Source organism: Mya arenaria, chromosome 16 (genome assembly GCF_026914265.1).
Source record: "Mya arenaria isolate MELC-2E11 chromosome 16, ASM2691426v1".
Classification (NCBI taxonomy): domain Eukaryota; kingdom Metazoa; phylum Mollusca; class Bivalvia; order Myida; family Myidae; genus Mya; species Mya arenaria.
The window spans coordinates 5,028,289-5,171,728 of NC_069137.1; the positions used below are offsets into that span (position 1 = coordinate 5,028,289).

General features: G+C 33.8%; 1 protein-coding gene and 1 long non-coding RNA gene across 5 annotated transcripts; both read right to left on the minus strand.

Moving 5' to 3' along the window:
- Nucleotides 1-29,229: 29,229 nt before the first annotated feature.
- Nucleotides 29,230-107,198, minus strand: LOC128222380 (unconventional myosin-Va-like). Its single transcript, XM_052931354.1, has 25 exons — nt 107,176-107,198; nt 105,170-105,358; nt 73,362-73,451; nt 73,075-73,137; nt 72,341-72,436; nt 69,079-69,120; nt 67,426-67,510; nt 66,384-66,483; nt 65,341-65,474; nt 64,723-64,836; nt 63,839-63,976; nt 63,556-63,647; nt 62,833-62,905; nt 57,026-57,152; nt 54,763-54,949; nt 41,453-41,573; nt 38,312-38,389; nt 36,761-36,854; nt 33,488-33,634; nt 33,036-33,187; nt 32,355-32,595; nt 31,574-31,701; nt 30,488-30,645; nt 29,923-30,094; nt 29,230-29,469 (listed from the first exon to the last, which is right to left on the minus strand). The coding sequence occupies exons 1-25, from the start codon at nt 107,196-107,198 to the stop codon at nt 29,230-29,232; spliced, it is 3,084 nt and encodes a 1,027-aa protein (XP_052787314.1).
- A 13,898-nt stretch (nt 107,199-121,096) lies between these two features.
- Nucleotides 121,097-124,072, minus strand: LOC128222509 (uncharacterized). 4 transcript variants are annotated; one of them, XR_008259160.1, is made up of 4 exons: nt 124,050-124,072; nt 122,704-122,782; nt 122,351-122,391; nt 121,097-121,961 (listed from the first exon to the last, which is right to left on the minus strand). It is a non-coding gene; the product is annotated as an uncharacterized LOC128222509 (long non-coding RNA). The 4 variants fall into 4 exon arrangements; XR_008259161.1 differs by lacking the exon at nt 124,050-124,072 and adding an exon at nt 123,739-123,768; XR_008259159.1 differs by lacking the exon at nt 124,050-124,072 and adding an exon at nt 123,672-123,763.
- Nucleotides 124,073-143,440: the final 19,368 nt, after the last annotated feature.

Sequence of the window (143,440 nt, forward strand, 5' to 3'; positions counted from 1 at the left end):
CTACACTACGATATGGCATTTACAAGCAAAGGTCAGGAACTAACTTTCACATGCTGATCTACACTAGGATATGGCATTTACAAGCGAATTTCAGGAACATACTTTCACATGCTGAGCTACACTACGATATGGCATTTACAAGCGAATGTCAGGAACATACTTTCACATGCTGTGCTACACTACGATATGGCATTTACAAGCAAAAGTCAGGAACACAAATTCACATGCTGATCTACACTACGATATGACATTTACAAGCGATTGTCAGGAACACACTTTAACATGATGAGCTACACTACAATATGGCATTTACAAGCGAATGTTAGGAACACACTTTCAAATGCTATGCTACACTACGATATTGCATTTACAAGCGAATGTCAGGAACACACTTTCACATGCTGAGCTACAGTACGATATGACATTCGTTTATGTTTTAGGAGGCGCTAGCTCCATTTTTTTTTGAGATATGTAGAACACATGCATTTAGGTATTATATTATTGATCGTTATAGACCAATTAGCTAATGCTTTAATTGTGAAATATAAACAATTCCTGAAAAAGGATGAAAAAAACATATCCCGCAGTAAAAAGACAATGAATGGAATTGAGTATGTAAAGATAGATTTGAAAAGACAATTAGTAAAGATGAATACTTTATGTCTCTAGCATGATTTGAACCAAAATTCCGTTCCTAGTTATAATAAGGTACTGTTGTTATTGCTAATAAAGTCGTATACTGTTTGTTTTATAGAGTACAGAGTCGTACCAATGACGTGTTAATATCATATCGAATATGATTTCCTGCGCCCCGTATAACCCATATCGGGTCACCTACTAACCCCGTAACGTATATACCACGTCGACAACCTGTGTACATGTTTAAATAGTTCATTTATTCATCGGAATCGAAAAATTAGCGCCATTTTGCCACGATCAGAATTTGGTGACCCAATATGGAAAAAAATATGGGATCACCGCGTGACCAGCCCTGGACCAATGGCGTTGCGTCATTCATGCTGATCATTCTCGATCAGGCTGAATAGAGTACGCCAAATGGCCGAAGGTTTTAAAATTTGACTAGCCCAATAGATGAATGTTTTATTCTAGATAGTGATTATTCATAGCCCAACGTGATTATACATAGCTCATCTGTAATCGGTGAGTAAGTGCCAGCCGGGAATGACCAGATATTTATATCAATTTTAAAATCCTTAATGCAATAACTTGTCTTTTTACCAATACAATTTGTTTGAAACTTTCAGGACTGGCTTACACATGATTGCTTTCAAACTATGACATTAAAACTGCGCTTTCACTTTTTAGAACAAGTTTCAAATGGGCGATAGTTTTGTCGCAGTTGGTGAGAGTGTTATCATCTGCACAATTGAAACAATTGGCATTTTTCACAAAGAAGAAACTATTATTAAGAAATAACTTCAAAGATCAGAGGACCCATAATTGATCCCTGAGGCAGTTGTTTAGTAATGGGCATCTACGCACTAAGAAAATTGCCTTTTTTACGCATTGACGATTTGAAAGATGTGAATCATTAAGAAGTAAGACAGAAGAAGACAAAAACCCATAGGTTGGAAGTAACTGAACAATCAGCTGATGAAGGAGATAGTCGAATGCCTTGGACAGGTCCATAAGAACGGCTGCAACATATTCATGTCTGTCAAGGCAGACTTACAGTCTTCCATTAGTCTTAGAAGGGTTCCTTTATGTGTATTATTTTGTTTGTTTGCCTATGAGAGGTACACTTAAAATATTAGCATATTATCTGGGGTCACTTCTATACAAAAATGATAAGTATACACAGGTTATCATATGGTTAGTTTGCATATAAAAACAATATATGGTTAAATATTGACCAATCAAACACATATAATAAAAACCCTAATTGGCCGATATCAGGTAAATAGCGAAAAAACTGATATGAACATGCTTTATATAATATTGTGTTGCTACCTTAAACTGATTTTTTTGCGAATATTAGTAGTTTATAAAAGTGATAATGATGAAGATCACAATTATTAACTTTCATACCAACACAAGTTCATCATTACACGATACAGCCAAGAGAAACACAAGCGATTAATTTTAGGTCATGCTTTGTGTCGAAGTGGAGCTACCCGGCTGACAGTATGAATTAATTATGTTTGCTTGTGTTAGTGATAGGCTTTCATGTTTATATATCACAAGGTATGTACATTCATATTTGAAATATTTATGAGTTTTGCAGTTGCAAGCCCTACCATTGGGATAACAACCTTTGCCTTACAGGTTGTCAGTGTTCGAAACGTTATCACGTGGTACAGTCTCCATTATAAACTATTAACTGAACGCCTCTTGTTTTACAGGTCGTCAATGTTTGAATAACCATTAAAATACCATTGAGTAACCCCCTTTTGAGACTCCATGACGAGGGACAAATTCCATTAGTATACAATTGAGTTTACTCCTTTGCATTATCAGTCGTTAGTGTTCTAATCTCCAAAACGGGGGGGAGAGGGAACTCCCTTAAAATACCATTGAGTAAGCCACTTTGAATTATCAGTCGTTAGTGCTCGAATCTCCATAACGATGGAAAAACTCCCTTAAAATACCATTGAGTTAACCCCTCTGCATTATATTTCGTTAGTGTTCAAACCGCCGTGACGAGGGACAAACTCCTTTAACTCTGCATTACCGGTTGTCATTGTTCGATACGCCATGACAAGAGACAATCTCCGTTGAAATACCACGGAGTTAAATATCTTTATATTACAGGTCTGATGTGTTTGAAATGCCATTGGGTTGTACAGCCACGACACTGCATGACCCCTGTCAGCTGTGCAGATTCTGAGGTTGGTATGAATTTGTCAACCTAAAAAAAAATACCATTATAAAAGCCATTGCGGTTGATCACTATACTATATATTTGTAAGAAGCGTACCATTTTGTCCGTGATCATCTCAATTTTCAAACACACGCTTTGATTGGTTTCATCACAACAGACGTACACATGAAAAAAATGTGTTTCGGGTGATATAATTATGTTTTCAAATACTACTTCAATAAGTTCGTGTATATTTCACATTTACAATAAAATGGGCATAACTTATTCAACCTAAGTATATCTACTTTAGGTGTGTTACGCCGAAAGAACGGTAAATGACCTGTACGAGGTCGCTTAAACATTGGAATGTACGCCAAAACAGGCAAGTATTTTTAAAAGTTATTTTTATAAAACTTAAAAAATTAGATTGATTTAATGTTTATTATCATATCTTACAATATTGTAGTATTTCAATTAAACTATGTACACTTCATGGACAACCTAGTATACTAATAATTGCTTTAGTAGGGAAGATGTAACCGTAAGTGGCCATACGTGTGATTACATGTCGGGCTGTTATGAGACACACGGGGTATTTGTACACATTTGGCTGACTCAACTCTGTATTTTAACTAATTTACGTGATTTTAATGTTTAAGACAGATTGAGGGATTGAAATGGTTAAAAGTCACTTGCAAACTGTGTTTTTCTCAATGTAAGGGTTAAAGCCAGTAACTGTTTCATCAAATTTAATTAATAACGATTTTTCAAAATTCTAAAATCTGTGTTAGTTGTCCTCCGACGTCATGTTTGTTTCGTTTGTTTCGTTATACACACGTTTGACTTTATTAACATTACCTTTAAACAAGGTTTCAACTGATTGGACTGTCCCTGTATTTGTTTCTTATTTCCATATGTCCTATTTCTCCTCGCCCTTAAGTCTCCCTCCGCCGTAAGGCAATACCGACATGTTTAATAGACATGTTAAATGCATTTTTACTGAAAAAATTAATATAAAATCGGTCTCCCATTAGCAAAGAATTTTCATAAATGTATGCTAAAAACATGTTATCACCAGAAAATGTCAACACATTTTGTTTTGTTATGCAGTCTTTTGAACTATTCCGCGTGTTGATTTGGTTCGATTTGATTAATTGACTTTCTTCATGTGAAAATAAACAGCAACCCCTTAGCAATAAAAAAAAAAAAAAAAAGAAGAGAGTAAAGTTATTCATATTATTTATTTTAAATTTCAGACATGTTCAAACTCTTCATCAACCTCTCAGTTCAGCAGATGTAAACACTGCTGTGACAGCCCGCTCTGTAACAACAAGGGCTGTGGTGAACCGGGCAAGCAACTTCTTTGCCATCATTTTATGCCAACAATTTTAGTATTGTCTAAGTCTATTTGTCATTTGCGAAGTAATCGGAGTGCACACACATTTTTCAAAAACCGCTTAATACAACTACATGAAAAATGGTGCAAATGTTGCAAGCCGCAAATCTAAAGATATGCAACGATTGTGGTTCTGTTTTTTAACTGAAACTGAAGAGATGCATGATACCCCTTCCATCCTTCACCTTTGAAGATTCAATGTTTTAAAGTCACGCTCATACATTACTATTATTACAGTTAAAATATTTAAGATGAAATTCAACTATTTATATACGTTATTACGTAGATTATTACTGTGAAGATATGATTTTGCATGTGTTTTGCACTGCTTGTTAATTGTCCCTTTTTATTATGGCCTTTATTTGATGAGATCAATAGCCCCAGTGTACATACTCATTGAACACGTCCCTTACTAAACTAATAATCCTCGAGCGGAAATGTGTTATCCTGCTATTTAACACTAGAGCAATAAACAGGGAATAAACTCATAGCTGGTGGTTACCGTGACAACCATCCCAATACTTTAGGCATTTAAGCCGGTGTTAGAGGTGTCATTTGTTCTACATTTACCATCACATTCAACATACAACCTAATATATATATATATATATATATATATATACATTTAGGAAAAGGTGAATAGTTAATGTATTATACTTTGAATTCGTTTATATAGGTTATCCGGCAGATCGAGGACTTCTTTGTTTCAACTGTCATGACCCCGTACCAGCCTGCAGGTGCCATAACATTGACTTTTGTCGATCAGGAGAGGTAGGCATTGTTGATGTCAGTTAAAATACCTCCGCAAAGCTTATGTAGATATACTACTGAAATACCATCACACCGTCTCATCCACAGCTTCACTTTCAGTAATATCATAAAGCATATAATAAATTATTGAACATATATCATGTATTTTTATAGGTTTTAATGTGTTTGTCCCTGTAGTTTTGGGATGTTTGCATTCGGCTTAATACTCTTCAAATATTTTAGCATTTTGAAAGACACACTTACTAATTATAAATGACTAGATTGACCTAAGCTTTACAGCAGACACAACCGTTTGCTAATTTGAATTTGGAGACATACTTGCAAGGGCGTTTGGAACAAAAATGCTTAATGCACCTTTTTATCTCTGCCCCAGACGGTTTGGTCTAGTTTGAAAGGACCTTAAGGGACAGTACATGCTAATACTCCGATCTTTATCTTAATCAAAATTATACAATAAATGGTTTCATCATATATAGGCCCTGGTTGTGTGCAATAAATAATAACATTATAATGAGGTCGTGGTCGTCTTCGAAGTCAATATATAGAATCATTATAATGAAGCCGTGGTCAACTACGACTCCAATTAAAAGTTATTTTGAATAGAGGCTGCAGTCGTCTGCGAAGTTTATAAATAATTACAGCATACTGGGAGGCCGCTTTCAACTGCAACAAACTCATAGTTTTATCATAAATAGGCTGCGAAAAACTGCGATGCCAATCAATATATACATCAAATATAGGCCGCGGTCGACTACGAAGCAAATAAGAATATCTGGAAAAATCCTAGAATCGATATGTAAAAAGCTAGAGCAAGACTTCGTTTGATTATGAATAACGCTTAAGCAAGATATTATAAAGAGCTGTTTAACAATAGTATATAAAAGTGGCTATATAGGATATTTTCCGTCACATGTTGTCGCGTCGCATCACGTCGCGTTCCAAAAACGTTGAGTCATATGACTTCATCTTGTTTATATTTTGATGTGATAGTGTGAGTCATATTGAACGCGCTTGCAAATAACATTAGCTGTAAATAAAGAAATAATTTTAATCGAAAATATAGAAAATTGAATATTGTGTTTTTTCACAATTTATGTTCACCGTTGTAGGTATGCATTGTGGCTGGAAGAGAAGTATTTGGGACAATGGTTTTCTCGTCGAAATGCCAATTTGTACGTATTCCATCGCAATATTTCCTCTTGAATATAAGACCTTCTGACTCCGAAGCATCCTGATGAAATTGTCAAATATAATAACTACAGTAATGAAGATATTGGATAGTTGTGCTAAACATGTGTTAACCGCTGAACGTTAAAGTACATTTACTTTAAATAAAAAAAATCAGTCATACTAATCACATTTTGTTAATTAAGGCTTTATTAGTCATTTGAAATACAATTTGATTGACGTTTATGAAAGCAACATTTGTAAAACACACACGCATAAATGACAATAGCTGACTGTTTGCACCTTTAAGGCATGCGAAACACACCATTCGGGCGAAATACTCATTGGTCGACGGCAAATTTCGGACTTGGAAAGAAGGTCTGGCGACAGCCGTGGTTGTACCTCATGTTGCTCAAGTGACCTTTGTAATGACAAATGCGTCCCGTTATGTAAGTGTTATCATTCAAATATATATCATCAATTGTATGCCTCTGTTATTGAATGCCTCTACAAAATCATCTGATATTCGCTGAACGCGTATTTATTCGTTTCAAGTCCCTAGGAGCTATGGGCACTGTCTAAATGATGCTATGAATATAGATTAACGCCTAATCAGGTGCTAAGCGCTAGCCGCGACCGAGTGTTCATACTGCACGAACGCATGAAGAATAAGAATCAATTCTTCTATTTACATTACCCTTTTTCATTTCTTTTCTGTTTAAAAATAATGCTTTTGGTTTAATTATTTTCGTTGATGGTCGGGAAGAAGATATTGACCTCTTAATATGCAGGCGATCAAAACCGCGGTCAATAATATTTCAATAGTTTTATAGCGAGACAGATTTAGTGCTGATATTTAAGCATCAACTATTCGTATTCTTATACATTTTAAATAAAGCTGTTTGTAACACTTTCAGTTAATGGCGAATGGTCGGTTTGGTCTGAGTGGACAACGTGCAGTGCAACGTGTGGTCAAGGAACAGAGACAAGGACTAGGGCTTGCAATAACCCCTCTCCGAGCGGCGGTTGAAAACAATGTATTGGTGAAAATGCCCTGACCAAGGCGTGTGTTCAACCAGGTCCTGGTAATTTTTACCTGGCACATGGTTTTTTTTTGTCGAAAACTCTACAGAAATCTATGTCTACAACACCAGTACCATATAAAGAATAATCGCTAAAGTAAAAGGCAAATTGTCAGTGTAATTAAAAAGAGACTTAATGTCAAACTATTACTTACTCTAATATGTAACAAATTTAATCTTGAGATAACTGTTGTTAAGGGTTTGTGCAATTAGGGGCACAGTGGGACTTCGGGTAGCGGCAATTAGGGGCACAGTGGGACTTCGGGTAGCGGCAATTAGGGGCACAGTGGGACTTCGGGTAGCGGCAATTAGGGGCACAGTGGGACTTCGGGTAGCGGCCATTTTTACATGCTCAACCTTCCGAAACCTTCATCAATAGGTCTTTTTGATAAGTGCATAATGTATGGTGTCTTGTGTCAGTGCACTGCTCTCGATTAGTATAAAGTACAGTGTTTCTTTAAGCAGGATTGTGTTAATACGTTTTAGCTTTTCGTGCTTATATGGATTGAATAACGGTTTTATGAATATTGTTGGTAATAGTGTGCATATACTTAAACCTAGTGAACTATTCAACTTTTCAAAAGTTTAATAGTTTTCCATAGATGTGTGTGTTTGAGTAATGTATCAAAACAAAACAGTTTTTTTTACTGATATTAGTATATAGTTCGATGCTCTGTCCGTGTTGTTTTGTACGCAAGTAATGTCTGTAAGTGTCTGTTAGTACGTTTCTATTAAGCCTTAACTTTATGTCTTTAAAATAAATCTTCCTTAAATATTTCTCTTTTACAGTTTGCTTTGTATTAAATATATAAGTTCAGATTTTGTCAATGTTTGTTTGACAAGAAACGCAAAATATTCAAGATGTGTTTTTCATTTACGCAAAATCTATATGGCAGTGGATGGAGACTGGGGATCCTGGGTCGGATGGACTAATTGTGATACAAAATGTGAGAGAGGCAAGCAGTTCAGGACACGAATGTGTTACAATCCTGCCCCGCTTCACGGCGGCGCAAATTGTACTGGAGAGGAAATAGAAACCATAGGTATGGTGTGGTACTGTCGTTACATAACCCAAATCGTCGAAATTTCCTTTTGCTGTTCGGGTATTTATTTACAGAACAATAGTGAGCGAATAATGTTTGTATCATTTAAATGCTGAAACGCTTGTTAATGAATCATACGTTGTGTAAGAAGGACAAGACACAATAATTTAACATGTTAACAGGCAGGATGGTTGATATATGGCTTGTCTTAGCGCAATGTGAACTCTTATGTTTGGGGTTTTCCATCGTCCGTCATTTGTCATCTCTCATCAAGTTTTGTTTTCTGTACACTTTGGATGCCACAATTTTATAGTAATGTTTTTGAGAATTTGACATCGGAAAAATTAGAATATTGGTCATCTCGGGTAAAAATTATATAAAAATGTCAATGTAAGAAAGACCAATTAGACCTTTGTAAGACTTAATTAGAAAACTTGCGGTCAAAACATCATGTATGGATATTGGTTAACTGGGGATGAACAAAATAGTTACAAAGTGAAATTTGCAACAAAGACAATAGAGGCTGCTTGTTAATTTCCATTTCCGATACTTGATCAGAAAGATTTTCTCTATGTCAGTAGCACAAGTCCTAGAATTAACTGGTTATAGATTATGCTTATTTCACCTGATCAGCGAATATTCCCGATAACAATTTGCTTATGTGTAACCATGCTAAATTTCGAATAAAGGCCATTTCGGATCAAAAGAAAAGACACAATGCGTCTCGTTCCATTTAAAAATACGTTAAAACTCCATCGATTGTGAACATGTAACGACATTTTTCGTTGCATTTGTATTATACCACAAAACATTTTATTACAGCTTTCGCTGACTGTTGGGACATAAAGCAGCATCTTGGCAAAGTGCCCTCGGGCGTCTTTCACATAACTACATGGAAAACACACCAAAATGAGATTGTTTACTGTGATATGGACACTGATCATGGAGGGTGGACTGTGCTTTAAGTAGTGCTTACAGTGTATACATAATTTTAAACCGATTGGAACAAGTAGCAAATGGTCTTTAAGTTTTAAATTATCCATTTTAGGGGGGCATCTTATAGGTTAACGCTTGATATATGTTTAACTCAATTGGCTTTAATTACCAACCATAAAAAAGCATACGAAAAGTGTATATTCAAAATAAAGGCCATATGTTGGCGCTTTTTAAATGGATAATTGATGGCCAAGTTGCTATTAATAGAATATTTTTCATATGTTCTAAAATCTTAAATAATTGAAACACAATAATGCATTTTTTTTTATTTTACATCAACCTAGACTGTGTACCTTAATAAGCATCATATTAAATATGTTGAACACTGAATTGCGCATTACCTCGAAAAATACCTTATTAATACTCAAGTGATTTTTTATCATTGGCCAATTTACATCTGGTGATGAATCAATCAGTCCAAAGAAATCATATTCGACAAATGTTTTTTACTTTTACTTTGTTAGGTATTTCAACACCGCGTTAACGGAAGTGTTGATTTCTACCAAAACATTTCCTTATACGATAATGGCTTTGGATCTCTGCAGGGTGAATTCTGGTTGGGTATGTCAGCGTAGTGATCACATGGTGCATACATGTGATCACTTGTTTAAAGATGCACTCCCAAATAAGAATACAACAATATATACAATTGTTTTAATATACCATAAAGGAGGAACACATCTCGAAAACAATGGTTCTTATGACGGATACCGAGTTTAATTGGAAAGAAAGGTGCGGAAAACACTGTCTTTCTACATTATGAGTCGATAGAAGATTGCGCAAAATCTTTTATTTAGCACTCACGAATCATTTAATATTCTTGCGTTTTTAGATATTAGATACACAGTTTAAATCTTGTTCTCAGTAATTGATATTTTCCATAAATGCATTGTTTAGTAAGTAGTTAATGGTTTATGACTCATAGCTTATGTTTGTTATACAAGTAGATGTATTGATTTTGAATAAGATCGTCACCTTAACAATATTGCTGCGAGTCGTTGATTAAATGTGTTCGCATGAAGGGCAATTGTTCCTCTGTGCTACTTGTTTGCGCACCACCAAGTCCGAGAATTTGAACATTGTTCCGGTTCAGATTCCCTGTTATGGTAGCACGAGAACAGAGATTAATGAAACAAATAAACCTACAAATAAACAAGTTTAAAAAGAAAATCTGCAAAATGAAATTTACATGCAACATCTGGACACATATTTAGATCTTTTTAACTGCAATAAAGAACTATATAGAAATATTGAAGGCGCCGTTGTTGGTTCAATATGTGGGGGTAGATTATAAATTTTATCAAGATGAATGTCATACCTCATTTTCAAAAAATGTGAAAGGTGAATTTCACGTCGATAGTTTAAAACATTTTAATGGCAAACACTTTTCTTTGTCTTAAGTTGTTTTGCTTCAAATATTCTATTTTATATAGCTTGTTAATCTATATAAAACAAAAGGCAATGCATAGATACATTATCTGTGAAATTGTATTGTCAGATGCATTTGACAAAATTATAAAATGCTAACTATATAAACTACTTGCCATTACTGTTTTTCAGGTCTCAAACTGGTGAACGAAATGACATCACGGACAACGAATGATCTAAGAATTGATATCGCACGAGCAGACGACAGTACCGCTTTTGTAGCATACACTGGCTTCAGTCTTGGAGCCGGCACAGATTATACGTTACACGTAGGGAATTCACGGTCAGGAAGCGGACGTAAGTACATATGCGAGTATGTTTCTGAAACTGGAAATCGTCACATATAAAATTTAGCAGTTTTTAAAAAAGCCCCATTAGTCGTAAATTAGCCGCTTTACCAGTGGAACTTTTAAAGGTTTTGTGCACCCGTCCTGCGCCCCTTCCCTCTTTTATTTTTCAAAAGAATATTTTTATGCCAATATAATGGGAAGTGTATGAAAACAATACACCAAAAACACTATTTTAGACTTTTCGTAGCTAACATTTTTAGGAGAGGATCCTTTAACTACAGATATAACATATATGTGTTTCGGCTTTAGTGAAGAAGCGGACTACCAAAGATGTGCACTTGAGGTTTACAACCACTAATGCCAAATCCAGGATCCGCCCTTTCATTAAATAGTAAATCCAATCTCGTTAAAGATGAAGTTGATCATATTCATAAAATATTCCTAGATAAAATAATGTATATTTCATTCTTGTTCCTAAATTCTGGAAGGCGATTCCAAGTTATTTAACTGTATCTGAAAAGTATTGCTCATTCGTATAGAATAATTTAAAAATGAAGAAAACGAACATGAAACATTCTTCCATAAGTTTTACAGTATTCTGAAGACAAATATGGGTTTTACGTCAATATTTAACCGTAATGTCAAAATGTGGGCGATTATAAGCACTCCGAGATAACGTACGCATACATTAAGCATACATTGATCAAATAATTGCTGTTCAGTTGCAGTGCTTCCAGGTGGATTCGAACCGTTTAATACCAACGCTAACCGTAGAGCCTTTTCTACATTCAATTATGGCATTTTAGGTTGTGCCATTACCCATTACGGAGCATGGTGGTACAATGGCTGCATTTACTTAGCAAACCTGAATGGCCGATACTACACACCCTGAACACACGTCGATGACAGAAATGCTATGATATTTGATACCTACGAATCGTTAAAATCTAGCAAAATGATGTTCAGGCCGTCAGTGTAGATACCATATGACTAGCATGCATTTTTGTATTATGCTTATTATTTACATTGAATTACAAAAACAGTTAAACACAGAGAGAACAACTCATCAAGGATCGTATTGAATGACCGCTTTTTCAGCTTACAATACATTTCAATAGCGTGACGTACGTTTCTTATGCTCTCCCTTACTTGAACAGGAATACACAGCTTTTTCTCTGTTTTGTAATAAGTGTTTTATATATGGGACTTACATGTTTAGTTCAATATTTGAACTACTGGAAATATTCTTCTATATATTTACATATTTTGTTCGTTCCCGACTATAACTTTCGAGTATTTTATATTAATAACCAATATCTGTGAATTGCCCTTTGGATTTCAGTTAATTGTACTTTTTAAATATTAAACATTACAAATGAAATGTATCTAATTTTTACTTCTTCAATGGATGACCCCTTTATAATTCGTGTTTATGGTCATTGTATTCCGTAACTTTTATCGATATATAAATACTCATCAATTTCTGTTTCTTTCCGATAAATTGTTAGCTTTCTAAATGTTTTCTGCTTGAACTTTGGACTGGTTTTATGTTTTAAATATTAAATGCTGCATGCGTTTTCAATAACCCCACGCCCTAGGTTTTATATAGTACTAAAAATTTAGCTGGTTATGTGTTTTATTTTTATTTTTTTAATCAAGTTTAGAGTAAACCACCTTTTTTTTCGGAAACTAGCAACCAATTATGTTATCGTCACAAATGCATTAAATATCCAAAAAAAAAGTGAATCTTTGGCGACATAATTCACGAGATACATCTTTAACGATTTGAAATATTACAAAACAGCATCCGGATTAAGTTTGCAAATCCGGAATTTTTGCAAACTTATTTTTTTATTTTTTTTTCACACAATGTTTTTTTATTTTTATATTTTCAAAATGTGTAAGGTAATACAAATAAGAGATATTTTTTGTTTCCTGAAATTTGATTTTGAAATATGTTTTTTCTCATTGGAAAATGGCCTTCCCATTGGAAAATGGCTTTTTCAAGCTTTTTCAATTGGAAAACTGGCTCTATTAAAGTTGTGGGAAAATTTGGAACACAATTTTTAAAATTGAATTTGACTGTTTAATTAAGAATATTTTACACTTACTACATGACTAATAATATATTCATTAAAAATGAAGAACTGATAGATTCATTTAAGGCATTTGTTTGCGAATCCTTCCCATGAGAGAATCTTTCCAATTGGAGGATTCCCACATTCAAAGTGGGAAAGTATGAACATTGGAAAATTCCAATTGGAATATTTGGTTAATGGGGAAATTCCAATTGGAGAATAAAGTTCAGTTTCAAAATGGGAAATTTCCAATTGGAAGGACAGGTAAGATTTTGTAATGGGAACATGTAGGAAATGGGAATAAAGAAAAATATTGTCATATTTAAAACATTAATTAGCAAAATGACACTTCTTACAATGTGCTTACCTGTCAACTGTCGACTTATCCATATTCCTCATCGCTGTTATACTATACAATGGTTAGTATGACGTCTAACCATCGCATTGCTTCATTAACCCTGTATCAGATACTAGTACATTTTTTTATCCGATTGAAAAAAAAGACAAACAAAAAATCCATCTTTCATCAATGTCACAAAAACGCTGTCGTTAAGCTTGATTACAAACATCTTGCCATTTAACCGATTATTTTCAAAGTTAAAGGCAACTAAAATTTGGTCAAGAATTAGCATTAATGAAGTTCTTTGAAGTCGAAGATATAAACTTTTTTCACTTCTATCTTTGTTAAAGACCACATGATTATGTTCATATATTTACACAAATTATAAAGGAGTCGGAGAGGTGATGGAGATCTATTGTATCAAAAGGCTTAATTTATGGGTAAAAATAGTGAAGGAACGACTCGCCATACTGTCATTATTTCATGTACATCGTGCTATATGAAATTATTCTCCTTCACCAGAGTGATGGTGCCTTGCGTTCCACATTTGATTTATCACTATCAAACCTCTTGTAAATGAGAATGTGTGTTGATAAATCAATTAATGGTTTAGAAAATAAACATTTTTAATTTTGAAAAAAAGAAGCCTGAACTTGAAGAATACTGCCATGACTGATGAGATGCAATATGCCAGGCCGCAAAAGTTTTATCAGTGAACATATTAACAGACAATTAAGATATTGCATTCAAACAGGGAAAAGTAATATGAAAACCTATCGCTGTCGCTAAAGTAATGCACCAGTAAATGGTAAGCATGCCCCTGCCCCCAGGTACGGGGGGACAGTCGGTGGTTTTGTGTTCGCGCCAAAGTAACGGGGAATTGGCCTTGGACCGACAGTGTAGCTCAAGGAATTTGGTCGAAGCACTAGCGGTAAAAGCGCCCGGCGTGCGCCACCTCTAAAATAAGTTTACTGTTTTCATCAATATCGGAGAAACAAAGGTAATAAAATACGCTCATAATGCACCATTTCCGACTACATACATGAGGGAGTAACCCCAAATTCCCGTAAAACAGTTTATGCCATATACTTTCGGTTCTGATGGAGGAACACATGTCAAAAGTTGCGCCCCTAAGTTACGACCCCTCTAACATCAATTCCTGGATCCGCACCTGCGATGTGCCATGTTTCCGCAACCTGGGAGATTTAATAAAAACGCTTCTGTTTCTGGGGCTGTGATTACGAAGTTCGTAATCACTGCTTCTGCTGTAATAAACCAAGATTATACTTGACTTCTACTACTACATGTTACCTACATTCACGTGCATTATTTAGCATGTTATTGCTATGTGTTTGACAAAATTTATACCCTGTGTACTGCTAAGATTTAGCATTCTCAAACATTTATTGATGAATAAGATTTTAGCTGTTAGCTATTTTCTATTTGTCTGAAGATGATGAAAAACATAATCTTACATATTCAACCTCAAGTCAGTTTCCTAGTCTGAATTTTGAGAGGATACAAAAAGTATTCCTGGTGGGTACAACCTTTAAAAGACAGACACAAATACATGCATGCCATATTTTTGAGAGGCTTTGCAGTGGATTTTTAAATTAATTCCAGGGAATATTGGTCGCGGATTTTGATCTTAATTCCAAGAGATTGTGGTCTTAAATTCAGGGGATTTTGATATTAGACCAAGGGATTTAATGAAACCAAGCGCAATATCAACATTTATTATTTAAGACTTAATACAGAAATCTGAATGCATATTTACTTATATTTATTTAATGATCTAAAATACATACAATAAAATAATAAATAATATATTATGAAATTATAATCAATTGTCAATGCATATGATAAATAAATAATACATAAAAAACAAGACAGAATTTTACAAATTTTACTCAGCACATTTACTTATTTTAATAAGTGAATTATTATAACTCTGCGCATAGTAATATACTTTTCATTATTAATTTATTAGGTTGGGGATCCCCCCCCCCCCCTGGGGAATATATGGCATACACAAACCAAACTTACACTCTCAATTGTTTCAAATGAACATTATTATTTATTAACTATTTTGATTCAATTAGCATTCACATTTAGTCAAGTCACCATGATTTGCATTTGAATTTTTGCTATTTGTAACATTAGAAATACCTTATATACTTCATTTGTACCAAAATTAAACAAATAACAATCTGTATTATAAGATAGCACAATTTGAAAAAAAGAGATATAACTACTTTTATTACTTAATTAATTGCTTAAACAATAAATATACATTTTTTCCATCCTGTTCTTTTATGAAATTCAAAAGCCATTGCATTACTCTTCATATTGACAAACAACAAATAAAAATAGTTCATGTATGTAATCATCTATTTTATTTAATTTAAACAATCATTTGATATCAATATAATTTAGTTCTTACAAATCATGTAAGTAATTAATTTCACTTTCAATAAATTGAGAGTTAATAAACGGTCACATGCCAAATTCCTTTTATTGGACCTTGTCAGATGGAAAGCTATTATTAAGGACCTAAGTGATGTTTTTTCCTGCATCTGAACTGCCTAATTGCAGCCAATTAGAAATTTTGCATTGAATGTTACATATTTGGGTTAATAAAGGGCTATAATCAAGATTTTGAAGATAGAACTTAAGAAAAGTTATTAACTGGCTAAAAGAAAAATATAAAGTGAGGAATATAGGCAATGTAATCTTTACAGATATACAAAAATGATTTACAGATACATATTTAGACTTATCAACATTTTACTTAATATCAAAAGGTTCTTACAAATTATCTATAATATTATTCTTCATATATGTATACACATTATTTAGTAAACAGTACTGTTTCAATAATTTAAACAAATACATAGTTACAAATCAAATGTTGCTGTATTATGGCAAACACTTGGTGTTCCATCAATACTTTAACTGAACTGGAACCTCAGATCAACCCATAAAGAAATGGTGTCTAGTAACTTCCCACTCGCCTGCCTCTTGGAACAATTGGGCCATGATTTTACCAAGTACCAGTAAGTGTTCTTTTAGACCATCATGTTGGTCAGAAATGTAATCAAACAAATCAAGACTGTCCGTAACTGGAATGTTGGACCAGTTTCAATTCATAGGCCACACTTTTTTTTATCCAACTCCTTCCAAATGATGGGTAGTGACATGGACATTCCTCAATCCAACTTCTGCAGTGACTTCATTCATTCCTTTAGTCAAAAACGGAAAGTGTGAGCTGTTGAGATAGACAGCTCCTGTAACATCACATTTTATTGTGAAGAATGTCCAGCATAGATAGCTTGTCATTTAATGTAGCTGGCAGCCTGCTCTGAAGCTTGTCCATAGCCCCATATGTGTGGCCAGTCATCCATTATCCCCATTTAAATGATAATCTGAAAATGATCCCAAGCACATTTATATGCATATTTATTATATCATATCCGCTTCTATACACTATTCTTCCCTAGGATGTTCAAACAGGCTTGATGTGACAATACAAAATGTGAAGACAAATAAACAGTGAGATACTACAAGTATATTGAATTTTCTGTCTGATTTGTAATATAAACAGGACAGGTGAAACTTCCTGTTCGACAAATATCTTTCTTTTTTGTCATTTCCAAGCATTTTTTTATGATTAGATTATATAATATTTCACAACTTAAATACTATCAGAGAGTCATAAGATTAACCATCTATATATATAATCATATATATATATATTTAATATATAAAAACAAGTCATTATACAATTGATATACACAAATTAAAAAGGTACTTATACTTCTGAAACACTGTTGAACAAGCCACTGGGCACAAAGAGGTTGATGAAGGTTTTCCTGATGCCCTTTGAGGTTTCCCCACAATAATTAGAAAGACGACCACTGAGAGAGATGGTGGTTATTTCCTGAAAGATGAATATTTATACATGTTGTATATAATTTTCAAAAAAGGACACTTGACAATAACAGAATGCTGTACATAAAATTTATAAGTCCTATAAATAAATGCTTTGGAAAAATCCCAGAACGTATAAACACCAAAACCCAAAATCTCTTGATTTTGTTCTCAATTGGCCAACAGAGGAAGTATTTTTTTTTTTTTTTCAAGAATCCATGAAAACCAGTGATATAAAACTGCTGACAATAAATTAGAACATGCATTTTTCTTTAACCGTTAGTAATAGTGTAACCCACAAAACATTGGCTTTCAAACGAAAATATGCAAATCTGCGATATGATCTATGTCAGCAGTCTTTTATCATTGGTTTGCAGATACTTACCCCAAAATTTGCTCTTTCCAAGACAAAAAAATAAAAAAGTTGTAAAAACGGTAAATTTGTGAGAGTGCAGCTTTAATAATAATTAATATATTCTTGTAATGAAGCTGCTATGTGCTAAGAATAAAACCCAATGAAAAATTAGCATATCCTAATAAGCCTAGCTTTATATGAAGTATTTACTGAATCAAATAGACATATAGGCAAATGACTGAAAAACTTCCATAGTTAAAGCTGCACTCTCACAGATTAAACATTTTGACAACTTTTTAATTTTTGTCTTGGAACAAGCCAATTTTTGCTACAATCCACGGAAACCAGTTATATAAGACTGCAGACAAAAACTTAGATCCCTGATTTTTATATTTAAGTTCATAAATTGATGTTTTATGCATTTTTCTTAAACCGTTAGTAAGGGTCTAAGCTCTAAAACATTAATTTTCGAAAATATGAAAATCTAAGATCTGATTATTTTTATCAACAATATAACATCAATGGGTTGCAGATATTTACGCAAAAATGTGCTCTTTCCAAGACAAAAAAAAGTTGTAAAAATGGTAAATCTGTGAGAATGCAGCTTTAAGAGTATTTTTTAAACTTATAATAAAAGTCATTTGCATTTATTTAATATAAGCATGGAAACTAATGTGTTATTTATTCTGAACTCCTTTATACAAATGAAGGACAAAACATCCCATGTCATTTTTGACTAAGGGGACAAAACATGTCCAGCCCATTCAGACAGGGTTGACAAAACAACCCAGATCATTTTGACATGGTGGACAAAATAACCAGGTAAATATTGGCAGTTCAAAAAGTTAAGACCCCCCTCCCATCCTACCAACACTTGAAAGATTAAAACTAATTGGTCATTATCAAGATGTGTTTTATTACCCCCAATAAACACCCTTTTTCACGTAATTTATTAGGTTTAGAAATGTTACTATGGAGATCTTTATCACAGCATAAGGAACACACAGTGACTTTAATCATAAGGATTTGCTACAAAGCTACAATATAATATTAAGTTCAGCATTATGATAATCCTTACTTCAAAACACTCTTCTTAAAAAGGTGTTCAAGGCCAAAATCTAATATTCGTATTCATTACAGGCTGCTTTGCATGACAATTATTAATTTCAGATATTTGCTTTAAGCAATTTATTTTTAATTATAAAAACACCTTCTCATAGTTTTCAGTTTTCATTTTCACATATTGACATGTTAATATTAAAGGGGCCTCATGTGTTTTTAATATTTAAGTTTGTCTTATATTAAAGCTACAACCTCAAAGATTGAACGTTTTGACAACTCTTTTTTTAATTTTTGTCTTCGAACAAGCAAATTTTTGCGTAAATATCTGCAAACCAGTGATAAAAGACTGCTGACGAAATATCAGATTGCAGCTTTCCATACTTCCGTCCAAAATTGATGTTTTATGCATTTTTCTTAAACTGTTAGTAGCAGTTTAAGCTGTAAAACATTAAATTTGGAATGGAAATATCAAAATCTCAAATCTAATCTTTTGTCAGCAGTCTTTTATCACATAAGCAGGTATCTACGCAAAGAAATTATTATACACGATAATAGGTCAGGCGATATGACCATATTGATTATCTCCCAAAAAAATCGCACAATACGTATTGTTCGCTATCAGTAACCAAAATTGTTTGGACAATACACATTTATATACAAATTTGTTCCATTTTATTAGATAACTGCAATTTGTTAAATAAATTATTTAAATATTACTATTGTCGAAAATGGTGTATGCAGTATGTAAAAATGTATGTAAAATTCACACTTGCGTTATCAATATGATTTAAATTCAATATTCAAATGAGAAAGGTTTTAATTTGTCAAATTATCTACAGCACTAGTGATAGGTCTAATCTAATATGTAAAGTCAGTACAACTGGATTTTTGTCACACTTTTTTATTCTTTTAAGTCTTATGTTGCTAATATACTTTTGACACATACGACGAAAATGTGAATTATTATAAACATGTACATCATGTAATAGGTGAATATAAGTCTTCATAACCTATGTAAAATGTGCTACTGTAATGCATGTATGAGATCATGTCAACTTAATATTGATGCACGTTTGCCATATTATATATTTTTCAAATTGTACCACATGGGTCTATGACCTTCTGGGAAAAGATAAATAAACTTGTAAACTTATATAAAGCTTTTTTTCCATTTGCAAAATAATGGAAAATTATTTGAACTTGATTTTGAAAAATAATTATTTTTTTTATTCTGACTATATAATTATTTAGTCTTTAAAACAGACTCTCTTCCTTTTAAACTCTAAAATATCTTTAAAAATAAAATAGAATACATTTAAACCCATTAAGATTTAATTAATTATATAAACAGGCCAGTCTGCACTACTTTTTCAGTAAGGATTTTAGTCAAAATCATATATTCGTAAGAACAAGACAGTACACCATAGGTAATTATGACCCCTCCCCCTCCCATAATTATGCATATTTGTATACATGTATTAGCTAGACAATATACAACGATAAGTGTATTGTATATATTAGTGAGGAAATAAATGCATTAATAAATAAATAAATACAGATTTATTACGGTAAATAGATGTATAAATATAAATATTTTAGGAAAGATAAACATTAGATAAAAAATAGTATCAAAGCCTTTCTAAATAGCCATATTGTATTGGCTGGTGGGGTTACTCAAAATTACCGTGCATGGTCCGCTTACAACCAATTAAATATTTTCAATAGCTCTGAGAATGATTCATACAATCTTTGACACGATGTCAGTTTTTTTTACATGGCATGGCTTGACTTGATCAATATAAATTTTATATTATATGACTTGCACCATTCACATGACTTTTCATATATATTCTTTACGTTTTGTGTGATAATAGATCTTTGATCTAAATTTGTGATTCAAAACTTAAAAATACATACATACATATATATATATATTTACTGCTTTGGAATCACACTTTACACACAAGACATGTTAAAATGGATTATTGTACTCACTGTTTTTTAATTTAAGTTTATTCATCAAACTCTGTCACTCTAGCTGTCTCTGTATTATCAGCATCACACATCAACTAAAAAAATAAATAATAAGAATTATAACAAAAAAGGTTCAAGTAGTTAAAAATATATATGGGCTGACATTGGACATAATATAACAATTTACCATGATTCCATGAAATATTTTTACAAACTAGCAAACCCGAACTCTTTAGTATTTTTTTATCTTGGTGAGATTTTGCAAAAAGCATCTATCTTTGTTAATTTACCACATTCAAATTGAAATATATTGTTTAACTGTACTTTTATTTATTTTATAAATATCTTATATGTTGTGCACCAGTCAATTGTAACCACGGCGCCCCCAGGTTCGGGGAATTGCGGGGACTTTGACTTTTTGGTCCAGCCAACCCTGGGTATAATCCCTACCCCCTGCGGGGACGAACTGATGGTAAAACCCTGGCCAAATGCCACCGCACTCCAGAGTCTGAGACTCTATATAAGGCCCATCTCGGCTAAATTTGGCTCAAAGACAAAACCAACGCGGTCACCCGGCCCTGCGGGGCCACATAGAAAGTAAAAACACGGCCCATTTCCCTGGCTATACCCGGTATACCCCCGGACTGGGGGGTGGGTGGGTGGGGCTTTGCGTGGTTACAATTGACTGGTGCATTGGTTATAATAACTGAGAGGCCTCAAAGATGCTCACGTGACTGTGACATTTTGACCTTTAAGCAGATTAGAACAAAGAAAGAATTTTTTAAGAAATATACTCAAAGAAACAGGGTGAAACTTTATTCAGAGGTGTTAAAGGGGCTATACACCGTATGATGAAATAGCAAAAAAAGGGAAAATTGTCGAAAACTGACATGAACTTGGTATCACTGTGTACAATGCATTGAAACTAACTACTAGTACCTCATAGTTTACAATTAATTGATTTTTCACAGTTTTTCCATTAAAAAAGATTACTAGGTGTGTATACCTAGTATAATTAATTTGTATGTGTGATTGGCTAGTCGATGTTATCACTTGATGTGACCAAGCTAGGTAAAAATTAATTAAATAGACAAATGTAAACTTTCGTAGCAGTGGATACAACACTGGACTGCAATTTTGGCGACCACAGTTTAGCCGTCTCCGTGGTCTAGTGGTTAAGCATCCGCCTACGGAGCGGGAGGTCGTGGGTTTGATCCCTGGCCGCGTCATACCAAAAGACATTTAAAATTGGTACAAGTAGCTCCCTTGCCTGGCGCTCGGCATTTAAAGAGTAGTGCTTGGAAAAGTGGTGTTATCAGTACTGGTTTAACCCAGGACAGTTGTACCCCGGGTATCGGTGCTTTACACCGAGCACGTAAAAGAACCAAGGGGTCTCTTCGAAAAAGAGCTAGGGTATTGCACCCGGACTTCCTTGTATCCCCCCACTGTCTGTTTAGCGTGCTGTCCCTTCAGCAAAAACAAAGGACCCCGTTGGAAATAAGTGCTTGCACTTTCACCGGTTACCCTTGACCGCAAGTTCTAAAGAAATACATACATACATACATACAGTTCGAACCCGATCTCTGATTTTTTTCTTTAAATTTTTGATATTTTTTTGAAAAATTATGATATCAAAAGGTTAAACATTTTATTGAATAATTTTCCTGTATACTGGGGCTGACCATACTGTTTGTATAGTCCATTGGTTAAAGAAAATAGATTAAAAAAAGTGAAAAAAAAATTGTAAAGTGTGTGGTTAAGGTAGCACTACCCTTAATGAAAACTTCCACTTGAAATGCTTCAATTGTAATGCTTTATCCTTTATTGTTAAGCACAGACCTACACATCTTTTGTGGGTTCATGTGACCAGTTCAACTTCAAAGCAACCCAGAAGCATCTTTTTATTTTCCATTTCATTAGCTTACATTTTTCTACAGGAGTTTTATTAAATAGTATTTTTTTTTCATACCGAAGGTAAAACATACTGGTTTTTTTTTGCATTATGTTCCAAAGAGGTTAAAGATATTTCATATTGATAAGGAACAGGTCATGAGTATTTCTAGAACTTGTTGATGTTTTATGCGTCAAAACATTGTGTTAAAATTTTAATTACTATATGGCTATTTAAGTACAGTTTGATTAAATTTGTTGATTTGACAGTAAAATTCTTTTAAATTTTGAAACCAGGAAATGATATACATACTAGTAAGAAATTATCAAGCTGATCATAGTTTGAAATGATGCCTTTAAACATATGGTACATGTAGTTTAAAAGCTTCTAATGTAAAGATATTACTTCAACGCCGTTCCTCAATGGTGATGTTACATCATGCCTTACAAAAAATAAAACAGCTTAAATTTCCTTGTTTTTGGTGTGGGGCATAGCAGAGACTTTGTCTGAAAAAGTTCATTTTGAACTAGTTTAATACTCTTTGTCAACTATATTAAATTATTAAATAAGTAAATTCTTTCACAATTTTAGTGGGAAATGCGCCATCTCTATCCCCCTTGCTACAATTATGCACCTGTCAATTGTAACCATGCCCCCCACGGTCCGAGGAATAGCCGGGACTTTTACTTCTGTCCAGCCAACCCCGGGTAAAATCTTCGCCCTGTGGGCACGGACTGTTCAATGGTCAAATCCCGCCAAATGATCCCACACCCCAGGGAGCCTAGGTTAGGCAAATTCCCTGCTATATTTTGCACGAAGACAAAACCACATTCACCTGGCACTGCGGGCCACTTGAAAGGTCAAGACACAGCCCATTTCTACAGAGCCTATCCCTGGACCGGAGGGGGGGGGGGGGTGGTTACAATTGAATGGTGCATTATAATGAGCAACCACTGGGACACTTTTTTATTATTTTGATATTTCTTAAAAGACTCGTTGACGGCCATTAAGGCAGAGTACACCCACTCCCCCCGAGCCGAAGTGTGGATAAGGAGAGGCTTGTTTCAAGTGAACGTTCTTTACGAGATGTCCTACTTCTTGAGTGTCTATATATTCAAAAATCAACACAAAAATTAAATGGAAAAATAAATGACTTACCAATGGGTGTTTGAGTTATCAATTTGGCAACACTTTAGTGCCATTCGTCGCCCTTCAAGGCTCCATAAAACAAAATCATTCGTCTAACACATCCCCGACATCTTGGTGGTATTGATTACTGTGACATGTTTGTGTTAAACCGGTTTAAAATTACATTCACTCCAGTATTAAAGATGCACTCCCAGATAAGGTTTACCACCATTAATAATATTGTTTTAATATTCCTAAAAGGATGAATAAATGTCGAAAACAATGGTTCTTATGAAGGATATCGAGCTAAATTTGAAAGAAATGAGCACTACACACGGTATTTCTACATAATGAGACTATAGTATACCACAATAAATATTTTAGCATTCACCAATCACTTAATATTTTTGCTATTAAATACGCTTTCTGCTATTAAATACACGGTTACAATCTTGTTATCAGTATTAAATATTTTTAAGAAATGCATTATTTAGTAATACCCTGTATCCCCTACCTCGAAACGAAAAGTTAACTTGGACGACATTGGTATGTTAATTGTGGTTGGGGGGGGGGGGGGTCCCCTTCTGGCCCACTAGTGCAATTGCAAAATTAATTTTGATGTGTGAGGGATACACTTAAGCGATGATGTAAACCATTGCTTCAATATTTATGCATGCGTATGTACATGTTGGCATTTTGGGTGCATGTTTTACCTCAAAAAAAGCTCTTGAAACCAGGTATGAGTTTATTGTATAAGTTATAGCTCATAGTTTGTAATATGTGGTTCTTTAGCAGATTTATTTTAAATACGAAATAAAGGTGTTGCTTCCAAGGTATGCATGATCAAAATATCCAATAAATTATGTATGAGTCCCTTTTGCTGAGTGGTTATGCTATTTATTTGTCCTTGACGTAACAAGCGTAGGTTCACCCCTGATTAAAACCCGACTTTATTTTCATACTTTCATTGCATTTCGTCCTGCAATTTCGGTACCAAAGAGTTAACTAATTATTTCAGACACATTACCTGGAAAATGATTATATGGTGCCAAGGAGGTACGAGTCCCTTTAAGAATGACAAAGTGTTTTTACAATCAGCTAGATAACAAGTTCATTATTTTCCACATATACAATATCATCAGCAAGTAATCATCATATGTGTTTTTGCTTCACTGCTATCTTGTTGGACGATTGGCTTATATACTACTATGTAGTAAAGTGACACCATGGCATTACCAATATCGTTTATTTTGTAATACAAAATCCACCAGCCTTATATTTTTTGTACAGTTCGAAAAAAATTAATCTAAAACATATATTACTGTTTGGGGAAGGAATTTCATGGGCACATGATGCATGTTGTCATTCTAAAATGCCATCCAGCATTTCTAATGTTGTTTATCTTGGACCAGCTGAAAACCAAATAATAGGGGTTGAAAAGTCTTTGGTTTAGGAGTTAAAAAGTCTTTAATATGGTTATTAAAATAATTCAACAAGAGGTTGAAAGGTCTTTGATATAGGAGTTAAAATGTCCAAACAGGTAGGGGTTGAAACGTCTTTGAAATACCGGGGTAGGGGTTTTAACGTCTAAAGGTTGAAAACTGAAAAGTGTTCTTTTTTAGAAGGGTTGAAAAGCCTCTTGGGGTTGAAAGGTCCTGCTCCCCTGCAGAACAGTGTGTATGAAATAAACTATTATCTTAGGTAAAACATTTCATATGGCTTTCCATCTATTAATTACATTTTCATTAAAAATCAAAACAATGGTACCTTTTTTGTGTAAAGGTACTGACAACCGAAATAACATTTTCAAGCGTAAAACTGAGTATAGCTTTGGTCCCAAAATGAATAAATTCTTAGTCGTTTGTAACCAATCTTAATCGATTAAAAATGGTGTCCGAGGAGAAGAAACTTGTGTAAAGATATTTAAAAAATGGAATTTGTGTCACTGGTTGAGTTAGAATACTTCAGGTAATTTTTGATACAATTTATTGCATTCAAATTCATTAAAATATGCTTAAATGGTATCGCTAAGATATCGGCACAAAAGTGTTAGCTTGGAATTGGATAGATAATATGTCAGGACACAGGTAAACAATAAAAAAACAACTTCAAATGTATTTCTAAATAAATGAATACATAAATAAATAAAGGTATACAGAGATTTAGGAAAGTTAAAATGTTTTCCCATTAAAATTTATTGCCAGAACCTCCAATTGGATTAAGCCCATTGCCAATGTAACCAATTGGAAGATTCCAATGGGACAATGTTCCAATTGGAGTTTTCCAATTTCCTGATTTTTCCCATATTGAATCGTGGGAAATATCCAATTGGAAAAATTGGTCGACGGGATTTTTTTTACAAAAAATGATTAAAAGTACTATAAACGCACTTTTTCTAGATAACATTTTAACCATTAATGATAATGATTGTTATTTATCACTAATTTCTTTTTTGAAAATGTGGGAGAATTTTCCAACAAAAAAATGTTGGGCTGATTTTCCAATTGGAAAAACCATTTTCCAATGGGAAGGCCATTTTCCAATGGGAATCCCATTGGAAAACTTTCCTTTAAATGCAGAAAAAACATATTTCTAAATTAAATTTCAGGAAACAAAAAATATCTCTTATAAGTATTACCTAACATATTTTAAAAATACAAAAATAAAAAACATTGGGTGAAAACCAAAGAAAATAAGTTTGCAAAAAATCCGGATTTGCAAACTTAATACGGATGCTGTTGTATGTATCAAACTTAACAGATGTAAATTTATTTACAAAATCTAACAAGTAAACAAAATATCTGTATAATTATAATTATATATTAACCATAAAATAATGCATACTTGAATGTGCTATTATACTGTAGATTGTTTTAATTTCGCAAATGTATAAGTTTTGCAAAGTTTCCACAATCAGTCAGGTTGCGATTAAAAATTTAACACAATATTTATTTCAACAATACCTTTTGATGCAATAAAGAGCTTCGCATAATTTAGACCTCTATCAAGTATCTATGGAAATTAAAGCATTCTACAGTTCACTGAACATTTCCAAAAAAATGTCATGCAGAGGGAACCAATTTATTAAGTTATGGACATAATTAATAAAAATCTTAAATTTTGATAGTGTTTTCGTTAAACTGGTAAAAAACGGTAAAAAATGTGCGCGTTGTAAAAAAAAATTTTTTTTTTTAATTCGTAGCTCTTGAAAGAATATTCAATACAAAATCTTGTCTACAAAAGTACAAAACAGAAGCACAATTTTCTAAACAAACTACAAAAATGTTTGACATATTATGTTGGCGCTTTGTGTTTTTTATCAGGATTATCACATGAAGGAACATACATATGATATATTAACATTATATGTGCTTATCGACTGACAAAATTGACCTTAGTTTTAAAATTTCAAAATCAGAGAAGAATTGAGTTCCATTCTAAAGTAGGTTATTTTAAGTGACATGCCCCTGGAATATAAAAATTAAGGTCAAAACTAAATTGAAAAACATATGTTAAACGGTTTTACCTTAAGCCAATATATTTATATCCTGAAGTGTATGCTGTATATTTCTATTCCAATCTGCAAACAAAATTAAAAGATTGTCTCTGTAAAAACTGAGACAGACAAATCCTTTGTATGATGTCAGTTTTTGTGTCAGAATATTAATGACACTCTGCTCATATTCATGATTACATGATTACATGGACTTCATAAACAAATGATAATAAGATCAAAATCAGACATTGAATAAATATGTAGAAGCTTCTTTGCACTCACGTATCAAAATGTATGCCATTTACCTCTTAAAACAGTAGACATGTAGTAGTTACTATGTCATTTTATATTTTAACAACAAGGAAATGATATGCTTCAATAATTAACAACCATTTTTTATACACACTTAATGCAAGTTTAACTATAACTTACTGTTTACAAATGAAAATAGCATTTCAAGTCTTTGCTGCAGTTGAATATACATGGCTTTAAGTACACCCCAAGTTATTCATCAATGAATCATACCTTTAAAATAGTGTTGATTTTTTAGCAGTACAAATTATTTTTCGTTCCAAAACTTATTAAATGATTGAAAAGTATGCTATGCTACATTCATTTGCAAACAGAAGTATTTAATAGAAAAATATCCCTATATTGTAAACACTGAAAAACAACGCATTAAAGTGAGTTTATTTTTAACATGATATTTATCACTTTCATGATATTCTTCAAATAAAACAATGCTTAACATAACAACAATCATTTATTTATAACAATATAGCAATACTTGTTTTATCATTATAAATTATACAATTAAAAGACATAAACAAAAATTTTATATTCTACTTTTAAAGAAACCTAAAGTAGTTCATGTACAATTATGGAATGTGCCATATGACTCATTATTAGCCATACTCTCGAAACACACACTACTGGATATGGGAGTGAAATCTGGGGTTGGAATATAACTGCACTATTTGAAATCATGCAAACTCATACTTTTCCTTCACAATAAGCCATTTAAAAAAAGTATTTGTGTACACAACGTGTGATAAAAAGGTTATATCTTCACTTATACATACTGATCAGCATGCATTAAATAGCCACTCATGATAAAAAGTCACACTAGGATGACCATCAACAATGTCATCAACATAACCTTTCACACTGGCATACATCATCACATGGCTGTGATAATAATACACGTACTACACTATCTAATGGGATCACTGGGAAAGAGATTTGGGGTTGGAATGAAGCAGCATCACTTAACAAGATGCACGAGATAAACAATGAACTCATTGCCTCTTTGTTTATTCAAATAAAGCTCTTGACTAAGGTACTGTTTGCTATTAACTGAAAAATTATATAATGTACATCAATAATAGCATCAATTCCTTTATATTAAAACAATCTAGGCAGACTTCATTTAAAGACATAGGTGTTAACTTACACTTATGGCAGTGTGCACAGCTATATGCATTTCTAAGGTGATTTAGGATTTACTGAAAAAGTGAAATAGATTTCATCCGAAAGATAAATTCATCCTTGGATTGGATCTATAGTGCACATGGCAACAAACCATTATCATTGAACCATTGCTAATACCAAAATAATATCAATCCACCAAAAAATGTGATTCGAAAACATGTAATTTATCATCATACAACAACATAACATAACTATGGCTACAGCTTACATATCATACATGTAGCTTGTAGATCATCATTGATACAATCTTATTTAGGAATTGGTTTAACTTAACATGACCATGGTTTAGTGTAGTTTACCATTTCCATGACTTTCCATTGGTACAACATAGCATTACAATGGCTACAATTTGGTATAAAACATGGCAAATGGCAAGCTAGCATCTGAAGTTGTTTCAGCATATTGCTAAACCTTTTTTTTGCTATTGGTCCAATGTAATCATTACCATAGCTACATACTTAATGAATTACGAGAAATTGAAAGCTACAAGCTAACATCTTGAAACAAGCTTGTTTATATGCAGTTGTTCAGGGACTTCTATGGTTTCTAGGATGATTTTGGAAGGGGTGAACGGGAATGTAACAGAATACGAGAACTTCAGGTCCATGAGAAGGGAATTGTCAGTGTTTACACGTTCTTTCAACTTCTGCTGAATTTTGCGTATGAACGATATTGGAACCCGTTCCTCAAACTCGTTTACCGGCGTGTAGAGGTTCAGGATTTTGACAATCTGTAAGTTGAATAAAATAAATATTATATTACTAAAGATATAGATCACAGGCAGACACTATCTGGACAGTGGACCGGTGATATGTCTTGTTTCATGTTAAAAAGTTGTCTAACTGCTGGAATAATACGATAACAACTTATACAATATAGCAATATAACTTATGTCAATATAGCACAACTACGGCAAATATAATAATACTCGAGTCCATACAACTCAGGTCCATAATACTGAGTTTCATACAAGGGGTTTCATACACTTGAAGGTGACTGGGCAATTACTGGTTGGTGGGGATAATAAGGGCAACTGCAACCACAGGTTTTCAAAGGCAGACTAAAAAAGGCCGCTTGGGTTGTCACTTATTGCTCTTTCATAATCCAATTACTTGGTAATTTTGAAACCCTTGCAATAACTGCAGCACTACTCCGGTATATACAGTAAAAACCAGCCCTTTACCTGGGGAACAGTGAGTTTGGAGCACATGTCACACACATGGTCCACGTCAGCGTCGGTCTTTCGTGCCTGAAGAAGCTGGGAGGCTTGGACGATGGGTTCTAGGCTGGATCCCGCACCTGATTCCTGGAGTTTGTTATCACGTAACCATTGTTCCATGTGGGATAGGTTGTACCTGGAAGATAGCAAGGTAATTTGATAGTTTTAAATAAAGCAATGCATGGAAGAATGAGTAAAGGTTTTAAGTATATGACATGAAGAAAATTCTTTATGAATAAGAATGGGCTGAGTGACTGTAGGGAACAATTCCTCCTTAATTATTAAGAAATTACTGAATGACTAAGTCTAGTACTTAATGACTGCCTATCTCCTATTTCATTGGAATTAAATGTAGGTTGTATTCTTAATGACATTATCACACCTATCTCAATACTGTCATTAGTAAAAATTGAGATTACAGCCACGGTAGAGCTAATGAAAACTAAGCAAAAACTTACAAATTTGAATAACCGTGAAAACATCATATAAAAGTTAAACAAATACTAGTGGTATGGAACCGCTAACTCACCGTATCTGCATGCCTTTGGACCAGTTACACATCTCCTTCCTGATTAGGAGATTGTTGAGTGCACTCGCACCGAGGAAGTAGTACACTTGACGGAATGTCTGCTTAACCAGCTCCGGGTCAACTGCATGTTGTTTAAGAACTCGTACAAATCGGTTCATCTGTAATTCAGATTAAAGGCGTATGAATATTTTTATGTTAATGGGATTTCTCATTCAGAAATGTGCAATTTGACAAACTAAAGAGTTATAAAACTACTCACACATGCCACACAAAAATTATACTGAAGAATCCATTGCGTAAACAGATTCTTTGTTATGCAGATGTTTGTCAAATACAATACCACTTGAGGGCTGCTAAGTAAGAGTTGTATAAAGGTGTTTTAAGAACAAATCATGTTTGGCAGATTATTACAATAGATGATTGTCAAATATTACTCAACTTGAGTGCTGCTTGGTCAGAAATGAATAAAGTTGTTTTATGAATAAAAACATGTTTGGCAGATTATAACAATAGAATGATGTTTGTCAAATTTTACTCAACTTGAGTGCTGCTTGGTCAGAAATGAATAAAGTTGGTTTATGAATAAAAACATGTTTGGCAGATTATTACAATAGATGTTTGCCAAATATTACTCAACTTGAAGGCTGCTTGGTCAGAACTGAATACAGTTGTTTTATGAATAAAAACATGTCATACAGATTATAACAATAATTTTTTGTCAAATATCAAACAACTTGAGGGCTGCTTGGTCAAAACTTAATAAAGGTGTTTGAAGAATAAAACATTTATTGTTAATGCTTGTCTAAATGTAAGGAAAGTGAAGGCAAACATTTTAACATTTGAACTGTAAACTCAGTTTTCATACAAATATTGACCTTGACCTTTGACCATCCATCTGATATCCAAAAGGTCTTATATATGTATTTTAAATTAAAACACAAAATATAAATGTAGTTTTAACATGGATGCATTTATTTATTTTATATTTTATCATGTATTTAAATGCCATGTTATGTACATTTTATTTCTAAAATAAATCTATCTATCTATCTATAAAGCATATAAAATAAAAATTCTTTTACATACAGCCTTCATGAGACTATCGAGGGAATGTTCGGGCGTGTCATCTGCACGACTGGAACTGTTACCTCGGAGCCCGCTTGGTTTTCTACCCGTCAGACCCGCAATAGCTACATGGTCTAATACTTCTGCCACTGTAAAGGGAAGAAAATCCTGACCATTTTGTTCTCAGCTACTCATATACATGAACATGTACCTATACAACATGATTATAAAGGAGCGAGCATCAGCATTGGTATGTTGTGTAGCAGCTGATGATTGGGAGTAATTCAATAATTATCTAAGCATAAGTTATTGGCCATGCTCTACATATGTGTACCATAACAAGTTTGTAATCAGTTTCATGTGAATATCTCCAGACTGCGTTGTGGGATTCAGTTTCAACTGTATTTTTTTTTCAATTTTAAGTAACAGTGACCTTGACATTGACCCTATTGGCTCCAAATGCAATCCCATGGAAGTCCTGTATCAGGTCTTCCTACATACCAAGTTTGATCACAATATGTCTACCCTAACAAAAGGTATTCAGTACAATACAGTTTAAAGCCATGGCTTAAATTACAGTCTTTCTACATTGCCCACAACAACATCCAAACTATCATACCTCAACAAAAATAGATAGGCTAAAAATAATCTTTCAATTGAATAGCAAAACAATTATTATGTAAAAGATCCTAAAATATTAATAGTGAAGATGTGTTCAACTTCTAGCTTCACTTTTTACAGAAACAAACCATTCCATGGCTACTATTAAAACGAAGATTTTTTTTTTAAAACCAAAACTTACCAATCGATGGCTGTATTGTGGCTTCCATCAGCTTAATTAACGTCTGGTAAATCCACACGGCAAGGTCACTGAAGACTTGCCGATATGCGGCAAGATCAAAGTTTCGTAAACATTGTTCATTTTGCCGTGGAGTGTTTTCTTGCTGGAATTGTTTTTCTCCGCTGTATTGTTTTAATGTGTGCAGGAAGTGACAGGTATTGGCTAACCACAAAGTGACACGGTCAAGGTCGTCATGATGTTTCTAAAATTAGATATAACATAATTATTCTAAAAATAGATCTGGATTCACAAGATTTGTATAATTTCAATGAGCAAAACATTTGGCAAGAATTGGCAACCTATAAGACTTAATGTTACACTATGAAGGTCATCATGCTGTTTCTAAATATAGATATAACAGTTCTAAAGTTTAATTTCATTGGCACAGTACTCACAGAGTGTGCTGTTTTTCTGTGTGATAAAATGATGAACAACATTTCTACAAAGTTTTTCCAGACTAGGTCAAGGAAGAGAAGCACTTGTTATAAGAATCTCGAACAATACTAATCAATAAATCAACATTAATTGTTTGTATGTAACTTACATTTAGCCCATGTTAGGATGAAGAGACAAATTTGTGTATGTACTTTCTAACCAAAATTATCATTAAATTTGCAAAAAATCGAATAAATAGAACATTACCTTGACAACTTTCTTGATTCCAATTATGGTGCTGGTCAGGAATGATCTAACTTTCTCATCATCGTTGACATAGTCAGTGTGACGAACGCACATGAACAGGACGTAGGCTGGAAGCCCAGGTAACAGGCCAGAAGCCACCTTTGGTTTTAGCTCTGAAAAACAACATTGTATTCTTATATATCTTGAGTTAGTTAACATCATCATCATCATCTTCATCATCGTCATCATCATCGTCATCGTCATCATCAACATCATCACAATACCAATCATTAGCATCATCATCATCATCATTATCATCATGGTTAAAGCTCCAAATTTAATCATCATTTTATTTCATAAAATTTGAAACTAGTTTATAAAATGTCTATGTGAAGAAATCTCTAAAGCAGTTTAACTGTGAAAGACAAAATGGTCAGAAAGAGACTAAACATGCCAAGACAAACATACAGTACCTAGTATTAGAGCTTTTAACAGCGCAGTTTCATCATCTTTCTTAAATTCCAACATGCCCATGTAGTTCCTTTCTCGATGTTTCACCTGGGCCACATTTTCCACGCTCTTCGTCTCTTCTCTCTCTAACTCTGCTTGAATTTCAGCAGCTGAAAAGGGGAGATAATCAATTCAAAGGCAAGAAATGTCTGTTCAAACAGAATAACAACTCCCAAAGCATCTTTTGTTAGCCAGATGCTTCTATTGTGTTACATGTCCGGTTTTTTTTAATTTATTCTCTATAATTCTGCTCGAACTTGTGTCATTGAAACGGTGGAAACAATTCAATCCAAGGGAGGTTATGACTAAGGGGAGTAACTGTTGCTGTTCCTCATAACTGTCCCTATGTTTTAAATATACATTTGTATTTTCATTTCTTTTTTCTAGTTCTGCTTGAACTGTCACTGATAGAAGGGACTGATCATAATCAAAGGGAAATAACTTTGTCTCCTATAACAACGTTTTCTTAGCTCCTTCTTTTTCTAAATCTGCTGGAGGCTCAACAATTAAAAACAGTGAAGAGATATAATGATGACCCAAGGGAAGTAACTCAGGGTTTTAGTCTCCTTATACTCTGCCTGATTTTCTGCCAAACAAAAGGGAGATTATACACTTTCTCTATGATTGTCCTAAGCATTATTTTCAAAGCTTTCTGTATTATTTTGTTCACAAATTGAAAAAATACACGTCCAAAACGACAAAAAAGAACAAAATATTTAAATTAAGAAAAATCACAATTACAGGTAAACATGAAACAAAAATCAACGAAGCTCAACAAGAGCTGAGCAATATTCACTTCCTACTTTAATTTGGTCAATCACAAGTATGATTGGACATTAACAACGTGCTATCATTAAATACTGATAACAAACACTTTCCAAACTTCCTATTTAAATGATGCAGTTTTTTCCACACAAAAACAGGTTGTTACTACCATTTGACATGCAGCCCTCTAGGCTAACCATTGTTATTTATAATCCTATTGGAAAGTATGAGTATTTAGTACAAAACGACAATAACTAATAATCTTCCATTTATTTAAATTGTCTTAAATGACATTGCAACAATCACCATGAAAATAAACATACATGTATGTTTACAATGTTTTCTCTTTCTAGTTGGATACTTCTGTTCTTTGCCTTCCCAATAAGGCATTTTCTGTTCAGCTCAGAAAGGTATTGAATGTACAAAAAAGTGAAATGTCTTTTAGCTAATTTGTACATCAAATCAATGTTTTTTGGTCAACAGTTATTACTGGATAAATATGGACCAATCAATAAACATTTAACTCTGCAAAACATAAATATAACCATTTTTACACAAATGACTGCTGGAAATAAAAAAAATACATGTGAAGCCCTAGGAGCAGTTTAAAACTTGTTGTGTACAATTTGTAAGATGTACTAATGAATCAATCGTTTGTATTGAAAACAAGTTTATTAAAGAATACATTTCATTGGGACACAATGAAAACACCTCCTATTTTCTCTTGAATTGTTTTACAAATTATCAAAAAAAATAAACATTTTTGAAGCCATGCAAAGTGAACCAAATTAATAAATAAGTGAAAATAAAGCATTTAGTATCTTCAACACTATGACCCAATGAACATAACTTTTTTAAGTTAACTTTGTTAGCGGTATCGTTGTTAACTTTTAAAGGTGGACTATTTGACCATGAACTTAAAAGTAACAAGCACCATACATGCCATATTTCTAAGGTGCTTCCCATGGGATTGGGGTCTGAATTCCAGGGGATTTTGATATTACACCAGGATATTTTTACGCGACGAAAATTTGCGCAATATCTGCATTTATATTATAAGAAGAAATACACTCAAACTACAATAATTTTGTCTTGTTGACTTTATCGTCATGGTCCTTAGTGGTATTTCACACTCATAATATCATTGATGCTTTCCACTGTCAACTTTAAGTAAGTTTTGAAAAAAACAGGGGATGGTTAAATATTCCGTGGGATTTTTCCCCCCGCCGGGGGATATGGCATGTATGAAGCACATCAGAAAAAGTTGTCTATACTCTTATCAGAAATACTGCAGATTACAGGTTCATGGAGCTTCCAGTGCAGTAAAGCTTTAAAAGTTAACAACAATGACGTTCACTACGATATCAACTTTCACGAATTTCTGAACCATCAGGCCACTCGTTTACAAAAAAACATTGACATGTTTCTTCTTACCAGTTGTTGGGCTAAGGGACATTGAGGATGTAAATAGGGGGCGGTAGGGTCTTCCTGGGGCTCCTTTAGTATGCATTGTTCAAGAAAAAGAGTTATAATAACACAGTATAAGCTACAGGGCACGCCCACCTGACAATCATTTAACTATGTTTAATGTTCGAGTTACATAGCTGATGGACAATGACAGGGATAATTCTGATAAGCAATTTCGCAATTTCTCGCATAAAAATTGTCTAAATCGCATTGAAAATACATAATTCATAGATATTCTTGCACTTCCGCTCAGTTTGGTTTTTCGTGTTTTGTTGTTTATTGCATAACAGCATCATGGTATTTTAGATTACGCCTATGGATTTCAGTGTGGTTGTCGACTATGGTCTACCTGTACCATATAGAATTATTGATATTATCACGAAATACATTACTGTTCAGCATTGTTTGATCTCTGCATAATCCACTTCTAATTAAAAATATCACTGAAATTAAAATTCCCTCACCAATTTTGAACACATAGGTGCAATTTTCTCATAGAAAATCTGGCATAAAGTTTACCCTGCATTGAGGATGCAAATAGAGAACCACATGGCTTCCTTGGGGATCGGTTGAACTTGAACTACTTTCCCTCTGCAAGGTTAGCTTATAGTAATAAGAATAGAACCTACATTTTCAGCCAATGAGATTGCAGATAGGCAATCAATAAGTAGTAGACTTAATCATTAAGAATTTTAACTTCTGTGTGTGTTTAAAAGTTCCGCCTACTGCCATTCATCCGATACACACTCCCTGCATCAGAGTTGCGTTGACAATGTATCAGCCAGGTTGTATTATAAGTATGTTAGATGACCTGAAGTAATATCTTAATGATTAAGATGGATGCTCACTCCACCCATTCTTAATCATTAAGAATTAAATTCAAGTCATCTAACTATTACAGAGATTCATCTGAAGTTGCTTTATCAGGACATTTGTAGATGCTATAAATGCCTTTGGTCATTATCTCAATTAAAGACAATAACTGAATCTAAAACAAGCCCTACCTTCTCCCTCTTTCAACCTCTTGGCGTAGACCTTCAGCATTTTCTTCAGCTTTCTGATCTGCTCAGCTTGCTGGTCCACCAGCTCGCTCAGGTCCTGAAATGAATGCAGACACTTCTATAAAGATCAAACTAAGACTAAAATTCCGCAAAGCTGTTGGAAGCACCCATATATAACTCTAGTAAACGTCACCATGACCTTGACCTGATGACCTAAAAATCAAAAAAAATTAATCCACTGACCGCACTTTATACATTGACACATACCGAGTTTAAAGACTCTATAACAAGTAATTCAATAGTTATTGACCGCACTTGAAAGTGTGAGGCTGACGTAAACGGTAATTTCAAACAAATTTATCTACACGTGTCTGCCATGCTTTGCCAGGGTCTTCGCAGTAATTTTTGGGTTTTATGTATATTTTAGCAGTCCAATTTAGACATTAACAAGCATTTTCAGTGAAAAGATATCCCCCGCCAACGATGGCTTGTTTGTGCTTGATTGCTTGTTTGTGCTTGAAGGTTAAAAAAAATCTCAGAAAGAATAAGATAAGCACATTGGTTTTACTGAGAAACGGCTGCAAACAATGATTTTTTTTAATAAATCAAGGGCAATTACTCTAAGGAAAATTGACCAATCCAAAAGAAAAATAGACAGGCATCATCACAGTATGTTGGTTCTTATTTATTCCAAGTGTTTTGAAATTCTACCAGCTAGTTGCATAGAAAAGGCTGCAAACATGGATCTTTTAATAAATCAAGGGCAAATAACTCATATAGAAATTACACAATCCAAAATATAAATAAACAGGCATCATCGCAGTATGTTGGTTCATATTTATTTCAAGTTTCACGAATTTCTACCAACTAGTTACTGAGAAATGGCTGTAAATGAGAGTTTTTCAAAAAATCAAGGGCAATAACTCCAAGTACAATTGACCAAGCCAAAAAAAATGAACAGGCATCATCCCACTATAGTAATTCATATTTATTTTAAGTTTCATGAAATTCTGCCAGCTAGTGACTGGGAAATGGCTGTGAATGTGCATTTTTCAAAAAATCAAGGGCAATAACTCCAAGGACCATTGACCAATCGATTTTTTTTTGGACGGGCATCATTCCAGTATAGTGGTTCATATTGATTTTAAGTTTCATGAAATTATACCGGCTAGTTACTGAGAAAACGCAAGTGACGGACGGACGGACGGACGGACGGACGGACGGACGGAAGGACGGACGGAAGGAAAGACGGACGGAAGGACGGACGGACAACGCCATTTCCATATCCCCCTCCCTATTTCATAGGCGGGGGATAAAAAGTTACATATGAAATATGAGCTTTCAGACCTTGTGACAGCTAATTTGTTAATTTTTTTTAAAGCTAGAGTATGTGTATAATGCTGTAATAGTGGCAATAGTTGCTTATACAAGTGTACCAAGTTTCTTTTGAATAACCTAAAAGTTTATTTTACTTATGGCAAAGGTCAAGGTGTTTGCACATACAACTCTTTATCTTCAAACAAAAACAGACGAGATAATTAAGACAAAGTTTACCAGATTTTCTGAGGTGAGTCTGGTGATTTCATGTTGCATAGTAGCTTCGATCTTGGCTTCACTGGTAAGGGACAGCGACTGAAATGTAGAAGATGGGGTGTTAGTTGACCTTTATACCCAACAACAAAAAATCGATATGGAACATCTACAAAACTTGCCCCATGTGCAAACAGATAATGGCGACGCTGCCAGACAAAATATTCCCCAGTCGTTTGTTAAACAAAGATTGAATTAGGAACTTGAATAAGAGAGCTTAAAATGATTTGAATAACAAATATTTCAGGGCGTTTCCAGTAAAACATATAACCAACGGGGGGAAGGCAATTATTTAAAAAAAATATATAGGTGGGTGTCTTTCTTGCTAAGTTGGACACCACAAGAGTAATTTTACTTCTGTAGAGGGGTGGCATAATTTAAAAGTGCCTTCCCCCTTGGGGATATATGTATAAATGGAATAGCCCTCAGTTTAGTTCTTACTTTAAATAGAGTAATTTACTTCAATACTAATTGTTGTACAGTAAAACGTATTGAATCAACATTTGTACACAAGCGAAATAGATGCATAAAACTTCATAACTTACAAATAATGCAACATAAAGGGTAACACTCCATACAAAGCAGAATTGTTTATGACTTCAAAAAACGTTGGATATTTTTTTCATAAAATTAAAAAAAATAAAATTCTTTTTTAAAATCTATTCCAACTTTGTTGCTGGTGTAAGATGCATTTCAATAAAGCTATTCTAAGGACATTTATTAAATAGATTCTACCCGTTATTTTAAAGTTAAATCGGAGCACTCTTTAAAGCAGCGTAAGGTTTTATGACCAAGATATGTTATTGAAACAGGTCCTAGACATTTAAATACAAAACTTTTCTCATGCATGCCATACCAAAGCATTCTTGAGCACACATCGTTACTCATGTTTTGTGGGTGTTTTAAGCCGAACAAGGGACGCAACTCAATTTCTAATTGAGCCAGAGTAATTGGCCTTGCTGAACATGTTCATAATATCTCTCAAAACAGGTGTACTATATTCCATTTGGATATCATGAACATTTTATTATGGCCAAGTTTTTACCACATTACGACGACGACAATGATGCCAACGACACTGAGGCAACAATACTTAGACAAACTTAAATGTAACCCACTCAACTACTCAAAAACTGAACCATGCCTTAAAACACAAACATGTTAAATTTCATGACATTCAACTTATTTTTTTCATATATTAATTCATGGTAATACTAATTTATTCAAGACTCATTGTGAAAGCAGTTGTTAGCTAATATAGATCACATTTAAGTTCCCTCACGGGTATAAATCATGAAACTTTTGCCATTTTGGAGAGGCTATAAGAAATTTTCCAAAGAGGGGATCAGACGCAGAACCTTTTGGGTAAGAGGCGGACACAGTTACCACTAATGTTACTTTTTCTAATTTTGGACCTACTGTCACAAATTGCATTCTGTTAATTGATGAGGAAATTTACTGACATTCCAGGTTGATTCAATGCAATCAATTTGCATTCCAGGCTGATGGTTCATGATGCTTTTGAACTTACCCGTTCTTGCCTTCGTTTTTTGGCATTCTAAGGACAGTTAAGCAGTATTGAAATGCAACAAACCCTGAAACTTTGTATTCTTGCTTTTTTAATGTTGCTATGCCAGACTTTTTTGTGTTTCCTACATTTACATGAAAATCCTAGAATGAATTATAAAGTTTTGACTGCTGGGCATATCTATGAGGACAAATATGGTAATCATGGTTTAACCAAATTATTTCAAATATGCAGTAAGGAAAATTGGTCTTAAACCTAGATATCGTCAAACTTACATAACAACACAAAACAATGTTTTCTTTCATTCAAGCATTTTTTTCTTTCTCGTGATGGGCACATCCATGATGACAAATACGGTAATCATGGTTTTACCAAAGTTATTCAGTTATGCGGTATATTATTTTTGTCTTAAGTATTGTGATCATCTTACATACATAACAACAAAAAAACATTTGTTTTTGTTAGTTTCAGTACTGGTTCTTTTTTTGTGGTGGGCACATCCATGACAACAAAAACGGTAATCGTGGTTTTACCAAAGTGATTCAAGTATGTGGTATAATTATATTTATCTTAAGCCTAGTCATTATCTTATATACATAACATCTCATTCAAAAACAATGTTTCAGTTTTGTTATACAAACACATGAAAGTTTGTATTTTATTTATTGTAATGGGCACCCATATGAGGATAAATACTTTAATCATGATTTTACCCTGTTAATACAACTATTCAGTAAGGAAAACGAATATAACCTTTAGCCTAATAGCTATCTTACATACATAAACAGCACAAAACAAAATTGATAACAATTTGACATAAAATAATTATACAATGTCACAATATTTTTTTACAGTAATATATTACATTATACTAAATCATGCCACAATCAATGCAAATTTAAACATAAACTTATAATACAATACTGTGGTATACATACTGCTCTGATACCACTCAGCTTTGAGGTAATGCGGAGAAATGACTATTCAATTTCTAAAATATACCCCTGTGGTAAATGTTCCACAGTTACCTATTTCCATACTATCATTCTTAATGATATTGTATAAATGGTTATATTTTTATACGAAATATAGTTCATATTAGATTGTGTAAATCTGTTTTAAAAAATTAAACCAAAGGAATGTTTTTATTTTTATCACTAAAACACTAAGCCATTAATTTTATTAACAGGAGCATACATTTATCTAAAATATTCATAATTATACTTTAAGACTTCAACAAATTTTCCAATTGTGTAGTATTTCGACCAGATAAAGTATTGGTTTTGAACATACAATGAAGGCCAAAGGAGTATTTCTAACTTTTTAAAGGTTGACTGTCCATATAACTAATGGGCCAAATGTGTATTTTCTAATTTTCCAAAGGTGGTTTGTCTATACGAATTTGGTGAAAGGTGTATTTCTAACTTTAAAAAGGTGTGCTTTTAAAGTTTTAGCAGGCCTTTTGTCTTAATTATTTTGGCCACAGGTGTATTTTTTTTTACTTTTCAAAGGTGATTTGCCTTCACTTTTTTGGCCAAATGTGTATCGGTATTGTTTTTCCTTTCCAGATATCATACCTTTTGTATGAGTTGGTTTTGTTTCTCATTTTCCCTCTTCAGGTCGGTAATCTCCTTCTGGTTTTCGCTTATCTTAGCATTCAGTTCCTTCTCCGTATTTTGTAGCTGTTGTTCCAACAATCTAGAAATAGAACAATTTGAAAGTATTAAATCATTTATAAGAAATGTATATATATATTTATATGTATAGTCATGCTTTCCAATGGGTTATGAATTAAAATGGTTGATTATGTCTCGATTGCCCCTGGTTTGAAAAATTGCTCACTCAAGAACTATATTACATATATCCAATGGAAACAAACAAGGCTCTTCTAATTAGAATCAATTATTTCAACAGATGATTCTGACTTCTTTAATTTTAAGTCATTAAAGACACACAAGACAATTAACAAGATTTAAAAAAGGGAGGCAATCAACTTATAATACTCAAAAGGTAAAAAACAGCATCAACCCTACTTTAAGTTTGGGTTAAAAAAACATTAACTTACCTCAGGTTGGGTTAAAAAACAAACAACTTACCTCAGGTTGGGTTAAAAAACAATCAACTTACCTCATGTTGGGTTAAAAAAACAATCAACTTACCTCAGGTTGGGTTAAAAAACAATCAACTTACCTCAGGTTGGGTTAAAAAACAATCAACTTACCTTTAGTTTGAATGAAAAAACACCTCGAGCTTTGTTAAAAAACCCATCAACTTACCGTAAGTTTCAATTTGGAGTACATTAGACTGATCATTCACAACACAATTATTTGATTTGATTTGCTTTCTTTAAATTGGTGTATCCAGATGTTTTACTAAATTCAAAATATCCAACAAAATTTATTATAATGATGATAGTTATTACCTGATTCATAACATTATCAATATAGTCTATGACTTACCCCGTGATATATGCGTGATATGACTGACTGTTTAACTTATGAGAAGAGGGGACCGAGCTGGTACAATCGTCACACAAACGTGCCCTATCTTCCTCCACCAGGCTGTCCTCACGGGAGTGTACACTTTCCCCTCCGTGTGAATTGGCCCCTTCTTCATAAGCCTCATTCACATTTTCTCTCATATGCAGTAAGTTTGCATAGTTGTCTTTTACTGACATTTCAAAAGCATTTTTGTTCGAACTATTGTGATCAACACTATGGTCAAACACTTTGTGTGCAACATGCTTGCTTTTTTCACTGTTGTCACTCTTGTTTTTAATACCAACTGAATTACCGTCACTATTCTTTTTTCCCACTTGGGAACCAATTTGAACACCATTAGGCACAACTTTGTCTAAATTTTGATAAGTTTCATCAGAACCCATTTTCATTTGACCGATATCCAGACTGTCAATGTATTCATGAACATGATCACCATTAAATAGTTCATTTTTATGCAACTGAATATCAGCCTGCCTATTCGGTTGAACGCCACTATTTCTACTACTTCCGCTTCTTATTGATATTGGATAATTACTTCCCTTTGAATCAAAGCTCTTTTCAAAAGAGGAATTTCTTCAAGTTATAAATTTAATAGATCGATCACTTTGACGCAGTCCTTTAACAGAATTTCCAGGTTTCTCAAAATCATGAATATCTGACAAGTCATGTGATAATCTATTTTTAGAACGTTTAGACTGGTTACATCTTTCACAATCACATGCACCATTCTCAGTATGAATAACAGCTAAATCCTTAACACAGTCTGGACAATGCCATGGCATCTCTAATTGACTAGAATGTTTAAACAAACATTGCCTATCAAACAGACAATGTTCACATTTACAAACATAATCCACCTCTTCCCAATGGTTCAAGCATTCTTCACAATAACAAGTTATCTTCATTTGATCCTCGGAATATTCAGGATTGATAATTACATCCCTTGAATGTGAGCAATGTTCACACTGACATTCCGCAACATCTCTGATTTATACAATCTTCACAATATCAGACAATTTTCGCTGACCCTGCATCGCTACTTTGACGAATTACCTCCCTTGGTGAGAACTTCACTTCTTTTCCTAAGTTTGGTTTTACATGCTCATCATGAATTACCTCCCTTGAAGGAAATTTGAGGTCACTTTCAGTATTATGCCTAGCGGTTTCTTCCGAGCCCGCTTGTTTCTTTAATGTTTTCTTTTTTTTAACTTCACCAACAGTAAAGTACACTTTGTTAGTGAAAGTGTTTTCAACATATTCCTCATTATCGTCAATAGTATCATTAATGTAATCATAATCATCATCATAATCATTACCAGCAGGTCTATCTTTTTGCTGATAGTTGATTTCTCCTTTTTCACCTTTTGAAGACAAAGCCATATTTTCAATACATTCTTTGTCTTTATTACCAAGTCTTATACTTCCATCAGGTTGAAGGTTCTCCTTTTCCATATCATTATCTTGACCTATTTCAGTTATTGTGTTCTTTGTGCTGAATGGTTGAAACTGTTTGACATCGACATCATTCTGGGACAAACTGAATTCCCTTGTAACAGTGCCACCATCCTTTATCATATCAAATTTGCCAACATTTTCAACAGCCCCCTCATCTTCAAATGGATTGTCATAAAATCATCCTCACTACCAATCACCTCATCCGTTTCAAAAGGATTCAAACTAGACTGACCAATCAGATCATTTGTCTCAAAACCATAATCTGAGGGTTGTTCAATAAATTCAAATGTAGAGTTCTCAGCCTTTTCTTCTTCGGGATTTGGTACATAATTATCTTCAAAGATAATTTCACAGGATAAGTTGCTTGGAAACCTTCTGACAGTCCTTGGGTTGGTTGCTTCCAGTTTTTTCCAAAGTTCTTCAATATCTCCCCTGATCGCAGTTGTTTCAAATATCCTTAACTATCAATTTCAACGCACTGAACACGATTATGTCCAGTAATTTTATCTTAGAGTTTCATATATTTTTAATGACTTAACGGCTCCTGAAATCAGAAACAAAACAGTAGTGCTGTACATAAGTAAGCTAAATGCTGAGCCTTAACTTTTCCAACAATATCTCTATAGAGCTTAACTGGGTATTTTATATGTTTATAATATGGATGCAAACGAATATTCGAATATTCGATCAAACGTTTGGTATTCGAATGTCAAAATCGGTAATCGAATATTCGATGTTTTGTTGTTGAATAAATATAACAATAAACCCTTTGCCGGCAGCCCGATTGTTGTGTTTAAAGTTCGTTTGTCTTGTTTTTACAACGATTTGCCCATTGTGCCTGGGGTGTGAATGTGATGACAATACATAGCTTGCTATAAGACAAGTGACACAAACAATTAATTATTTTCGGGAAATGCCTTTGCCAACTAAGGAATATACTAGTTCCCGAGTTGTTGTTTTTTCTATTGTTTTATTTAGTAGAGGTCAATCCCAGAACGAGGCTGCTCTTTCTACGGAAAGACCCTAACGCCATTTGAACAGAATTCTATCTAAGTTCACGTTGTTTACAAATATGAAGGGGCATGAATATAATTGAATTTTTTTTTTTGTTTTACTTTGTTTAGAATTTATTACTTTTTGTCTGTCTGAAATGAGGAATTTCAGAGGCTCATTTGGTGAAATTCAGGGTTCGCCGCGCGTAGCAGTTGCGACAAGGTAGGACTAAAATGCCCCGGTTATTACTCTACCGAATACTATAACAGTTTATTTAAAATATGTTTTTTGGTAATCGAATATTCGAATATTCGTTCGAAAGAATTACCGAATATTCGGATATCTATTTTGCCATTCGTTTGCATCACTAGTTTATAATACCACTTATACTGTCTCACTTTAGAGGTCATGGGTGTGAACTCCAACATATCCACATAGCAATTTCATTATTCTTTTAAAAGCAAGAGTTACGTAGGGGTCTTGCTACACATTTAACAAAGCCACATCATTTTTTTAGCAGAAGATTACATGCAAAAACACAAAATATGTGTATAAATTAAAGTTTAAAGCTGAAATTAGTTATCAATCGAAAAATTGGTTTTATCCGTGAATTATTATGGATCCTAGGAAATATAGTCAATGTCAACCCCAGTACTTTGGCAGAACATTAGATAGAAACACAAGATGTTTTCAAGCTGAAATAAGGTATGAATCCCATAAAAAGTTTTATCTGCAAATTATTTGGAATCCCTGGGAATAAAGTTAAAAGTCGTCCCCAGACTAGAGGGACATATGAAACTCCGAATCAGAGACATCATAAATTGTTGACAGTACATAATATAGAAAACACAAATATGTTTTTTCAGAATCAAGCAGAAATTAGGCAACGATATATATATTTTTTTATTTATCTGAAGATAATTTGGGATTCCTAGTTAGTGGCGACCCCTGTCAACTATTCTAATGATTGCATAAAAAGCCAAGCTGTAAGGTGAAAATAACAAATAGTTCTCTTTTTAATTTAAATTGGAGTACAGGTATAGGATCGTGTTACACTTTGAGACAGTGTAATAAATACAATTGTTTTAAATTACCAAAAAGGATGAATAAATATCGAAAACAATGGTTCTTATGAAGGATACCAAGTTTAATTTGAAAGATGGTGCCAACAATACGCTATTTCTACCGTATGAGACCATGGTAGATAGCAATAAAACTTTTTGCACTCACCACTCATTTAATTTTTGTGCGTTTTCAGCTATTAAATACAAGTTACATTCTTGTTATCAGTAATTAATATTTTCCCTAAATGCATTATTTAGTAAGTTATTAAAGGTTTATCACTCAAAAGTTTTATTTGTTTATACATGTGTATGCATTGATTTTTAATCGAGTGTCCTTTAAAAATGCATTACTTTGTTAAGAAATGTAAGTTGCATTTATGCACTGTGACAGATGTTGTTTTTTTTCTTTATTATTTCGTTTTCTTCTCACAATCTGTCTACACAATCATGTTTTCAATAAATGCTATGTTTAGCGTATTAATGATTATAATAAAAGTTATAGTAAAGCATCTAAGTGCAATTGAATTATACACAACGCGAGCATAGTACGTGTATAATGCATAATTTTGTCATCATGCCTGAGTTGTGTGAAGTTAACCGTTTAAGTTTCATTAAACAGTACATATATGACGATTGTACAGAAAGTTATGATAACTTACACTAAGTCACTCTCGTTGGCACGATGTTCCGCGCAATGTGGTCTTGTGTTGTGGGGGAAACTTGAGTACCAGGAGAAAACCCACTTGTCTGGCTAAGTAACTACAAACAACACTGACACATGCGCCCAGACCGGAAATGAAACACCTATTGTTTCAAGATGAGGCGGCCCGGTTTCGATTCCAGGCTTGGGCACATTGAGTTTGGTTGGCGGACAAATACATGTAGTCAGACAAGTCGTATCCCCCACAATAGATTTACTCCGTAATGTTATTATTCTGTAGGTTACTTGGTTAACCGTTGTGACCTTATGTCATCTAAATAATTTAATAAAGGATTAGTTGAATTTTAATATGAATAAATCACCACACCAATCTGGCCTAATGTGTTTTACCTACATGCAAATTAGCGGAAAAACCGTTCTCGCTGAATTCCGGATAACACTTATTCAAGTCCACAATATTTCACAACATCTTGACAATAATAGTGACTGGTAAGTTAATTTAACTTTTTTCACCGATGTTTTAAGATAAATAAAGTTTGATAGACTTAAATGACAATGATCAAATTTTGTGTAAAGCTACTTAAATGAAAAATATGTTAAAATATATATTTCGATTAAACTTAATGACAATATTCAAATTTTGTGCAAAAAATAAATTTTTAAATGAAAATTTGGTTAAACGATATCTCACCTGCCTTTTTAGTGTAAATCAAGAATAATCTGATCAGCTGGCTGCGACTCCATAAGCATTAATCCCATATGTTGGGGGTGGCTTCTGGACTAGTACAGTGTTCATGACCTCCAGGATATGTTTATCACTTGTCATCATAAGGTTAATAACCATTTGTAACATATTTGTATGTGCATAATTATACAGGCTATAAAACAAAGTTTTTGGAAATTCTCTGCTGTAAATAATTTTGTTAATCCTATTTACTACTCTTGTTTGAGCTAATACTTACTTTACTAAATGTTTAACCCAACTAAATAAATCTTAAAGAAAACAACAAACAAAATTAATCAGATTGATAGTTGTCCATGCTAATCCATGTCCAGCCTGCATTTCAAAGACTGAGTATTCAGATTATGTTCACAGTTTGAACCACCAGTGAACATTGATCAGTCTTAATGCATCTTTAGCAAGCTATAATCAGATGTATCCTTGCCATGTTTTCATGTCATTGTAACGACAATTTACGGTATATGCTGAAATTATGAGGTGTTCTGTTCTTTTCTGTTCAGATTTTATCCAATATTTGTCTCTGATCTTCACAAACTTGGGAAGTAAACATGACATGCATGTAAGCTTTGAGCTCTGCGCAATGGTCACTTATTGAAAGTTGTATAATGTTGAACAGTTAACAATGTGTTCTGTTCATATTTTGTCCAAATTTTGTGTCTGGTCTTCACAAACGTGGGAAGTTAACATGACATGCATGTAAGCTTAATTTCGCTTGGTCACTAATTGGAAGTTGTACAATGGTGAACAGTTAGCAAATAAATGTTCTGTTTTGTTCCTATTTTATCCAAGTTGCGTCTCTGGTCTTCACAAACTTGGGAAGTAAACAGGGCATGCATGCATGCTTAGCTCTGCTTTGTCACTTGTATGTCAGAGAAGGTTAAAATAATCCATCAGAGTATATAACCATCCTCCATTTTTCTATTGATGAAACACAATCCCTTCATTTGTCAATTGAATGTTTAAATGACAAACCAGCATATTGTAGTAATTGTCATATCAACCTCGTTTCACTAAAGTAGGCTGCGAAAAAGCTGTTCTTAACTTAAGATGAAGTCAAGCTCCACTAATTCACTAACTGTTCCACAGTATTCAAATACTGAACTTACTTTCATGGTATTAATGTGTAATTATACAACTGCAGTTTTATGGTCCGCTGATTTTTCACATGTTCTAATTTTAATACAGTCTCATGTGCTAGCTACAAGTAGGTATTTCTTAAAAATTCAAATGAATGTTCTTTTAAAGCATATTAATACAACCTTGATGGTAAATGATTCTCACTATTCAAGTTGTTCAAATTTTCCCCACTTTCCATTCAAATGCACAAACAATCCCAAACAATCAATAACTGCCTACCATAAAGACATTTCATTTAAATCTAAAATCCCATAATCTCCACAATGGCCATCACATTTTCACTAAATCACAACATTTTGTGAATCTGCACAGGTAATTTTGAGGTATAAAATCCATAGTCTCAGAAGTCCCCATCAAATATTGGCATTTCTAAATAACCATCAGTTTTCAATAAAACCACATAATGGCAACTTTTTGTGAATCTGCACAGGTAATTTGGATGTATAAAATCCATAATCCCAAAAATACCCATCTTATTTCGGTGTTATTAAATAACCATCACATTTTTCACAAAATCACAATTAAAAACGCAATATCCACAGAGGTAAAGGTAAAAATATCAATGAAATCATTGACTGGCCAACTAGGTTTCTCCCTACTGTTCTGTATACTGTAAACAACGCTGTTAACCTTCCGTAAAACCAGTTTAACTCCATTTTTGTACACTACCTTTCTATCACTTCACCGCAAAGGAAGTTCATCTGTTCTTGTCGGCTAATTCAAGCATTAAATAAGTTTAACAATAATCATTTAACATCATCTGCATTTTAAGCTAATCCCTCAATTTATTAAGTCTGAATATTAAAATGGATAAGAAACAATTTGATGTACAATATTTTACATTTTTTAGCCATGAAGTCTTATCTAACTAAGATGTCGGAAATATTAAAGTGAGTAGACAGTTTCACTTTAAAAATATATATATTAATATATGACACTGGAAATATATTTTCTTCAAGCCAACTCAGGCATGCAATTACAATAAAAAGTATACAAGGTCTGCATGTTAAAGCTACACTCTCGTCAATTTTTTGTTGGTGAATATGAACAACTGTCTTATATTACTGGCTTCCAGATATTCACGAAAAAAATGGCTCATTCTAAGACAAAAATTAAAAAGTTGTCAAAATGGTCAATCTGTGAGAATGCAGCTTAAAGCTACTGTTAATACTGATGAAGTTTGAATTTTGAACAGGAGTAGACACTACAACATGTAACATTGATTGTGTTTTCAGTGTATAGTCATGCATGTTTATCTGTGTTCATGAATTGATTCAAGCATGAAAGAATTGCACTTAAATGAGATGCATGTCAAACTACTAATTAAGATACAAATAATTTAAAAACAGAAACATGCATGATCTTTTAGATACAATGTTTCATTACTTCCTTTTGTGGTCAAAATTATATTTGTTCAGAGACAGCAGTATTATTCAAGATTTTCAATACATTTATTTTCAGTAAATCAGCTGTTACTGATTTTAATCACATGAAGTTGTTGATATATTCAATGACTGACCAAATCAGCTAGTAGGTAGTGTACACAATATAAAATAAAATATTGTAAGTTTGTACTTTCACAACAAAATGGTTATTTGACTGCATATACATGAATACTAATGTGTTCATAATCACTAACAATATTTTATCATTATTTAATTTAAGGAGAATACATGCCAATTTTTGTTGACAATTTAAACTAAAATACACTTAAGTTAGGGAAATTAGAGCATTTTTCTCACATTTTAAAATAATAATTAACATTATTAAGTTTTTCTTTTTAAGTTTTGAAAAAAATATCATCAAGACATGCATTTTTTGATGTGTCATACAAATTATTCATTTTTGATATATTATATTATAAAATGTGAATTTGTCCCTTTAAATCTCCTTTTAAGAAAATGAAGATATTTGGCAACAAATCATTTTAAAAAAGTGTAACTTCAAAACTGATTTATTATTAAAATATGTTTATCCTTTACAATAAAAGCCAATAAATTGTTTATTTAACGAATGTAAAGAACACTGAAATGTTAAAGTTTAACATTGATTATTTGTTTTGTATTACTGTAAGAAATACACAAGGGTAGATTATACATACGCAGGGAAAAGTAGTGCGAAATATTGTAAAACAACAACAATTAATTTGAAGTTCACTGGAACTTGTAAACGGGCAATGATAAAAAACTGTGTCAGAATTTGTTGGCTCTATATCGCATGGCTATAAATGTCTTAGTTGGTTTGAACCAAATTAAAAGGACCAATTTTTTTCATGTTAAATTTGATCGGATGGCTCGATTTCTCAGGGGTCGATTTTTCTACACGCTCAATGTCATTTTTGTGGTTCATAGTAAGAATTTCACACTTTGTTTTGTTTCATTGGCTTGATGTCTATTTCTTAAGTCACAGGTAAGACTGTCATTGTATAATAATACATCGTATAATTTGGTAAATAAATGATATTTAGAACAAGAGGGCCATGAAGGCCCTGTAACGCTCACCTGATCCAAAAAAATCATCAAGAATAACATTCTGATCAAGTTCCATGAACATATGGTCATAGATGTGGCCTCTAGAGTGTTAACATGCTTTTCCTATTATTTGACCTGTTGACCTAGTTTTTGACCGCACATGACCCAGATTCGAATTTGTCTCAGAGCTGATCGATATAAACGTTATGACTAAGTTTCATGAACATACAGTCATAAATTTTACCTCTAGAGTGCTAACAAGCTTTTCCTATGATTTGACCTGATGACGAAGTATTTGACAACACATGACCCAGATTCAAACTTGACTTAAGGATTATTAAAATGAACATTCTGACCATCTTTCATGAAGATACAGTTATAAATGTGACCTCTAGAGTGTTAACACGCTTTAACTACAATTTGACCTGGTGACCTTGTTTTTGACCGAACGTGTCCCAGATTCAAATTTGTCCTAGAGCTAATCAAATAAACCATCTGACTAAGTTTCATAAACATATGGTCATAAGTGTGGCCTCTAGAGTGTTTACATGCTTTTCCTATTATTTGAGTTAGTGACCTAGTTTTTGACCGCACATGACCCAGATTCAAATTTTTCCTAGAGCTAATCAATATAAACATTCTGAGCAAGTTTCATGAACATATAGTCATAAATGTGACCTCTATAGTTTTAACAAGCTTTTCCTATAATTTGATCTGGTGACCTAATTTTTTACCACACATGACCTAGATTTACCCTTGACTTGAAGATTATTAATATAAACATTCTGACTAACTTTCATGAAGATACAGTCATCAATTTGACCTCTAGAGTGTAAACAAGCTTTTGCTTCAATTGCACCTGGTGACCTGGTTTTTGACCGCACATGACCCAGATTCGAACTTGACCTAGAAATTATTAATATTAACATTCTGACCAAGTTTCCTGAAGATACATCATACATGTGACCTTAAGAGTGTTAACAAGCTTTTCCTTTATTTTGACCCGGTGACCTAGTTTTTAACCCCAGATGACCCAATATCGAACTCCTCTAAGATTTAATTGAGGGTAACGTTCTGATGAAGTTTCATTAAGATTGTGGCCATATTGTGACCTCTAGAGTGTAAACAGTCAAATTGTTGACGACGGACACAAGGCTATCACTTCGTGCTCAGGTGAGCTAAAAATACAACCATCCCAGTTTTCTTTTCTTTCCAAAAACATAAGATAAGAACCTAGTAAGAAATATTTTTCTCTCATCTAAATACTGCATGATCAATACTAGACCTAATAAGGAGTAAATTGCCTGTAAATATAATATGATTGATGAAGTGTTTTTATCCCTGCCATTATAAACAATGAGCTTACAGATTCATCGGCCGATAATTGAAACAAAGGTTGAGGAAAATAGGGCACTCAGCTGCTTATAATTTAATGTCTAGTACAAATGCTTTGACCATACATAATAAAGCATTGTTTAGATATCATGCATTTGAAGAAAGAAAATATTTTGTCATGGCAGTGTAAGTTTGTTATCATTGCATGGCATTGTCACTATTGATTACATCTGTATCATAGATATATGTCTCTTGTGGTTGTGTATGGGCCGGAAGCCTTTTGTACAATAAACTTGAAACTTGAAACTTGTTGCATACATTGGAATACCAAATGGTTTCATCAGAGGTTGTAACATAATATATAATTTAGCCAGATTATTAAGGAGACAGAATGGACACTGACCAAGATTCTAGTAAAATGCCTGAAAATGAAAAAAAAAATGTTAGGCCTGGAAAGCATTATTTCTGTATGAAGTTAAAGCTGCACTTTCACAGATATAACATTTTAACAACTTTTTTATTTGTCTTAGAAAGAGCAAATTTTTGCGTAAATATCTGCAAACCAATGAGAAAAGATTGCTGACAAAAGATAAGATCGCAGATTTTCATATTTCCGTTCGAAAATTAATGTTTGATGGCTTAAACCGCTACTAACAGTTCAAGAAAATGCCAAAAAAACATCAATATTTGAACTTAAATATAAAAATCTGCGATGTAGTATATCCTTGTCGCACATCTAATTGGACAGATACTTTTAATTGCCCAAATGTTGCATTCCTACCACTGTCAAGCCGTTAATTATGCGACATGGAAATGCGTGTCAAGTACTGATGTTAAGTTCTGACTTTAATGGCCCAACAAACAAAGCATAACGTCAGTATAACACTGTCTTTGTTCATCTTTGTCACACATGTTTTGCAAGGACATCCTAAAACCACATTCATGTTTTTACAAAAGCCCAGACAATTTCATAATACATCAATTTCAACCACATTTTCCAACTTTATTTTCTATTAACATGATATCTCACGTAAGGTAATACTTATATATGTTTTTTTTGTTCCTTATATACTTTCTATGGTTTCTTACACAACGCATCATATTTCTGTCAACACAGAGAAAGACTGCAGGGAAGCCCCTTGGTAACTTGTATTTCATTTTGATCACCAGGGTCACTCATTTCCTCTTTGAAAAGAGCCCTGAAATCAGCCATTTTTAATGAGACCTGATAGGTTTCAAATGAGGCTTTAATTCACACACTTTCCAGTGACACCTGAAATTAGCCACTTTCCAGTGAGGCCTGCATTCAGCCACTTTCCAATGAGGCTTTAATTCACACACTTTCCAGTGAGGTCTGAAATTAGCCACTTTCCAGTGAGGCCTGCATTCAGCCACTATCCAATGAAGCCTGCATTCAGCCACTTTCCAATTAGGCTTGCATTAAGCCACTTTCCAATGAGGCCTGCATTCAGCCACTTTTCAATCAGGCCTGCATTCAGCCACTTTTCAATCAGGCCTGCATTCAGCCACTTTCCAATGTTGCCTGCTTTCAGCCACTTTTCAATGAGGTCTGCTTTCAGCCACTTTCCTATGGGGTCCCCATTCAGCTACTTCCCGCCTTCAAGTGTTGGTAACTTTCAATTTCAAGGCTTTCATTACTCTATTTAAGTCATGCAAAAAAATATATTTAAAGGGAACTAAACTCACAATCACACACCCTGACAAATTATGCCACAATGTGTACACTATTGCAAATTAATTGTTTTCTTCTAACCTCCTCATGACCTAAAGACCACTCAAACATTAGCAAGTACTTTCATTTCAACAAGTTTGAAGGAACTTAAAAAAAACAAAAACAAAATAACCAAATTATGTCCTTTTGAGATGCATGCGCCACTTTCACTCAGATGTCATTACCACATCGTCTTACTCAATGTGTAACTGCTTTGCTACAAAATGTGTCCACTTTTCCCAATAACCCAAAATAAAATCCCATCATTCAAAGGGAGCTAACACTCAAAAGTATTAAAAACTTACAAAATTATGTCCCTCAGATATTTTTATGCCATTTTCAACTCGTACTTCATAAAAAAATCTGGTCTTTTTCAATTGCTTGGCCACAAAAAAAGGTACCAATCATCTCTTCTGCCAGAAAAATCGGAGATTTAAAGGTAAATAACTCTCAAAGTATTCAAAACTCACCTGAATGTTTCCCTTTGAGAATGTCAGCTCATTGTCTCATTTTTAATCTCAATTGTACAACTGTTTGGCAATTAAATGTGAGGAGATGCTCTTTTCTGTTAACAAGATCAATTCAAGGGACCCAACTTGCAAAATACTAAAAAAATACTTAATTATGTCCCTTTGAGATTTATACGCCATTGTCAGCTCAATGTCCTCAATTGAAATCTTCTCCTGCCAATTTGTAGGACTGTTTGGCAATAATCATGATGAGTGGAGATGTTCTTTCCTGTAATCATGATCATATCAATCTAAGGAAACTAACTCTCAACATATTAAAAACTCACCTATTTATGTCCCTTTGAGATTTATATGCCATTGTCAGCGCATTGTCTTCATGAACAATCTCCTCCTGTCCATGCGACTGCTTGGCAATAGAATGTGTGGAGATGCTCTTTTCTGCTAACAAGACCCGTAACTGTAGACACTCCTCTCGCCTTCTCTCCAGTTCGTCTGCCTGAGCTTCAAACTGTTCTGTAAGGGGAAATTATCATTTGTTAACTATTATTACTATTATCTTAAATTTGACAAAGGGAGGTTACTTTCTTTGAAATTTCATAAAGGGAGGTAATATTCTGGACTTAAATTAGAAATGGACAGTATTTTAATTTCAGTAATTTTATATCAAAGTTTAAATTTTGACAGCTATTTTCTTAAGTTAGGTCAATTTGTTGATTATTTGTGTAGGGCAGAACATTGAGATTAGACTTAGATTTTTTTTTACAATACTTGTCATTCCTTAATAATGAATTGGCAGAGCATTTACAATTTCTCAGAAAGTACATGCAACTTGAATATTGATGTGAATGGCAACTGGAAAAGGGGTAAACAAGCAATAGAGGTAAAAGGCCAATAAAGGTATGAATTTTGATGAACAAGACCAGTGATCTGTAAGCCTGCACAGATCAGCATTGTGCATTTGGGATTTAAAGGTTCATGGAGGTATTATATCATTTTTATTTAGCAGAAAGTATAATATGGAGTAAATCGTATATGTCCGATACAATGAAGGTACATATCAACTAATTTAATGAGATGTAACAATTGAATATCCAGGGTTTTATAATTGTCAATCCTTAAAATAGCTATTTGAATATGAGGGGCTCATGCCCAAAGCAAAGTTAAGGGACTTAGACCCCTTTTGACATTGTTTCCAAGGTCATATGTGTGGATTTCAAAGTATACTTCTAAATGTTTTTGATGCATATGTTGGAGCAATAAACAATCGTTACATCATTTCTGTACAATAGTCTAAAGATAAATGTTCTCAATCCTGAACATCGGAGCTTAATTCAAACAATTTTGAGATTATAAAAATCACTGAATGATGTGCACCTATTTTTGGGAGAGGAATAAAATTGCTGACATCAAATTTGTAGGTCATAGGTCACTGAAGGTTATTCATAGCTGATTATTGAAAAGCATTTAGAAACGATGATGCAAAGGTTTTAATAACTGTATATATTAAAGGTAGACTTGGCATAACATGGTATGCAGAATGCTGTTCCAGGTAAGAAAGTGAAAAGGTTCTGTCTTTTCCTTTATTCAATGTCACTCAGAACCTTTAATATTTCAACCTATATTTCAAAATGAAGGTATAGTGTCAAATAATGACATACCATTACACAGGAGTGACAAAATGCTGAAGGTCAAGAGTGCATATAATAATGGTGTCAATGGTTAGTATGACATAGTTCTGAAGGTCAAGATTGCATATAATAAAGACTGGGGTCAAAGGTAATTTAAGTTTAATACCACTTATAACTTTTGCTCCGTCATTTGCTCCGCCTCCATCAGTCATCCCACGTCTCCTGCTTATTCTACGACCTTAATTTATATCACAAACTAGATAACTTCCTAACCTATTTCTTCTTAAAATGTGTAAGAGTGGCAGTCAAATTAGCTGAACGAGTCAATTCTATTTTGACACAAAGATTTTCTCTACAATGTTGTTAATGCATTAAGGTATCAGGCCAAACCTTCTCGAAAAAAAACCCCAAACCTGAGAAGCTAATGTATCTTATTTCAATAAGCCAAATTTCTTACTAAAACTTGGAAGTAGAAAATAGTTCATCATGAGTATCGTTAAGATAATTTACATTAGGTTTGAGTCTCAGAACTCCTTAAATGAGAAAACTCCATAAAAATATCAACTCAGCTTGAATCTGTTATTATGTACATCAGATACCTTAAATTACCCATGTTAAGGTAACTCCCTAAAATGAGATTTCTTTCTATTTTCAAAACAAACAGAATCATCAAAGTAAGTGAGAATGTGGAATCTGTATTCAAAATGCAACTAAAGTGAATGTTATGGTCAAACATCAATGACTTCTTTCACTGTATTGGTTGGTTATTTACACTTCTTAATCCGACTTGCTACACCAATCTTAGATCCAAATAAGACTAATATTGAATACAAACCATCCATGGAGTCCATAAAAAGATAATTCAGGGCATTTTCAGAGAATAAGTAAGACCACTGCAAACACAATATATTTTTTTTTCAGGATGACATTATTAATATTATTTTTATTATTTTTTTCTCACCTAAGAATTCCTTGCCCGCAGCAGTGGGCTTCTGTCCTTTGTTGAAGTATGATGTCTTAGCGATGGATTCCATCAGCTTGGCCACCTCACGTTTCAGCTTATAATTCTCATTTTCAAGTTCAAGTATCTATGAAAACAGATGAAGAAAATGTGTCACTGAATGGATATGATACCCCCATAGCTTCAAACGAGTAAAAACATTGTCATTTGATTTGGATACTTCCCTTACATGATTAAAATAAATCAGTTTTATCAGTATTCTATTTTTTCATAAATATGATAATAAAGTATGAACAATTCATTGTATTAGGAAAATGAGATTTAAACTCCATTAAATATTGATTGCCTTCTTATATAGAGTTTCAGTATAAGATTGCAATATATTTTACTGAGTGAGCAACAAAAAACTAATTTCTCCAGTATTCATGAGATGAAATATTTTGCAATCTTACATTGAAACAATTTTTCTTTTTATCATATACTCATAAAGGATATAAATGACATTTAATTGTAGCTTTTTAGTAAACAATTCGGAATTGTATGTGGACTTAACATCATTTCGGAAATAACATCATTAAAATGTGTTTAAGCCCTGTGTACGCTTACATTTGATTTGGAATAGGGAGCAGTGTTTAAATTTAAAACAGTAAAAAAATATATATCACATTTTTATTTCACAAATAAATCATGTTAATCACCTTCAAGCATATTATTCATTTCCTCGATTGAAAATTCTCATTTTCTTTTTAGTTCTTGCATTTTAGATAATAGTATACTATATACTCAATTGCATTTTACAAATATAAAATAAAATTGACACTAGGTAAAATATGAAACAAAATATCTAAGTATCAAAATATAATGTTTTTTAAAAACTAGAGAAAAAAGAAGATATGAATAGTTATGTGGTTAAGACTAAAAAAATAATGTTTCTGGTTACATGCCCAAATAGATATGAGTCTGTAAGTTTTTTTTTATTAGTTTAATAAGGCATGTTAAATTACTGTCTAAAGTGCATTTTTTGTGTTCATATGCAACGAAGAAGCATATTGAGCTGGTGACAAATACATAGAGTCAGTCAGGTAACCAGAAACAACTTACATTTATTTAGGCCTTAGTATCATATATAATCATGCATATAATTTATATAAAAAATAAAATGAATACATGTTTTCATTAACTACTGTGTAACATTAAGCAATATTGCCAATTTCATGTTAGTATACGATGCAAATGCTCAAACACTCAAAGATCTGAGCTTTTGGCAAAATGTTTGCTCTGTCCATATGACTGTTGAAGTATCAATTTGCCATTTTTAGTTTAGCTTTAAGTTTGTTAATGGCAAAATACTAAGCCTGCTGATCTGTCATAAAACTCTGTGAAGTCTGGTAACCATTCAATGCAGAAACAATCGATATGATATAAATGTAAGGTCAGTAAAGTTTCAAATGAAACTAATTTGATTTCAATTTTTACATTCATTTGACAGCAGCTCTATTTAATCATCGTGAAGCAGGTCAAGCAGAAATACATCTAAAGCAAAAATGACCTCAGCAATAAATAGGACATCATACTCTATTGTTACTAAATAAAAAAATGCAAAGTCCGTGTTATATATGTTTATTAAAGGTCATGACGTCTTTTAAGGTAAATCATTTTCTTTTTTTTTGTAAAAAACAAACAAATCTGAATTGATAACAAAAGCTGTCAATTTTACTTTACTAATTGCTGCTTGTTGCAGGTCTTTTGTTACCTGCTCTTATATAGTTCACTATGTTTTCTTACAAATCAAAACATTATGTTTAATCTATATAGCTGCTGAAATACATTTCTAAAGGCCACCAACACCAAAGCCCTCCAGAAAAATCCCACAAAACCATGCTAGCCATACAATCAATCTAGCCATCACAATTTATAATCATAAGCCATTAATCAATCATTTTTGTGAAGAATAGTTTTTGAGAAAAAAACTGGTATTTTTTAACTTCAAGGTTTTTACCTCATTTTTGTTTTGTTAACAAGAAAAACAACTCTGTAAAAATTACTCATGGTCAAAATGTTAAACACAAAGTTATGCTTTTCAAAACAATATTTCGAAATAGAAAAGAATGCCAACATACAATGCATGACTTCACACACGTGCACAAAGACAGCTTTATAATAATGTTTATAGAACAATAAAAATAAACATAGATAAAATACTGTACAACTCTAACAAAAATAGCATTTATAAATACACTAACAGAACTGAAAGCTAAAACTACAATTGATAGCAATATAAGGTTGGCTGTAATGTGTTAAAATCTAAATCTCACATGGCATTGTTTCAGTTTTATCATTATAACAATTAATACATTCTTTACCTGTTTTGGGAAATATATGAAACAAGAAAAGAAAAGCCAAAAACAACAACAAAATATGTAAATAATAAAAAAATAAAGGAAAATGTCAAATCATTTCAGTTTTATTTAGAGTAGCACTATTTTCTACTATAAAACATATTGCTATCACCTAAGAAATAAAATAACAATTTTGCCAACTATCCTGCTGGGGTCGTGCTCGGTGTGTACGACAATTTTGTAATACTTTGATATACAAAATTTTACATTTTATAGTAATATTATTCCACGGAATGTACATAAAATTGATCAATATGCACTTATCTATTTTAAAATCAGGACTCTTTAATTATATAATTATATTATCTGAATAATGGTCTTACTACTTATGATGCTCCAAATTGTTTATAGCCACTCTCAGGACTGGATAACCCAATCCAACCATGTCCTATTAGACATAATGATTTGACGGAGCTGGTGGTGAAAACAATTTCTTTCAAACAGTTTCAATTGATTAACATTAGCTCCACCTCAACAGGAAAGGTTACAGCACACTTGTTTTCAAGCAGAAACGTTACGAGGAGATACATACCGAAATTCAGAAGTATGCATTCTCCTATAGATACGAATATTAATAGTAGGATAACAAATAAATTATCAATGTTATCCATGATTCTTGTGGATGATAAAAAAACAAAAGTAAAACAATAATCTGAGGGGGCGGGGCTCTTATCACATTTTGTGATACCTGTAGTTTCATATATACATGCTACATGTTTTACAGAATTATTCAAATCTATTACGTGGGATTTAGGCTCAAAGCATGGTATTCAAGGAGCTCTGATCCCTGATTAAGTTCCTTTCAAAGCTTTTTCCCGGCACTTAATAAAATCGAACCCTATTGCTCGAAGTCGCTTGGCTCAAATTCCTCTTTGACAAAAACTGAAAGGAAATGATTGATTTCTGAAAAATTAAAGTGTAAAAATTCCCGCTTAACTCGAATTCGAGGTTCACTGTATTTTCGCAGGACCCTGGGAGTTCAAGCCAACGGGTTTCGACTGGCCCTGTGCCTTTTGAGAATACCTTTCAGGTTTTTCAAACTATGGATTTGATCTATTTTATATTTCAAATAATATTTTATTTTATCTTTTAACAAAGTTTCAATGCCAAATACTAGTATAATAGCTTGTTAATTCAAATGTTTAAATCGTTCACTGTATTTTTTATTCATTTTGAAGAAGAATTACCTTTGTCCTACTAAAGGTATTCCATGCATATGGCGATCTTGCATTTCAAGTTTTTAAGTACCTCAAAAAATTTGAACAGGACAATAATTAAATATAATTAGAAGGTTGAATGTAACAAAACAATATATGGCAAGGGGTTTTGAGTGTGTAAGCTTATTCTTACTCACACTTGGGCAAAGCCCAGTCAGCGAATGCTCCAATAAGATTGTTAGTCATTTTAGGATTTTGGATCATAGTGCCATGACAGAATGTAACTCTAGTTGGAGCTACCCTGGTTCTTTAACGTACACCAGTGTATAGGACTGTCACACTGGATCCCAAACATATCTACCGGAAAAAAAGATTAGTATTTTTTTAGCAATGCGACAGGAAATCAAAACTGTAAACACAAGACCAAGGAGCCGCTTTTATAGCTAGAAGTTGTAATACATTTCTTTTCCCAATCCTTAAACATGCCTCATAGATTCCATTCAGTCTATTGGTCAACTAATTGTTCTGTCCAATCATAACATTCAGATTCTACTTTGACTTAAAATTATGTCAAATCTTATGTGGTTATTAAATAGGTCACCTAGGCCAGTATTTAGCATAGTTCTTATCCTTATCATTAGGCATGCCTCTGTGATCCCATTCAGCCTATTGATCAGCTAAATATACAGGCCAATCCAAAACATTTAGTTTCTAATCTTAAAATTGTTAGATCTTAGGTCGTTATGAAAAAGGGACGCTGGTACATAAGTCCTTTTATGGTTAATTCCACTGAAAATAAATTATCATTTCATAAAAAAAATACTTGAAATGATGTTAGACGATAAGTATTACAAGAAAAGAAAAAAAAGTATGTTACAAAAATACAGGTGAAAAGTTACCCAGGGAGTGACAATGCACTCATAGTTATAGTTAGCAACAAATAAAAGCCTTCCCATTCATGAAAATTCCATGATATTGCATACATTAGAAAAAATATACAAACGACCCACTGTATCAGACATAACTATAGATTACTCTTACTTGGCTCAGATTTGAGTTGAACTTTTATTATTTGTTTCATATGGTCAAAAAAATGTATTCTTGCTGAAATAATTTACAAAAATATTTTATATTATTACGAACTTGCTAAACCAGTACTCCAGCTAAGGCTAAATAGCAAGGTGCCACGCCAGGCTGCCCTTTTTTCAAGCACCCTGCTGCATTTTTACTTCATCCTGCTGTGTCCTTTTCTGTGATAGAGTCCATTTTCAGAAATTAGTATAAAAATGATAAATATGCATAAATGTGACACTTAAGTCAAATGTACAGGTATTCATTGGGACTTTAAGTATTAAAAGAAATCACAACAAAAACGCAATAAGACTTGAACATCGGCCTTTGCTAGTGCCCAATTTAGGCTTATTCTATGTCCGAGCACCCTTCCTTTTTTAAAATCTAAACTGGAGCACTGCTAAACCAAAAACTCCCGAGAAAAAAAAACACGAACATTACCAGTAGTTAAGGAAAGCACAAGTATGTCGCAATCTAATGAACTATATATTCAATGTAGTTTAAAGCTGCACTCTCACAGACTTTTGAAAACTTTTTTATTTTTATGCTGACAAAAATTAGTCACAGATTGTTCAATTTAGGCTCAAAAATTGATGTTTTATGCAATTTTCTTAAACCGTTAGTATCGCTTTAAGCCATAAAATATTAGTTTTTACACTGAAATAGGAAAATCTGCGATCTAATATTTTGTCAGCTGTATTTTATTACTGGTTTGCGGATATTTACGCAAAAACATTGTAATTCCAAGACAAAAAAGTTGTAAAAACAGTAAATCTGTGAAAGTGCAGCTTTAAAACACTCTCAGTATTACCATACACAAGTAACAGATTAGACCCGGAAAGAACAAGAAATGAAGGGAGGTTGTATCCCATTACAAGAATACCTTCAAACTCTCATACGCTCTACTCTCTGACAACAGACTAACTCCTTCACTTGATGGCTTTCCAGAGTTTTTACCTATAACCCTAGGAAGTTTAACAGTGTAAATGATTAAAGTAAAATATATATTTGACAATTTAAGGTAGTCACAGTCTGTAAAAAAGCTAAAAAAAAAGCTGTGCGAGTTTGAATTCATTGTATCTTGTCTTGAACTCCTATGGTAAACCATGTACAATTAAATGCAAAGTTATATGGACATAAATGTCTGTAATGAATGTCAAATTAATATTTGAGAACGTACCTTAAGCCTGTTAAAGGCCGAGTCACCCGGCGTTCCTTCTTTCACCTGTTCTTCCAATTTGTCCAGTTTCAACCTGGAAATTAATTAACATTGGCTGTAAAAATCAATGGCTTAAACTGTAAGATGTAAAAATGATTGACATAAACTGTACGGTCATGGATTTGAACTGAAAAAAAAACATGACTTGAGCTGTAAAATCAAAGAGCTGAGCTGTCAAATCAAGGACTTGAACTGTAAAATCAAGGAGTTGAGCTGTAAAATAAGGACTTGAACTGTAAAATAAAGGACTTGAGCTGTAAAATCATGGCTTTGAGCTGTAACATTAAGGATTTGAGCTGTAAAATTAATGACTTGAGCTGTAAAAACAAGGACTTGAGCTGTAAAATCAAGGAGCTGAACTGTAAAATAAAGGACTTGAGCTGTAAAATCAAGAAGTTGAACTGTCAACTCAACGAATTGAACTGTAAAATAATGGACATAAACTGCAAAATCATGAACTTTACCCTTTTACAAATGTCAACTGAATTATCTTGACTGTTGCTAATATACGTTGAATACATCATATACATGCACTGATTAAATCATTAACTTGTAATGGCATTGTTGTAATTGTAACTAATGCCAGATTAATTGTGTTTTAAAACCATGCCAATTACAAAATATAGTCGTCACAGTTCATCGACGGCCTTTTCTTTGAAACAAAATGCCCTGAGTAAAATGTACCTGAGTTGATGTTTTTCCTTTTCCTGTACTTTGATTTTGTTTTGCAGTTTCAGCATAAGACCAACATCAATGTTCTGCGTTGGAGGTGCTGGCTATAAATAGAAATAGGGTGCTTTAAATAGAATCACTGATCTATCATTCATTGGTCCAATTCCCCAATACAAATAACTCATATAAATATATCTATATATTCTAAAGAGAACCGCTTTCCCTATTCATTAAATGTCTTACCCCAAACAAACTATTAGTCAAGACCATTCCCATAAAACAGGTTGAAATCTACCTTTACTTGGTATGAGTTCTCTGATGCTTCAGCAGCAGAATTCAGTGGTGAGGATTTTTTCATAGCTGTTTCCATGGTAACAGCAGTTCGTGGGACATGTTCTTGTTTCTTCTTTTTCTCCGTACCAAAACCCTGATCCTTAAAAATAGACAAACAAATTTATACTTTTTTTCAGTTATCATCATTACTTTACAAGCAGGTAAATCTGAATGTTTTATTAGCGTATTCTTTATCTCAGGTTAATCATGAGTAATAATATTTTTGGCAATAATTTAAGTCAATTGGTTCAGGCACTTGATTCAAAAAGAGGTATTTCGTATAGAGGGTTTCAGGCACTTATTCATGCATTTTAATCATTATTCAGGCTCATTGATCATAACATTATTTAAGTACTTTGATGTTCATTCAACGCGTTTTATCCTTATTTCAAGACACTTATATCATTATTTAGGCACTATTATTATTGATCAGTCATTTTTACCCTTTGTTTAACCCCTATATTATTATTATTATCATTAATAAGCCTATTAAACACACTATTTTGGAGCTAATGTTATAATTAGGACACTTTCAGAGAGTTCTAAGGCGCTTGAAAGAGATTTTTCAGGCATTTTGACCATTATCCAGGAACTATTCGTGAATTTAGGACCTTTGGTCATTATTTAGGCTCTTTTATTATAAATCAGGCACTTTTATCATTATTCAGGCACCTTTATCATTATTCAGGCACCTTTATCATTATTTAGGCAATTGTATCAACATCCATGCACTTTTATCATCATGCACGCACTTTTATCATAAAGGATGCACTTTTATCATCATTCAGGTACTTTAATAACCATTCTTATGATTCAGTCTCCTTAACCCCTTATTAAGGCACTTACATCCTTGTCTTTGTCTTCTTCCTCCTTCTGTCCTTCATGTGTCACAGACTCCAGGCTCAGCATGCTGATGTCTGAATGTGTTCGCTTGTGGCCCTTGGTAAGACTTTGTAACATCTAAAATAGAATAATATCAAGTAATTTCTTATAAGGCCACAATTAATAAAGACTGTGTTTGGCTTAACCTGACCGCCATTTTGAGGGTACGGATAGTAATTTTGATTGAATTTCTAAAGCTGCACTCACACCGTTGGCCGTTTGGAAATCCTGCCATTTTTTTTTCCTAAACGTCTAAATGTCATGAAACCGATGATAAAAGACTGCTGAAAAGATCAGATCGCACTTTTCCATTTTACATTTGAAAATGTTTTATGGCTAAAAGTGTTACTAACGCTTTAAGAATAATATTATGTTTGCATAACACATCATGTTAAAGAGCCAGGGTAGCTTTAACCAGGGTTTCATTCTGTCTGTACACTATGCTCCAAAATCCTAAAGTGACTAACAATCTTATCAGAGCACTCGCCAAATGGGTGTGAGCAAAAAACAGCTTACACACCACCTTGCACTATAACATAAGTTATCATCATCGTTGCAAACCGAGATAATCAATAAACAAACCTGAATTTTGCCTTGCATATTCTCAAATCTCTGTAGAAGCCTATTATGTTCTTTCACCAGCCTCTGGTGTTGCTGTCTCTCTGATTCCATCTCTTGGACAAGCAGTTTACTCTGTTCCTCCCATTCATCACAATCTGTAAAACATAAGTTGATTGGTTAAAACTATGTAAGATGATGTTTGATTGGTCTTTTGACAACACATACTGTGACATCATAAATATTTGTGGGAAATTAATTATTGTGGTTAGGTGGGTTGGCTTATCGACGAACTCAAGATCCCAACAAAACAATTCCCTTTAGTTATGAACCAATATTGTCTATGTAAATTGAAATATGAATATTCACCTGACGATTCATAGTAGCGGTATACAGCTTTTACCTTAATCATTGTTTATATTACTATATTAATATGCATTTTATTATATATGATTAAGCTTCATTGATAATAAAGTTAAGTCAATTTTAAGTAGTAGCATTTAGTTCCTTTGTATGATATTCATTGAACATAAAAGCACAATAGCACGATATCGGCGCATGGTGATTTTGCAGACAATTTAGGATCGAAAAAACAAACAAGTTCAAGCCAACAAGTATAAATTATTTCACAGTGAGTTAATGCTTTATCCCAACTGTATTAAACATGTTATTTCTTTGGTTTGGTTAAATTTATTCAAAACGTTTATTATTGATTTGTCATTTTATTTCAATAATGACTGTCGACCAATTAAACTGATTGCAGTTTTGAAAAAGTGATACAGAATCTAATCAGCAGCTGCATGTCCTGTAACAGTAACGAGCAATGCTATCGGTAAGCAGATATGCGATCTCAACCAGCGGTAGGTAAAATATACAGCTTTTGAGACCTCTCTACCACTATACGGCTCTGAAAATGATATCTACCTCTATTGAAAAAATGTAACCATCATTGTTTTTTACTTAAAATTCAAGGGATCTAAACATTCTACCACTTTTGAATCCAATCTACCAGAGGTTTAAATGCATGTTGGTTAGAATAATTAAACATGGGGTTTGATTGAATTTACCGTTAGAATTCAACATAGCTTCCATCTGCTCTTTCACTTTTTTGTTGGCTGCTTCTAGCTCTGAATTAATATTAGTGTTCTCTAACCGCAGCTCAACATCCTGTAAGAAAGGATTTGATTGGTCAATTTCAGACCTATGGACATAATTTTTATGTCTTGGTTTTAGTGTTTACAGTCTTCGGCCAACTCCTCTGAAACCAAGAAAAAAGTAATATAATTGGTCAAGTTCCTTTTATAACACAGAACACATCAGAACAGAAATTATATCAGACTTAATCATAAAAAGCTCATCGTCACAACAATATGTATAGAAACAAAAACATGGCATGTGACAATTTTTTATAGCATAATGTTAATAAATATATTTTTTACACAGTAAGGTGAATGATTTCATTGATTATTTTCAAGCTCAATTTCTGTTTAAATGATTTAATTTGTCAATTATCTTTAATTATCGGGAAAAGTTACTGTGTTTATATTAAAATAGACAAAACCAAGCGTATATAACTGGTTGATTATTTGAGTTTGTCAGTTAGCCAAAACGGTTATTGATTGGTAAATATTTATCCTGTATTAACCATTTACCAAGCACATCAATTAAATGTGTAAAAAGCCAAACGATATCCTCGTGGACAATTTATCAAAGATTTTTTAAACATTTGGCAGCTAATGTTTCCATGAATATGAGTTTTTAAATATATTTCGTTGATTAATAAACAAAACGAGCCACTGTTTGTTTCTGAAAACAGTTTCATCGCCTATTCCTACCAAATTGGGAAATTTGCCGACTCTAAGAAAATACCAAGTCTTGTTTAAATATGTGATATAATAAGAAAATAATGCATTATACTATATTAGAGCTGACCTTGCACATATTTTTTTCAAGAACAACTTTGCTTTTATATGCATTTATGTAGACTGTGTTCACTGAATTGGGAAGATACTTTGAATGTTTGGGAAAGATGGACTTCTTTCCCAAGGGGAAACAGCCTTTAAAAGGCAGAACATGCACTAAGAAAAATCACTGCAAGCAAAACCTAACCTGGTCGTATTTCTGTTGCAGTAAGTAATTCTTCGAGATGAGATCCTGTTTTTCTCCTCTCTTATGTTTTAACTCTATACGGAACCTGAAAACATTCAAACATCAATAATTATAATTATTTTCCAAAGTCACTTTTAGGTAGTCTCATTATTTCGAATGAATAAATGTCGAGGCATTGTCATAGCATTTGTTATATTCGCCCATAGCGTCATTGCAGCGTCAACTGCGTGGCAGCCTCAGCGTCCCTAGGGTATGGTGTTGTAGCAACCATTTACAAAGGACCATGCACCTGACTTATTTCATTGATATTTGTATCAAATACAGAATGCATGATAGAGGGAAATAGTTATCAATAGTACGTATTATATTTTTTTCTACTTTGGTTCCCTTCCATTCATCATTAATTCATATATTATAATTATAAAATTGCAATTATGATAAATCCTTTTTAGTGTGGCATTTTAGCTAAGATTACCTTTAACTTTTCAGATAGCATAGATAGCGGCTAGAAAAACAGCCATTTTGGTTTTGGTTCAAAAGATGCTGCTGATTGAAAACAAACAAACTCATTTTTGTTAGTGTTATGGGGTTAAGATTTGGTCTCATATCTAGAATTCATTAATTGAAATGTTTTCTCCAAACTTGTGGATGATATATTCTAAAGTGGTTGCAATATGTTTGACTGAATGCGAATATTTTTACCATGTATTACAATAATGAAATGTGTTCAATGCATGCTATCTAACCCAGTGAGGCAGTTGCCATGGGTTTCTCAATATGAAACAAAGTTATTATTAATTTAGTGTCGACGTTTACAGTTTAACCTAGCGCAAAAAGTACAGTCATGTGACATGTATCTATTTATACCTCACCTTATACGCCGGTTTCTTCAGACCTTGGTTTCATTTATTCATCACCATTTTGGTAATAATTGCATATCATTGAACCAAATATATTATGCCCAAAATCTCAATGGTTACCATCTCTGTTTAAAGTTATAAGATGTGTAATTCCCAACAAACCATTTCATCTGAGGTGATGAGATGATCATAATTTTATGCAATATGCGTGTATATGGTAAATGGGATGACCAAAATAGAATGCGTTGGGCTTGTCGAGAGAAGATGAGTTGATCAAAAGTTTATACTATAGGCATGTAAAGGAGATATGCGGTGATTAATTCATAATGAAGTGGAGCGAAGATAAGACGAACAGAAGAAATGCAAAAGGTGTATCATATAAAGATGAGATGTACGCGATGACAATATCAACGATGTTCCTGGCAATAAGAGGATTTTCTTGCAGTGTAGTGTACATAATCTTTTGCGATTTACACAAATATTCAGTTAAATGTGATTATATACAACTGTTGTATATGTTGTTCATATACAACTAACGATCGTGTCTGTCGTACGATTATATCGGACAGAGGGGACCTAAATTGGTTTCTGAGAGCTGGGTTTGAACCTTGCTAATTAGCCCTAACATATGAACTATGTTTTGTGCGACTGTGTAGTGCGAAGTTAGTCAGTGCTGTCTAAGTCAAATCATCCGATATTGCTTCGAAAGACGTTGGGTATAATATAGTTCGTAGGATTAACCGCGTCAGAAGGCCGAAATAATCTAAGGCAGTGAAGGAAATAATGTCCAAACCTTTCTAGTTCCTCTTCCTTTTCCGAAAGATCCAAAGTTAACCTGAAACAAATTATAATAGTGTTGCTTCATCTTCATTTAATATCTTGCTATTACGATGGTATTGCTTTTAATATCTTGACAAATAACAGCTTAATTTATTTATACTACATTTAACTATTATTGAAAGTAAATTAATGGTATAATATTTGGGTCCCTGAGGATGACGTCAAAATTATTTAAAATAGTAAACGTTATACTTAATCCGTCCCTGCACTTGAAGTTTTAATTCTTCCTCCAGGTCTTTTGTCAGGTTACTGAAATGATGTAAGTATAGAAATAAATGTTAAATGCAATCACATCTTTTAACATTACCATGAGAATGAATACACAATTTGATAATTTCGAACGAAAATGGAAATAAAAAGTATGATTTGTTCGTGTCCATTTCTCTGAAGGTAAATTTGCTTTTGATTAAAACTTGATTTTAATTGAAATATTATTGAATGAAAGAAATGCTTTCTTTATAAATATATATACATTTTAACGTTATCAGCATGTTTTTTTATCAATATATCAATTTGTATGTTGGAAATGCACATTACCTATTGCTGCTTGAAATGTATTCATTGACGAAGCCTTGTGACATATTTATATTATTATACGCGATTTCTACTAGTGTAATGAAATTAATTTAGACTTCGGAATATGAAATGATCTTAACGGAAAGCTTACAGTGTATTTAGAAACAAAACAAAAACATAATTAAACTTGTGTATTCATTCGCATGTGAACATTTGGTTTTAGTTTTTACAAAATTAGTCTTGGGTTGTAATTGTAAAACTAAATATTCCGTGAATGTTTTTAACAGAAAAACACACATAGTTATCGGGGAAGGTGCGCTTCAATTCACTAGTCTAAATTTGTAATGCATTATTGCCCTTCTATTAACTTATCAAAACAAAACAAATAAGGTGATATATATTGGCTTACCTTAACTCTTCTTTGTATTTTTTAAAGCCAATTCTTTTAATCTAAGGATAAAACATATGATTTCATTTGATATTTCAGGTATAAAATTGGTAGGACTTTGTCCCTATGACCGTGTCTTAAATTATTGTTATTTCGAATTGAATACAATACAGGTATATTCTTATAGTGTGAGTTTTGAAAATACAGTTTATTTATGTTAACTCGAATAGTTGATGTTCTTGTATTAAACTACAATGTACATAAACATGTTACGACATGATTTGTGTTATAATTAGTCGTAATCTTAAGCATCTTAAGTTATATAAGTTTTTTTACAAGAGTAAACAGACCTTAAACGGTACTCATATATTCATTACTATAATTTTGTAATGCATTATAACCCTTCAATTTACATATTGAAAACACAACAAATAACGTGATAGAATTTGGCTTACCTTAATTCTGTTTCTGAAGCCATTAAAGCTTTTTTCTTGTACCTAAGGATAAAATGCATATAATTTCATTGAAAAGAAAACGCCAACACAATTTTGTTTATTATACGAACTGTTCGTTTATGCACTATGATTACTACTACAATGTGTCTATGATTATACTCTTCGAAAAACAAACGAAATAGCACTCTCTCGCTCTCACACGCTCTCTCTCTCTCTCGCTCTTGTTCTCTCTCTCTCTCCCTCTCCCTCCCTCTCTCTCTCTCTCTCTCTCTCTCTCTCTCTCTCTCTCTCTCTCTCTCTCTCTCTCTCTCTCTCTCTCTCTCTCTCTCTCTCTCTCTCTCTCTCTCTCTCTCTCTCTCTCTCTCTCTCTCTCGTCAACTGCTAGCTGCCGTTTATTTCCGTTGAATATAACCTGTGTTGATGACACAATTAACAAAGCAATTACATATGAGTAAATGTATTTCAGAAGAAATAAACGTATAACTGTTTAAAAGACGTAGAATACTACAAATTCTAACACTTTTTGCTACAGTATTTTTTCACATGAAACTAAATAGCAGTTAAGCAGGATGTTAGTGAAATTGAAACCTGTTTAGTAGAACAAGAAATGGAATTAACTATAAATCGTGATTTAAACGGATTTTTATGCTTTTTAGGTAACCATGGTATTGTAGGAATGTTTTTATGATCATTATTCAACACAACTTGAAATTTAGCATTATAATCAATTTGATTTTAAATAATATTTTGATCATCGATTTTTGATTTAGGAAGGTAGGTTCTAAAAGAATGTTACTCTTCAATGATAGTATAAACATAACATAAAAGTCAAACTATGATTACATTATTAACTGGTATAAATACAAGTCTTTAATGTAGAGATTTGATACCCATGATCAGCTTTTGAGTTAACGAAATATACTTTTGGGGGAGGGCCAATGGATTATTATTGAAAACATCTATTTTCTTATCTAGTAGGTACAATATTTAATTCATCCATGACATTAAGGCATTAAGTAGTTCGACCACTTCTCTTTCGCACCAGCTTTTACAATATTTGGATAAAGTTTATGTCATTTATATTGTACATGTATGGAGACTAATTTCAGATGCTATCCGGTATTTAGGACCTTTATTAATAAAATTAAAATCTTCTGTAACAATACGCCCAACAGGGTCGTAGCGATACATAAAATCATTACTATCACAATAAGAAGGTGTATTTGCAGAAATGTCATCTTCTTCTACTACTTTATTATAGTTAAATATGAAATTTCTAATAGGCTGTTTATATTTATAACATATTATTGGTGCTTCATTATTCTTAAAGGAGTGCGAAGTACACTTTTCTACATTTTATTCTTGAATAAACCATATAAATTGGGAGGATGTATGACCTTTTTGTTAAAACAAAGTTTTATTGGATATGATTTGCGTGTATCAACATTCTCAATAGTAGGATAAAGGTTATGTTTCGTATAACCATAAACAATACAAGCGCATTCATACTTTGAATCTGTTATCAAAATGATTTTGTCCGCTTCCCTGTCAAATAAGCGTGAAGAAGTTACTAAAAAGGAACATGAAGTAGAAAGAACGCGATAATTGCCGTTTAGTAATGGAATATTATAACACTGCTCCATATCAATTGTTCTACGTTGTTTTCTTTTAATGTTTCCATTATTGCTCTTGCCAAGTGATTTTGTCTTACGCTTTCTATTTTAAGAATAATGCAAAACTATTAATATAATAACATTTTGAAATATTGCCTACATCAAATATGTTATCATTGAGTCCAAGCGGATATGGACCTTGTTTACAATGTTAGCAATATCGTGTACCTTTGTAATACTTACTCAAATTGGCTTTGCAAAGTTTTTAACTGCGCTTGTGTTTCCCTTAATTCGTTTGACTTTGCTGCTAGAGTGTCATAAAAATTATTTCCTGCTGTCCTGAAAAAAAGTTTAAATGATTCATTTTAGGTTTGCTATAACGTCCGCATAGAGGGCTAAAACAATGATTTAAATATTTTACTCGTTCTAGGAATAGCACGTTTACGAATATGTATTCATAAATAAATAAATAATACCATGCGTCAAATCAACGGCTTATGAAACAAAAACTTTATTGACCGATTGCTCATAACTTCATGAGTCCGAAGGACTCCACTCGTACTTTGACCAGCCCAATTGCGTACATATCCCCGATAATGACATCAACTCCGCAATTTATTTCTTATATTTAAACCAATAGTTCATTATTTCATTCAAGAAAATACTTCATTTCATTAAGAAAACCTTTCAGTATTCCTTTCTTTACCCATTATGTAAATAGAACGACCCGACTGTAACCGAATTTTTCAAATGACGTCACAATAACGCGGGAAAGTTGAACCACTTGAAATCACTTTTAAACGTAAAATTGAAACACTTATGGCAACATTACATTTAAATACATAAAGATAGTTCCAGTAGCCGATATCCTCTTTTATCCGGTCTAAAACCTTCAACCTAAGAGTTTGTGTAATATAGTCGTTTGATTTTATTATAATAGTTAAGTTAAAATTTATACATATAATACATAACCTTACCTCAGTTCCGTACATTCCTTCTGCAGTTCCTCGATTTTCTCGTTCAGCTTCCTTTTATTTTCACTAAAGAGACAGGAAAAAAAACACCGTTATAAATGTTTACCTTGTTATACAAAAATTGGACTTTTGCATTAATGCAGCGAATACTAATACCAGAATATTAGATAACAACGGAACTAAATACTAGATTGAAATAAGCAGTTGTATTGCTTCTGCTTCTTATACCAAACGGTCGAGAAAAGAATATGTTTATTCAGATAAGGAAATTCTTACACCAAATTACTTGCCTAGCTATTTGTAGATCTTCTTCTTGACCTCGAATCCTCTCCAAAAGCTTAATCTTCTCCTCTCTACGAGCATTAATCTCTTCTTCTATTCTGTTAAAATAAGTTACACATATTTGCAACATTAATGCGTTTGAAGTATCAATAAAATTAATATTACATAATAGCTCTAAACAACTGCACTTAAAAAAATGATTCCTCTTTATGGCAGATCACGATATTTGTTCATTGAAATACTTCTTTCAAGATAAACTTTGTTTTAAATTTGAGGTCATGTTTTTTTGTGTTTTTTTGTATCTTACATTATTTTGAGAAAAGTAATCATTCTTGCAGGGGTTACTATACAACCAAATTCTTTCTACATTAAGAAATGGCTCTTATTTATATAAACAGAATATATTCAAATTTAAAACCCTTGTGTACTACTATCAACACATTAATATTATAGAACAACAAAATAAAAATAAAAGCAAACAAAGATTATTTAATTTTTATATCAATTTTATGCGAAAAACTACAGAAACAAGCCTCGCTTTAATCGTTTTCAAATGAACTCGTTTAATAAATTTGATAAACAATAAACACCCATTTGAGATCCTGTTATATTAGACATGCATATTCTTTTATTCATCAACTTTCTTAACTAAGTGGTTTTCTGTTTTCGAACAAAGAGGAAGCTGCTTGGAATTATTCCGTAGACGAGTTGTTTTTGTTTGCATTAATTTAAACTCTGACTTTAATTTTAATACGGATATTAGTTTTAATTGTGTTTTCAATTGTCTTTCAGTTGTTGCTTTCCTTTAAAGTATTCATATATATGTAAAGCTTAAATTCAGAGATACGTGACTCACACATTGCAATCGGATTGCACTATTTTCAGTCAATGTTAACTAATATATTTATAGGCATTTATAACTGTCCTAGAAATTTATATTTCTTCATCCTGACAAATACTTAAAAAGTGGTTAAAAAGTAAGAAAGCTGTCCGTGACAATTTTACATATTTTTTTTTGATTTTTTGTATCATTTTATCAACATGTTTTGAGATTAAATCTAAAATAACGATCCAAAAAGTGTTTACTTCTTTAGTTTTTGAAGCTGGATTGATCTTGAACACCAAATTACATTTATTTCATTTAACGTAAAAAAACAATGGTGTATCTCACCGAATCGAGTCTTCGATGAGCGCTGTATCACGAAGTCATAACTTTCCCTCTCGAAACATTCGCTGCTCTTCTTGTGTTAGAACTTGTGTCGGAAATTCCCTGAAGCAAAATAAACGGCTGAGAAAAAAAATGCAATTAAAAATGAAAAAAATAAACATACTTCAACTATAAATGTAATATGTTAATCACATTTTAAACACGGACAGTGGGTCAGACGTTTGAGTCTGAAGTCGAAGCTGCTTGGGTAAAGAAAAGTGTGAAGGAAACGGCAATGGTCTGTTATGCAAAGAAAGTCTTCGATGAAACAGATTTATCTCGTGAAATTCACATGATGTCATAGAATATATATGCAAAACGCTACAGAAACAAGCTCAGTAGTAAAAAAACAAAAACAAAAAAAACGGGTTAGTGGCACTGGGCAAACGCCAAAGACATAGAACACAAAATCACAAACAAGAAACATAGAAGAACAGCACAAAACTCCACAAACAGCATAGTGCAAACATACTATATATATAAAAATAGGTATGTTTATCAATTATTGTAAGGTACCGCCTTGGAACGGTCAGTAAAATATACATTTACTGGGGGTTTCAACCTGTTTTTTTGTGCGCAAACCTCAATTTTATCCATACAATCCTTTATAAAGATACAACGCAAAAGGTAAATCTGATATCTGTAACTATAATTATAAGAAACTGTATCAAGATATTGATATTAGCCAATTTCCGGACGTTGTTAAAGAGTGTTAATACTAAGGATAAAACTAAAGTCTACAAAAGAAGAAAGCATTTGAATTACGTCAGATCCTCGAGTTTAAAGAAATACGTATTCAAATTGCTTTTTTCTGGTACAAGGATACAGGCTCATTCTAGCTGACAAAAATAAACAAGGAAAGGATGCATGCATGAATACATTGCAAATAAACAATTAACATAGAATCCATCACAATATACTTTAATATATCTGAATGGATTTTTAAAACAGTCATATGGTAATTTGTTCAAATACATTTTTCGGTTCAGTTCACCTCTTCATACATTTTCTCGTCACTTCTTTTATTTTACGCCAATTCTTTGTTGGGTGGTACTCTGCTTTCCAGTTTGGAGTGTTGAATTCAAAATGTAATGTTTTATACAACAACGCATAAAATAGTCTTAAATGGTTTATTGTGATTGTGTATACAATCGGATCAAAATTAAATTGTAGAACAGAAATAGATAAATATATTCCTTACTCAATTTTTTCTTGGTCTTTTTTTAATTGTCGACGTGTTCTTCTCACTTCTTCTACTTTTTCTATTATAGCTGTATCCCGTTTACTGCAGCTTGCCCTGAAAATATTTCCTTTTATACATTCTAGAATAATTTACCTGCTTAATCAATATATATATATCAATATATACTTTATTTAAAGTTGCATCTATATTATTATCAGCATAACATCATCATATAATGTTCTTAACTTCCGATAAAGGTTTAAATGACAAAGATAAAATGTACATATGCAATATTTTAAACACATTGACAGCATTGATAATGGTACATCTGTAAATGAACATAAGCATTACAACAAAACACAGGCAGTATATGTTCTAATCAATCATATTATTGAACTTGATCAATAGTATTGGGGTTCCCGGTGAACAAAAAGTGAATGCGAGGTTATTGAATTCGTAAAGCCTTACCTTAGTTGAGTACGTTCCTTCTGTTTTTATAAGTAAGTGTTGGACTTCCGCCTTAGAATGGCCAGTGCAAGACGAGTTTTCTGAGGCTAAAACTCGTTAATCCTTACTTCAAATCCATTTATCCCTCCTCCAGTAGCGCCTTTTTTATTCAGGTATCACCATTTAACGTTAAAATTACCGCATTATTGGCATTTTAACTAGTAAAGCCTTACCTCAGAGACATACATGTATTCTCTAGTGTCTCTATCTTCTTGTTTAGGTCTTGTTCCTCATTTCTATTCGAAAATAAATGTAAATTAAGTTAAATATATATATATATATATTTTTTTTTTTGGCCTTATTTGATACTGTACACGCGAAAAAGATTTCTGATTCTTATAACTGATTCATTTCTTTGAATGTGTTGCTTTGTAAACAATGTATTTTTGTTGATATTTTTTATTTATGTTCTACAGTTGTTTTTTTTATCTTTTTGAAAACCAGGTATTGTATATAGATGAAATAATGCAACACCCGCCATAGGCAGACAATTTTTAAAAGTGCATTAAACATATATGACTGCAGTTCGATTGTGGTTTGAATTGGATATAATATCATTTTAGTTGATATCTTTAAATTGTTTCTGCTTTTATCGGTAAAAATGCAGTAAGTAAAAAATCGATATTTGTCTTCCGATATTGCGATTGAAGTAGGATATATGTTCTGTTTGAACCGAAAGTACCAAGACGGGAAAATTCAAGATGGCGACAGCTTTATATGGAAAACGCTGTGTAAGTAAGAAAATAAATTCGTTTAGTTTAATGGTTGGTTGTTTTCAAAAAAAAGGTTATCATGGATAATGTTCGACAATTAGATAAACATGATTTAATGGACATTGACAAGTATAGGTGTTCACTGAATTATCATAACATATGAAGACACGGTACTATACACAAGGTCCAAGAATATGCATTTGGAAATATTACACAGTATCTGTGTATTATTTGTATACCAAGGTAAAGAATAAAACTGATTCTGATTGGAATTTAGCTTATTTGAACTATTAATCAATGCTAATTATATTATATATGTATTTAAATTGAAATATTCATTAAGGTTTAACCGTTTTAAACGAAAACATAATTACATATTGTTGGGGTTTAAAAAGGGCGGTATAAAAGTCCTGTCGGACGGGATCAAATCTGTACCAACGGAAATCTCCATACTGATCTGATAAAAAAGGTGGGGCATAATAGACTGGCAGATCTAGAAGGTGTGTTGAAATATGAATACAACTTGTAAACAATACGTTGTGCAACGATGTTGTCTATTGCATTACTTTGTGAAAAACTACAGAAACAAGCTCAGAAGCAAAAAGTTTAAACATAAACCCGGTTGTATTGCACTGGGTAAACGCCAAAGACAAAGAACACAAAACAAAAAAGTCAGAACAGCACAGCAAAAAAGTGATTACTAATTAAAATATGATCAAACATCGGTTTCGGATAATGATTACAAATATTTTATTATTTATTTTCTCTTCAATCTCTTTATTCCCGTTGGGGGATGATTTTAACATATACAATATTTGAAACAATCACAATTGTACAATATACTTGGGTAAACATCAATTCAAACAAGTCAAAAGAAGCTATGTACAAACTATATAAGTTCAATTTATGTGTAAGAAATATAGTTATATATGATGGCGTTAGCAATAACACGGCAAAATGTAAGATTAAGAAGGTATTTAATGTAATATTTAACCACGAAGAAGCGCGATTATATCATAAGCATTACCTTTTGTAATAAGCTAAAACTGCCGAAGGGATCTCTTAATTTAAATAATGGGTGAAGTTAATCATGACATTGAGTTTGACTGCTGCTTATGGACACCGTTGATCGTTAATCACTTGTCACTTAGGGCATTTAGTTATCTTGGCATGTGTTGTATATATATATTGTTATTAAATAAACAAACAATCAGCCATTTTGATGCTCAGATTCCGGACAACCGACTCTTGCATTTAAATTCTCCTTGGTCAAAATTGACGCTGACTCGCTAAGTTCTGGTCATAAACAAATTATCACGGGAGCTCGGGTCAATTGAAAGCACTGTTTAGGAAACAAACATGTTTCTGTTTCCAATTCCATTTTCCCGTTTTAGTGTCTGGGTTACAAAAAATGATATTAAGGCAAAATAAATATAGTCGGGGGGGGGCATATGGTTGTTCGGTTGACCAGAAATACGATCTTTCTTAAGTCCTTATAAGTAAAGGGCTCTTCAATTGCTGTTTGTTGTAATTATCATTATTCAGTACGGAAATGGACGTGATTCTTCTTATCCCTGAAATTCAAAGCGGGTAGGTGAACAACGCACCATTTGCAGGGTTTGGCGTTTTTGCCACGGAAGAGCATATCAAAGGAAGCTGGAAGATGTGGCGAAGAGGTTGAATAACGAAGACGTAAAGAGGCGTGAGATTAATCAAGTAAAGAAAAAAAGACATCATATTATTCCAACAATAGGCAAACACTGTGGTATGTTTATTGGCTTTTGCACCAATAGTACCCTATATTGATAAATACAGGGCAAATTTTGCATTGAAACCTGCATTATGCCTGATACTACTAAGCACCAGTCAATTGTAACCACGCCCCCAAGTCCAGGGATGCATGTGGTGGTTTTGATTTTGCGCAAAAAAATAGCGAGCAACGGGCCTCACCTAGGATGCCCCCACTCACATCAATCCATGTATTAAAGCCGCATTCAAACAATGTGTCCATTTTGAGAACATTTTATTTTTTGTCTTGAAATCAGTGGATTTATGTGCAAATGTGTAAAACCGAGCAATATAAAATTGGTGATTAAATATAAGATGGCAGTTTTTTTCTTCTTATTAAGTTAAGAAAAATATGTATTATGGCTCAAAGCTTACTAACATTTTCAGAAAAACATTTTCGGCAGTTTTCAAAACAATTGAAATTGATTTGTTTGTAAATTATTTTTAATGACTAGCAAATATATTTATTAGTGAACAAGCGTATTCTTTTATTCGTTTAAAAAACACTTGTGTAGATGTGCATATTAGGAACCACGAGCAGATATAGACTGGACGTTTATCTTTACCGTGTTAACTTAGTTATCCATTTCTTTCAATATTCTAACTTCTATTGATACTTCAAATCGTTGCGATACTTTAGATCGGTGTTAATCGCATGCGAAAAATTGGGAATGTGATGCTGTTATTATCCGAAATGAATGATAAAACCGACCGTATTGAAAATCCATTAATTTAAAAAATAATCAGAATATAGGCCGGGTTTCTCTTGGTTTATCATCTTCGGTCTAGAATCCCTTTGCTTCTACCTACTATTTGCTTGATGTCAAACATAACTGAATAACATTTATCACGGACGTGTACAGTAAACTTGTCCGTGTAATTATAAAGGATAGTAGGATTTAGGTTAAGTAAAGAGAAACCGGTTAAGTTGGACCAGCTATCCGACATTGCTATGAATATTGCGTAAAAGTGATACAATTCTATGGCGGGAATTCACTGGTTGAACAAGGATCTTTTGCCTTTCCCGCCGTTTTAGACTCGCAAGAATGTTCCCAACAATGTTATATTACTGGCTTTTCACAATGTGCCAAAAACAAGTTTGACTTACATGAGCAAGGTTATGATGGACCTTTTCGTTTTCGTTGGTATAAGGAGTGGACTTTGACCATTTAACTTCATTACCCCACACCTGCTAACGACATTGTGGAGCTTTTACGTAATTGCCACCACTAGATCTTTGTGGTCCTTAATTATCCTATCCTGATTTGAAAGTTAACAAGAAGTGTTCGCGCCTTTTGAGTAAATTATTGCTTGTACCAAAGTCTTGGAGCGTGATATATACTAGAATATGAAGACTACTGGTTATTTTACTTGCATCTTGAGTGACAGACTACATATTCCTACCAAAAGAGATCGGAGATCGAACTTGTGATCTATGGTCTGGTTTCATACATGACTTTTGATCGTTACTATGAAATCTTAAATATATTGTAACTTCAAATATCGGAACACGTTGGTTTTCCCAATGTTCAGCTAATAAACTGAAACATCAATGTAGTTCAAGTTACGATGAAAACACTTAATGAAACGGACCCGGAGTTCCTCTCCATTGGCGGACCATGCAACTATCTCGATTGAAAATCAAATATTATTATACGTAGGGATTTAATTTTCCAAAAAAGTATTCTCTTTAAAAATGTCTTTAAAATTGTATACAATTAGGTCTAAGTTGAGATTATATTGTGGTTATCTCTCATTGACCATTCATGATGATTGAAGGTATATTGACCCATGTGACCTTTTGTGGTCATCAGGTGTGACCAGTTCTTTGCTCAGTTTTGGAGGGAGTTTTTAAAGTCATTTTCACCTGACTTCTGTGGGCGGCAAAGCTGATGTATTTTATATGATGATGTATTACTTTCAAGATCATTCAAGAGGTTAGTCATGGTATTATTGTTTAGTTTATTTTGATTGCAGTTGAGTTGTTGTTTGTATTTAAATTGTAGTAATTGCATTGTTTTACAATTCAACGTGGCGGCACATATAAACTATATATTTTGTATTCTTGGCATGACGATACCACATTCTTCTGTGCACTTATCACTTTCTTATTCTTTACAACCAGACAGACTAACACGGGCACAGTTCGGGTGATGCGGAGAGCAGTGTTATAGTAATAGACTACCCGATCCACAATCGGTATGTAAAATGTGTTGTTGCTGTGTTAGTCTTGTGCTTTGTGTGTTTTATAGTTTTCTATGTTTTTAGCAATGACCACGGCCACTAGATTGTCTCAGTTATACTATTTAATTGAGTTAAATAGTTGTTTAGACTTAAATTCAATTCAATTTAGAAGTCATTAACTTATTTCTATGGATAATATATGTGATTCACTATGCATTGATTATTATATTATGCTAATAATTGTTTTTTCTGTATTTTCAGAGTACGTCAAATTATACTACTCTTGGTATGGATATTATACTACAGTAAAAAGTTGAAGTGTGATCGGCTTTGAATTTACTTAGAATACCACGCTAGAATATATAATGAACCTTGAACCGACAAGTTTGTCCGGCAATGATTAGACCATCGAAAAATGGTTGGATAATATAAGTTTATATCTATAAGATTCTGACCAATGATTGTTTTCGACTTAATCTGCCTATTGCCTATCAGATATAGAAAAAAAATAGGCAGACCTTAAATGTTGTATATTCTTTATTATTCAATTTATCTTAAAAAAACTTTCGAACGACCATTATTTGGATGATTTCCTTATATAAACTAAAATGAACCCTAAAATAAACTGAAAACACAAACTGTATATGTCTGTCGATTGACTATATTAGGGACAATTCTGCCTTATCCTTAAACATATATATTTGATAGTAAATATTTTAAAATTACATACTACAAAACTTGTACTAGCATCCGAATTAAAACAGCTTTCTTATTTCGGCCTGTGTATCGGTTTAAAATCAATATTTCAAAAGCAGGTTAAAACAGGCCATGATTCTGAAACAACCAGACAAAAGCTACCCTAAAGTGGAGATCAGAAGCTGGTGCATTTTGACTACTAAGTTTATAGTTTTATCTTTAACGTTTATATCCTTTTGTAACTTTCTTGAGCCAGTGGTTTTCTGTTTTCGAACAAAGAGGAAGTTGCTTGCAATTATTCCGTAAACACGGTTGTTATTGTTTGCTTTAATTTAAACTCCTACGTTACTTCAAATAACCATAAGTAACGTCACGTGTTTTGCTTGAACGTTTTCAAATTAAATCTATTTCTAATTTGAATGGTTTAAGACTTGATTTAATTTTAATACGAATTTTAACATAATTTTATTTCTGCTGTTATTCATTTTGCAGTTCTTGCTTTCCTTTAAAAGTAACACAACTATGCAAACTAAAATTAAACAAGAGATGTTTGTCAAACATTATGCCCCCCTGAGCGCCATGTTGTCAGGATTATATGGACAATTGAATGAAATATGCATGGACCGAAATGACAGCTGATTTGTTGCTGTTTTAAGATTATGACCATTAAAGTGTAAGGATAAAGTGTGTTATGACTGTCATGACCTTTGACTCTATGAACTCAAAATCCAGAGTCATCAGCTGGTCACCAGAAACCTAAATGACAATTTTGAGGGCCATGGGTGCAGGCATTGTCAAGTTATCACAAGTCAAGTTTTTTTCGTTTAAGGTCACTGTGACCTTGACTTTTCACCTGATGACCCCTTAAATCATAAGGGGTCATCTAAAAGTCAGATGCAACTCCAAGTCAAGTTTGAAGGCCATGGGTTCAGGCATTGTTGAGGTATCACTCGGACAACCTTTTACCATTCAAGATCACTGTGACCATGACCTTTGGCTCTATGAATCCTTAATCTATAAGGGTGATCTACTGGTCAGGCTTAACATCCATGTCAAGTTTAATGATCAAAGGTTCAGGCATTATTGAGATATCAGTGGGGGAAGATTTGTTAACTTTTTTGCGTTAAAGTTTACTGTGACATTGACCTTGGCCTGATGACCCCCAAAGTCGATAGGTGTCATCTACAGGTCAGGCCCAGCCTCCATGTCAAGTTTGAGGACCATGGGTGCAGGCATTGTCGAGTTATCAATCGGACAACCTTTTACCATTCCAGGTCACTGTGACCTTGCCCTTTGGCCCATTGAGCACAAAAAACAATAGGGGTCAGCTACTGGTCAGGCCCAACCTCCAAGTCAAGTTTGAGGGCCATGGGTGCAGGCATTGTTGAGTTATCACTCGGACAACCTTTTACCATTCAAGGTCACTGTGACCTTGACCTTTGGCCTGAAGACCCCCAAAAACCATATGGGTCATCTCCTGGTCAGGCCAATTCTCCAAGTCAAGTTTGAGGGCCATGGGTGCAGGCATTGTTGAGTTATCAATCAGACAACCTTTTACCATTCAAGGTCACTGTGACCTTGACCTATGGCCCATGACCCCCCCAAAACCATATGGGTCATCAACTGGTCAGGCCCAACCTCCAAGTCAAGTTTGAGGGCCATGGGTGCAGGCATTGTTGAGTTATCACTCGAACAAGCTTTTACCATTCAAGGTCACTGTGACCTTGACCTTTGACCCATTGAGCCCAAAAAACAATAGGGGTCAGCTACTGGTCAGGCCCAACCTCTAAGTCAATATTGAGGGCCATGGGTGCAGGCATTGTCACGTTATCACTCGGACAACCTTTTACCATTTAAGGTCACTGTGACCTTGACCTTTGGCCTGATGACCGCCAAAAACCATAGGGGTCATCTACTGGTCAGGCCCAACCTTCATGTTAAGTTTGATGGCCATTGGTGCAGGCTATGTTGAGTTATCATTCGGACAAGCTTTAACATTATTTTACCAATTAAAGGTCACTGTGACCTTGACCTTTGAACCGATGACCCCCAATAGGGGTCATCTACTGGTCAGGCCCAACCTTCATGTGAAGTTTGATGACCATACGTCCAGGAATTGTTGAGTTATCACTCGGACAAGCTTTGGTCTAACGACGGACCGACCGACCGACCGACCGACCGACCGACCGACATACCGACATGCCTGTGCAAAGCAATATACCCCTCTTCTTCGAAGGGGGGCATAATTAAGAGAAGCATGCCTAAAACATTGAAATCGGATTGCGCTGTTTTCAGTCAAGGGTAATGAATCTATTTATCAGCATTTAGAACTCACCTCGATATTTCTATTTCTTCATCCTGACTATGTATCTTCTCCAAAAGTTGGCTTTTCGCCCTTGTTAGCTTGATGATCTTTTCGTAAATTTGTATGAGTAGCTTTATCCTGTCAAACATTCGAAAATCGTTAAAATAATCAAAACGCTGTCCGTTTCGATGCAACACATGTTTTGTTGTTTTTCGTATCATTATATCAACATGTTTTATAATAATTCCAAAATAACGATCCAAAACGGTCTTTTTTTCTGTAGTATTCGAACAGCAAATAACATTTATTGCATTTAGCGTAAACAAACAATGGTATATAACCTAATTGAGTCTTCAATGAGCGCTGTATCACGAAGATATAACATTCCCCATCGAAACATTCGCTGCTCCTCTAGTGTTAGATCTTGTGTCGGAGATTCACTGAAGCAAAATGAACCGCTGGGAAAAAGTACAATATTTAAATGGAAAAAATAAACAGACTTCAAATATAAACATGATATGTCAATCACATTCTAATGACGGACAGGGGGTGATATGTTTGAGTCTGAAATCTAAGCTGGAGTAAAGAAACGTGTGAAGGAAGCGGCACTGGTCTTTTGTTAAAAGATAGTCTTCGACGAAACATAGAATTTGTGTTTTTTATCAATGTTTCATGTTCGCTCAAAGATCACATTAAACTTCGTATGATCTAATATTGCCATAATGATGGTTTTAAGAAAACCCCACTCCACCCTTTTTGTTGTACAGCCTTTTTAAAAAAAATATCGGTTTAACAATTTAAATATTGACCGAGATTTCCGTTTTCGAAACGCTTATGAAATTTACTTTATGTCATAGAAACTGTATCAATATATTAATATTTCCCAATATTCGAGGTTCTTAAAGAGTGACAATAACGAGGATGAAACTAAAGTCTACAAAATATGAAGTTATTTGAATTAAGTCAGATCAAAGAAAAACTAATTTCATTTAACGCATGGCATTCATAGGTTTGGGAAAAATGAATATTAAAGATAAATAAAAGTTCAAAATGTATATTCAGATAAGCAAATACTACCTGCTTCTTTGTATGCGATGTATATTCCCTTCCATTTCTGCATCAATGAAAATTTATTACTGAAACCAGACAGAACAAACAAGAAAAACCGATGCATTAAATAATTGCAATAGGCCAACTGGAGGCGATACTATCATAACCGTCCTTAAATATATTTAATATACCATTGTATGTGGTTATAGACGATATAAATGTGTATGTTTGTAGAGTTGCGAAATATATCCAATGAGCTGTAATGTTATCTGAAACCTTAAGATAAACTTAAATAAAGAAAGACAATTTGATTTAGTTTATTGTTTTACGTCACTTTCTTATTTTACAAAACAGTATGTGTACTCTTATATATGCGTACGAGACAAAAGAGAGGATTTTAACGCTTACGTGTTGAGCACAACATACGATTGGGTGGGTATTGTAGGGAATTGGTAAAAAGATCTAACATTTTTTTGTGATAGACATAATTTAAAAAGCTCATAATTGTTTGCAATTTATCAAAGATAAGCGGAATCTAATCAGCAATAACAATGTAACTAACAACAGCATCTGGAATATCGCCCAAACACCCTGCTAAGCGTCCGTTTTAATGGCAGATTATAAATATTGACTAAGCCTTACCGATAGTGTACACATTGAATTTGGTCTATTGAATTTCCTTTATGTACTAGATATTTCCGCTTAACTGTATATAGAAAACACGAAACTCTAAAGAAATACACGCACTTCAAACAGCCTAACTGTACAAATGATTCCATTTTGAGGCCTTGCTTTTTGGTTCATTGTTAGTTTAAACAAGGACATATACAAGTCGAAGTAGCGATTTAGTGGATATAAACTACTTGGAAAACGTTTTTTGGTATTCATTTGAAATCTTTCTAAAACGTAAAAGACAATTACATGTTTATTCGTAATGACATCCCTTAATTGCATAAATATACTCTCTTAAAACGGTATGAACAATTGTAAGAATCAGCACTCTAAACATAAAAGTATGTCAATTAGCAGTATGATAAAGTGTATAATATTATATTACCTTAATAAGGTCTATATTTCCTGTAGTTAATGTAACTTCCACACGCAGGTGATAATTTTAACTATTATACGAACGTTTATTATCTCAGGGTAACACAATTATCAGCGATAAAATTTGATACAAGTGTATAAGATTATTTTATCACAAATACATGAGTTGTAAACAACTCGAGGTCATGATATCCAGATAACTAGTCGAAAAGAAAAACAAGTTTGTTATTTTAAAATTGGCAAACATGTCATTATACGAACAGCGATACAACAACAGACAACACAAAGGCGTTACTTACGTACTTCCGTCCCTTCCGAACTGAAAGTCTTAATATGAATGCTCATTATCAGCCTGTACTGGTGTACAAATGAACATCGTGTTTGGACGCAAGCAGCATCCATACAATTCAGGTCAACTGTATGCTAGTTTCATGCACTTTGTTTCATGTATTGTTTTCAAACTTAACTATAAATCAAAAATACTTCATTGAACAAAATGCATAACTAAAATGTAATAGGCCTAATCATGAAATTTAACTACTTTCTATTAGCTCATCTGTGACCGAAGTTAATAGTGTATTGAATCACGTTGGGGTTCGATACCTGAATAGAAAAGAGTACTGCGGCCGTATTACAGAAGCATATTATTACATATTTAAATAATATTTTAGGAAGGTAAGGAAAAACAATAAAGAAAAATTAAAGAAGTATTCAAAAAACTCTGAAGAAAATATTCCATATCTTTACTTTTAACCTTAAAGTATATCTATCCGCATTTCTAAGGATTTTCGGTAATTCCCTTCCTAAATATAGAACAAAATTCTGAAATCCAATAGTTCGACAAATAATTCCTGAATAAAAAACAGTGCTGGGGCCGTATTACAGAAGCATCTTATTATTTATTTTAATTAATATTTTATCCTTAAATACTTTCATTAGGTAAGGAAAAACAATACAATTTTTTCCAGTAGTATTCCTAAAACATCTAAAGAAAATATTTTGTGAAATATTCCTTATCTTTACTTTTTACTTTAAAATATATTTATCCGCAGTAAAGGAACTTCGGTTATTCCGTACCTAAATATAGAACGGAATTTGGAATTCAAATAGTTCGCCAACTAGATATAGAACCGGAAGTTTGAATTCCGGTATTTTCCAGCACAAACATAGAACTGGAATAGGAATCAGCGCACGAAATTTATCTTTAGTCGGCTATGGTCGTTTTTTACATTTCCGAATATGGACAACAAGAAGTAGAGAAACGTTCACCGATTTTTACTCTGCATGAGTGCATGCTTTTAGCAGAGGTAATGGGAGGTCCGAGCGGAAATCACAACGTCACACGTTATCAATACGTCCACAACAAGCCCACACACTGTGAGTTTATTTGTAAAACTAAAATATACAGAAGCAGTAGTCAGTGTCAAAACCATCGAAAACATCTTGAGCGTAAATGGAATTGAATCCCCTGACATATGGGGGGTCATCCTCCGAAGGGGTCTGAATGCGTATGTGGGTGCACCCACCGCCTTAGGAAATCTAGCCACTCCATAGAACTGTTTGGCATGGCATCAATCACCTTCACTGGGGAAGACGTTACTAATGTTGTTAGAATGTTGTGTCCAACCCATTTCATTTGTGTATACTCAATATCATTTTTGTAAATACCGATCATGTTGAAAGAAAAAAGGCAAAAACATATGTTCTAATCAAGCTCCTTCACTGTAAGTGGATAATGCACAAACTATCCAAAAACATCATCAGTGATTTGTTACTTCAGTCAATTATTTCGATACTGCTGGATGGGAGACATTGTGCATGTCGGCATCGATTAGCTGTATTCCCCCGTCGACAAGTACATAAGGAGTTTGTCCATATCCGCCAAACTCTTATGCCTCATTGTAGCTGGCACCAGTGCTGGCCCAAACAAAGTTTGTAGATAATTGAGACGTGCCCTGTTGAAGCGATATCTATCAACAAGTTGCCGGTTGGTTCGTTCTTCTAGAATATTGCGCCAATCCGCCATACTGAAAGAATGAGACCAGCCGCTGAAAGTGTCTCGCCGCACTTGTCGCTAGACTTGTCAGCTCAAACCAGTCGCTGAAAGTGTCCAGCAGCAGGTAAAAACAAGCCGCTAGACTTGTCTACCCAAACCGACGGCTGAAAGTGTCTCGTCACACTAGCCGCTAGTCTTGTCAGCCCAAACCGGTCGCTGAAAGTGTCTCGCAAGCTTGAACCACTCGCTAGACATGATCGCTAAAACCGACTGCTCAAAGTGTCTCGTCGCACGAGCCATTAGACTTGTCAGCAAAGACAAGTCGCTGAAGCTTTCCTGGTACAACTAATTGTCAGCCCCCACCGATCACACTGTCCAGCAGGCTAGAACAAGCCGCGAGACTTGTTAGCCCCAACGGTCACTGAAAGTGTCTTGCAGAAAAAGATGGCGGACCTGTCAGCCCTACCAGCCTGTGAAAACGCAGAAACAAAATTATAAAGTATACAATCCTACATTTACGATGAGTAATGCCAATACTAAAACCATTACCAAAGCTGCCTATTTACAATCACAAGGCAGACAAAACCTAACGAAGCAAACATGTGGCTTTCAATCAAATAACTCATCGTATAATACACAAATAAATCCGAAACCGAGCCTTATCCGAATACGCATTTATACGACAATACAATAAATGCTATTTGAAGTGATACATTTCAGACGATAAATGAACGATGTAATGACAGGAAAATTGCACCACTCTTTTAAAGATGAATCGTGAGGCGATGATTTTTTTTTCTTCCGCTGACGTAATTTGCCTTAAAGTCATAATGGAAACCTTTTATACGGTATTATCGGCATTTAAATATGAATACATACCTTTGATAAACCGCCAATTGTACATTTATTGTCTGCCAACGCTAGTTTTCGACAAAAAACGATCAGCGTTTCTCCATCTTGTAATTTCCTTAACTTTTAAAGAATTTACCGTAACTTCTAAGGAAAGTTCGGACCTTCCTTACTTCGTCGCACTTAAGGAATATTTTATGATAAAATGTTTCTGTAACATCACTCGACACTTTTTTTTAGATCATTTAAGGTGGAACGCGACTCTGAGCGAATTTTCGAGTAAATGTCTGAAAATTGATTTACGTATAGAAGAGCATATGCCCAGTTAGGAACTGTTTTTACTTTTTCAATAATCGGAGCAGATTTGAAATTACGAGTCTTCAAAATATACCACTGGCGTCAAATTTGAGACGTCTGTCATAGTCATGCGTTCCAGCTACAATAACCGATATTTTCATCAATTCTTCGTTTACCGCTTTAAAATTTCAACCTCAAGTGCGTCTTGTAAAAACGTTCACGCACTTATATTTTTCTTTCTCTTGTTTTACGTTTTTATTTTTAACTCGTCTATAACGTCATTTTTCGCGGGAAAAACGGCATCTTGATTTACTGAAAAAGTGCGCCTTTTTTAAATTTTGAAAAACACCCTGCTCGTTTAAAACATGTATTCAATGTTTTATTACAAATTGTCTGATATCAAGAACAGTGTACCTTACCGACTTCGTTTTAGGGCAGTATCAAATAATCTAACCCCTATACCTGTTTCTTTTTCAATACGTATTGTATTAAAACGTTTAGCATGACGTTAATCGAACTAATATTAGAGCTTAGTTTTGAATAAACCACTGATCAATAATATATAACAGTTATTGTTGTTTTTTTTTGTTAAATTCATAATTCAACATTATTTTCTTCTGTTGAATTCCGAATAGTAAACATTATTAAATTATTAAAACACTGATTATAAATGAATACAGTTAAAGTGACACGCTTATTCAAAATCAATACATAAACATGTATAACAAGATCAATTTTGTCTTATAAAACTTTAACTCCTTACTCAATTATGCATTTATGGGAACTATTAATTACTGACTTCAAGCTTTTAACCGCGTGTTTAATAACAGAAACTGCAAAAAATATTAAATGATCGGTGAATGCTAAATTATTCACTGTGGTCTACTTTAATCTCATAACGTAAAAATACCATGTTTTATGCTCATTTCTTTCAAATCAACTCGGTATTCTTCATAAGAACCATTGTTTTCGACAAGATTTCTGCATCCAAGCGATGGATCACATACGATGTTAGTATCATGGAAGTCAAATTTACTTATATTATTTGCATGTGGAATATAAGCTTATATATATATTATTTATGTTCTATGTCTATCAATGTTTGTATATATTATGAATATATCCAGCCATGGGGAAAATAAAGATATTGGGTTGAGTTGTGTTTGGGGGAATAAGAGTGCATCTTTAAATAGTTACTAAAAGCTCATTTTGTTAAGGGTGGTTATAGCTAACGTACAAACACACGCACAAAACGTACATTAAAGTCACGCACGCAAGACCACGTAAAAACGCAACCCACACACCATCACACACTCAAGCACGCGTGCACACGCATGCATGTATGCGCACGCGCTCACGCGCACACACACACACACGCGCGAGCGCGCGCGCGTGCACACACAGACGCACACACACAAGGGTGGTTATAGCTTACATACAAACACACGCACAAAACGTACATTAAAGTCACGCATGCAAGCACGCGTAAAAACGCAACCCACACACCATCACACACTCAAGCACGCGTGCACACGCATGCATGTATGCACACGCGCTCGCGCGCACACACACACACACACACTAGCGCGAGCGCGCGCGCGTGCACACACACACGCACACGCACACGCACACGCACACGCACACGCACACGCACACGCACACGCACACACACACACACACACACACACACACACACACACACACACACACACATACCCACACGCCAATACGCACGCCCATGCACACGCACACACACACACTCACGCACACGCACGCACACGCACACACGCACACACGCTCTTACACTCATGCACGCTTTCACACGCAGGCATGTATGCACACACGCTCGCACGCGCACGCACACACACACACACGCACGCACGCACGCACGCGTGCACCGCCATTGTACGGGAGAGGAAGATACCTTGAGTGTGAGATGAGTTAGCTATGTTGGCTTCTGTATCATGGGCATTGAATGCATCGCCGAAAGTTGTTTCATGAAGTTGCTTGTACGCACAAGAAGCTTTGATTGCGTGATAAGGTCAGGAAAACAGAATTACTCGTTATGGATTAAAACAAACAATCCGTTGATTAACAAAATTATACATTTTACTGCACTAAAAACATTAACTTTAAGATCATCATTTAAGCCATTTGGAACATATATTTTATCGTAGTGTGATTGTGTGTGTGTGTGTGTGTGCGTGTGCGTGTGCGTGTGCGCGTGTGTGTGTGTGCGCGCGCGTGCGTGTGCGTGTGTATTGGCGTGCGTGCATGTACGAGGATATGGGCGTTTACGTGCGTGCATGTAAGCGCATTTGTGTGAACAATATCAACCCTTAATAAGATGAGACAATAGAAACAATTCTATATGATCATTTATAATCAGTGCAAACGCAAGTATTTAACACAAATAAGATTTACCACAGCTAATATTATTGTTTTAATATGCCTTTAAGAATTAATAAATATCGAAAGCAATGGTTCTTATGAAGGATACCGAGTTTAATTTGAAAGAAATGTGCATAAAATACGGTATTTCTACCTTTTGAGACCATAGTAAATCCTTTAGCAATCACCAAAAAAAAAACGAATCGTTGTTTGCTCTTTCTACTATTAAATAAACAGATACAATCTTTAATCAGTGAGTACTATTTTGCATAAATTTATTAATTAGTAAGAAGTAAGGGTTTATCAGTCAAAATTGATGTTTGTTATGCTTGTGAAATATTAATTCTGAATAAGAGTTTCACTTTAAAATTTTAGTGTGTTTTAAATTAACGTCGATGTAACATTCAATTTTGACCCCGTTATATATTGACCACATGAGTCATTTTCTTTTTGTTCAAAGAATGACCGATCATTTTTTAACGTCAATAATTGAACATCCCCAACCCTACCCCCAACCGTTGCGTAACAAATGGCCCTCGTTGAAAGTTTTTAAAGAGTTATATTCACTACCACACTTAGTCAATAATATGGTTACACCTATTAGTGGAATTTAATTGTTTTTATTCAACGATAACCGATTGGCTACATCAAACTTAGATTCAAAACACTGAACTCTATAGTCGCGTATTTTACATATCTGCATATTATTACATTTTTCTCCGATAGTGACATATAGAAGTAAACTTGGATGATTTTAAGGGGGTGTGTCTACTGCCAGGATCTGTTTGTGCTTATTACAATGCAGATTTCGGTCGAGTATCATTTTTTGGTTTGTAAGTTATTTTTGTGTATGATATGAGTGTCACACACTGCATTTACTATGCTTTTGCTTAGTTTAGAGCCTTATAACTGCAGATATCTACTGATACTTATAAAAGAAATCGGTAACTAATAAAGTAGTAGAACTGTGTATTATTGTGTATACACAAACAAGAAAAACTAAGTGTGTTTATCAAGGAATTCTAGGTACAGTCAGTATCCAAATGTGTACAACTGAGCGCAGTTGTACCGCACTATAACTCAATAATATATCGAAACAGAATTTGACCAAAAAACGTGGTACGTGTGGATTGCAAAAAAAACCCGAAGTGATGCCTATCTTTATTAGCGGTGTATATCCTATAGGAAGTGGTCTTCATAGTTTTACGAAAATTGCGAAAATATGAAATTATCTGGAACGAACGTACGACAAATTAAAATTCAGTTCTTCTGTGTTCGTGTCATAAAAGGAATTGATTTTGTTACGTGTAAAATAAAAAAAAGCTATACCTTAACTGATCAATAAAGCCATCAGTTCTGATCGCTTTTGAACCAATATCACTATTTATATTTCAAAAGTAATAGTTTAAACGCAGTTAATGTCATTTTACAAACACATCGTTGTATTCAATTTGTTACTATAACTAAACTTTCTGATCTTCCGATATGTTTGACGTACGCATGTTGATAAATTGCCCCAATTGTGAATAAACTATCCAACGTAATATTGAGTGATCTCAATTGGAGAGAGGTTGTACATTTGTTTTGTTCTCACAACATGATAGAAAAATAATAAAACAATATCAACAAGGCGTCCCGATATGTCAAAATAGCGTGGTATATAAAGGTATATAAACACTTTTAGACTATGCACACGGAATGTTGGAACACTCGTGGAATGTTTGGCATGGCGGATGCTTAGATAACAAAACTTGATCAATCACTAGTTAGATGTATTCACTCTTATCTTTGTGACCGTTTGGAGCAACCAAAAACGAAAATGGTCCTTAACGTTATAAAGTTCAAGCGCTTAGAAATGAATGGGATCGCACACCACAATACACTCACCGAAATTGTTTGTGCATTGCCCGTGTTGCTGGAAAATCCAAAAGAGAATACGGACAATTGTGTTATCGATTTAGCTAAATCAATTTCAATTGACACGATTTCGACGACATTGATAGCTGTCACCGTGTTGAACCGCATTAGGACAATCAGACAAAGAGCACCGCACGATATTATTGAAGAACTTGTCTCGTATCGTTCGAAACAAAATATGGTTATTGGATGGGTCCTGATAAATGCCAGCATTGACAACGTATTCGTGATCAACTATCAGAATTAAAATATCAGCACGACTTCCCCCTCGCTCTTACGGCGAGGTCGACCATGTGACCGTGACTCATTCACGTATTTATGTTCCGAAGTACTCTTTGAATTATCTTATCCAGTTGTTTACAACTCTCAGTTTTACACAGGAGTGTTATGATAAATGAAAATCGCTGCTTAAGTAATGTAAAGTAGTTTATTGGTATGTCTCTTTCAAAAAGAATGAAGACGCGTGTCATTGGTAGTTTTACCATTCTATTTCTATCTATAATCTATGATTTTCTTTGAAATATATGTGTAGCAAGTGCATTTGCATTCTTATGAATGAATACTGGTGATCTACTTAACTAAAGTAAATGGCATATTTATCACACACTCTCTCCTTCGTACACTGCAACATAAAAGAGGTTTATTCCCAAACTGGCATTATACTGGAGCTGTTTAATGTTCTAGCATTTTCCAGAATTTGGCTTTCGCAATCAATCGATAAAATGACTAGAGAAATTAATTATACCACTGTATTACTTTCCTAAACGCAATGATCGTATCTCTGACAACCATTGATGTGTTTTTTTTATATTAAGAAGAAGAAGTTATCGTTCAAAAGAAGGCATGCTCTTGAGATTATAGGTATTGAATATATCTGAAAAGGACTTCCTCTAAAACGCAATTTTAAAATATTAAACGAGCTATTGTTTCGACCTCCAAAAACAATCGTACTAAAGACCCCTTTAGACCCCTGCCCCTTTCGAATCAATTGGCATAGCTACTATTACATGGTTTTCAAATAGTATCCTAAATGCCTCTCCTCAAACCCTAAATTGCAAGGTTTTATTCCCTGTTTTAAGATAATGGTCTCACTCAATGCATTGATTGACAAACTCATTTAACAGAAAGCTTATCGTCTATAAATGATTTTGTTTTTCTCAAAATTACTAGATGCTTACTTTTTAGAGGGGTTGGGGATCCATCGCTTGATAAAAACATGACCGTCATCACTTTTCAACGTCTGTGTTCCTTACATTTGTTTTAATCGAAGCTTTGCCTTACCCTCGTTCATCTGCCTTTTCAACCAAGGTCATTACGGTGCCCTCAAAATGTATTTTTCTAACTTCGTCTTTCTGTTTGTGGGATTTTGTGCTGTTCTCATATGTTTCTTGTTTGTAATTTTATGTTCTATATATTTGACGTTTACCCAGTGTCATTGAACCGGGTTTATGTTAAAACGTTTTGCTACCCGTTAGTGTGGCACACAATTATAAAACTAGATTCAGAATGTCCGCTACATCTCAGGGCACTGATTTTATGGATAGTAGGCGTTTTTCATATCCAAAGGTCAATAGTTTTGGTAAGAAATCCTTTGCTTACCGAGGATGCTCACTATGGAATGATCTCCCTAAGGAAATAAGGTTCAGCAAGTCTTTGAAGTCTTTTAAATCTTCCCTTAAAACATATTTGTTGGACTAGGGCTGTTCATATATCATGTATTTTATATTGTAATAGATAGGTTCATGTCCAAGGTAATCTTACATTTTTAATTTCGCATACCTATTATTCATGGATATTTATGTCTTGTTTTATTGTCCATTGTTGAATACATTCTGTTAATCTAGTATTTGAACAGCACTTCAATTGTGATACACTGTGATATTTCTTATTTTACCTAGCATATTATTATTTATATTTAAATATGCAATACAATTAATACATAATCAGTCTTCTACTGTGATATTTTTTATTTTTATTTTTTTTTTTTTTTTTTTTTTTTAATTATAATTTCTTAATAGCATGTCTTCCTATGTCAACTAGTTTGTTATATAAGGACCACAATGGAAATAAGGGATTATCAATCCCTTTTTTGTGTTATCCTTAGATATATAATGTAGTTAACATGGATATATTTTATTCCTGATATTATTTATCATGTGTTTAATTCCATGCTATGTACATTTTATGCTGAAATAAATCTATCTATCTATCTATCTACTGGGCTTGTTTCTGTAGCTTTTCGCATAAATATCCGATACGCTAACAATACCTGAATTCCTGAGATTATTTTCTCATTTCTCACATCCTTGAAAACGCAAAGCAGCTTATTCATATTAAAATAGTTACTTTCAGACCTCACGAACCAAAATTGCTCGTTTGAGCACATTGAGAAACACTATCATTGCAAAGATTAACGACGATATGAAAGAACACATTGGACTTATTTCTAAGTCACATCTTGTCAAAAAATGAGAGTCGGTGGTATACTGAAAACAGTTCCTGTCAACAAGCTCCATTGTAAGTCAATTCCCTCCTATATTTGTTATTTTTAATATCCTGCATAACAATGGACAGAAAGCAGCTGCATTAAACAACGTCTTTGAGGAGCCCAATTACAAACCATTGAGCTTACCGTACCAAATTGAGTGGTACCTAGTTTAAGATGGTTTAACCATGCTGATATCGAACCTCTACATTTTTACTATTTTATACCCCAGGGAAGGCTGTTGGTACAAACACAATCAATAATGTATTTTTTTAAGACTTTCGCTTGGGCTATTATACCCATTATGTGTTTTCTTCAAAACTGTCGGCAGGTTGCTAACGTTTATTCAGTTCACAAGAATGCGAGCCTAATTTAGTATACAAACATCGTCCTATGTCACATCCAAGCAAAGTTTATAAAAGAGATTTTGATGAACATCTATGCTTTCATCCACTCAGCAACAATATTCGGACCGATTCCCAGTCTGGTTTGATACCTTCTAATTCAAATGATAACAGCGCATGCTGATGTAAACGGAAGCTTGTATTAACTTTTGCAACATAGGCAAAGCATTCGACACTGTTTGACATAGAGGACTTCTGTTCAAACTACATGCTATTGGGGTATGTTAAAATATGCTTCATTGGGTTGGCTACCTCAAGCATAGGGAACAACGAGTTCAAATTCAAGGTTTAACAGTTTCCCTTCGTCTCTTCCAGGCAGATGTACCCCAAGCTTAATATTAGGACCATTACTCTTTTACGAATACATAAACAACATATTCCGATATATAAATGCGTCAATCAATAATTGCACGGATAAATACAGTGTAAACATGGTCATAGACATTCCTGCTTTTATTATCAAATTCCGATCTGGAAAGGATGAGCAAATGATCAAAAAACATTCAAGGTCTCTTTGTCGACCTTTTCCTGTGTCTATGCTTAGTCAAAGCATTTCTAACAATACAACACATACGTATCATGGCATGAATCTATGAAATGATGGCTTTTGGTCATGAGACATCAGTCATAACAAAGAGAAGGTTTGGCACACTTGAATTCCGTCATCCATCCGGGCATGGAACTCACTTGAACTACTTAAAAGTCTACCGTCACAGTTCAACAATTCAAAAAAATACTTTACAAAACACTTATTATTCCTTCGAATTTCAGTACTAGCCCTAAGATGCTACAGAGTCTCTATATCAGTTTTAGATTCGGTTGTAGTTCATTCAATTATGATCTTTGAAGATATTGTATCGCAGATGGCCATCGAAATGGACGGCAACACCATAGTTAATTGTAAAACATATCACTGGTGTAAATGAGATGGTGACAGACGAGAGGTGATAAATGTTAAGGTTTAGAGTTATTGATTTAGAACGCTATGCACTTATACGCACGCTTTTTATGAATAGTAGCCTTATTACCATGGTAGACAAGATTTACTTCCCTCGTGATTAAACGTGTTATTTCAAAAACTCAAGTTATAGGTGCAATAGATATCGTATGCACAATATTTCGCGGCATGCAACAAAACCCATACAAATCAAACCATAACTGCGATGTGTCGTCGTTATTATTCATTTTATTGACTCAGCACCTTTTCATGGCATAGCTTTATCACCAATATTATGCGTGCTGATTTAAGATAAAGCCAAATCATTACAAACCAGTAGTTAATTGAAGCGAAATGGAATATTTCGAATTATTTATTTTCCTATTGCAATTAGGTAGGTACATTTATTGATACAGCTTTGCATAATTTAGTTATAGCTTAAACATGGGTTTCAAAGTATGTATCACTCTCATATAGTCTAAACATTTTAGTACAAATTACTTAGCGACCACGGCATTGTATGTACTTTGAATATGAACATGATCTACTATGAATGCTTGTTTCTGTAGTTTGCAATGTATTACGAAGATCTATTTATTCTAGGTGGAGCATATTCATCGCAAATATGCGATTCAAGTTCTGTCGGTCTCGCGCAAAGTTATGTAAATTGGGTAAACTGGTCCGCGTGGTCTAACCTGGGAAGTTCCAGTCAAACATGTGGAGGTGGTGTACAGACGCGGACACGAATTTGCCAGTATAGCTGCAATTATTATATGAATTGGTATTATTGCCATAACCGAATAACCGATGCAGGTGTTACAGACTCGGCGACACACTCATATAATCAGTATTGTTTGAACGGTGGTGATTTTTGAACGGTGTTTGCCAATGTAAATCCGGTATGAAAGGATCATGCTGTGAAGGTGAGAACAATGTTTTGATGTGTTTTCAATAGTAAATGTTTGTTCAGGGACTGTACTAAAATCGTAACTTCATCAATAATAATTGTTAGTTTTATCACTACAAGGTAAAATCATTGATTCTAAATTCACTGTATTTTACCTTTTACCTTTACGACATCCAAAAACACAATAGACATGCTATTTTACATACTGTATATGCATAATACGTATCAGGTATGATTATGTCAGTTCCATTATTAAACAATATTTTTTTTCTTTTGTATTTGCTCATACAATACCACTACCTACATTTGTGATCTTAAAGATTTGTTTACAGTTGCCCCTGTGTGCAGCTCCCCTTGCCAAAACGGAGGGAAATGTATTCTCGATGAAACCTGCCAATGTAAGACGGGATTCTATGGCAAACATTGTGAGCTAGGTAAGTGCCCGTAATAAAGTGAATTATATTGCTGCAACATGCCGGTGTAAGACGGGATTCTATGGCAAATATTATGAGCTAAATACGTGCCCGTTATCATGTGAATTATTGCAACAACATGCCATCGTAGGACGAGCTAATAAAGTAAACATTGTGAGATAAATTAGTGTCCGTAATCACGTTTATTATTGCTACACCATGCCGGTATAAGACGGGATTCTATGTCAAACATTGCGAGCTAGGTAAGTGGCCGTTATCATGTGTATTGGTGCTACAACATGCCGGTATAAGACGGGATCCTATGGCAAACATTGTGAGCTAGGTAAGTGCCCGTTATCATGTGTATTGATGCTACAACCTGCCAGTGTAAGACGGGACTCTATGGTAAAATTGCGAGCTAGGTAAGTGCCCGTTATCACGTGTATTATTGCTATAACCTGCCAGTGTAAGACATGATTATATGGCAAATATTGTGAGGTAGGTGAATGCCCGTTTTCGTGTGTATTATTACTACAGCGTGCCAGTGAAAGGTGGGATTCTATGACAAAAAATGTGAGTTAGGTAAGTGCCTATTGCCATGTGTTATACTGCTACAACCTGACAGTGTAAGACGAAATTATATGGCACACATTGTCGGCTATGTCAGTGCCCGTTATCATGTGAATTATTGCTACAACCTGCCAGAGTAAGACAGGATTATATGACACACATTGTGGACAAGGTAAGTGCCCGTTATCATATGAATTATTGCTACAACCTACCAGAGTGAGATGGGATAACATGGCACACATTGTGGGCTAGGTTAGTGCCCGTTATCATGTGGATCATTGCTACAACCTGCCATATTAAGACGGGATTATAGGACACATATTGTGGGCTAGGTAAGTGTCAGTTATCTTGTGAATTATTGCTAAAACCTGACAGTGTAAGACGGGATTATATGGCACACATTGTTGGCCAGATAAGTGTTTGTTATTATGTGTATTATTGCAACAACATGCCAGAGTAAGACTGGATTCTATGACAAAAATTGTGAGCTAGGTAAGTGCCCGTTGTCATGTGTATTATTGCTACACCAAAACTGTGTAAGACGAGATTATATGACAAAGATTGTGGGCTAGGTAAGTGCCCGTTATCATGTGAATTACTGCTACAACCTGCCAGAGATAGACGGGATTATTTGGCAAATGTTGTGAACTAGGTAAGTGCCCGTTATCATGTGAATTACTGCTACAACCTGCCAGAGTAAGACGGGATTATATGGCACACATTATGAGCTAGATATGTGCCCGTTATCATGTATATTATTGCTACAACCTGCCAGAGTAAGACGGGATTATATGGCACACATTGCGGGTTAAATAAGTACCCGTTATCATGTATATTATTGCTACAACCTGACAGAGTAAGACGGGATTATATGGCACACATTGTGGGCTTAGTAAGTACCCGTTTTCTGTATATTATTGCTACAACCTGACAGAGTAAGACGGGATTATATGGCACACATTGTGGGTTAAGTAAGTACCCGCTATCATATGAATTATTGGTACAACCTGACAGAGTAAGACGTGATTATATGGCACACATTGTGGGCTAAGTAAGTACCCATTATCATGTATATTATTGATACAACTTGCCAGAGTAAGACGGGATCATATGGCACACATTATGGGTTGGGTAAGTGTCCGTTAACGTATGAACTATTGGTACAACCTGCCAGAGTAAGACGTGATTATATGACACACATTGTGAACTAGGTAAGTGCCCGTTATCATGTGTATTATTGCTGTGTGGTTATTGTATGCTTATAACTTTAAAAGAACCTTTTTTTATATACTTGGATCTAGATCGAAAGCGAAACATGTAGAACCATAGTATATAATGTTAACAATATAGTGACATCATATACAAACAGCAGCATTTGCAGGCATTAAGCAATTAGAGTACATCTAAACACAAAGAAAACGAAACAGGTTTAGATGTTCTATCGTTTAAATATACCATTTCAATAAAGTCACATATGTGACCACAATGTTATGACATATGATTGTTTAAGAATATGTTTACAGTGACAGTGTGCTATAGTGTTACAAGTCTAAAAGTGGGGTTATACACAAAGTTTGTACAATATAATACTATAATACTATAAGTAAATTGAATACATTATATTCGTAAGTCTTGACTATATGTTGATAAAATGGTTTTCGTTAGTTAACAAACAACATATAGCATTATCTTCTAACTTATCTTCATTTAACTACAAAAGCGGTCTTACAAGGATCGTATAAAACGTATGTAGTACTATACGTCAAGCATACTAATATATATTTTGTAATAAATCAGCAATTTGATCATTTTTTTATAATTTTAGCAAAATAAAACAAAAAAATATATATTTTATTTTTATATGTTTAGTAATACACAGTAAGTAATTATATTTTTATTAAAAAAAAAATGTTCTAAGTTAGTATTAAGAAGTTTGCTGTTAAGTGGTAATTAAAAATTAAATGACAAACTTTTTTGTATATATATTAATACTTTTTACAAAAGTTAGTAATCAAATAAACAGACCACGGACATGAATAAGTGTGCAAAAGTGCTTCAATACGGGAATCCTTTATAAGATTCATCATATGTTGTTTCAGTATATATATCCCAATTGAGTTTTAAGCGTGAATGGGAACACTATTTAATAAAGCAACATATGGTAGTAATAGAGCAAGTAAATGCATGTATATACAGATTACAGTAAGGCTTAATTCAGTTCTATAAAATAGTACGTGTGCAAAAATATACATGTACACAAGTTTATCCGTCTGCTTTATTCTTAGTCTATAATGAAATAAAATGGATTTCTGGTAATTGGAGTGTAGACCCGATATTAAAATAAGTATAAAGCTGAAAAGCACATTCAAAAAAGTCTCTTCGTCCTTGCCATATGAATATTCATAAATTAAGGCTCTATGCTTAACTTTAAAGAACATGTACTGAAAAGTTTTTCAACTTGTCTATATAAAACAGCTACTTGTTCTTGATGGCCCGAGAGGCCAAATATGCCGACCGCGATGTATTGTAGATTCCGGCAATAACACTTCAAGCCCGTAGAGGCAGCGCCTTAGTTCATATTATAATAATAATCGAATCTGAGAAAGTATAAAAGGCTTACCTGTTGAATTCCTTGCTCTTGCGTTCACATCGAAATCCGTACTGACTGATAACATACTTCAGACGACTCACTCTATTTACAAAGTGAAGATTTTTTGCTTTAAAAAGATAAAACTATTTAGCGCATTTTGACTCAGGTTTTTACAACACTTAACCAGAATTAAAGATTTATAATAACACTTAATTTAAAGATGAGTATCTTTTTTATATTTTATTGATAGAATTAAGAAAACTACTACTAGTAGTAGTAGAAACAGTAGTAGTAATAGTAGTAGTGGTATAATTATTATTATTATTATTATTATTAGTAGTATTAGTAGTAGTAGTGGCTGATAGTAGTCGAAGTCGTAGTAGTAGTAGTAGTAGTAGTAGTGGTATAATTATTATTATTAATAGTAGTAGTAGTAGTAGTAATAGTTGTCGAAGTCGTAGTAGTAGTAGTAGTAGTAGTAGTAGTAGTAGTAGTAGTAGTAGTAGTAGTAGTAGTAGTAGTAGTAGTAGTAGTAGTAGTAGTAGTAGTAGTAGTAATAGTAGTAGAAGAAGAAGAAGTAGTAGTAGTAGTAGTAGTAGTAGTAGTAGTAGTAGTAGTAGTAGTAGTAGTAGTAGTAGTAGTAGTAGTAGTAGTAGTAGTAGTAGTAGTAGTAGTAGTAGTAGTATTAGTAGTAGTAGTAGTAGTAGTAGTAGTAGTAGTAGTAGGAGGAGGAGGAGTAGGAGTAGCAATAGCAGTGGCAGTAGTAGTAGCAGCAGTAGCAGTAGCAGTAGTAATAGGTTTAGTAGTAGTCGTAGTAGATGTAGTAGTAGTAGGATAAGTAAACTAAATTGATTTTTCTATTAAACCGTAGGAAATGACTTTCATTCAAACGAAGACCCTGATTAAAAACACAATGGTGAGGGTTAGCATACACTAAAAGAGTGACACATGAATATCTAACTATATAAGCTGCAATTTATGTTGAAATTTAACTACAATAAGACATTTTAACACCCCTTAACAATACTTAATATCTACAGCACGTGCAAGCCCATATCCATGCATGTCATATTCCGTTCATGTCTAAAAAATTTTTGGAGGGGGGCTGATAACATAATTCATGCTGATTTATGTTTATTTAGCAATTGCTAATGTTAGAATTTTTAATCAACATTTTCTTACATTTATCTTTTCTGTTTGAACACAAATTTCAACTAAATGGATGCATGCATCTTGCTTAGTATGTTGTCTTAGATTGTTTGCATTGAAATAATCTACTTGTATAATTCTATATCTTAATTCATAAAATTGATTCTTATTTTGAGTTTAAATTAGAGATGTCATTAATTGTTTTACACAGCCTGAAATAAAGCCTTTTAAATGTGTCCCAAACTTTATTTTTTTTACATTATTTAAGGCGAAATTTATTTTGAATTATTGACAAAATAACTGTCAATCGTGTAAATGTGATCAGATGAATGTTTTCAATAAGACCAACTCAAATTGAGTCTATGCTTATTGTCAAATCATATTTGAAATAATCATGAAATAAGTAATTATACAAATGTGGAGAAGAATGAAGCATACCTCCTATTGATGTATTAAATACATATACCTCTTTAATATTCATAAAGCATACTTATATTTGATAAATACATACATCCATATTTCGTTTTGATTAGAACAAAGCATATTCCTCTATGACAAACAAAAAATATACTCATCTTCGATATATACAGAGCATAGTGCGATTTGATAAACACAACTAATAATTATCGTCCATAAATTCAAACCAAACTGTACAATGCCCACTCCTATTTCTAAAATACAATCATACTTCTTATGATTTATCAAAGAATACTCATATTCCATAACTACAGATCATACTTCTCTTTGAAGTATACACAGCATATTCCTATGTTATAAAAACAAATAGTACTCCACCATGATACACATAAAGTATTATCCTATTTGAAAAAAAAAATCATAACATATCTGCGAAATATACAAAGCTTATACCTTAAATGCAATACAATGTAATATGTTATATTAAAGCATAATACTGATTGATAAATACAAAGCCACACTCATGTATGATATAAACATAACATATTCATATTTGATAAATAGGAAGCATACTTTCAATATTTAAAACAAACTTAATTTCTTTACCTTCGTCCCAAAGATCAACTTGAGAACGTTATCATTTATATGCTTATTATCATATGTTTCAATATTTTAACACTTACAGGGAAATGTACATCTGAGAGAATTGAACAAAAATCTTACACTTTTAAGCTTAAGCCGCTGTGATATGATATATTTTTTTATCGTGTATTAAACAGTGTTGCAATGCAAAGTAATAGAATTGCGTGTACTTGTATACAAACATTTTCTGTAATATACTAATATGCTGTTTGTACTGATCGGGATTATTGTAAAAATATATTTCTGCTCATTGGTAAGACTTTAAAGTCGCATAAACGATAAACGAGGAAATAAAGTTTGAACGCACATGTATACAAATAATGGACAAATAGTAAACACATTACAATGCTGAGGGGATTACGTTATCCTTATCCGAACGCTAAACCCTCAAACTCGTGATAAGGCCGACCTTTGCATCTCGAATTTCTAAATATAAAATGTTGGCAAAAAGATAGCACCGTATTATTCATTTATATGCAATCTCAACGAACATATTATCACCGCTATCAGGAATATTGAATACTTTAAGATATTGAAATCTGATTTGCAAATGTTATTATATGGGAAAATGCGACTGTATGAAGAGCATTTTAATTTTTGTCAAATCTGAGTTGATAAATGGTGGTATATGAGGGCTTGAGCGGGTGGTCCTCGTAATGTAAACACAACAGGTTCATTCTGTACATGAATACGTGGAGTGTGATCGGTTTGTACAAATACAAATTGTCAGGATCAATGGAACTCGTGTTTTACTGGGTTAATTTGAAAGGGGCTGTACTCCGTATGCTGAAATAGCGGAAAAAAGAAAATTGTCGAAAACTGCCATAAACTTGGTACCGATATGTATAATGCATTGAAACTTACTAACTGAAGTGCCACATAGTTTACAATTAATTTATTTTTCGCAGTTTTTTTCGTATTTTTCCATTAAAGAAGATAACTAGGTACGTCTACCTAGTAGATTTCATTCCTTATGTGTGATTGGCTAGTCGATGTTATCGCGTGATATTACCAAGTTCGGTATAAAGCTTAAATATTCCAACCGTTTAGGGTAAGCTTTCGTTGCACAGTGGATACAACACTGGACTGCGATTTGGGCGACACAGGTTTTACATTTTATAAAAAAAAAAAAAAAAAAAAAAAAACTCTTTGTATAATGGCTTAAGAAACACCTGTCAACAGGATCTTCACTGTTTAACCTGGCGACAGGATCTTCACTGTTTAACCTGTCAACAGGATCTTCACTGTTTAACCTGTCAACAGGATCTTCACTGTTTAACCTGTCAACAGGATTTTCACTGTTTAACTTGTTAACAGGATCTTCACTGTTTAACCTGTCAACAGGATCCGGATGGTTGTACCTTTAAACAGGATCTTCACTGTTTAACCTGTCAACAGGATCTTCAATGTTTAACCTGTCAACATGATCTTCACTGTTTAATCTGTCAACAGGATCCCGATGATTGTACCTTTAAACAGGATCTTAGTTATTGCACCTGAAAGAGGATCTGGATTTTTGAACCTGTAACTATTGTAATTATACATCTGATATGGACTGCAAAATTAGATAAATGTCTTAATGTACATCGGGTACCTTAATATTCGAAAGTAGTAAAACCACCGAGTTGGAGTATCTCAATGACGCTGGTTTCCGACTGTCATTTTGTCATATGATTATGGTCATGTACACTATTCACTCCAAGTGTCCACCATAATCTTATAACTTCAACACAGCTTGGAACAGAGATAAAATAATAATAAAATGAACCCTTCTTTCGATACGCGATAAATCAGGGCCGAGTTAAACACTGGAACATCGATAAAACCAAGATAAAAAGAGCCTCATCTTTAGATACGCGTCTATAAGAGCTTTTATGGAATACTTCTGTCTCAAGAGGTTTAAGTAGTTTGATAGTATTTGTAAAACAGGACGCGGGTTCAAAAGGAGCATTCAGTACAAAAGGGCTATGGGAGTTATATCCTCAAGTAGAGACTGTGAATGGATTTAAAGAGGATTAAGCTCATATAATAGGTTATAAGGTACAGGGTGTCTTGCATATGTCGAAAAATTTGTAATGATAATGATATCGTTTAGCAAAATACATTCAAAACCTTTGACATAATTATCCAAAATAAACTACTCGGACGAGCCAAGTAGTCAACACCGTTAACCAGTGGTAAAGAATTCAAGTATCAGTTGATATAAGGTAAAGAATAATTGACCCATATACATAGAAACAAATGGGTGCTTTTACATGCAGCACAGTCAATTTAATAAAACTTGATAGAACGTTCCATATTGACGTAAAATTCTTAAATGAGAACGGCATATGTGGAAAAAGAATAGAAAATCCCTGTCTACAATTTATAATGTATTATTGAAAAAAATGAAGTTCTTTGAAAATAAGTATTTTAAAGTGACTTTCTTGTAACGATAATATTACGATCTAGACCCTGTGGTTAGACGACGCTATGTAATTGGGCCTTCCGTTCTTCCCCTCGCTCTGGTCAGGGTGTACCGTGACTCAGGTGACAGAGTACAGGTTTACTATTGCCACCGTATTAACCTCTCCCCTTGTCGTTGGGGCGACACAGTCGTTTCGAGCGTAAATTAAGTTGTACCCACTTTCGCAATGAAATGAAATGACGCCAATGAACGTTTTACGTTTTATTTTTGTAGTAAATGCAAATAATTATATGCAGCAAGACGTCAAACATCATATATAACATACAGTCGGCGGCACCGTAGACAGCAAAATGCGTTGGCTTATATGAACGTTTACTAAGCACGTTGAAGTAAAACAGGGGTTTGTTTACTTATTTAGTGTTCTAATTAAATATTCAGGTTTGTTTAACCTTATAGAATAATACACAGGGTTGTTCAAAGCTCTAAATTCGACTGTCCCGAGACTTAAAATTCACGGCCTTATATACTCCTATTGTTAAATGACCCAAAAATCACGATAAAATAACCTGACCAAAATTACCTGACCGAAAATGACCAGGAATCGGGTCAAATGACCCGATTGGCTAATAGCCATTGTAAAATATTCAAGATGGCATTCGAACTGACAAATGACCGTGAAGTTTCTGAAATTGGATGTAAGACATCACACTGGATTACAACAATGAATTATTAGTGCATTTAATTTGAATTATGGATAATTAACTAATATACATCATCACCTTGTGGAACGACATGCTGATTCCCACTCTAAAGTGAGAATGACTTTCGAGATCACGAAAGGTCAAAAACTATCTCAGGATTACCTAAGATTCAAAGGTAAAATGGCGGTGTACACGCTGAACTACAAAGAAAATATGTAAACTTAGTGAAATTCCCAACAAAAATGACTTCATTTTGCTATGTTAGTGCCATAAAACCACAGGTTTGAGATCAGTACATGCTATGTAAATAATGTTAAACCCGTACATCCATAACTTACGAAAATAACTTACATACTTAAATATTTTGCTTGAACAATGTTTGGAAAATATGGACTTTAGCCATGTTTATATTACTAACACCATTTAGTGACTATTAATGATCTTGGCATGATGTGCACAGGGTTAGCCCGTCTTTAATATCAGGATGGCGCTAAGCCCTGGCCTAAAATGCCAAGTTTTGAAAACTTTCTTATATCTTTCCATGAATAGACAAAGGCAAGTATAAATTACATATATTTTATATTGATAAAGATAAATGCAGCATTAAATGACGCATGCCAGGATTTATTAATAACGATGATGTATTTCAGCCAATTACAAGTTTTCACTTTGAGCATGCTGTATAGCAAATAAACCGTATTAAAATGCCTGGTAAATAAAGTAAGTCTCTTATTATAATAGTGTGAAATAATCATTTAAATGTAAAATGTTATTAATTTGAATTGGATATTAGAAGATGCGAATAATGCATCAGCTATACAGAGTACCGTCCTTTATTTCATGCTTTTTGAATGGTGATTATGAAATAACGGTAGATTATATCCTGACAAATGCATCGATTTGAAGCAGTAATTCTATCAACATATCATTTGACTTTTTCTCTCATTTTAGCGTGTGTCAATGTATAAAAAACGTAAACGGAAACAGTGTGATTTGCGTAATGGCGTCAATCGGTATATATTTGACGAGATTATAATACATACTAATATCAAGTTTGTTATTATATTTGACTAATTGTAAGCATGAAATAAACAAAATATGTTTTTTATTTTAAGATTGCAGCATATTTCACCTCATGTAAACAGTAAGTAAATTGTTTGTTTTATGTTTTCCGTTAGTTTCATTGATAAATAGCATTTTGAAACAGAAAAAATATATGTTGATGTTTAAATGATTTTAAAAAGGAACTAACTTATCCAGGTTTGTCTCCCTTGTTCATTTATCAAAATACAAGTGTAGTTGCTCTCCTTTTGGTAACCATAGTAAATGCAAAACAACACAAGTCTGAATCTACTTTCCTTAAAAAAGCATGTATACTATGTACATGATTTGTAAGCGTCTGCTACAAAACTGATAAAAAGGAAAAAAAAAACATTTCAGAGATGGACCAGGAGACATTTAACTGCATATTTGGAAATCTTCTTGATGTTGACTCGTTCTTTGACCAAGAAAATAGAATACTAAGTAATTATACATAAAATGACTCTGTTGAAATCCAATATCATGAAAACATTGCAAAAATTCCAGCCTTTTAAATAAAACCGTCATCCAAATATGTGTTCATAGTGAACTCTGTCGGAGACAACAATCCATAGGCAGGCAATTTAGAGAAGTCGATGTCGAAACTTCTTTGGAAAATGCAACAAAACAAAACACAAGAAAACAACAACAGAAAAATGATATGAAGATTTTTAGTAAGTTTCGGTTTATCTACCAGAATAGATTAAAAAATCGTTTAATTCATACACCACCACGAACATATTTGTCATTTTCTTGCTGACTGTCACAGGAGAAATATGAGCCCACAACCCCCGGAGGCTGGATATTTGTCTTTTGACAGATATCTAAAGGGCAAACCCGCCGTTCTAAGTGAAATAAACAGTTCTGAGTGTCATTAACAGTTCTGATTAGTGCTTAAAAGCAAACAAAAATAACTCAATTGAAAGGTTAGCTCGAGCTATCGAGCTTCTAACCGAGCACCACTTGGAGTAAATGTATGAAGTAAAAACACTGAGGCTTGCCAACCCAGATCATTAATCATTTCCACTCAGCTTTTGTACACCACATATTCCCGCATGAGAACCGACCAAGAAATACATGGCCTAGGCGAGGTTGACATTTGTTTGAGTCTGGACCTTAAGACTGGGCAGGAATATCTCTTTCTCGACACTGAACGCCAGACTTAAACTATAACGGGGATCAAATAGCTGAAATACACCTTTATTTACTATGACACTTGAAAATACACATAATTTTACCGTAGCTAGTTACTTTATCTTGTCAATAAGTATTCAAATACTGGAGTAGAATCACTAGTTTTAAATATTTTTATTGACATACTTCAGTTCATTTCATATTCAATCATAAGTAAAATATGAAGTGATTTTCCATGATTGTTCAGAGCATTTCTAAAATATAAAAAGCAACGAATCAAGTTATCAATCTCATCGACCCACATCTCGCACCTTCATTCTGATATGGGACAATTTTTTCGACCAACGTACTGCACCTTCATTCTTATATGGGGCATTCTTCTAGACACACGTATTTCTTATACGAGAAAATGTAATCGACCCACAGGTCGCACCTTCATTATTATATAGAACAAAGTTATTGACAAACGTATTTGTATGTTGTATTACGCCTTAATTTTTACATGATACAATGTTTTCGAACCACATGTCACACCATAGTTCTTATATGGGGCAATCTTTAAGACACACGTACTGCACCTTCATTCTATATGGGACAATGTTGTCGTCCAACGTAGTGCACCTTTATTCTTATATGGGACAATGTTATCGACCTACATGTCGCACCTTCATTCTTATATGGGGCAATATTCTAGACACACGTATCGCACTTTCATTCTCATATGGGGTAATATTCTAGACACACGTATTGCACCTTCATTTTTACATGGGACACTTATTTTCGACACATGTATTGCACCTTCATTTTTATGTGGGAAAATTTTGTCGATCAACGAATCACACCTTCATTCTTATATGGGAAAACGTGTCGACCCACGCAGTGCACCTTCATTCTTATATGGGGCAATATTCTAGACACACATATCGCACTTTCATTCTTATATGGGGCATTCTTCTAGACACACGTATCGTACTTTCATTCTCATGTTGGGCAATCCTCAAGATACATGTATCGCACCCTTATTCTTATATGGGGCAATCATTTAGAGACATGTATCGCACCTTCATTCTTATATGGGGCAATAGTCTAGACACACGTATCGCACCTTCATTCTCATATGGGGTAATCTTCTAGACACATGTATCTCAACTTCATTCTCATATGGGGCAATCTTCTAGACACATGTATCTCAACTTCATTCTCATATGGGGTAATCTTCTAGACACATGTATCTCAACTTCATTCTCATATGGGGTAATCTTCTAGACACATGTATCTCAACTTCATTCTCATATGGGGTAATCTTCTAGACACATGTATCTCAACTTCATTCTCATATGGGGTAATCTTCTAGACACATGTATCTCAACTTCATTCTCACATGGGGCAATATTCTAGACACACGTATCGCACTTTCATTCTTATATGGGGCAATATTCTAGACACATGTATTGCACCTTCATTCTTATATGGGGCAATATTCTAGACACACGTATCGCACCTTCATTCTCATATGGGGTATTCTTCTAGACACACGTATCGCACCTTTATTCTTATATGGGGCAATCTTCTAGACACACGTATCGCATCTCCATTCTTATACGGGGCAATCTTCTAGACGCATGTATCGCACCTTCATTCTTATATGGGGCAATTTTCTAGACACACGTAATGCACCTTCATTCGTATATGGGACAATGTTGTCGTCCAACGTAGTGCACCTTCATTCTTATATTAGGCAATCTTCAAGACACACGTATCCCCTCTTCATTCTTATATTGGGCAATCTTCTAGACACAGGGATCGCACCTTGAATATTATATGGGACAATTTTGATGACCCACTTAGTGCATCTCCATTCCCATGTGGAGCAATCCTGTAGACACACGTATCGCGCCCTTATTATTTTATGTGGCAATCTTCTAGAGACACGTATCGCACCTTCATTCTTTTTATATGGGGCAATATTCTAGACACACGTATCGCACCTTCATTCTTATATGGGGCAATATTCTAGACACACGTATCGCACCTTCATTCTCATATGGGGCAATATTCTAGACACACATATCGCACCTTCATTCTTATATGGGGCAATATTCTAGAGACACGTATCGCACCTTCATTCTCATATGGGGCAATATTCTAGACACACGTATCGCGCCCTTACTCTTTTATGTGGCAATATTCTATAGACACGTATCGCACCTTCATTCTTACATGGGGCAATATTCTAGACACACGTATCGCACCTCCATTCTTATATGGGGCAATATTCTAGACACACGTATCGCACCTCCATTCGTATATGATGCAATCTTCTAGGCACACGTATCGCACCTCCATTCTTATATGGGGCAATATTCTAGACACACGTATCGCACCTCCATTCTTATATGGGACACTATTCTAGACAAAATTATCGCACCTTTATTCTTATATGTGGCAATATTTTAGAGACACGTATCGCACATTCATTCTTATATGGGGCAATATTCTAGAGACACGTATCGCACCTTCATTCTTATATGGGGCAATATTCTAGACACATGTATCGCACCTTCATTCTCATATGGGGTATTTTTCTAGACACACGTATCGCACCTTCATTCTCATATGGGGCAATATTCTAGACACACGTATCGCACCTTCATTCTTATATGGGGCAATATTCTAGACACATGTATCGCACCTTCATTCTTATATGGGACAATATTCTAGACACACGTATCGCACCTTCATTCCTATATGGGACAATATTCTAGACACACGTTTCGCACCTTCATTCTTATATGGGACAATATTCTAGACACACGTATCGCACCTTCATTCTTATATGGGACAATATTCTAGACACACGTATCGCACCTTTATTCTTATATGGGGCAATATTCTAGACACATGTATCGCACCTTCATTCTTATATGGGACAATATTCTAGACACACGTATCGCACCTTCATTCTGATATGGGACAATATTCAAGATACATGTATCGCACCTTCATTCTTATATGGGGCAATATTCTATACACACATATAGTACCTTAAATCTTATATGGGGATTTATTTTAGACACACGTATCGCACCTTCATTCTTATATGGGGCAATATTCTAGACACACGTATTGCACCGTCATTCTTATATGGGGCAATGTTCTAAACCCACGCATCGCACATTCATCCTAATATTGGGCAATCTGTTAGACCGACGCATCGCATTTTTATTCTTATATGGGCAATCTTCTAGACCAACGTATTGCAACGTCGTTTTTATAAAGGGACAATTTTCTAGACCAACGTATCTCAACTTCATTATAATATGGGACTACCTTATCGTCCCACGTATTGCACCTGGTACTGTTTAGTTTCCTTTAAAAATATCACTTACTGTACAATTTGGTAACATGTATAAAACTGATTTACATAAACATCAAAATGTTTTATGATGCAAATACGAACAGTAACGAATACGCTTCGGTAAAATCACCCTTTCAAATCACAGAATATCAATCTTTATATGAAAAGCTACAGAGACAAACTCAGAATCCAAAAGTTTAAACATTAACCCCATTAAATGGCACAGTGTAAACGCCAAAGACATATAACACAAAAAAACAAAACATCACAACTAAGAAACATGGAACAACAGCACAAAACTCCACGAACATCACAGTGCATATATATTATATGAAACAACTATGCATTTTTTTAACAAGTATTGTTAGGTACCACCTTGTAACGGTCATTATACCTTCATAAGCTGCTATATCTAAACCAAGCTATTTTATAACTGTATGTTAAAGATTATACTTAAACTATATTATTGTTGTTGTGTTTAATAGCCAGCTACCTATCACGTCTTATTTTAGTAGATTTCTAGATTGCATCAAATACCTGAGCCGTTAAGAAGGGACTGTCACAGATTGCATGTGGGTGATCATTGTTTTTTTTCAAAAATGAATAGTCTTAAACTTGATGTGCACATTGGTTTTGGTCAGTAGAAGACTCCTATTTATGTCATTAGGTAAAAGGTCAAGGTCATGGTGACCTCTTTTTTTAGAAAATATTGATGATCACTTTCGACAGGCGGCAGAAAATCGACTGCGCGGAAATCTAGTTTCATATCTTCTGTAGATATATTCATCCGACAAGCGACCCTGAGATTTAGTTATACATTACTTCAGTCTGATACCATAAAACGTTAGAAGGCCCCTTTAAAATATTGGTTATCATTGTAGTTTTAAATGATTTTTTATGTGGCACTTAGTGTTTACTAAACTGTGTCAAATATCAGAGTTGTTTTAATATGTAAATTGAGTTTTGCATTCAACCCACTTGTAGAATGTATATTTATTTTGAATTGTGATTGCTTACTATGGAATAATAAAGCGTAACATGCATCGTGTATGTTAAAAACATCGTCTTCTATTACGTTTTAAGTGCGCAGTAAGTATTACCTTATTTCATGTAAAACATATTGTTATTTTATGCTTGACTTCGCAGTGAAACAACCTGTTCATATCCTTAAAATCGCACTAAAACATAGAAGTATTAATGCTTTACTGCGCAGTAAAACACGGGTGCTATACTATTCTTGACTTTGCTGTAAAACAATGTGTTATTTCATGGTTTACTTCGAAATAAAAGATTGTATTAAGTCATGCTTGTTTTTTTTGCAGTACAATATACTGTTTTTCTTTCTAAACAGCGCAATATAACATGTTGTTATTTTATGCTTGACACAGCAGTAAACCGTGTGTTATGTTAGCTCGACTATTCGAATACCAAGAGGCTTTACCACTCGCCCCGGTGCTGGCGTCGGCGTCCGGTTTAAGTTAAAGAGCAGGTTGGCATTTTCACTTTTAACTCCAAAACATCATTATCATATTTATTTTTCAAGACAAACCGGTGTATTGTCGAGCTCAATTACCGACGACTGATATTATGTGTTTGACTGTGGAGCTTAACAAAGAGCTATTTTATGCTTGACGGCTCAGTTAAACATGGTTTTATTTATGCTCGAGTTCGCAGTAAGTCATTCTGTTATAATGCATGACTGCGCAGTAAAACTTAGTGTGGTAAAAGCATTGTATCATTTTATGCTCACCTGCACATTAAACATGTACGTTAATAATTGACAGTGCAGCAAAACATGGTCGTATTTAATGTTTTAATGCAGGATTCTGTGCATCCCTATGTTATGTTGTTCATTTTGCTTGCATCAAATTAGGCTGTAATATGTGCATCATCAGGTTGCATCGTTTGTACTCAACGTTGCGCTCGAGACTCAGAGTTTTGTTCAAGACGAATAAGCACTGGTGGATCAAAACAAATATAATTGTAAACATGGCCGTGAAAAGATACCGAGTTCCGGCCTTGTCGCGAATAAAGAAGGCGGCTTATCACCAGTTGTGAAAGAGGAAATTTTCGCTTACTACTTAGGTTATATCCAAACCGTTGAAAAAAGGCGTTGACTCGTTTTATGACTCGCAAACATGACCACAAACATCAACTAGCCCGTCACATAACCGGAGTCTTCTGTTCAAGAGTGGCAGGCAGACAGCGCTCGTGTACTCCACAGATTGCCCAGAGTATGAAACTTAACCCGAATGGCAGCTTTGTCTCGCTCTTGCTGGATTAGGATGAGTACCTTCTGATAGGTGTCATTGAGGACACCTATCATTCAAGTCATCACTCTTGGAAAGAACGCTAATTCAAAACAAAAAACAACAACACATTTTTAGAGTTCTAGAGTTACGGACTTGATTTATACTCACTTCATGTAAGAAGGTGAATGGCCAACTACTGGATGTCATAGAGGGCATGCCCAACTTCGACATCATATAAGACACCAACCTTTTCAAACTAAATAATTCGTATACTGAAATAGAAATGTACCCCTATGTACCCGAACATCGTCTATGGCTAGAAGTTTCTATTGTGAGGTTGTTAAATTAACTTCAATATTCAATCGACGGCCGTTTCTTTTATAAGATTTGACTTGTAGAATGTTGAGGGAAGTTGCTAAAAAGCAAATGTTGTCTGCGAATATAGGGCTTATCATTTTACTGGCATCGCTTTTGCACCATTAATATTGTTACGAGCAGGCAAACAAATACACACTGTGTAAATAGACAGATGCGAATCAATCCTTAGTTCAATTCCGAGTATTCAGCTGTTGTTACTATTGTCTAGTTCAGTTCAAAGGAAGTTTGCTTTTTATGATAACCACTTTTTGCGCCAATCTTATTAGGTTATCCCCTTTTTGTATGCATTGCCTGTTTGTTTTGACGGGAAGATTCTAGCCTCGCAATATCTTTTTGTGATGGTTTCAGTGAATCGTTGTGCTGTGTATTTTGAATCTTTTGGTTTAACATTTTCTTTTGCTGCACTGATTTAGCAACTTCAGTGTCCTTATCCGCAAAACGCTTCTTGATAGCATATATGCTCGAATTTTGCCTCGATACATCAGTATGAAATGTTTGTAAATGTAAATCAGTTCATTGCATAGAAAGGGCGGCTAGATGACTGTTAAACGTTTCGTTAAATGATGAAATCGGCACTTTTATTGTTAAAATCAGTATGCAACTGCTGGAGAGTGAACAAGTCATGCACTTACTATATACCAATCTCCTTAATGTCCGTCTGTAGTTTTGACAGAATCACTGTCAAAGGTCAGGAATGGCATAGAGAGGGGCAGTCCCAATTGTTATGAAGAAATTGACAAATGACAATACAAGTTTTAACAAATATATTATTTACATAAATTACAATAAATAGAGATCTTCTTATGTACTATGGTTGAATGTCACTACTGCCACACTGTTACGCTGTTACCAGTCTACCACTCCACTATCTCAATCTCCCGCTAAACGTCACACAGACGTTACCCGGATGTCGACAACGGCGTCATAAGACACCACATAGACGCATCGACGTCACAGACGCCGACCACAGGAAATACAGGCGTCACTTAGACGTCAACACTGACGTCACTCAGATGCCGATCCAATACACGTCCCGCCTCTCGATGTCCACGATAGGATATATCAACGCCCATCTAGGCGTATCCGTCCTCAGCACCAGCCTGCGTTACCGGTACAAACACGAGGTCCACTGACATCCCGCCCTGTTAGCGTCCGGAAGCCCAACTACGTTGAAAACGTCCTCTGACGTCATAAGCCCCAAAACGTCAATGTAACCGTAACGTGGCAACCATAGCAAACGATGTTCTGCTGTTTACGTATAACCCTGGTATCAGGTGTTAATAATACTTAGTATTAATGCACATTCATTCCCCAACAGCTTTTCGGCTGCATAACTGCAGACGTGGCAGTTCCGTCCGTCCACCCAGAGAATGTTACACGTCTGTCTTGGTCAAAAACCTGTTCCCAACTAACTAGAGAATTACACACCCAAAACATGTACAAATTATGATGACGTAAAAATGGTCAGAGCAGTGAAAATTGGTCAAGTGTTACCGTATCGTGTCGATACAATACTACCTAATGATTGATTTTAAATCAATGTTTAAACTAGTACAAGCAAATTGTATTAGATAATAATACCATAATATAAATGTAAAAAGAGACTTGTGACAATCACATATATGTCTTACTAGAGGAATTTGTCATTGGACTAATCATCGTCACTTTCAATTGCTTTCAAATTAGTTGGATAAGTCAGATTGATCGAGCATCTCATTCTTGATATTAATTTTGAAATGTTTGGCAACTCATGTAGACCTCCTTAATTGTTTTGCCTCTAATGTGCATAAGTCAATAATATAGCAACTACTCGATGTTTTGCAATAAAACTTCATACAAGGACTACCCATAATCCAACCTACTCAACAATGCAGCCACGTTATTATTTACCGTGTATATTCATTATGAAACGTTAGTCTAAGTGTCAGCTCTTAGGCTTGTTATTTAAAGTCTCATGGTAATACATTGATCAACCATGCGGTATATTTGGTTATACATCTAAGAAACAAACGTGGTCGAGCTTGAAGATTAACTGGTGATTTGAATTCGATCGTATGTGAGGATAAATCTTGCATCGTTGTATTAAAGCTGTAAGTTAGTCCTGTACGAGTGGTTTCAGCGTTTATATTAACAGAGAAATCAAGATTGGGCTGACCATGACTTGAACTAATCCATGATGCTGACAAAGATAATTTTTAAACATTTGATTCCTTCGCAGAAAAGATTGTTCTTTATATTTATCTTATACATTGATTCAGATGATCTCCTGAGTGAAGATGCAGTCCATGAAGTTTTATCGTTCTTGAGTGTCAATTATTTCCGTTTTCGGCGATCAATTTTGACGGAATTCTTCTGTGGAGCAATTATTTGAAAATAGTAGAATATCCTTAATTTCATTTGCATTCAAAGTGCTTCCCGCACATTCTGAAAATTCAGCAAATGACATAGCTCCTTGACGGATGTATTGGAACGCATTCCCAATTGTGTTTCGAAAATGTTTCACGGTTATGTTGAATCTCGTATCTTCATCCATGTTTAGACTATTATTGTCCTGATGAAATTTTGCCTACTCTATTGCCCGCCGTAATATTGTCTTTTCATCAACGTGAACTTTATCAGATTTAAGAATGTACTCGAGACACATATATTGGACAAACCCATCTGTTTCTATAACTCTGGGTGCATTTTGATCGATATAAGACCGACGTTGTCATATTGCAAAGCGAGGTATAGTATCTCACAAATGTTGTCCTCTCTGGCGATGCTTTGAAGGTATTGACTGCATAAGTTGACGAGTGCGGGAACTTGGTAAAAATATGCAATCTCAAACATTAGGCGTGCTAGACCTTCAGTAAAATGCGCCTGTTCTGAATACAAGTACCTGTGAAACCAAGGAAAACACCGATAGTTCAAACGGAAAAAACAACAACAGACCATTTCCGGAAGGTTTACAGCTTTCATTTTGACCTAAAACATGGTTTTCGAAAATTTGACTTTAATAAAAACCACCCATTTCGACAGACAAAATGCCATGTATTTAATTTATATTTTAATGTATTATTTTGTCTAATACGAGACATAAAGAAAACCATTAGTAAACTGAGAATTATGCGACTAGGGAATATATTTACCCTTGATATTTGCAGGATAAGAAACAAGTATTGGGCACCGTGGGGATAGTCCCTCATATTTCTTCAACACCAGTATTTTTAATCAGTAAAAATATGCATTAAAAACTGAATGCCAAGGGGGTATGTGCTTTAGGTACGCGTATTGACACAATGTCCATGCATCCCGCATTAAAAAGGACCCCTACCCCCACTACGTCCCTCAGCCCATACATGTATTTGTTTTTTATACTTATTATATAGACAATTTAAACTAATGGTGATGTCTAAGAAAAAAAATGAACTGCGAGACGCAACGATTTTCAAAATACTCAATAAATAAGAATGATAACTTACCTTATTAGTAAGTCCATGAGTTCGTATCTGAACGTTGTAATCTTTACTATATCCCCTTTGTAAGCCGCTGGACCAAACAACATAGCCTCAAAAACAGTGCTTCTGGAAGCCAATATATGTTTATGGGTTTTTATGAATTGCGTGTCTCAATTCTGTAAATACACAAAACATTGATTGTTATACTTCGATGTGAATAAACATAACACGTCATTACTATACTATGGCGTACAGACAAAGCACCGAACTATTACAGTATGATGTAAACAGAGAAAACTATATAAGTCCCGTGGAAGGAGGAAGTTTATCTGGCATTGCGGATGAATTAATCGGGTGAGCCGTTGACAGATACATTCATTGATAGAGCTATGTCGATGCATGTGTAGTCTGTTTCGAGTTGCTTTTACGTATTGTTTCTCTCCCTCATTGTCTTTCCGGCATGAGCGTAAAGCCTCTGAACAGGATGTTTGCTTGAATGTTTGGCAAATGGACTTGTCTCTGTGATTTCTATTAGTTCTATTTATCCCGTTACTTTGTTTATTTAAACATAATAATTAATCTTAAAATTATCAGATACTTTAAAAAGGGGGACAACTGTTGTTGTCCTGAATAAGTCGGGACACTATGTATCAATGCCAAATGCGCCCCTAAAACAGTTATAAAAACTGTTCATTTTTCAGTCAATACGTTTCTGAGCAAATAAATTGCATTTTAATTCGTCAATATCAATTCAAATCATAAAAAAACGTTAGAAAGTACATACACGTGGAACTGGCACAAGACTCAAATAATACACTGCTCACGAGTGTTTGCAAACAATCGCCATATGTTCAATGTATTAAATGCATTAAATGCATTGAAGATTGAAGAATATCGTGTTGGATGTTTAGAACTACACCGGCAAAGAGATATTTCATGATGTAAGTGATTTTGTCATACACCCCAGAAGGAGATTTAACTATCGTTGAATGCTGCTCATTTTCAGCATTTGCGGATGTGGTAAGTGGACATAATTTTTGTACATGATGTCGATTTACTGGCCGATCCTCTTTGCCAGTGTCTTTATCATTCAGAGTGAATTATCTGGGTGAGTTGTTATTGAGGTCAAATGTTCGTTTAACTATTGATAAGTTTTCAAAATTAAAAAGAGGGTCGTTTCCACGGTCACTTGACCACCTGACTGAAGATAAACGCACATCGTTCTGAAGATATACCATGGTTTAAACACTCACCGTTTTACATATACTATACAATACTATGGTTTAAACACAAATATACTGTTATACTATGGTTAAATACACCATGTTCTACTGTAATACTATGGTTTAAAAACACAACGTTCTACTGTAATACTATGGTTTAAACACACAAAGTTATAGTAAAATACTATGGTTTAAACACACAACGTACTACAGTTATACAAGTGTTTAAACACACAACGCTCTACTGTTATACTATGGCTTTAACACAAATCGCTTTATGGTTGTACTATGGTTAGCAATAACAACGCAAACAATTAATTTAATGCGGTATATTAATGTGATATATCATTTTAAAGGTTATGTCATTACAAACTCAAATATGCACATTTTTTTTAAAATCCATCAATTTTTGACAGAATTATGGCCCTTTCAATTTTACATTTTTATCAATTTTTCTGCCAAAATAGGTCAAATTCAAAACTTCGGAATTTAAATGAAATAAATAATGTCAAACAACACATTTTGTTCATTTTCTATAAATTTAATACACATTCCTAAATATCAGAACCTAAACAAAGTTTTAAGCAAATTATTTTACTTTAAAAAAATGATGAAAAAAACGTCCATTTTTAAGAAATTTTTAAATTCCTATATTTTGAAGAATGAGCTTGAAAAAGGTGAAAGACAAAGAATATTTACATTCTTCCATTCACTGCTTGACTGTTGCATTTTTACAATTAATAGTATTATAAATAGGAAGATTAAAGGCAAACAAAAAATTAGTTGCCATGGTAACCATTCAATAAAAAAAAATGCTTTAAACATCGCTTTTTGTTAAAAAGGAGAAATATGTACATCTTGCCATGATTTGCCTGACAGTTGTAATAGAGGTGAACTTCAACCCATCTAGCAATTCTGAATATTTCAATATAAGTATGAGAATGTCAGCAATTTTCAAGGTTAAATTATAAAAATAATTGTATACAAAGTATGACCAAATGATTAACAAATAACAGAAATATTTCATTGACTGAAGCGGACATGCTAAGAAGTATCACATTGAAAATACAAAGGTTTTTAGACAACAATTACAGTTTCTTAAGAAAACTAGACTCTATAGTTACCATAACTGTTTAAAGTGACACTCTTATTCAGTATCAATGCATACACATGTATAACAAACATATACTTTGACTGTTAACCCTTTAACAACTTACTTAATAATTCATTTTTGGAAAATATTAAGTATTGATAAAAATATTGTAACCGTGTATTTAAGCTGAAAAAGCAAAGATATTAAATGATTGGTGAATGCATACAGATTTACTGTGATCTACTATGATCTCAAATGGTAGAAATATTGTCTTTTATGCACATTTCCTTGAAGTAGAAGTAGGCATCCTTCATTAAACCATTGTTTTCAACATTTATTCATCTTTTTTGGAATAATAAAACAAAAGTATTAATTGTGGTAAATCTTATGTGGGAGTAAGAGTGCATCTTTAAAAGAACCGACTTTTTTTTAAATTGACATGGAAACTATAAACACGAATAATACCAGATAATGTTTAGAAACAAACGTAAGGACAATATTTCTGTTTCAAACCAAATTTAAAATACTTTAATTATTGGAATCAAAATGTGCATAGATTTGGAATCATAATGTCCATGCATGTATTTGTAACCATTCATGACAAGTTTTACACATAAAAAGAAAACATTTTATATGGAAACATTTTCACTCTATAATCACTCAAAAAAATGAAGGAACTGTTCATGCTGTACAGGGGTATTTGGAAGTGCAGATACTTCTTATTGCAAGAAAATTAATCCTCTTCGCACTATACTGTAATCTTGGATATTGCAGGAATTGAGAGAGAATCTGTGAGACACTTCATGGTATGACTGTTGCATGATAGAACCACTGTCAAATACTGAAAAATACTGTCAAATTACACCAAGCTGTTTTTTTCTCAGAAACCATCATGAGCCTGGAAATATAACAAAGGAATGTGTTGATTTCAATTAATACACATGTTCACAAAAGAAACTACATGCATTCAGTTTATATGGCAACATACATATACAGATGTATACATACAGTGTAAAAAGGTTTTATCACATTTAATTAAGAGAATACATTATATTACCAGATATTGTCTTAATATTGTCTTAATAAAGTTGACATACATACAGAGAGAAATAAGGATTTTCTACTTTAAAACTTCATACTGTTCAACATTTTTGTCCACTTTTTGTACATAACAAATTACCTTTTCTCTATAATAATTTATTTTTCCTTTCAAAATTATTCCTCAAAAAAGTCGACATTATATTTTTAATAGAGCAAATAAATACAATTTGACAAAAAAGTACATACAATTAGGTTACTGAATCTGCATCAGTCAGGTGAGAGTGAAACTGAAAGTAAACAGAAACATAGATAATTATGTATTATTCAGAGAGGGACAGCTCTATATATATATGCAATGAGGTTTGATGTCTATACACAGTTTGGTATTTACCAGAATCAATTTAAGAATCAATTCAACTTTACAGCTCAAAAAAATGTCAAAAGCATTTATTTTACAAATAATAAAATATGTCATCATACAAAATGTCAAAGTTTATAAAGAGTTCTCAATAACTTCAGGTATGATTTCAAAGAAAATTAAGCAAATGGCATGTTTATGAGATATTCTCTGGTAAATATACATCATAGTTCTAAGTTACCTCAGTTCTGCAATCCTTCCCATCATTCTGACTGGCTGAATTTGAGTGGTATGAATGTATTCTATGGCTTTATTTCTCACTGAAAGGAAGAAAAGATTAAATAAAAAAGGAAAAAAAGACTAATAAATGACAAAACTGACCACCCATGAATTGGCAGACATACTAATGTGTAAAAATACTCAAAATATTTAGTCAAAAAGGAAGAACAGCCATTTATGGAATGTGAAGTTTAAAATAATTTCAAATGAATAATCAAAACATTGAGTTGAAAATTAATGACAGCAATTGAAATCCTACCATAACAGAAATTCCAATAAATCTGAAGACAAATAATGTTTGAAAAGTTGAATAATTTTTACAGAGAGTGATTTTATAATCCAAGTAACTATACAGAACATAAAAATGTTTCCTGAAATTTACACATTAAAACATTGATATGTTGAAATTTAAAACTTTCTAATTATTATTTAAGTATTAGTTACTTGGTGATAATGTATGATCTATAAACAATTAAAATTGGTAGGCATCCAATTAACTATTTAGAAAATTAAAAAAATGCTTACTTTCTTAGTTTCAATTGTGAAATGCCTATATAAGCCAGCCTGCATTTTTCTTATTAACCAATACAACACTAAATGGAAACTTGGCGTTGTAATTTGATAAATTGATTTTTGGTTGTCGAGCTCTTTTAAGTTATTTAATATGAATTTGTCAGTCAATGCCCAGCTTGACAGATTCTTAATTAATAATATAGAATCTATAATAGTTAATTTACATTTTTTAAAACCGAAAGTGACCAGATCCTTAAAGAACCCGGTCTGTTTATTTCATTAAAACCAATCACAATATTGCAAATGTCTTATTTATTCAAATTATAAAACATTTGACCAATGTTCATGCAAAAGAATTGGCAACCCCTTATAAATAGCATTCTAAATACAATAAAATAATGATATGCATAAACCTACCTCAATGTTTACTCAAAATAAATTACTATTTACAGAGGTTGGCATTTAAAAAGTAAACAAAAATCACTTCCTGGTTAATTCGGATACTCTCGGCTTTTAAGGTTGCATGCCTTATGAGTTATCAAATTGTTCTTGTTTTTGGCCACTCTCAGAAACGATGTGTTTATAAATAGCCCTTGCGGAAAAATGCGACAGATTACTGAATCAAATGGATAGTATCACTGTGTAGATAAATGAATGAATTTTCAGAAATTCGATGATGCATTGTTGTTTTCTTTCGATTTGGACCTATAATTCAGCATGTTTTATCCCCTGTTTCAGTTTTTGTCAAAATAAAAGCAGGAAATATACATAATAATTCATTAAAGTTATACTCACCCATGCAGGAGACGTCAATGTATACTTGTAAAGTCATTGACAATCAAAACAATTCTTAAAATATCCGAAATCGAAAGTATAAAATTACAGTCAAAACGTCCCAAGACCGGCAGAAAAACGACATATTACAAAAAATGCTTGTGAAACTTTTTGCTCGTTTTATTTTGTTTCACATAATTAGATAAAACCCGTACAACAGTTGATAGATAATTTATTCATGATTATTCTGGTACCATTTTCGGCATTAAGTATAAATGTTTGCAGGAGTAATATCCATTGGAGTGAGGAGTGGTATTAGCATTGTGCAGAATAGGGAAGTGTAAAAAACGACGTTACGTTGTTATTGCTACTATGGTTTAAACACACAACTTACTACAGTTATACAAGGGTTAAAACACACAACGTTCTACTATTATACTTTGGTTTAAACACACAATGTACTACTGTTAAACTATGGTAAAAACACACAATGTTCTACTGTTATACTATGGTTTGAAAACACAACATACTACAGTTATACAATGGTTTAAACACGCAAAGTTCTGCCGTTATACAATGGTTTAAACACACAACGTATTACTGTTATGATGTGGTTTAAACACACAACGTACTACAGTTATAAGATGGTTTAAACACACAACGTTTTACTGTTATTCTGTGGTTTAAACATACAACGTTCTACTATTATATCATGGTTTAAGCAAACAACTTTCTACTTTTTTTCATGGTTTAAACACACAACGATTTACTGTTTATTTTGTTTAAGCATACAACATTCTAATATTATACTAAAGTGTAAAGATACAACGTTCTACTTTATGCTTCGATTTAAAGATTCAACGTTCTACTGTTATATTATGGTTTAAACACACAATGACATATGGTTATACTTTGGTTTTAACATACACCATTCTACTTTTATACAATGATTTGAACACACACCGTTCTACTGTTGTACTATGGTTTAAACACACAGCGTTATATTGTTATACTATGGTTAATCACACAACGTACTACTGTTTAACTACGGTTTAAGCACTAAACGTTCTACTGTTATACCTTGGTTTTAACTCACACCGTTTTACTGTTATACTTTGGTTTAAACACACAACATACAACTGTTATACTGTGATTAAATTACTCAATGTACCACTGTTATAATATGGTTTAAACACACAACGTACTACTGTTATACTTTGGTTTAAACACACAACGTTCCAATATTATACTAAGGAGTAAACATACAACGTTCTACAGTTCAACTATGGCTTAAACACTCAAAATAATACTGTTATACAATGGTTTGAACACACAACGTTCTACTGTTGTAATATTGTTTTAACACACAACGTTCAATTGGTTTACATTGGTTTAAACACACAAAGTTCTACTGTCATACTATGGATAAAACACACAGCGTACTACTGTTATGCTATGGTTTAAACACACAACGTACTACTGTTATGCTATGGTAAAAACACACAAAGTTCTAATATTATACTTAGGTGTAAACACACAACGTTCAACAGTTATACAATGGTTTAAACACACAACGTTCAATTGTTATACTTCGGTTTAAACACACAGCGTTCAACTATTATACTTTGGTTAAAACACACAAAGTACTACTGTTATACAATGGTTTAAACACAAAACGTTCTACTGTTATACTTTGGATTAAACACACAACGTACTACTTTTATACTGTGGTTAAACACACAGCGTACCACTGTAATACTATGGTTTAAACACACAACGTACTACTGTTATACTGTGGTTAAAACACACAGCGTACCACTGTAATACTATGGTTTAAACACACAACGTATTACTGTTATACTATGATTTAAACACACAACGTTCTATTGTTATACTATGGTTAGAAACACACAACGTTCTATTGTTTAATTATGGTTTAAGCACAAAAAGTTCTTCTGTTATACTATGGTTAATCACACAACTTACTACTGTAATACTATGGTTTAAACACACAACGTACTACTGTAATACTATGGTTTAAACACACAACGTACTACTGTTATACTATGGTTTTAACTCACACCGTTCTATTGTAATACTTTGGTTAAAACATTCAGCGTACTACTGTTATGTTATGGTTTAAACACAAACCGTTCTTTTGTTATACTATGGTTTAAACTCACATCGTTCTACTGTTACACTTCGGTTAAAACACACAACATATTAGTATTATACTGAGGTTAAAACACAACGTACAACTGTTATACTATGGTTTAAACACACAACGTTCTACTCTTATACTATGGTTTATTATAGGACACTTCACCATGCTGATATACTTAAATGCTTCGTTTGGTCTAAAATTCGAATGAGTAAAAATCAATAAAGATATATATTGTAACGGACAAACATTCGAACGACTAATGAAAGAACGCACATGGTGAAGTATATACGGTTCAATTATAAATAGTATGGCTACGGCGATGAAATATGCAGGTTGTAAAAAGAAATATAAACGGTAGTATTTTATAATAATTAAGTAAATGGTTATACATATGGAAACACGTACTTTAAATACTCGATACATTATGAATTTGTACGCCTTACATGATCATACATATGAACATTTTTGATTTTTCCAAACCTTTGAACTTTAATTATTTGAACACAAAGTGATTGCAATGGAACAACACGAAATATAATCATTCATTGTTTGAAAACCTGAATCTAAATGTCCTGAATTGCATACAGGTGAATATAACCTAGGCATCGATGTGTTATTACCTTTTAAAAAACACATTTCAGGTTGTTTATTTATGAACAATATGTTTTACTATAAAAAGGAAATATACCACTGACCGCTGCTGTACATTCCCATGTCACATCTGTTCAGAAACTGTTCTCATAAGTGTACAGCAAACTCTCAGAAACTCCTTTGTCTTCTTGCAAATGCCTCATCGTGGTAGACTTCCCGTCGATGGCACTTGCATCCATTTCTCCCTTTTAAACACCAGTGACTACAGGAGTTTCATTGTTTGATGCCATCTTTAAGTTAACGAATGTTTTCCAACACTCAAGTATGAAACTGCTTTTTAATGATGAGGTACGTTTTCGCCTTAAAATAACGATAAATTGACTTTCAATGTCTACTCGCCACTCATGTATGTATGATTAATTCACGAACTGCAGTATTTATCTTTTTTTTTATCTCTGACAGATTTGTTTACTTTACAACCGGCTGCACATATTTGTAGATTTGATGAAAAATGAGAGTGTAAAAATCATGTACATATAAGAGACAGAACACGCATTTTTCAAAGATTGACAATTATCAGCTGTTAGAACCTGTCATTCATATCGGCTTGGCGGTATAGTGCAAAGACTCTTACTAGTAACCTTGCACATATCGCTTTCTTCGATAGACAACTGTGAGCTATTAGAACCCTTCATACGTATCGGCCTGGAGATATAGTGCAAGGACTGCTTTCTTCGATAGACAATTGTGAGCTATTAGAACCCTTCATACGTATCGGCCTGGAGATATAGTGCAAGGACTGCTTACTTCGAGAGACAATTGTGAGCTATTAGAACTCTTCATACGTATCGGCCTGGAGATATAGTGCAAGGACTGCTTACTTCGATAGACAATTGTGAGCTATTAGAACCCTTCATACGTATCGGCCTGGAGATATAGTGCAAGGACTGCTTTCTTCGAGAGACAATTGTGAGCTTTTAGAACCCTTCATACGTATCGGCCTGGAGATATAGTGCAAGGACTGCTTACTTCGATAGACAATTGTGAGCTATTAGAACCCTTCATACGTATCGGCCTGGAGATATAGTGCAAGGAGTTTTTTCTTCGAGAGACAATTGTGAGCTATTAGAACCCTTCATACGTATCGGCCTGGAGATATAGTGCAAGGACTGCTTTCTTCGATAGACAATTGTGAGCTATTAGAACTCTTCATACGTATCGGCCTGGAGATATAGTGCAAGGACTGCTTACTTCGAGAGACAATTGTGAGCTATTAGAACCCTTCATACGTATCGGCCTGGAGATATAGTGCAAGGACTGCTTACTACGAGAGACAATTGTGAGCTATTAGAACCCTTCATATGTATCGGCCTGGAGGTATAGTGCAAGGACTGCTTACTTCGAGAGACAATTGTGAGCTATTAGAACCCTTCATACGTATCGGCCTGGAGATATAGTGCAAGGACTGCTTACTTCGAGAGACAACTGTGAGCTATTAGAACCCTTCATACGTATCGGCCTGGAGATATAGTGCAAGGACTGCTTACTTCTAGAGACAACTGTGAGCTATTAGAACCCTTCATACGTATCGGCCTGGAGATATAGTGCAAGGACTGCTTACTTCGAGAGACAATTGTGAGCTATTAGAACCCTTCATACGTATCGGCCTGGAGATATAGTGCAAGGACTGCTTTCTTCGATAGACAATTGTGAGCTATTAGAACCCTTCATACGTATCGGCCTGGAGATATAGTGCAAAGACTGCTTACTTCGAGAGACAATTGTGAGCTATTAGAACCCTTCATATGTATCGGCCTGGAGATATAGTGCAAGGACTGCTTACTTCGAGAGACAATTGTGAGCTATTAGAACCCTTCATACGTATCGGCCTGGAGATATAGTGCAAGGACTGCTTACTTCGAGAGACAATTGTGAGCTATTAGAACCCTTCATACGTATCGGCCTGGAGATATAGTGCAAGGACTGCTTACTTCGAGAGACAATTGTGAGCTATTAGAACCCTTCATACGTATCGGCCTGGAGATATAGTGCAAGGACTGCTTACTTCGATAGACAATTGTGAGCTATTAGAACCCTTCATACGTATCGGCCTGGAGATATAGTGCAAGGACTGCTTTCTTCGAGAGACAATTGTGAGCTATTAGAACCCTTCATACGTATCGGCCTGGAGATATAGTGCAAGGACTGCTTACTTCGATAGACAATTGTGAGCTATTAGAACCCTTCATACGTATCGGCCTGGAGATATAGTGCAAGGACTTCTTTCTTCGAGAGACAATTGTGAGCTATTAGAACCCTTCATACGTATCGGCCTGGAGATATAGTGCAAGGACTGCTTTCTTCGATAGACAATTGTGAGCTATAAGAACCCTTCATACGTATCGGCCTGGAGATATAGTGCAAGGACTGCTTACTTCGATAGACAATTGTGAGCTATTAGAACCCTTCATACGTATCGGCCTGGAGATATAGTGCAAGGACTGCTTACTTCGAGAGACAATTGTGAGCTATTAGAACCCTTCATATGTATCAGCCTGGAGGTATAGTGCAAGGACTGCTTACTTCGAGAGACAATTGTGAGCTATTATAACCCTTCATACGTATCGGCCTGGAGATATAGTGCAAGGACTGCTTTCTTCGATAGACAATTGTGAGCTATTAGAACCCTTCATACGTATCGGCCTGGAGATATAGTGCAAGGACTTCTTTCTTCGAGAGACAATTGTGAGCTATTAGAACCTTTCATACGTATCGGCCTGGAGATATAGTGCAAGGACTGCTTTCTTCGATAGACAATTGTGAGCTATTAGAACCCTTCATACGTATCGGCCTGGAGATATAGTGCAAGGACTGCTTTCTTCGATAGACAATTGTGAGCTATTAGAACCCTTCATACGTATCGGCCTGGAGATATAGTGCAAGGACTGCTTACTTCGAGAGACAATTGTGAGCTATTAGAACCCTTCATATGTATCGGCCTGGAGGTATAGTGCAAGGACTGCTTACTTTGAGAGACAATTGTGAGCTATTAGAACCCTTCATACGTATCGGCCTGGAGATATAGTGCAAGGACTGCTTACTTCGAGAGACAACTGTGAGCTATTAGAACCCTTCATACGTATCGGCCTGGAGATATAGTGCAAGGACTGCTTACTTCGAGAGACAACTGTGAGCTATTAGAACCCTTCATACGTATCGGCCTGGAGATATAGTGCAAGGACTGCTTACTTCGAGAGACAATTGTGAGCTATTAGAACCCTTCATACGTATCGGCCTGGAGATATAGTGCAAGGACTGCTTTCTTCGATAGACAATTGTGAGCTATTAGAACCCTTCATACGTATCGGCCTGGAGATATAGTGCAAAGACTGCTTACTTCGAGAGACAATTGTGAGCTATTAGAACCCTTCATACGTATCGGCCTGGAGATATAGTGCAAGGACTCTTTCTAGTTACCTTGCACAAATCTTCGAGAGACAACTGTGAGTCTGTTTGACCTCTGACGAATTTAAATTGTATTAACCGTTAACCTATCCCATGACTGATCAAATGTCAACTTTGATCAGGTGACAATGATTGTGTTGACCACAATTTAATATATAAATGTTGTCAGTGTTAATTTTCCACAAGGAGTTATGACCCATGGTGTCTACTGTCAACGTGTTTAAAGTTTATCTTTACACCGGCGCCTGCTATATATGTTTCAACAAAATTAATTTCAATATAATACTCTTGCTGTTTCTCGACACACGTTTATATTTTTCGCATGGCTATATTATTTGAACCTGCGTATACCAATTAATAAATGTTTTATGGCTTGTGGTTTGCACCCTTACTTACAAATACAATACACGGCTTGGTTTGTGATAACGATACATTGTATCAAGATTGATTAAATAGTTTCAAAATAGTTGTTTATTTTAACCGATCAACTGTTCGATTTAATTAGACATGCCTTCAATTTTAACCACGAGAATATTTGTCAAGCTCTAGTCGAATATAATTTCCAAGCTGTGTACGAGTAAACTATTTCCTATATTGTACAGAACAATGTTAAATGGCCAACAAAGTATATCCATCGAACATGTCGCCCAAGTAAATTCTGCATTATAAAGAAAAAAAATGTTTATATGAAATCATTAACATCAAACCATCAAAACGACCTTACTAATCCATGATAACAGTAGCTTCATCGTTACGCCATATTTAGAGCGCCTGTCGATTCAGATTTCCATTCGAAACATTTCATGGGGTAATAGATTCAACATATTTTGATTTTATTTATTATGATAAACCAAGAAATTTAGTTAAAAGAAATGTTTATGGAACAATATGATATAATGGGGTTATTTAATAACATTCCCGTAGAATTACAAAGCAACGAAACAAGTTCACAACATATATTTAGACACGACATTGTGCTATCAGACTATGTTAAGGATAAATTTAGTTAACTACCTTCACAAGGGAACAGACCAGGTAAATATTTTACATAGTGATATTGACATGCATAATAATAAAATAGAACATCTTGGAGATCCCGAGGAACCACATGAATGTGTTAACAAACGTTATTTGTTTACACAAATTGCAAATCCTTAAACGATTATGATATTGAGAAGTTACCGGGTATGATTGCCACTTTAACTAAACAGACAAATGATGGTATTACACAACTTGAATAAAAAAATAGAGTCTAACAGATCAACTATTCAGAAAACACAGGAGAGTGTTAACAAACAAAAAGATGATCTAGTTAAGGCACACAAGAAAGCTGAAGAATCTGACAAAGCTTCTGAACAGGAGTTCCTTAAAGATTTAAAGAAAAAAATAACCACCGGGATGAACAAATTAAAGGAACATTTTCAACAAATGACGGATTAATTAATTGACACAGATGAGTTACAAGCAGTATTAAACAAAATTCCAAACCAAGATTGCACTCAGCGAGGTACTCATGATGCTTTAAACACACAAGTACAGACTTATGTTTCAAAGTTAGACACTTTGATAGACGAAAAATACAAGAGGTAAAAAAGTTGATTAGTACTGAGGACAAAGAAATAAGTAAGCATCATAAAATGGTAAAGAAACTAAAGAACGTTATAGGAGAATTGGATTTAGAAAAGGAAATTGAAAATATTAATGAAAAGAAAGATTTAAATGTTGATGAAGTTGTACGTCTATCGGATAAGGTGAAGAATTTAGAAACAAAACTAGAACAACAAACGAATGGTTCAGCATCCCTACTCGGAAATCCCGCATTAATTTTAAAGTATGAACTACCTCACGGAGCAATTACAAAGTGTACTTTGTCACCTTTGATTATAGCAGATAAATCATTAGAAACTCAAACTATGTGTACACGTTCTAAGTGACGACCAATATTACGGTACACATCATTGGACAGTTAATGGATTATTATCTAAAGTCGCGTAAGGACGGTTTACAGTAAGCTTATTTAGTGCACTAAGATATTGATGTTTTAGCAATAGTGTCCAAAACTCGAATGTAAAATGTATGTTTCGTCACACTTTACTAGACAATCTAGGAGAGTCAAACAGTGTGTTTTTGCATCAGAATGGTTATTCAATACGTTCATATCAAAAACAAAAATGTGTTGTACTTGAAATGTGGAATATTATAAGTATATTATACCCATGTATGTTCCAAAGTTTACGGTAATTGAGTATATAAATCTGTAGTTTGAAGCCGAGAATTGTATCCGACAATTCTAAATTGGATACCCGTAAATATATTATGAATATATTGCATATTATATCCAAAGGAAAAAGGATAATACAAACGTTTATATTTTTAAATGAGAGTTTATATATAGTATGTTTCAGACAGTATATAAACATCAATTTTCCAAGACCCTTCAAACTACAGAAAAATTTGGGGTAATCAAATCATGTCAAATTTTAATACGATATCTGAGTAGACCTGTTTATGAACAGTCATTTACAAAGGTAACATTTTGCCAACGTTAGGTATGTTACGCTCTGCTAACACATGGGTGAGATCCCGCCGACGTCAACTTGCAAGTACTGGCGAATTGGTATTGAGTAACATTCGTTTCCATTAGTTTATGTACGTCGTACACCGTTACTTGTGTTCGTAATTATGCGTCTGTGAGATTTTGTGACCGATGCGATCAGTATTGTTCGTCGAAACATTTTAAGAAATATGAAACTTTTGTGGCAATTAAAAGTTTCGTCTATATTATTTCGCAGTTTCAATGCGTTAGCCAATAGGGAAAGTCATAGCATTCGATAACTGGCATTATAGGTCTCCAGTAATCAGGTCGTCACTAGCTAATTTGCTGACGAATCCTTGCGATAGTTTGCGAGCGTGTACGAACTTAGTATGTATCATATAGATAATTGAATCCAAAATTTCATGACGATTAAAAATTACTTGTAACAATTGGTTAAAGATCAGATGGTATACGCATTCATACAAATCATTACGAATCGTTACTACAATATACACATACACGCAAATCATTACGTATCTGAATTTCTTGAGTAGTTCTGAGTATCAGGTTGCATGTGTTTTTTAAGTATCAAATATAAAAGGCTGATGACAGACATCAAGTTCATTAGTTATTCATTCGTCAAAATGGACTATAAATATCCATTGAACCTGCATTTTGTTGCTGCTATGGTCCACTATGAATTCTTCAAGCAACAACATAAACTCCACAAGTTCCTTAGAGGCAAATTTAGGGGAGGAAGAGAAGCCAGAGCACTTCACATCTGGTGAAGACCATTGTTTCTTCTCGAGAGATAACGCCAATTTGGCATCAATAATCAGCTCATGGTTGAGCTACTAGAACCTTCAAGAAATTCCTCTGCATGCAAACTGAATGTATGGTTAAGTATTCATGAGGGTCCCCCATCGACTCTGAAAACAACACGCCTGGTACAGGGAGCACTTGCATTCAGGCATCCTCTCTATAGTGATCAAAAAAGTGTGTCAAGTGAAAAGTGAAGGATATGTTGATGTCAGCCGTCTTCTCAGCTGTATAATGAAACAAATGGCCTTTGGTTTCCTCAAGTATAGAAACTTTACTTAGTGGGTTGCTGTAATTAATGGTTATCATATATACATTAGAAAGCAGACCAGCTCCGGTTCATCATTTCATATCTGTAATGGTTTCTTCAGCTGGCCATTGTTTCTCTGGCCCTACAGAAGCAGCCTTTCTTCGTCTCGCTCTAGAGAGTTTCCCTCTTGTTATTCGAACATCTTTCACTTACAAGACTTAGAAAAGAAAATTAAACATCATTCAAAATACAGTATGACGTGGTGACAAGTAAGAAGGCAAAGAGACCCAAGCTGGTTTTTGCCATGCTTAAATAGCGTCCGGTATCGGCCAAAAGCAGAAATATTATTTCGGGAAAGCTTTCGAAGGCTTTATTAGCAAGCGCAAAGTTGCGTTTTGGTTCACATGTTTGCATTTCTATTCGCTAACAGAAATAACACAATTTGCTTTTAAGCGAATAAAAGTTACCGTTGGTCACACTTCGTAATTTATTCGCAGCAAAGATGTCCCCTACGTTAACCTTTTGTTATAACTTAACAAAGTTTCGAACAGTCAAGGGAAATTTTGCCAGATTTGACATATTTACTCAGTTTCCCAGGCTGCGTTTAATGGATGAGCTTATGTGTAAAGAGGTTTAAATTAAGGAGCAAATTTTATCAAAGGCAGATTTAAGAAATAAGCTGCTATACGCTATTTATTTGTTCCAAATACAAAACACAGCAAAGTACGTATTAATACAAGCAATAGAATATAAATTGATTAGCAAAACATTATAAAACTATTATAGGCGAATAATCTTTGATGACATAACATATATACAATATAAGTAGATATATAGGTGTTAATGTTTCCATTGTGCTAACACAAAGCGGCGTAAATGATATGCCATAATTAAAACGTCATATGAACATTCAAGGTCATTTATGAGGTTTTCTTGACTAAAATACGTATTATTTGTCCTCTTCAGATTGACAACATTAAAAATGTCACTATTAGACCTCTTTTCGGTTGTACAAATACTAATCTTTAACAAACAAAAGCATTTATATACAACTTATATTTTATATGCATACTATATCCGATAACTATAAAATACTAATGCAAAACAAAACAAAAAATAATTGCAACATAAACAACCAACATAAAATGTTATAATACACATTTCAAATGTAAAGCATTGTACTGTATATTTTGTCTTAAACATCACTTAACCAAGATTTCTTCTAAATTCTCAGATTGGTGGGCTAGTCAAATATAGCAACGTTTCAAAACATCTTGTCTAACATTTTGTCAACGTTAGGTGTGTTGAGGAGTTGGGCACACTTCGTACAAAATCCGAATGGATGTTTTTGATAAAAATACAGGTTTCTGGCCCTTTTAAACAATCACTAGTTATCGAAACTCCAGATCGCACATTATATTTGTATTATTCACTACATTATACATGGCTATAAGCCCATTAATTGATCCAAACCCGAAAAGTTTGATAATACATGGTTTTAACATGATATCAACTTATTAGCATAAACATACGCAATACACAAAAGAAGAATAAAAGATGAACTCCGATTTGATCCGATATAAGCAGAAACTGGTTATGTATATACCGTATTTATGGTACGTTGATGCTTACTTGTGAATACAACATATACCATTGTCGCAAATGATGCACCATAAAAGGAAAGTAAAATGAATATTGTTACAAGGCATTTATGTTTCTCTTATGTTAAACAAATACTTGGCATTACAAAAAGTGACAATATTTAAAAAAGTCAGTCTAAGACCCATATGTAGTTGTTTCGATTTAAATAAATACTTTTTACATAAAAAATATAGTATGTTCAGAGCGTGTCTTAAGTTAACGACGAGGAGTACGAACGTTGTTAAATTTTGAAGAAAAAAGCATTTGACGAGCCGATATATTTTAATGAAACAATCACAGCTGAGAAAACAATTCCGAAATGTGCAATAGGTACAATATATTTTACGATTTAAGTGTATACATGCATCCATCTTATACATATACTATATCTATTGCACTGTATTTAACAGTACTACATGCACACTATATGCAAAAATAAAGACATATTGTAATACAACTATACAGTGTAAATTGCCGATGAATTGTGTGAGAATTAAATAGTTATATATAAACTTATTGTGGAATTTTGATGAAACACTGGTGTATTGAAAGCTTATGACTTAAATTTCTTATTTAAACTGATTTCTGGTTTCGTCCTTTTGATTTATATAGCTGGTATCAAACGATTATAAATTATAAAAAAACGTTCTAAAATACCTCTTTAAAGCAATGACATAATTGGTTAACGATGTCTACTATTTCATTTAGAAAAAAAAAAACACGAACATATGACTTATAAACCAATGACCAAAAGGCAGTATTCTAGAAAATATAACAAAATAATGTTGCAACTTTGACCCAACATTTGTGTTTGCTAGAAAACATTTTAAGTTCAAATTATATCGACACCAACAGATTGAACATGATATATTCATGATTTAACGATAAAAGCATATCCATTTGGGACATCCCGATTATTTACAACTTTTACCGATGTTCACTGCTTTAAAATGTATGTTGCTTTACCTTTACCTGTGACAGTTTAAGTTTAATATAAGGATAAGTGTTGATATTCAATTGACCCGGTCCAATAAAGATATCAGGCAAATTCCGTAGCCGAACACATTTACATCAGTGTGCAATGGTTTGTCGGCCATGAATGCATTGAAAACTTTTTCATAATGGCTATTGAAACACACGCCGGAATATCACTGATGTAATAGGCACTTTTTTTCTTCCCGATCCAATCGTAAAAAAATTCGGTTGTTCTTGCTGCGTACAATCTGTAACACATAAACACCAAACATGTAGATCATGCATTACAACATTGGTTTAAAAAGGTATATATAAAACAAAATATGCTTAATTCAAGTGTCCAAGTAAAATGTCTTTGGTGTGGATATCTAAGAGTATATTTAAATATGAAAGAACAAACTATATCTGTATACAAACAATTCCTTTTGGTATTCCTCTGGTGAACCGTCCTTCAGAACGTCTTTGTTAAGACAGTTTGCTATAAACCATGGATGCAATGTTATACAACGCATACCCTCCATTTTCGCATTAAGCGATGGCCAGTCTTGGCAGCATCTCATGGATTTTACCGTCACGTCTGAACGGCACTGACCGCATATACAACTAAAATCTTCGACACATAGGTTTCCAAAATAACGTTTTGACCGTGCTCCGTCTTACGGCCGTAATGTAAAAAGGTTTGTTGAAGTGTTTTAAGAAACTAAACTCTCAATCAAACTCTGGTAAAAAAAACGAAGGCGGGGCTCTGTAAGCGGCGTAGACTGCGCAATGATTAATTTAAAATAGAATACAAATAGTGAATTTATCTTTGTTTAAAGTTTTCATTCGAAGATCATTTCAATACTAAATTACCAACAAAAAAGCAAAATAAAGTATAAAACAAAAAAATATACAAATTGTCTCCTTAATGCCGTAAAATATATACGGTCTCCTTAATGCCCTAAGTAGATAATATAATATAAATATTCATTAAAGAAACCGTTCAGGGAATAATGTTACCTTTCTTTTTGTCTCAAAACACTTTCAAGATGATTTTGTATTCTCCGATTGTGTTTATATTTTATCAATTTTATGCATATTTACATTGCATTGTTACAATGACTCGTCTGGAAAAATGATCACACAGTTACTAATACGCAGTTAGTGATATAAATTCACAAATTTGATATAATACGTTGTAGGCTATAAGCACATATGCTAGAACTGACAAAGGAAATAAGTTTTTGAAAATAACTGTAATTATTAATCTCAATGAAGTGTTCGTCGTTTTTTCATTTAGAAAGATTGACTGAAAGTCAATATATCTAATGCATAACACATTACTATTCACACTCATTGTATGAACATGCAACTAACCAACCGACATAGTCGGTTATACACCATCCCTAGATAAAGTGTTTTGAATAACCGTCCTTAGTAATCTTTAACATTTAAAGCATGTTGCCCCTTCATGTGTTTTGGTTGCGGTTGTTTTGTTATTATTAGTTATTTTAGCTAATACTGTGAATAGGTCTTTGTTTTAACAATTATCCTCATATTTAATGAATATTTCTTTGGTGTTATCATTGTGTATATGTACTACAAACACTTTATATCATTGTAATACAATAAGAGCAGATACTATATATTTAATATTATATTAAGTATATTCTAAATACATTGTTAATTAACTGTACGGGGTCATATTATACATAACTCCATTGCCTTTGTTAAAAAATCAACAACTTATTTTCGTCCACTTTTGAGTTGAAGTAAAATTCAAATATGTTGTAATTTTCACTTACCTTGTTTGGTTGTATAATAAGTGTCCACTGGTGGGATTTTTATGCTATAGTTAAACAATGTTCTTTAAACTTTCATTAATTATTATAACTTGTTAAGTGTTGGCCACACTTACACATAACAGCAAATACAACAAGTATAAACTCAATGTCTCAGTGATCTTGGCGATATTTCTTATAAATAAAGAGTAAATTTGAGATTCATCTTTACATTTAAATAATCCCTATTTAAATGGGAACACTTTAAAAATCATATGTGACTTAACACATACACAGACTTTCCTGCGTCCCTTTAAAAAAACCCATACTAAACTGTTTTAAGCAACGCACATTTAAATGAGATAAAGTTACTTTTGTTTCTTACCCGAGTTTGTATAATCCTTTAGACCTCAGTATGTGATTTTTTCATATCATTCATAGGTATCAAACCAACTGTTTGTAATGTATTGATGTTACTGATTCACAATTCTGTGTTACTCAATCTATTGACAATATGTATATGTGTATCTAATATGGTAGAAGTTTATATTTCCCGAAAAAGTATCGCTTACATATCCTGCATTCGTTACAGTTTCTTTATTTTACAAACAGTTACTATCTTTTTAAACTGATAACATATGTTTCGTAATAAAGAATAACAGTATATATGTACTTTGTTTGCACCTTTAAAGCATTGGAAGTAAATCCTCTGAACATGATTAATTCCTTATGGATTTACCACTCTTCTAATAATTTTCAATTATCTAACTTTATTACATGTGTTTAAAAAAAGGTTTTAAACCCCAGTCATAGTGAAGCAATGAACGGCCAATCGTCATGTACCGCTTTAAAATTAGCCGACCTGGCATGACAAATCTAGCAATATCGAGGATGAAAATCGTACGTCTCTTTATTAACAACAAATGCATTCGATAGCGGACTGTACCGGTGAAAGATCCAAACACACTTGTCAGTGTAACTGGACATTTCAACTGCTCACAATATATCCTAAGACATTTCTTTTGATAGCGGCTTGTACCGGTGAAGGATTCAAACACACTTGTCAATGTAACTCGATATTTTAACTGCTGACAATTATATCTTGAGACATTTCTCTCGATAGCGGACTGTACCGGTGAAAGATCCAAACACACTTGTCAATGTTACTCGACATTTCAACTGCTCACAATATATCTTGAGCCATTTCTCTCGGTAGCGGACTGTACCGGTGAACGATGCAAACACACTTGTCAATGTAACTCGATATTTCAAATGCTCACAATATATCTTGAGACATTTCTCTCGATACGGACTGTACCGCTGAAAAATTCAAACACATTTGTCAATGTAACTGCTCACAATATATCTTGAAATATATATCCGATTATTGATATGATATTCATTTAACTATGGAAAATCATTATGCATATTTTATCATTCATTATTATTTATCCAACACAAGAACATAATTTGGCTGCCTTAACTTCAATTAGGTTATTTATTTCACATTTTGAGGACTGAAAACAAAAACAAAACACTACAACTCTGATCAGCGTATACGTAGGTCTCAAACAGAAAAAAACAACAACATCATTGCTGACATTTTACCACTTCCGTGAATGGGTGATAACCAGTGTTGTCTGATACCAAAGCAGGCCGCCACCTGTGAAGCTGTTATCATAATATTCCTAACGCTGTACATTAACAGCATATGGACTACATATTGGTTCCACGCATTACAAGGCGAGGGTGTGCTGACGTTAATGGGTTCAATCGAAACGTAGAACTAGACATCATTAAAAGCAATCCTTTAAAATCGGTTAAGTACATCGCTGTCTCTTATTCGACAACTCAATCAAACAGTTTGGTTGGTAATAAAGGAAATCATAAACATCAATGAACTCATGAACCAACGCCCGAATAGCTTTAAACGTTTTTAGCTGAAATGTGAACCCTTTAATAGGACTAATGACGCACTGGTCGTGCTTGTGTTAAGTTCATATCTAAAATGGCTATCTAGTAGGTTAATAATTTAAAGAAAAAAAATGACGTTTGAATACCAAACAACGTGTATGACCTGTTTTAGGTTTACAAACCTTTTTCTGCATGTGTAAGCATGTGTGTGTGTGCACATGAAAAATCATATATACTGATCGAAGATCATCAGTAGAATAACGTTAATTGTGCCCTTTTTAATTAGTCTTTTACTCGTTTTATCGTCACTACTTACGAGTAATCGATGGTTAAAATAAATGCTTCACATCAAAACTATGTCGAATTACAGTATTGAGTCGAAATCAAAACGTGTGACCTGTTTCAGGTTTACAAATCTTTTTCTGCATTCGTATGCATGTTTGCGCATAAGACAAATCATATATACTGACGAGAAATAATCGGTGCAATTACGTTTACTGTGCCTTTTTCAATTTATTTTTAACAAAATATCATAATTTCCTACGAGTAACCGATAATTATAATAAATTCTTCACATTAAAACTGAGTCTCAATACATTATTCAGTTGAAATCAGAACGTAATATTATGCACTATTTCCAACTAACATGTATAACAGTCAATACAATGCACAATTTTCACATCACCACTGAAACATAAATCTAAGAGTTGACTTTCTATATAAAGTCAATTAGACAGAATTTAGTAGCATTTCCGTCAAAAGAACTAATGAATATTCCGAAGTCCATTCATATTCGAATACAATATGATGAAAGGTTTGGAACTTATTCATATTTTCATTTTCTATTAATATCAATACGTGCATACGTCTATCATTATAAGTTTTGTTGTCTTTTAACAGTAACAAATCCCTCAAATTTTGATGGATCTAAACGGTCATGTACCTTGCAACCTGTTAATATATGAGGTAATAAGCCGAGATTGGCTTTATAAATCATAGAGATGAAAGCTAGTGGAGAAGATATTTCTACTAGTAGAATGCTGATGGAGCAAGATATCATAACCAACCCCCGAAATTACAAAATAGTACATTCAATCAGCGTTCACACACAATAGTGCTAGCTTAAACTGTTCTTGATGATTTATCGGTTTAACATAATTTGATAAAAGTACTTTTGATTAACACAAACAATAGTGAACATGACACGCTTTTGGGACCATCTGATGTTTAGACCTTCTTAGGTGTTGAATTGACATGAATGCATGTATATATGTATGGGTTCGATTAAGTACTCGTCGGAGACATGAAACAATAGGCATGAGTCATATCAACACTTTCGATTCTGGTCAACTGAGTGTTCCCTTCGGATCTGCAGGATTATAACTTTCAATGTCATTGAAAACAATCCGCTTTCTTTCATATCATGTTTATCTTCGAATAGATTACACGAGTTTTGCATACAGAAAAATACCGAGTTGTTATTTAATTCAAAACATGTATATTTAGTAAATATTGATTTCCTTATTTGTATCCAAAGGTGCATTAAACGTGTCCGACTGAGTCACTTTCAAATAAATACGTTGTAACACTAACGGTAGAAGATAAACGAATAAGAGAAATATAATTCCTCATGGATGGCTTCACCCCAATTTTAAATTTTCTTCAGTTTAAGATGGTAAATAATTAGGGAAACTATTTCATATGCGGACGTGCAGAAACCAAATTACGCAAAAAGCCTGGTTAAAGCAGATTCGTTTAATGGGACATTCCCGGCCAGTACATTAAATAAACACGTTTACAATTTAGTCCTTATTTATTTCGCTCGAATAAACAATTGCAACTCTATAAAATATAGAATTTAAGAATAGTTCGGTGGCATTAATCTTGCATGCCATGGGTAAAACTGGACTTTCCCATCAAGCGCCTGAGCTGAAAGCATGTGTAATACCATTTAGGGTCGCATAATTATATTATTATTATTATTACATACCAGATTTTTATAGGGCTCATTTCATGTACAAAATACACGTTCAAAAGCGCTTTACAAACTTTATATCACCTTAACTGAAAACAAACAATCTTATTTGATATATGATGCTTAAAGTAAATTCCCAATACCGAATTGTAAATTAAAACAGATACAACATTTTAACAAAGATCAATTTATAAAACATTACAAATTAATTAGAACAGTTGTAAAGGTTAATGTTGTTTAAATATAATAACTAGATATATGATGAAGTTTTAAAAGCATGTATTGTATTTTTAAAACCAATTTGATAGTGTAGGTATAATCAGTTTCCATATACTTCTGTGAAATAGTCAGATTTGAGTGCCTTTTTAAAATAAGCCAATGTTTTACAGTCAGTCATACAAGAGGGAAGCGCGTTTTACAACCTTGCTGATGTTGACAGAAAGCTCCTGTCGCCAAATCTTACTATACGACCTTTTGGCACCATATGTGTAAAATATTTGTTTTGGGATCTTAATTTCCTGGATGTCGCGTATATTTCAATCATGTTTACTACATATTTTGTTGCTTGGTCATTGAGTGCTTTTTAAGTATGTGTAATAATCGTGTACGCTATCCTGCACTGCACCGGAAGCCAATGGAGTCCACGTAACACGGGAGAAATGTAGTCATATCTAGATGTTCTGGAAATGATTCGAGCTGCCGTATGTTGCACATACTGTAGTTTGTTGATTGAAAGTTTGGGTATGCCATATCGAATTCGAGCTGCAGTATGCACATACTGTAGTTTGTTGATTGAAAGTTTGGGTATGCCATATTGAAGAGCATTGCAATAACCCAAACGTGATGTGACAAGAGAGTTAACATAAATGCTCACGGAATTAATTCCAGTCAATTGTTCACATATTGATTAAATTTGAGTATATGTATACACTAACGTATTGTATTGTATAGAAGTTAACAAAAAAACAATAGTAAACATAAACTATTGAGGAGCTGTTTCAATTATTAACAAGCTCAAGTTTGTTAAGCAAAACTTATTGTAACTAGTATATCGAAATACATATTGTTGAAACCAAATATTAACAAATGTTTTGTTTATTTAATGTCCGCAGAGTAGGGAAAACATATTCCGACATTTTTTAAAGCATCATTTGATACACTTTTAGAATAACTTATGAACATAAAATTATATATTGTTGTAATTGTAACTTCGCAATTGAAAAAAAAAATCAAAACATAGTAGAAAAGGAAATTCCTAAATAGTATTAACATTTATATAGTTTACAAAAAATATCAATGCAAGCAACATTGTTCTTCGTAAT

Excerpts from the sequence above, each read along its gene's own strand:
- LOC128222380 (XM_052931354.1), bottom strand. The coding sequence starts at position 107,198 with ATGTCGTTCCACAAGGTGATGAT. Across the intron at positions 64,837-65,340 it reads ATATGCAAGGCAAAATTCAG|ATGTTACAAAGTCTTACCAA; the intron begins GTTTGTTTATTG and ends ATTCTATTTTAG. Across the intron at positions 33,188-33,487 it reads GTTAAAAGCTCTAATACTAG|AGCTAAAACCAAAGGTGGCT; the intron begins GTACTGTATGTT and ends GTTGTTTTTCAG.